The 140288-nt window shown below is 38.6% G+C and overlaps 1 protein-coding gene across 2 annotated transcripts; it reads right to left on the bottom strand.

Moving 5' to 3' along the window:
• Positions 1-19267: 19267 nt before the first annotated feature.
• BEGAIN (brain enriched guanylate kinase associated) lies at positions 19268-137018 on the bottom strand. Of its 2 annotated transcripts, XM_032188249.1 has the most exons (7): positions 136756-137018; positions 97005-97094; positions 80033-80194; positions 73933-73999; positions 27740-27847; positions 24252-24335; positions 19268-21024 (listed from the first exon to the last, which is right to left on the bottom strand). In XM_032188249.1, exons 1-7 carry the CDS (start codon positions 136767-136769, stop codon positions 19672-19674), a joined length of 1878 nt encoding a protein of 625 aa, XP_032044140.1. In that variant the 5' UTR covers positions 136770-137018; the 3' UTR covers positions 19268-19671. The 2 variants fall into 2 exon arrangements, with proteins under 2 accessions (XP_032044140.1, XP_032044142.1); XM_032188251.1 differs by lacking the exon at positions 97005-97094.
• Between the last annotated feature and the right edge of the window lie 3270 nt (positions 137019-140288).

Below are 140288 nucleotides of genomic sequence, written 5' to 3'. Positions count from 1 at the left end.
TATGTCCTGAGGCATGATTCTAGTGTCTGGCATATATCCTTCCTGAAATTATCTTGCAAGTATAATTTTAGACCATTTATAGGGGAAAAAAAAAAAAAAAAAAAAAAAAAAAAAAAAAAAAAAAGCTTAATTTTGATTAAAGGTAGTTGAGGAAAATAAAAGAAATTTGATACTGTATAATCTTAAAGAATATTAAAATTGGAATTGCATTTGTGTTAGATTTCCAAGATGGTTGGAGTTTTAATTACTTATGAGATCCAGCCAACAGTTTTATAATGCAATGAAATTATGTTCACAGCATTATCTTGTTAAAATCTCTTTCTAATATAAAACTGATTAAGACAAGAGACTGAAATTTAATCATTTGAAATATTTTAGCATAGTGGTGTCAATTAAGTTTTCATTATGATTCAAAGACAAATTCTTCCTTGTAATCTTATGTAATGAACTGTAATCAAAAAATATCCACATTGCTCCATCATTCTGCAATTACCAAATACTGTTTGGGCTGCAAACAAGGATCATTATGGTCAGATGAAGCTTTTAGAATGTAATGAATTGTTGGTTAATTAATTTTATTCATAAAATTGTAATCTAGAAATGTTTGAATCTTGCTTTAGGAGTAATTCTTCAAGCTTTATATAGAGCTTTCTAGGGCATTGTGTGTTAGAGCTAAGCTGGAGATCTTCACCATTTCGAAATGGTTAGGCTCTTTGCATAAACAAGCTGGGTTCATTTTAATCTATTTTGTACTGTATCAAAAAGTAATAATGCCATTCTCTACCACATTATTATTTGGTACTGAAGCGTTATTAATTTGGGGTGTCAGAGGATGCAAGCTATTCAACTGTGTCTTTATCTCAAAAACCTGCTAATTAGCAGACAGTTATTAGAATCATTGTGTTCACTCAGATGAAATACTGTTGGTGAGTCACTATATACCTCAACTATAGGCCTAATCACAAAAATAGGGTATGGCATTACAACAGGATGACTCTTTTTGTAAATTTTTATTCTTTCAGGAGAATTTTTAGCAATAAGACTATGGCAGAACAGAGCAAAATTAGAAGATCAAAAAATTGTGGGATCTCAAGTTTTCCACTATCCTAATATAAAGACTTGGACTGCATTCAACCAAAAATATTTGTTCTGCTTTTGCCTACTCTTAATTTTGAACAGTCCTTGCTCCTCCTAGACACTTCTTGCATCCTCACCATTTAATTTTCAGTTATTCTGTCTTCATTTCAGCACCTTATCTTAATTGAAATATACAACAGTCTATGCACTTACACTGTATTTGTCCTCTATTTGAGAAATCTCATTTTGCTGTGCTCTCGGACTTGTGGCTTTAAGGCTTTAATTCCAGCTCTCCTTAGAAAGGAAGCTAGAAATCTCAGGATACTGCACCTCTGTTCATACTTTTCTGTTTTCCAGCTTTAATGAGGTTTCCTACTTCTGGAGAGTCTCCCCTCTCTTATCCTCTCTTCTGTCTGCTTCTGCCTGCTTCTCTTTCTGCCTTTGATTACAGATTACTTTGATTTACTGTCTTGGAGATTCCCTCTGTTACAGCTGCACCTACAAGGTGTACCCACTTAGTTTGTCAGGAGTGCACTTTTTGGAAAAAGAAAGCAAACAACATCTCCCAGTTGTTGCCACTTACAATGCTTTGGCTCACAGAACACACAAACTGCACTTTTGAATGAAACTGAGATGATCTCCAAAAGCATGTTTAACATCTCACAGCTGCTGGAATGAGACTAGAGATGGTCCAAAGTACTTTTGTGCCCCCGTGCCCCTAAATGCATGTAGTTAATATGCGGTGTTTTCAGAAGTAAATGAAGCAAGCTTACTCCTGTAGGGTCATAGTGCTTGCTAATGTAAATAACCAGCAGTTTGAAAGTTTTTGGAACAAAAAGCAGCCACATTTTTAGAAGCATTTGTTGTCCAGTGGTAATAAAACTTTACAGTAAAGCCAGCTGACCACGTCCTAAACCTGATGGATTCTGCTGCAAGTGCGAATGGCTGAGTTAGGGCAGAGCACTCTAGTCCATAACAGGAATGATGGGTCCATAGATGGGTATATCTCTCCCTTTGCTGGCTTTATATAGAGGTTTAAAGGAATTAGGCTCATTCACCTCCCTTTGCCAGTCCCGTGGATATCATTCTGCATAGGCTTATTTAGAAGCCTGTCTAAGAATACCTACATACTCTGTAGAAATGATAAAGTTTCATCCAAATGTAATCCAGGCTACATTTTCCCATTTTTGTATAAGTGCCTATTAAAATCAATCTAAATATTCTCACAGGAGCTCTTTGGAGCAGGTTGAAATTCACTGAGGTTGAAAATGCCTGAAGTGACAGTCCAGACAACTTGAGGTCAGATCCATTTGTCTCCAGTTTTCATCAGGCAGGGCCACAAAACTCAGGTAATGATTCTACTTCTGAGTAAGATTTATACCAGCTAGCTGTTGGAAGTGTGTCCTTAGAAGAGCAATTTGTGTAACTTCTACCTGAGCATACTGTCCCTGGTACAGACCTGGTTACCTTGAGAGATCAATTTTCTTGCATTCAGGTTGCTACTACTCTTTTACAAACAAGCAGTGAAGAATTGCCTCACAATATCAGTTGGATTTATCTTCACCTGTGAACTGTTATTTTTCATGTTTTGCTGTATAACTACCTCCTTTGTTACTTTCCTATTGCGTGGTACAAGTAAATTGCAGAGTCCTTCTACCTCAAAGTACATAAGGAATGATGTAAGGTGAATATTCACTAAAGAATTTCATATCTCATAAAACAAATGAGTTATTTTGATTCTTTCCCTTTCCTTGTTTTGTTTATCTTTCTTGTTCCCAAAGAGAATTTCTTATAAGTAAAGATAAAAGATGTGGCAGCCCCATTTAGTCTGGATAGTTAATTTGCAAATCTTTGCTATTTATTTTAATACATGCAATTACTTGAAAGGCAATAACAATCTCAAATTGTGTACTGCTTTGAGCACAGAAAATGAAGGTGCTCTTATGCAATTAATATGAAGCATGTGGTCTGTGAATTTCAGATATGATGGACTAATTTTTTTTTCTTGTTACAGCCTCAAGCAGATAATATTTTGACCAGGTATCTGGGCAAAAACTGTTCAGTGAAATCTTAAACATATCCCATACCCCAAAACTCATAACTCATCCACAGATCGATCATTCTTTTCCTTCCTTCCTTCCTTCCTTCCTTCCTTCCTTCCTTCCTTCCTTCCTTCCTTCCTTCCTTCCTTCCTTCCTTCCTTCCTTCCTTCCTTCCAACATGTTTTTAATTCTCTGATATAACAAGGTTTTATGAGAGATTTTAAAATTCTTTTCCTACAAGACTGTAATGCCAGTAAGGGAAAAAGACACAGGGTTCCTTCTGCAAGTATGTGCAAGGAAGGGACATTTCTGCTTGGATCGCTGGTACTAATCTCAAGCTCTGTTCATTTTTTTTTTCCTGCTTTTTAATGCCTTAAGAACTAAGTGGCTCTTAGTAAGCAGTCAGGTGAATCACATCCTAACGTAAAAAGATATGAGTCATTGCATATCCTCCGTAGGACGCATAGTATGCACAGATCTGAAAATATACAGAAATTCCTTTTTTTTTTTTTTTTTTTTTTTTTTTTTTTTTATCTGATGCCCTTTGTATATCACATATTATAAAACAAAGATTAATACCAAACCCTTAAATCCTACAGTCTGACTCAATTCTGCAATGCTTTAAATAGTGCTTAAATAGAGCATGTGCTTGGCTTTCTTCAGAGGTGCACACCTACAGCGGGAGGAATGGGTGACGGCACACAGTAAGGAGCACAGCCTGTGGCAGCTTTGTAGAGTATTAGGAGATTAGAGGGAAAAGGAAGAATGTTCTTGGAGGATGAGTAGTAGTGTCAAGTGAAAGGTAGCATAAGACAAGATACGAGAAAGAGAAGATTAGAGCAGAGCAGAATGGATGGTAACTCATCCCAGAACATGAGGAGATGTGAAGAGCTTAATGCTATTTGCAGCTGGATATGCAGCACAGCTGTGACAGAGACCAGCCCATGAAAGTGAAGACAAATATGAGATGTGAATACATCAAGCTGGGAGGCCTGGGAAGACATTTAGATTTCATAGGTTGTGTCTGCTAGGGAAGGACCCGTTGTGTCCTTCACCAGGAGGGTGGCTGTTGAGGAAGCTTGAGCAGGCTGTGGTTGCGCAAGTTGAAGTCCATGAAGTCCATGCTGGGCAAGTGAACACCATGAATTAGGAGCTACTTGACCTTGGCCTCTCTATATTTCCATTCTTGACAAGGTCTCAAGCTGCTACAAATAGGGATAACTCTGTGGTCCTTTTAAGATCTTGCTGCATTCATGCTGTGAGTTTGCTAGAGCTGTGGAGCTGCAGCAGCCTGGTGACAGCCTCTGTCTAATTAATCTGCCTCTGAGCTGGTGTTGCTGCTCAGGCCCCAGTGCTTCAATAACCAGAATGGAGGGTTTTTCTTCAGCCCATACTGCACCTATCTGCAAAACACAATGTAAGTTTGCCATAAGTTTGGGGCTGTGCTTGAAGGACAGCCCTGCAGCTGCTTAGTTTCAATTAGTAAACTCTGTCTGTGCTATCACAGCCTGGTCTTGGCTGCTTTAACGTTAAGTGAATTGCTGAACTCACCTCAGGAGCTGTGTACTGCCTTGGGTAATTGGAGTTTTGAGAGCTTTATGGGGAAGGCAGCAGAGGCAAGCATTGCATCATTAAAGTAAAGACAATGCTTTTGGGATTCAAACTTCTGATATAATTTACATTAGAACCTCTGGTCTGTACTTCAGAAACTCAATTTTTAATAATCTTTTTATTAATGACATATATAATATTTTCCTTGTTTATTGAACATGCCAACCAAACTGCCACATTAATTATGCACCTTTAGGGATTTTTGCTGTTTGGTTTCTGAATGCACTTCAGAGAGAGGGAGGTTCAGAACTGAAAAGGTCTGACAAGGTCTCTCGGAGGGAATCAGCACTTTCTCCTCTTACTTTTACAATTGCTTATGCTAAGATGAATGTTCTCTTTGGTTCAAATGAATTAAATGCCACTAGAATAACTGCAGATGTGTTCTTTTTTACAAAGTTAAAATGTGGCACAATGTAATTCTTGGTTTAAATTTTGACCAATTCTTTAGCATTAGTACAAAATTCTTGTCTTCAAATTGAGATGAGCTCATGCAAATACTCAACGTGCAAAGTGGCTTTCTGAATGGTATTTCACCTAATGAAAAATCTTGCTTTCTTGTTCTAGTATGAGTGTCTGGTGGATTTGGGCCTAAGCACTGGAGAGAGAGACAAAATAAAGGTATAAGTAGTGGGTAGCACTGAGGTGACTTCCTTTTCTCTACCCTTCCCTTTTCAGTATACTCTAAAGAATGCTGAAGCGTTCCCTCAAGGAATATAGTCCTAAAATCCCCAGGATGCTGACCTTTGCAATATGTTTTAACATGCTTTTTACCTAGGTGTCTGTCAAGGGAGACCTTTGAATGAAATTGTATGCTTCACAATCTGCACCAAAATCTTACAACAGCAACTTTAATAGGTTTACAGTTGTGCTTGATCTCAGAGGCATTTTCCAACCTAACAGATTCTACAGTTCTATGACTTTGTTCAAGTTAGGGGGCTTTTCTCAACATAGTTCTTCACCAAATTCCTCTAACTTAATAAATTCCCATTAGTTTTTCATTAGTTTTTACTGAACCCGGGACCTTCATTGAAGGTGGCAACTGTGTGAAACAATACAAGAGTTTTTTAACAGAATGTGTCAGAGAAGAATTTTGGCAGTAATTTGAGTAAATTTTGGTGAAAATATCAATGGACTCTTCAAATATTTTCTAGAGGGCTGTTATTTTTCTTCATATCATAAGGGCTTATCATTTGCTCCTGAAATTAATAACTCTGTTTTTATTTTTAGCATTCATAATTAGACATTAATTTGCTCTCTGAATGCTTACGTTTCAAATTCTGCAATCATTCCCTTTTGAGTAAGTACTACTCTAAATCTCTCCGAGAAAAATTCATGACGATTAAGTATATTTGAAGTGTTACTACATTATCTGGGCAATTTATTTTTATGTTCACGCAGAGCACAGTCCAATCTACGCTGAAGTCAGTCAGTCTGTCAGTCAGAGATGACTCAAGAGGAATTCCAATAAAGGCTTCCACACAACGTCATTGTGCAGGTCTAACCATTACAAACTCCTACACAGCTCTTTTTGCTTTTAAATATATCTTTTGCCATATATCTCAATATCTGAAGGATTGTTTTAAATTGCTCTGTTTTGCTGATTTTTTCCTCTGTCTGCTTTTAATATTTCTCTGCTAGTCTTTAATGGCTACTCAGAAAAAGAATGTTTGAATGTCTTATTTTTGAATGTCAGACGACTCTCAGGCATCAGTTTCATCTGGCCTCTAGAGAACATGCTAAACATGGTGGCAGTGGCTGTGTCTAGGAAGCTATTAAGTATGTATCAACACAAAAGTGGCATCGTTAATCTTTCCGTTTTGAATGTCATTTTTCATCAGCTAAATAATACAATGATTTGTCAAAAAGGCAAACATGAAGCAAATTATTTTCTGCTCATCCAGGTGTGGTGCCTGGTTTTCCAGAAACTAGTTTTCAGAATGGCCTTTCATTCAGGCAGCAATTTATAAACATCTAGTGTTATGACATGTGCAACCAGTGAGATGATAAAGCTTGTTTCTCTTTAATATCTTTTTGACCTTATGAAGCATGTAGGACATTCATGGTAGCCTGAACTTCTGTTTTCTTCTTGTAACACACTGTAAAGGTAAAAAGTTTACGTTTTATATATTACACTGGTCATAGAACAGAGGAGGTTCTGAAGTCATGCTTGCAGAGGACTACTTCCCAGGAGGAGACATCAGGGTGAGAAGTGCATAATGTATTTGTGACTTTTGTCTGATTTTCTAAGAGAGCTCCAACTGTGGGATTTCATGTCATGTCCCTTGATCTTGAAGGATGCGTGTTAAAGTGGCATTTTCTCAAGAGCAGACCCAGCTCTATCTGAGCAAAGCATTGGGTCAGGAAGAGACAGGTCTTGCGTGGCTCCTTGCCATCTGCAGAGCCGTGCAAAGGGAAGGGGGAATTAGGGAAAGTGGGAAGATGCAGTTGCAATGATTTATGCTCCAGAAAGGCTGATGCCTTTGGGTGTTGAGCATTTACTTGCATCCTTATGCAGGTGAGGCACCCCTGTGATTGCCACAGGGGAGATAACCTCCACAGGTCTGGTGGAAGATATCCATAATGAAAAGCCTCTCCTGCTGTATATGTGTAGGAGTTCTCAGTCTACTCTGGAAATTGCTCCTACAGGGTTTTCGAGGATGTGGTAGTGGATCATTTCAAAGGGTGTGCAAAACCCCATACTAAACATTTGGCACATGTTCACATGTTCACGTGCAATTGCAGTGATAAGTCTTGGTGTCACTGGCAATCCCCACTGGCAATATAGTCTGCAGGGTCCCAAAGTGTATGCACATGTATTTACTTACAGCACCTCTACCTGAGAGGTTGATCTTTAGCCCCTCTAAGCCTGTAACAAAACTGTCCTTTTGCAGAAGTGCTGGGGAACAGAAGAAACATAGTATTTGAGGAAGGAAAGCAAACTGCTATGTACTTTTGTATTTCGGTAATATTTTTAGGATGAGTTTTGAATGCTTTAGTGGAAAAAACAAAAAGAACTAACAAGTTGTCTTGCACCTTTATTACGAAGAGGAGAATAATCTGTAGATCCCAAGCTCCAGGAAGCCAAACACATCAAATTTCTGTCTGACATTGTGAAGTGTTTGCTCTGGGCTGCACAAGAACCACTCTGTAATGGGCAACTGTCACAGGTAAGTCATCTGCAAGGAGAATGGTTCAGGAGAACGAGTTCCTCATCTTTCAAGGAATTATGCTGTTTAACTGCAACATTTGTTCCTTGCTGTAAAGGTATGGCACAGTTTTGCTTACTGATTATATTCTATCTTTAAATTAGGCTTTTATTTGTGTGCTAGGGGCCTGTTGTGCATTTAATGTCTCTTTTGTGTCTGGGGTTGTAAATGTATATCTAGCTTTTACAATACAGATTTGTTTCTCGGGTTTCAGATTAAAGGCTCTTGCTATGTGGCTGAAAGTCATCTGAATTATTAATAGAAAGTTTTTAAGGTAAGAAAATTGTCATAATTTCATTATTAGGTATAATTCATGTAAGTTAGCAAGCATTATGGTAGAAAATATCTTCTTCTTAATCAGGGTGTGTATATACATGCAAGGATAAATGAGTAGCCCAGCAAAAATCTCTGCTATTTTTCTGGGCAAACAATATAATACAGCAGTCAAATGGAAATTCATTTGTTAAATAAAATTCAGAGCATGTTGCTGTAGCTACTGGGGGCCTATGCTGACAAGGATCAAGATGGGTAGTTTATCTGCAGTTTGTATTCTAATTTGTCTAAATTCCCAAATAATTCTAATGTGATTCAGATGTGTAAGGCAATTAAATGTGATGTTCCACAGCCAGATAGCACACTCTGTGCATCATCAGTATGTTTAAAATGAGTCCTAAATTCTGTATAAGATGTGGTGTGTGGGATGTCCCTAGAATGGCTAGAGGCATGAATTGAATGTGCTGTAAATAAACTATGGCATGAAAACTTTCACTAGTGCCAAGAGAGGAGAGAAAATGCTGACGAAAGTTGAAATTATAACATTTGAATGCAGTGGGTAACTTCTGCTTGAAATACATAGCGCTGGAGTAGAGAAAAATTGATTAATTCAGCCAGCACAAGACAGAAAGAGAGAAGCATGATTTTGACACTACCATTAATTAGGAAAATTTTTGAGAGGGAAATCAAGTTATGCTATGTTTTCACATCTGTGTTTCCAAGGAGCTACTGCCTTTGTGTCCTCTCTGCAGATGTGGGTCTGCAACACAAAGAGACACAACAATTTTCATGGGGTTGCCCTGTGAGACTGTGGGAAAATTTAGAACTGAATAATTCTATTAATTCACAGCTGATCATCTCTCCTCATTTCCAGTCTCTATTGCTTGGCTAACAGGCAGCAGGATCAGCATGATAATGGTAAATGTAATGGTAGCCTAGATCCTGAGGATCTGGGAGGTCCAAATATTTGGCTGCTGTTTTCTCCCTTGTTCTCTGGATGTGTCTCATTTTGTTGTGTTGTTTGTCACTATGCAGTCCAAGGCTAGGATTACATGTATACCCCAAGATATCAAATGTAAGCATGCCTTTTTTTCTCTTTTGTTCCTGTGATTTCTTTTAACTTATTTTTTTTTAAACTTTTTTTTTTCTTCAGTGAGTTTGTTGTTGTTGTTGTTGTTGTTCATTGTTTATAGCTGTGCGGTTCCTTGCACTGTGCATGTCACAAATGTCAAAACCTACCCAGACTGCCTATATTACCTTTATACCTGATGCAAAGGGCAAATGTTGCTGTGTGGACTACAACTAATGCTGCAGTATCTGTATAGCAATTGAGAGACTAAAAGGAATTATCCTAGATTTGTACAGGTGTAAATGCGATTGAAATGTGACTGCCACCAGCCTCTGAAAGAGCCACTGGGAAAGAGGCTTTGCTTGTTGTCATCTGCCAGTGGTACTACTGTCATGTAAATAAACTATGGCATCTTTAAGACTTGGGCTTATATAAACTTTATTAAGTTTATTTATATTGTAATAAACAAGCTTAATAAACTAGGGCTCCTTCAAGACTCTTGCATCCTAGCCACCTGCTGGAGACAGGGAGTGTATGTAGTGTGCTTTGCAATAAATGGGGTGTCTCTGGAAAGTCTCTCAGATGATGGATGCTTCCTTCTTGCCTTGTTTATTAACATAATAAACATGTCCAATGAACTATCTGCACAGCTCTGCCTCTTTGTAGCCTTTATTTTATTTTATTTTTTTTGAAAAGCTATTTCTTGTAGTGGGAAGCAGTATTCACTCAGCAGAATAATATTCAAAAGGTTCAAAGCAATCCATAAATATTGATGTTTAGCTAGTTTGGATGGCACTAATGGAAGAAGGGGCAGGTGAGTCAAGGTAGTTTGTGAAAATGTCTTTTTTTTTTAATAGATCTCTTGTATGGGTTGATAAATAGTTTTGGCTTACAAGCAAGTACATATAAATTGAGGACTTAAGAAATGTGATACATGCAATGTCAGTGCCTGTAGAAATATGAGGTGGAACCCAGTAATTTCTGAATACTGTATGCTGTTTGCTTCACTAGAGTAATGTCTCAGTGTAAGAGGGCTTTGTAAGGAGAAAGAACTCGGAAGAGAGAGGGACGGCTAGCAGTCATGGACTTTCTGCAGACCCTGGAGAGGTGTCAAAAGGTAGTGCCAGGTCCCCTGGCTCTAAGAGCTCTGGCCAAAGTCTGCCGTATTTATTCTCAATCTCAGAGAAATAGAGGAAACTGATTGAACTTTGTCCAATACATGAAGTATGCATGTGTCTGTGGTAAGGTACCATAGCCCAGGGACTGGCCTATGAACAGGACATTTCAGATTTCACATTCTAAGTGATAAAAAGTAAAGGGTAAGAAAACATTATATTTGGTAAAGGTAGGCAGGTAATGCAATATGCATGGTCTATGCAATTACAATCAAGAGACTATCATGTCAAGTACTGTATAATCAAGTGGTAAGAGACAATCCGTCATTCATAACCATACATTATACAAATATAGAAAAATTATCCTAACTTTTCTTAGAAATAAAGCACAAATGTTGGACAATAACTTTTTGGCAGGGACTGGGATTTGTGTGTGTATTTTCATGAATTGCAAGTTAGGTTGTTCGAGTGGGAGCAATACTTTCTCTCTGAACAAAACAGAAATTTAAAACTCAAAACAGAATTGGCTTAGAAGTAAGAGACAAGTGGAGTTATGAGGATCTCAAGCAAGAAATCAAGTTTAATTGGTGCCGTCTGGAGTGCCAAAAAGTGCATTTCATCTTCATCATCAATAAGGCATGAAAGAAAAGTAAAAGACAGTCTAAATCTATTTTAAATAGAGTACTCGTTCACGTTCTTTTCAAAGTCTGACTTCAGTGGATTTGTTGTGTTTCCACACCTTGGCTTCCTGGGCTCTGAGGTCTCAGTAATGAGCTGTTTACCAACACCTGTTTCAATTAGATAATTTGTCTCATGGTTCTTCTGATTTAGTCTCTGGATTGTTTTTCTGCAATGACACAAGTCAGGTCATTGTAAGCAGGACTAACAGTTCTAGCTCCATATCACTGTAACTTGCACCACACAATCTTTGTCTTAGAGAGAGAAAAAAAAAGTCAAAATGAGAATGAAAGAAAATAGTCTGTGTTTTCCCTGGGATTTTTTCCTAATATACTCTGAAGATCATGGGAACGCATTAAGTGTTGTGAGAGGAACGTCTTACTGCATTTTCATTGTGCTGACACATCAAGCTTTCTTGTCTTGCCTCTGTTCCCTTATCTGTCATGCACCTCAATAGGGAAACTCAAGGTGGTCCAAAACCATGAATTCTCACCTCAGTTACATATTTGTCTGGACAGCTCAGTTGTGTATGATCTATGAGCAAAATAAGAAAAAAAATGTGTTTTATTGTGCATGAATACTAACATCTTAGAATTGATTTGGCATTTTAATTGTTTTGATGTACAGATTAATATTTGCAGTTTCCTTCCAGTTTCAGGTCTAGTCTTCCTCACCTGTGGGCTTTGAAAGCACAGGTGAGTGGGCATAAATCAGAAACTATGATTTAGTTCTTGTGCTAAGACTGAGTTTGAGAAATCAAGCTTTCATTCTTCATTTCCCAATGTATAACATAAACAGTAGAAATTAGGCCAAGATTAAAATCAAATTAAACTGAAATAGTTACATCCTGAGAATCTTGCTGGGATTAGCCATCTCATCCTTCTTCAAGGCTTTGGGGATAAGAGCATTTCCCTAAACTGTGGAACAAAAAGAATGAGGTGTTGAAGGTCGACTGAAGTAAATTGTCAAATTATAGTAAAGTGAATTGTAAACTCTGAATTTATCTCCCTGACAGAAATAATCCCACTAGAGTCAGTGCTCATTTCTCAGTTAGAAGTGCTGCTGCTGCTGTCCACATCTCACCAGGCTAGTGTCACAGTAAGGTCCCCCCAGTAAGAGGTCGCATGCTGTCTCTTTATTCAGTACAAGGCTTCCTCCTCATACCATGCTGTACAACTGGTGTCCAGACTAAGAGGTTTTCTACTGTAGGAATGAAGGTAAGTGAGGGCTTGACTGGGAGCCCAATGAAATTCATAACCCATACGTATTGAAAATACTTTTTATTCCTCCTAATCTGTTTCAATGTGTCACATGTGAAGAACTGGACTGGGAAACAATGCTGACTGCCACTGATATTACAAATGCAATTAATCTGGGTCTTCACTTCTTCTAAATCACAGAGCTGTCATTGCTCAGCTTGGTATATTAAACATTGCTGTGGCTCATGTGTGAACTCTGATTCAGAAATTATGATGAAAAAATCTAGATGGGTGGATAAATTTAAATATGAATTCATTAGAGCTGACTTCAAAAATAAGAATTTGTCTGAAGAATCACAGAGTATTAATGTATGTATATATCTGTGCTGAGCATGCTGCTGAGAAGGTATTTAACTCCCATTGAGGATCTTTTTCAGTGATTGCATCTTGTATCAGTTACAGTTTTGGCCCTTGCAGACATTTCCTACTCTGGGATGCAATAATTTTCTGCAGGGATAATCTCTCCTCTTGGATGCTGGAGGGACCTTGTCACTTCCCACAGCTACAGGACATGAGTCCACAGGCAGCCCTGAGAAGCTCTCATCTGGCAGAAAGCAGAGTGCATTTCTCTGCAGCATGGGTGCTGCAGAAGCCTGCAGGACCCCAGCTCAGGGTGCTCTAAATAGCTTTCCATATCCTGGAAGGAGTTTATCATGGTACAAAGCTGGGCTCTTTACAGTGGTGCCTTAAGCACCAAACTGGTGTCCAAACAGATATTGTGGGGTAAAAGGCTGTCCAGAGAAAACTGAGGGCTGGTCACCGTCTGAGCCTACTGCCCACTTCTCTTGCAGATTGTCACTTTATTCTGGGATCTCACTTGATCTCTGACCTGTATGGCTAGCTGAAATTTAACTCAATCTTTTCAAGGCTTTAGGGTCCCAGTGTTAGATGGCAGTAAAGGTGACATTAGGATCCCATTTCCCTTGTGATTTCTAGGAAGGGTGGAATTCTTATCTGTTCTTTTGTGCTAATCAGGAATTTGTAGTAGTTGGCTTTGTGTGTATTTGGGGATACTTTATAGGAGAAGTTGCTGTAAAAGTAGGAGTTTATAAAAAAAAAATCTTTATAAATTTGTAGGCATTTTAAAACCTAAATTGAAGTACTGTTTGTTAAAATTACTTTACTATGGGGAAATGTCATTTTAACTATTATGGAACAAGTTAAATCTCAAAATGAGTGTGTTTCCCATTCTGTAATTTGTCATTAAAATGATTAGTAGCTATTCATTGGAGACAACATATATACACTCAGCTACCATTGTAAAGGATTATGGTATATGGCTCATATTAGGGAAATTCTCATGGCACATAGAAGGTCTACAGATAATGGTATATCCTCTCCAATAACATAATATAGAACATTTTTTTCATCAGAGAACTTAAGTACACAATCAAATAATCCTGAGGTTAAGTTTGTCCACACACATTTATTAATTCATTTAGAAAGCACATCTAGAGGAATTAGGATAGACTGAGAAGTGATAAATATGGCTTTGTAAGGTAGGCAGCCCTGGGATCTGATCTGAGGGTTATAAAAGATCCTACAATGAAAGTGGAGAAGAATTGTGATACAAGCTTTCTTAAGAGGGAGAAGAAAAAAAAAAAAGACATTTTTCTGCAGAGAGAAAACATTAAATGAGCAAGTGAGAAGGGCAAGACTGAACTTCACTGGACGTGCATCCATGGCACAAGCAGCAGAGACCTTTATTGCATGAGAATTCAAGTTATTCTGTTTAGCTTCAGCTGAACAAAAACACACAGTGACTAAGAACAGCTTTGCTAATACAGTGACAGGAAAATACAAAGGAAAGCTTTGAGAGAAGTAGAGGGGAGCTAGAATGAGTGATTATTAAGAGGCTATTAAGAATGACTGAATTGCTAAAGCTGTTTTATAACAATGAGGTTTTTAAAGAAGACATAGAGGAATGATTAGGAAAACAATGAATATCTTCTGATAATGTTGATGTAACACCATGCAGACAGGAATATATCAAGATTTAATGAATGCAGATCAACCTGTCTGGCTCATGGTCACCATTACACTGAGGACTGTTATACCCCGGGCACTTTTGAAACTTAGTCCTTTCCTAAAAAGTTATGTAGATCTTTAAAGCTGGAAATTAAACTGCAATATGGGAATAGCAGGCTAAGAAAACTTGTTACTAAGGAGCCTCAGGTCTGTTGACTCCAGGAGGGACAATGGAGTCTGATAAACCTACAAGTGAAGCTGTAAAACTTGAGGACATAGGAATTGAAACCAGCGTTGCTCACCAGTGATGGAAGGAGGAGAATACAAATCAACTCCACAGTGGTTGAGTCCACCATGATTAAACTGAAAGCTTTTTGAGAACATCCATCGTGCTACTATATAAATGCTGAAGAAACCACACCAGATACAACAGTGAAGTACATGAAAAATCCTTGCCTTTCAAATGCACTGATTTCCAGGAGACAAGTTCCCACTCCAGAAACATGGCCAGGAGAAGCATTTCATAAGAAAGTCCAAAGTCTTTAAATTAGTACATTAAAATTAAACAAAGGGAAATTAATCTAAGTAGCTGTCTAATCATGCTCTGTGATAGATTTTGGAGTGGAAATGCTTTTTAATTAAAAGTGCTGGAAGGAGAAAGAATTAACTTGATAAATTTTCTAGTTTGGGAGCAGAAGTTAGAAACTGTTGAATTGAAAACTACCTAGTTTGGGGTTTGCATGACTTAAACTTAAAAATTTCAGCTATTCGTAGAGTTCTAAAAAGTTCGAAAGGAAGTGATATGTGTTATTCAAATTTATTGAGACTTTGATTTTTTAAGCTCTAATTTGTGAGAAAAATATTTTCATATCTTAAAAATGTATTTGCTCTTCATGATATCATAATACTTCTGCAACATTTTTCCTAGTGAATTGCATGCTATTTCCTAGGTATCTTTTTGTATTCTTGTCTGTTTTGATATGCGATTTGGTATGCCTCACTCTGATCTTTCAGCCTCTGTTGTTTTTCTGTGATCAATGTTCTGTGTCATGTACACTTTGGTTTCACTTTTCATTCATTAATATGACATTTCTTATCTTCTGCTTCACTGCACTGTTGAGAACTTGTCACATATTTTCTTCACCCTTTCTGTTCTTACTCTTGGCAAATGAAATAGTTGATCAAAGCAAAAATCCCATTTTAGCTACCTACAAACCCTGCATACGGAATTCAACTACTTTGGTCATCACTTGGAAAAGTGAGGTTTTGTGGCAACATAAAGACACCTTGGCAGTTTTATAATGTTTGAGAGGAAGTCAGGCTTTTATGTCCTTGGGAAGAACAAGGCAAGTTCTCAGACACTGGAATTGGGTCTGAGGCACTTGTCTTTGACTGAAGGTCTCTTGTTCTGTATTTCTGAAGTCACCTGTCATTAAGTGAATGTCACTTGCCATTAAGTGAACTTGTCATTAAGTGAACATCACTTAACACTCTCCGTTAAGTGAAAGTGAAAAAGTGAAGTTCATAAAACCACACCTGCTTGAATGAAAAATGGAAGTAAAATGTTCTGAGAACAATGGTTTAGATGTTGCTCTCCATTGTAAATGTCCTGCAGAAGGTAAGTGCTCTGAGAAACACTGTGGCAGTCAGCTCCATCTCACTTGGACCAAAGAAAATCTTCTCCTTCTGAACAAGATGTTGATTTGCTCTCCCACCCTCTACTTTTTTTAACCAAGCTTAGTCTCCTGAAACTTCAGTGACTGTTAAAAGCATACTTAGACCAAATTCTTTTTCTGGTGATACAAGAACCCTCCTAAAACCACAAGGAACCATGGTGAGTGGAGAACTTTGTCTGGGGAGTCCAAGAAAATTCAGTAGCTCTTTTTAGGTACCTCAAGGGAGGCTGTAGCGAGGTGGGGGTTGGCCTGTTCTCCCACGTGCCTGGTGACAGGACAAGGGGGAATGGGCTTAAGTTGAGCCAGGGGAGTTTTAGGTTAGATGTTAGGAAGAACTTCTTCACTGAAAGGGTTGTGAGGCACTGGAACAGGCTGCCCAGGGAAGTGGTGGAGTCACCATCCCTGGAAGTCTTCAAAAGACGTTTAGATGTAGAGCTTAGGGATATGGTTTAGTGGAGGGCTGTTAGCGTTAGGTTGGAGGTTGGACTCGATGACCTTGAGGTCTCTTCCAACTTAGAAAATTCTGTGATTCTGTGATTCTGTAAAATATCTCCAACTATATATTCCTGAAATCAAAGTCATAACAGGATTATTGGATGACCTTCTCTCAGTGTGAAAACTTAAGGTAAGCAAAAAAATAAAACACTACCACAAAGAAAATTGAAATCAACTGTGAAGACACCTTTCTAGCCTTAAACCTCAGGTCTCTGTGGTAGTCTGAAGAAATCAAAACAATGCATGAAAAAAAGGGGGAAAATCTCTTTTATAATATTTTAAAATTTCTTGTACAGAAAAGAAAAGAAAACAAATCTTGGTTAAGCCAGCAAACCTGAGAAAAAATGTGTAATTTATTATATTTTCTTAAGTTCATAGAAAATACGCTAACTTACTGACAGTTTTTGTGATTAAAGAGATTTGTTTAAAAAAATCAATACATTAAAGTTGAATAACTTTTCTAGATAATTTGATCAATTCAGTTGAAATTCTTTGCAGGGTTACATACTGTTCTGTAATGAAATTCAATACAGAAAAATGTTAAAGGGTTATAGGCTATTTTACAAAAAAGACCAGTACTAATTGGCTGAAAAGTCAGGTTTCAATCTCCATACTAGTGCACAAAAACTGAGAGTCAAGTGAAGCATAGAAGCAGACTTTGAAACTTCAGCAGAAGGAAAGAACATAATACAACAAGATATCAAATAATCAGATCTATAATAGCTAAAAAACTTAATTTTGTATAATTGCCAAAATAGCAGTTTTGTGTCAAATAGTGAATGATATCATAATAGGATTGCTCTGATACTGTGTTCTAGTTCATAAATATCAGGATTTATTGTTCCGTAGTGTACATGTATATATTTTAAGGTGATACAAAACTTAATTTTTCACCTTTTGCATACAAATCTTTGTGTTCATTGACAAAAGAAGTGAGTATCTTGTTGTAGACTGCCTACATCTTATGTGCCCGAATAAGTCAACAGTACTTTTTTTTTTTTTTTTTTTTTTTTTTTTTTATTTTTCCTTGTCTGTTTTCTCTCAGTGAGGAAGGAGGAGATAAGGAGGAGATAGCAGATTTTCTGGATCTCCAAGTCTGTTTAGTGCAGGTCAGATTCTGCCATAGAACCAGTTTGCCTTTGGGAACTTTTTTTTTTTTTTTCTAGTGGACTTGGTGGAATTGTTTGTGACACAGCCTCCCACTAGCTGAACGTGTGGGAGCATAAAAGCACAAGGTGCGTAATAGTTTTTGTACTGAAGGCTCACTTTAGCCTTCTGTTGTGGCTTACCTGTGTGATATTATTAGCTACCATTGTTCTCCTGAGTGCTAGTACAGCTCTCTGAGGAACTGTAGGGATGTAATGCCAGATCTTCAAAACAGCACAGCAAGTACTTGCATGCATTAATAATCGTCAAATTTTTATATTATCCAAAAAGAATGTGAAGAACAGTATGAAAAGCAGTGGGAATTATTGATGCCAAATGCATTGAATGTGTGGCTTCACAATTTAAGATACTTATGTGGGAAGTAAGCAGTTCTATAGTCCCGGTTCACATTAACTTGCCAAGTGAAAATTTTCAGACATTTGATAGAAAATACATATTTTTTGAATATATAATGAATGATAGGTCATTATTTTAGCTTTATAGGAACTATTTTAGATTTCCACAGTAGTCTCACTGATTTACTACCACATATTGCACTAAGGAAGGTCTTTCCCTTTCAAGTATAGAATAAGTGTTCAATGAACATCAGTTAAAAGAATGATTTAGTATTTACTGCTGTATTCTGCCTGTTAACAAGAAGCAATACTCAAGCCAGGAAGAAAATCCACAGGATTTTCCCTTCTCTCTGTTTTTCTTCTCTTTTGCTCTCTCCCTTCTGCTCCTGTCCAAGTTGTAGACTTCGGATGGAATGACGAGAAACAGAAAACACTTGGAGGAGGAAGTGCAAAAGCTACAGGTTAAACTAAACGAAATGCAAAAACTACAGGTTAAACTATGGCTTCTCAGTTTCAACGGTGAAACTGCCATAGGCTACAGAAGACCAGCTTTTCCTTATATCTTAGAAAAATGCCTGTGAAATACGTATGCGAAAGTACAATTTTGGAAGACCCATAAAGACCTGAAGGGTTGTGTCAAGTACATGTGTAATAGAGGAAGATCTTATGTCACAAGATCTCAAGTTACTTTTCAGTGTGCAGAGCCTTTCCTAGTGAATTTAAGGTTGTTGATTAATGGTTTATTTCCTTGCTTTCCTTTCACAGGCTGATGAGAAGCAGTCCTTCCACTCCCTGAGGCCATAGGCTGAGAACTGCTGCTCCGTGGTTTATATAGACTCCTTTGGAAAGCAATCTAAAACAGGAGCTTTACTCAATAACTCTTGCTGCACTGATACTACCCAGAGCAATCCCATATTCTATTGTCCAAAGCATGTTTTAATGAAGGAAAAAAAAAAACACAAAATATCTCCACTGGTGTCTTTTATTAAGTAATGCAAAATACAGTATTAATTATGACACTGCATGCATTTTAGACAATATAAATGCAAGCCTACAGAAAATGTGACAAAGAAACCCTCAATTACTTTTGAGGTAGTATACAAGGAAAAATAGGAAAGCAGAAACACAGTGGATTAAAAGAACAAAATATTGGTATCACTTTGTGCATACATTAGTCACTCATAAATACATTTGTATGAAATAACTTAAGATACAATTCCATTCTTTTTAAAAAATATACTTCTTCAAATTCACCATTCTTGTTAGTTTTGTTTTCATATGAGATTTTATGGTATTTTATCAGGTGGATTTATTTTTTTTTGTCACTGCCGTCATGATTGTACCCTTTTCCTCCAAGAGTTTAGGCACAGATGGCCTCATGCACAAAAATAAATAAGAAACCTGCTTGAAGGGAAAAGAATCCTGTTCAAATAGCTTAGGATAGTATAATAAATACCATTTTGTTTATAAAAATATTTCAGGTTTATAAAAGAGGGGAGGGGATGATCTCCCATGTGGAAAGGATGTTAAGTGAAAAGTGCTGTATAACATTTTTGGAGAGATTTTGTTTTAAACATATAGTACCATTATGAATATATATTTTATAATAATCCTGTTTCTGAGAACCTTATGTTCACTAGAAGTATCAAATGCTGTTTGCTTCCTTTTGTGTGTTGTCTTATTGCAGTTATGGAAGATGCCTAGTTCAGAAGGGTTCCATATAGTTGTGCTTTTGTAAGGCTGTCCTTCCGACTCAAGCCAGTACTTCCAGTCCGTTGAAACTGCTGCTGTTTGCTGTGAATACCCGAATGGCTTCCTTGCTCCATGGAAGACTGGTGGATTTCTGAGGCCTCCATCGAACTCTGATTGAGGGATTCTGCCGAGCTGTTGGGGCTCACGTCCACGTATTCTCTTTTCAACACTGGGCTATTTTCAATGTTTTTGCTACTGCATAACTGGACGGTGATCCTTTCATTTTTTTGGTCTCTTGATTCTTTTGTTTTGTAAGTGGGCAACTTGTCCTGCTTACAGCTAGTGCTGATGTCAATGTTCAGGCCACTGTCTGTTCTCAGGAAGCAAGAATCCACAAGTCTGCTTTGGCAGATATCATCTCCCTCTGAGCAGCTATCTGCTTTGTAGCTGGCATAGATGGGGCTTGCTCGACTGTCTCCCTTTTTAATTGGGCTGCTGTAGTACTGCTCTGAAAAACTGCAGGGCGATAGCCTGTCAGTGTTCCTGTAAGAGTATGCACCAATGTCCTCCACGCTCAATTGCCTCCATCGCCCAGGCAAGTCTTCTTCTGAAAGGTGGGTGCTCATTTTCTGATTCGCTAAAGCCTGCTGTGGTGTCATGGCTGAGAAATGAAAGGGTTCGTTTGCATAAGGAGGCAGAGTCCTAGTGAAAGTGGGCGAGTTCTCATTGTCATCAGCAAGCTCCATGTGCTGCGCAGGTTTGGACTTGGCAAACCTTGGGCTTCCCTGATGCTCGTAACCTGCAGGTGACTTTCTTTCAAAGAGTTCGTCGCGGTTGCTCATGTAGATCGCTTGCTGAGAGGCTGTCATTGTGTTGGCTTGGGCGTTCTCCTTCTCCTCAGATGTGACACTGAAGCTGGAATAAGAGCTGGAGGTCGGCAAAGAGGTAATATACTCTGGGAAGGCTTCGTGAGAGAAGCTGGAATGGAAACCATCTTCTTCGACAGTACTGTCCGTGGAGTTTTGGGACCGCAGGAACCCCACATCTTTCACTTGCGTGTCCACACTCTGCCTCCTCTCCCTCCTCCTCTCCTCAGGGCAGTAAAGGGCAGTGTCACTGCAGTAGATGTCTGACTTGTACTGGGGCCTTTGCCCAAGTTTTCCAGCAGAGTCCTGAAATTCCCTTGTAGAGGGGCTTGACAAGTGTGAAGACAAGCTGTTTGGGTCTGGTTTTTCCAGTACTTTGGCAATGACGCAAGTGGGTATGGTGTCCGCGTAAGATGTGTGGCACAAGGGGACAGAAAGGCTGCACCCATGTTTTTCCAGATGGATGCTGACTCTTTCCTGAAAGTCAGATGGCAACTGCAATACAAAGAGATGGGAGAGGGAGGGGATAGGAGAAAAAGGTGCATATCAGTTCTGGTGTCTGCTTGGGCTTATGCAACACTGATAGAGGAGTGCAGTTTATGACATTACATAGCTCACCATATATGGCTCTTTGACTAATGTGATGGCCACAATCTCTGTGCATTTCTGAAAACAAATGTAATCAAATTAATTTTATTTATTTACTTAACATTTGGAAGTCTTCATTTGCTTCCTTTCATGGAAAACACTGAAACTGAAAGGATTGCTTCCTAATTAATTCAAGTTGGATAGAAATGAACTAAGGAATGTGGTAAACAATGACCTTCAGAAGGCAGGTGGGGAATTATAGCCTACAGCAACACTTTCCAGACTGCATGTGTATGATTTGAAGTTGGTGTGTGGAGTTCTCTGCTGGGGTGAGGAAAGAAGAGGAAGAGGTCAGATATATTCTGTTCTTTTGCCTTTCTTTGAGCTTCTCTTGCATCCAGCCCAGAGCCAAATTATCTCCTGCCCTTCACTGCTGTGTTTTATAAATGATGTTATTTGAAGAGGCAGGATAGTTGGTTTCACTGACACTTACAACAGTAGTACTGGTTGCTGTGAGAGGAGTGTTTCTGTGCTGGGAGGAAGCAAATGAAACCAGGTACCTTACCCCAGAACTTGGACCCTGCTTATCAGGTTGAGCATCCTTATCAGCCTCTCAACATACCCTCCTCTTCCAGCAGCTGCAAACTTTTCTAGTTTCTTACTGCACCAACAGAAACAAGAGCTAAAACCCAAAGATGCATTTTGATTCCTGTGGTGGACCACTCAAAATTAACCCATAAATCTATTATGCATCAAAAATCATATAGTTTCTGGGGAAAGATGGGATTGGCTCTGTGGGCAGTGATTCCACCTGCCATCCTCTCATGTGCACCAGAAGAGATTGAAAGACTGCATTCTGTGGTGCAGCTCAAAAGCCCAGTAGGTAAATCTTACATAGGTATAACTAAGCATGATACTAACCGTATTTTTTCTGCTTTGCTTATTTCAAGTATTTACTGATGATCCTGTAGGAATACAAGTGACTGCTGCATGAGATCTCTCCCTCGGTATTTCTTGCTGGAAATCAAGGAACTCATGTTTGGGCTAAGTTTGTAACTGGATTTGTGACTTTGTGACAAGGTTAGCTCCCTTGATATCCATGTTTTGTGCCACTTAAGAATATAGCCCCTGAATTCTTGGCTGCACTGTACTAGGTTCTATTATTATTATTATTAACGAGAAATCAAGTTGCTCTTTACCAAATAGATAGTGGTTACTCTTCTATCCCCAATTACCACACTCCCATATTAACTTTATTTCTCTAGAAGAGACAACCCTTTGAATATTGAGGCGGTCCCCCCTCAGCCTTTCTCTTTAGGCAAGAAGAACTCAAAGTGTCTATTGTCTCTAATGATCTAATATTATATAGAGTGTGAAGTCTCTCTTTTAGCTTAACTGGGAAGACATTAAAGTTGGTTTAATCCCCAAAATTCAGTGTATTCAGTATGGCATGCTGTTAAATGGCACTCTTGTTAGTCTGGAGTAGGATGAGAGCTTTTTCAACCAATAGAATTTCTATGTTATTTTAGAATAACCATTACGTTGATAATTATCTCATATATCTTCCACTGGAAATAAAGAGTATGATATTGCCAATCTGCTAGCAGACAGCAATATTAGTCAGAGTAAGTACGGATGGAACAAAGATTGAATAAATGGTTTGTAAAATAGGGCTGCTGTAAATTGCCATAAAAGTGACAAAATGAAATACGGTTCATTTAATATGAAATTGTTGTATGGGTCAACTATCATTTAGTATCCTGTAACATCACTCTTTGGTCCATTTTGTATACATTTTTTAGATTATGAAATGCATTAAGAAAAAGTTTTTTTGTTTTGTGATTATACTGGAAACTGAAATTACTAAAATGAGATTGCTATCACATTACTATGTTTTACTGTAGTTTGGTTTCTGGATAATATACAATACTTCAACAGGCAATAATTGTGCTTGTAAGGAATTTAGTGACTGTGACAATGCATTCACACTTGTTACATTAATAAAAACTTGGAGTTAGGAGTGAAGTCTTCCCATTTATCTAAGTGTATTACAGTCTGTGAAATTATGGGAGGTCCCATTTGTGATGGTTTTCTGCAGGTGAACAACTAAGTAACTTTAAGGTCCTAATTCTTACTAATAGGCAGGGTCCTTTTGGTATGAATAATGTGATGATGACTCCTGGATATGAGTTGCTAAGGAAAGTCAGTTACTAGGAAAAAATAACAGGATGATGGTTAATCTGGAAGTTTTATCTCAGTTCCAGGAAATCATTGCCCATTTGATTGAAGAGTATTGATCTATCTTTGTCAGTTTTGTTTAGTGCTCTTAGCTTAGAGGTGGTTTATATATTTCACATGCAATTTTGACATAATTCTGTCACAGAATCTCACAAGAGAGGCCATTTGGAGGGACAGTAACCTGATAGAACTGATAAAAGGAAAGCTTTTCTTTGCAACCTTCAACAAGTAAATATACATGAGGAAGGAGCTGTTGATTTGAGTAGGGTCCTACTTCACTAAAGACAGCCTTGTTCATGGAGATAACATTTTCTTCCCTTTAAGGAGTTTGTTTCTCATGCCTAGCTTCCTTGGAAGTGAAGATTATTAATTAAAGCTTACACCTTGGAAATCAATCATCCAGTGCTCTGGTTGCTTTACAAAAAGATATTTGTTCTGTCAGTCTATTTTAAAATTCAGGTTTATAAATTAGCTGGACTGGAAAATAGCTTCAGGAGTAAAGCTGGTTATATCAGAATCTCTGATGCCTACAGGTTGTAATTTCCCCCTTCTCCCTCTCCTCCCCAACACCAACATTTTGCAGTCCAGAGTTCTCACCACTTTGGTTTTAATAAAACCTTTACATTTCAACATGGTCAGCAGAGACCCCATTCTATTGTACAGCAGAGCTGTGGGAAAAAAGAGTACCATGAAGTTACATTACCAGCTGTGATTTGGTCAGCACCCTCCCCTGCTACACAGAATAGCAGCACCCTTCCACTTGCTTGAAGAATGAAAAAAAAAAAATCAAAACCTTAAGGGCAAAAACATTCTGGAATTGATACATGTAAAATAACTTATTTTCTATAAAACATTTATTTATCTATTTAAATATTCATCAGGTTTAGTCACATTACCTCAGAAAGTTTATGTGCCCTGTCATAATTCTTGCTGCACTGGAGCAATTGAGCAGCTAAATTGCAGTCCTTCCTATACAGCTCCTAAAAAAAAATAAAGAAAAAGAAAAGGACTGTTTTAGAATTTGACGGGGAACTTGGAAGCATACTTTAACTTTTAAAATCATTAAGATTCTGTGTTTCTTGTGTGGTGCAGAGGAGTTTGTCCCTTTGCTTTGTGAGGGTTTATAAAATTACCAGAAATTTAAAACTGTAGCTATAGAACAGTAATCTGCATTTCAAAAGATGCATACTTACCATTAGGAACTTGACTATACTGTTAACATGCATGGAGCTATGAAGGCTAAAATAAGCATGATATTTTAAGCAAAAAGGAAAATTTAAGAATTGTCAAATTTTACTGAGTGTTATCGAGATCAGCACTGAGATAGTACTTTATAAAATGATGAAAAAATCTTATGAGACTGTGGGAGAAATTCACTGTAGAAATATAAATTGTATATATTTTAAATGTCCTTTGTCCTATAAAATTTTCTTGCTGGTTCTTGGCTCCTTTCTTGTCTTCCAGAATGTAAATTCTGGAGACAAATACATTAAATCTCTCTGCAAACATTTGATGCTAAAGAACAGCATATTTTCCTTGGGTAAGAAACTATCATGAGAATTTTACAAAGGGAAAAAGAGAATTTAGCAGGCCATTTAAACTATTTTTGTATTGAATGGGTCTCACAGCCTATCTAATGTGAAGATGCAGTACAAGGATTTGCCCTTAACTCATTTTTCACCTTAATTTAATTGAATATACATGACTGTTACTGTGTCCTTCAACCAGTTTCTGGAGGTAAGTTATATGTTGCTTCTGATCAAGGTGCCATTAAAAATTAAAATTAAGTTGGCTTTACAAGTTGACTTTATAGGTGGGAATAGTTGAGACAGACAAAGCATAAATGACAGTGGATGCTAAGCCATATTAACCTGTAAAAATTAGAAAATATTTATAAGAAAAAAGTGTTAAATATGGATTTTTTTTTTTTTTTTTCTGGTGCTAATATTATTTCATCGCATGTGCATTTTTGCTGTTTTACTTGTTCCTTTATGGATACATTTTCTTTGAAAAGGGCAGGCAGAAACTCTCTCTGTTTAGAAATATAATTTTAAATGTATTCTGCAATAACAGGCTCAACAAGATGTTCCTGGGAGTCTGTGAGGCATGTGGGTAAATGTATTTTTCTCATGAACATTAGTTTATTTATGTCTTCATATTCAAGGACCCTTAGAAACTTTTTCCATGTGTGTGTATCTGTCTGTGTGAACATTAAACATGCTACTTTCTGCTTTAAATGTACTGGGGAGATAGATTTCACTTATGTAGGTTTAAATTTTACGTTAGAAGACATTATCTTTATTCCTTAAAATAGATGCAGTAAGAATCCAGGAATTCAACTTAGAAGCAAAATCTGTTGCACATGCATGTGATTCTGACACATTACATGCACATTAAATGCATAATACATTGCTGTAGAATGAATAGCATAGACACGTACCCCAGGTCCCTTATGGGACACAAAAATTAAATCACTCCAAAATCCAATCTTTTCTTTAAAAGCTTTCAGGCTCTGTTTCTGTGAAGTGGTTGTCATGGAGAATACAAAAAGCATTTCTGGCACTTTATTTTTAGCTACTTTAAAAATTACTACCAAAAAAATTACATGTGATTGGGATGTGCCACATGTACATTGTTCTCAACATGTTAGGGCACACTGTGTGGCTGGACAGACTTTGTGTCTTAAATATTTACCTGGATGGTAACTAGTCACATCTGTGGCAAGAAAAAGAATAATCAGATCCTAAGCCCAAAGTGTTTTCCATTCTCTAAAATATAGTTTTGCATCAAAAGCATCATTTTATATGTTCACCAATGGAACAGGGGGAAATAAAGTTGGAGGAAGAAATACTGGCAGGATAAAAACATGTTTTCCCCAGGTGGGAATCTTCAGTTTAACATCCTCTCTTATTAGACATAGTATTATTTGATTGTTTCATAGTTCTTTATTTTAAAATTTGGAATTTATCCTTTACTTTTATTAGTGACACCACATAACGAAGGGCAGAATTTTGTCTGTGAATTGACATCAATTGTGAAGCAATAATACTTGTATTTGAGGCTTCTGTACTGTAGTGTAATATTCAGCATGGTTCACAATAATTCTGATGTCTTGGAAGAGAGTACTCTATTCCAGGTCAGTCTAATCTGCCTTTAAAAAGCTATCAATATTGAAAAAAATTATTCAGATGTGGGCTCAAACCTGACTTCATGAAGTAGATATAACGCATGAATTCTTATTATAAAAGCTTTACCATTTCTTTCACTTCCATTTTAAATATGAAATAACTCTACTGATTTCAGATGACATTAATCTGGATTTATAGGTGTGCTTCTAAAACTTGAAATTAGCCCATTGAGTTTACCAAGTTCATTTAGTTACAGATAGTGGAATTATGAAGTATCTATTGTTTCAACAGTTTCTGTAGAGATCAAAGATCATACTGTGGACTCTGTTTGCATTAGAAAATGGTTAATCACATAGGCACAATTCACATCAACAGACATGTTAATTGCATCAGACCTGTTAATTGCATGACCCCTGCTTTGATTTCGTGTGAAATATGGGAAGATGGCAATGTGTTAAAGAGTAAGCATTAACAGAAACACATCTTCTGTAGGTGATTTTTTTTACTAAGTGTCTAAGGAATGGCACAACAACTAAATGTCTGCAACTTTCCTTTCTTTGCTATCTATATTAGATTTGTCCCTGGAAAGATTTCATGAGCTCGGTTGCCAGTTGCAGACCGCATGTTCCAGCACCGTTTAATGAGATGCAGGGTGACAATCACAAAATATATACCCTGTTTCATTTCACAGAGATAGGTAAAGTGTTAAATGTGAACCATAGCTGGGGAAAACCTGTCTCCCTCTGTGATAATCTGAGTGACCAGGTTTGGTCAATCTTATTCACTACTAGCAGAGCTCTCTCATGCTGGGCAACACATGTCAGTGAGCAAATACTGAAAGATTAGAGGAACTGTGGGAAATGTCAGGTTCTACATCATGCCTAAAAGCCTTATGATGAATCCTCACTTGAGACATGTTCATGCCATACCTTGGAGCATGCACTTCTACTTGTCTGCTGTACTAGACCACTGGCAAATTCATTGTGGAAATATTTCCATTTCTTAGAATATATTTTTAATCAGGTTTTGGTTAGGCATAAGGAAAAAAAGTATCAATGAAAAGATTCACTCTAGCCCCTTAACTTTAGAAGAGTCAAAATTACAAAATGATGAGAACATCAAGCATGAACTTTAACTGTAGGTAATGTTACATTTAATGTAAACAATAAGAAATTATTCTATAATTACATAGGAAGTGCATTGCCTAATTTACTTCTGAGTATAACCTCAAGATGTCTCCATAATTAAATACTTACATTGTCTTCTGACAACTTATCTATTGTCACCTTGGCCTCTATTAAGTGATTATTGAGTGCAATTATTTCATGGCTCAAAGCCCGTTTTTCCTCTTCGTAATGTTGACCCTATGAAGAAAATGGAGTAGTCAGTATTTTTTCTGTCAGAATATTTCAGTAAAATGCCCAAAGCGTGATGTCATTCTCAAACCTAGGGAAAAGCACAACAGATCAATATCTTTTTATTTGTGTATTTATTTGCTATTTTCTCTCAGCAGATAAGGTGATGTGCTTTGAAAACATGGAGGTCAAATTAGACTCACACTAGGTACTTTCACAACAGGCTCTAGCTAGCCTGTGAAAAAGGATTCGGTTCAGCTTCAGCTGTTCCTTGTTTGATGCAAGCCAGAGTTTCTAACCTAGAAGTGACTTGTGCTGCTCTTGGCTTTTTCCACAAGAATGTTTCAGTTATGCCATTAGCTCCCATTCTCATTGGGATGGAAGAACAATGTTTAAAAAAGAAAGTGGCTGTGCCTGAGCCAATTTCTTTTTAGCTGTTGACTGTTCTGGCTGCTTTAAAAGTCCTGAATGTGGTTGTTCATTTCTCAAGATGAATGTTTGCCTGACTGCGGGGTTAGCACAGGCACTAGCAGAATGTGACCCACTGCGGGATTATATGAAAATAATCTGATTCGAGCTTCTTTCTGCCCACCAATTTAATCTTGTTACCATAAAGATGTAACTCTTCATTATAAATGCAAAGAATTCAGCAGGAAAAGTAAAGTGCCACTGTCCCTTCCCCCTTGTGTCCCAGTTTCATATTGCATTGTTTGTTGCACCACCTCATATAAAAAAAAAAAAAAAAAGTAATGATCGTTTATAACCCTGCCTCTAGCTTCACATTACCAAAAAAAAAGAATGGTGGGTTCTATGTGTATCTCAGATCAAGGTACTTTCCCTGTGCTCTGTGCTGTATGAGACCATGATAAAAAGGAGGCTTGCCAATTATCTGGAATGATATTTTAGAAAGCAGCTTCTCAATAACAGAAAGTAGGGTAAACTTCAATGTTCAAAGTTTTTCGTGAAACTACTCCAGTGACAAATTCACAATCTCACTTTCCATTCTAAAATTGTTAGAGTAATTTGTGAAGGATTTTCTCCATCAGGCTGATCATGTTAGGTACTGAAATTTCCCAAATGCCATATTGCCGGGGTCACACAAAAATCTTCCATCAACATATGCTCGGCATTGTCAGCTAATTGACAGCCATGGGAGCATTGTGTCTTGAAGTCTGAACGAATATCAAGGTTAATTATCCAGCTGCAAAGCACCAGACTATATTATATAAAAAAGGGTGATTAAATTGGAAGTGGCAACTCATCCTAAATCACTGTTTAAAGAAAAACACTTTCTAAAATGGTCTAAGAGAACCCATATCTTGCTTTAAACAGTGCAAATATGACTGGGGGGGTCACTGGCCTAGACTGTTTTAATATCAGCTTTTATAGGGACTGGTTGCTCCCCGCTGTTACAAGCTTGGAGCCTGGTGTAGGCTCAAACCTCTCCTGTTTTCTTCCCCTTTGATCAGTTTCCCAGTGCTCTTGCTGGCTGCCCGGGGATTCTGTCATGGAAAGCCAAAGTGTAGCTTGGAGAGCCTGCAGGAGCAGCAACCTCACTGGTTTGAACAAGACGCATGATCTTAGGGGCTATGTTTTTTAATTAGGCAGATCGACATGGTTTTATATGAGGCCCTTAACTCTCATTGATTTTAATGGGAACTAAACAGCTAGGCACTTGGTAAACCTCCTGGACATCTGTGCACCTCTAGAAATCTGTCTCCTTTGAGAGCGTGACTGAAGATTACATTTTCAAAGGTATTTAGCTGCGTAATGAGGTAGACAAGTGCTATATTGGCATCTCCAACTACCTAAATACCTGGGGAAAATGTATCCCCTCAGTTTTCTAAATTGTTTCATGCTTTTGAAGGATCCAGGTCCCCTGAGTACAGACTTAATCTTCCATATAACTTTGTATTGAAGATTTTATCAATCCTTGCATGACAAGTTGTCGTCAATGCCAGGGCAGCTGATTTGTAGGACCCCTTTTTGCTCTAAGTCTGATTTCAATGCGTGTTGCTCTTGCCTAACCAAATTGAACTTGGCTTAATATATTTTGCAGTTCAGGCAAGATTGTCCAATCTAGGATTTATAGGCTTCAGCACAGACAGGAACTCATAAAAAGGCAACAGATTTGGGCTTTGGAAACAGTATTTTCCATTGCATTAAGTAATGCTGAATTGACTGAATTATGGTTTCCTTTTATTCTAGTTACTGAAGCTTTTGGGCTGACATTTTCCAGACTTTGTATCTGACCAAGCAAGACTTAAAAATATATTTTGGATTTGTTGAACTGTAGAATTCATCTCAGTCCAAATTTATATTACATAGGCCAGGAGCTAGACACCAAAGTTACAGCCATCTCATTCATGCTGTGGAGGATTGGGAATGAGAAAGAAAGGCTAGTCTCAAGCTTTCTTCACCAGTTTCTGTTAGCATCTTTCTCTTAAAATCAGTGTTGTTGACATGAGCAAGGAGCAGTTTGCCCCACTGTGGCAAAACGAGGTGGACAGCACCCTGAAAGGCTTTTCTGTATTGACCACATATTCTGTGTCCCCATTTTTGAAAGTTCAGGGCTTCAGCCAGATATGACTGTGGTGCAGTTTTGGCAACAACAGAGCAGAGGCTTAACTCTGAGACCAGCTTGAGGAAAACAGTGCAGCTGGAAGATGTGGCATGGTAGTGCTGGATAACTGCATTAAAAGGATTGCTGGGTACTGGCAAGTGCAACTTTGAGCTCTCCAGTTGCAGTCGGGTGATCATTTTTCCAGCAGTGAGTATAAATGACGGAGTGGGCTGGAAGGAGGAGAGCCATCATAATATCCATGCCACGATTACAAGTTACAAATAGAGATGCTTATTTTATTTATAGCCACCTTCTGCAGACCCCTCTGTGCCTGGCATCTCCTAGATGCTTTCTTCTCCTGCTCATCCACAGTGCTGGTGGCCTCTCCTCTCTCTCCTTTTGGCAGAGCTTTCTGTTCTGCAGGTGCTAAAAACCTACCTCCTAAAACTCAGTAACAGATCAAGTTAATGGGGTTATTGATATGCCAACAGCTTGCAGCTGGGCTGAGGGCTCCTGAAGCTTGATCCAAAATGCTGTGCATCTTTGTTCAGGAATTTTTGTTGAGTCAGCTCAATGTGTCTTGCCCTGGCCTCCTCCCCTGGCGCAGAGCCAACCTAAAAGAGTACAGTGCATGGTGTCTGACTAATTTGCCAGAACTGCAATCATGTGCCCATGTCTGAGTCAGACCAAATTAGTACTGCTGGATGACTCCAGAGGTGCACAGTGCTGATATTAATGTTGGGTGATGCTCATGGTCATTGCTCCTAGCCCAAATTTAGCATGGGCCTCACTGCCTCCTACTCAGATCCCTGCTGATGAAGGAATTGGGTACCTACTCTTTCCAAGGGGATCTGGAACCTTCTCTATCTATTAATATTTGTCTATGACAATTGCAATATCTCTCATATCTTCACAGATCCACAAAAATGTAAGGTGTGACTTTCAAAGCTCCCTGGTATTGTATGGTCCCTGTGCCTGTTATTATGAGTGGGGTAAAAAGAGTTTTGATAGGCTGATATAGCATGAAATACTTAACAGATAAGAGCATTTTGGTATGTGACAAAATCTGGATGAAAAGATCTGCTCAAAGCTTTTCTTATGTATTAGGGCATCAACGAAGATGCCTACTCTAGTCCTACAGCACAGACGGATAAAATGTAATAAAGTTGGTTGTCTCTCTGGTAATGTTTTACTTTCCCTTCAGTGCTTTCCTGTGTTCCAGCAGCTGGAGGGTGTCCTACTGTAAAGTGGTGTCAGCTTCCTGGTCAGGGCTAGGCTGCGTACTTTGCTGTCCTGCGGGAGCTGTGAGATGTGTACAGACCTTTAGAAATCAGTCTCAGTTTTGCAAATGAGCAGTGCTGCTCTGTGGAAATGTCAGCCTTCTCAAACATGGCAAAGTAAATCTGTTCTTGATGTTCCTGTAAGAAACATTTCAACGGATAGCATTTCAATGCTGTCATGAGAATAACGTCATGGTAGCAATAACCATCAGGACAGACCAGCATCATTCCTTTGGAAATGCCTCTTAATAAATGACACCTGAATGACAGAAAGAAAGAGGGAGAGAGACTTGATCTGTTACAAATACCACCACCAAAGTGGCACTGTTATCCCATCCCGAGTGCCTGGACAGAGGTTTACCCCAATACAGGCAGAACCTTGTTCTCTCTCTCTCTCTCTTTCCTTTTTTTTTTTTTTTTTTTTTTTTTTTTTTTTTTTTTTTTTTTTCCCTCTTTTCTTCATTGCTGTGATTTTCCAGGAGAAAGGCAGCACTTGCGCAGGAGAAATTCCCCACCCTCAATGCTGTTATTTCACTGTTTTTCTCAGAGAGCTCCAGTTGCGATCTTTTCACTATAAATATTAATAGGTGCTGTAAGGTATCTGCTAAGCAGCTACAATGTATTTCCTGTTATTCTGTTGATCTTAGTTGGTGGACAAGTGTTTTGGGGATGTATTTTCAAAACAAGGTCTATATATTTTATGGCCATATTTTATATTCCGTTTGAAATCATCCCATGAAGAACAAAACAGAGAAGTTGAGAAGCGGAGACACAAACTGGTAGGAGTGGCTGACACTCCAGAGGGTTGTGCTACCATCCAGTGAGACCTGGATGGGATGAAGAAATGAACTGTAACCACATGAAGTCCAACCAGGGGAAGTGCAAAGTCCTGCACCAGGGCAGGAACAAGGCCAGGTAACCATGCTGGGGGCCACCCAGCTGGAAGGCAGCTCTGCAGAAAATAATTCAGGAGTCCTGCTGGGTACCAAGATGAACATGATTCAGTAACGTGTCCTTGCCACAAAAAAAGACTAACATTATCCTGGGTTGTGAGCTGTTCAAGAGGGGTGATCCTTCCCCTCTGCTCAGCACTGGTGAGGCCACAGCTGGAGTACTGTGTCTAGTTCTGATCACCACCAGTACAAGAAAGATGTGAAGCTACCAGAAGGAGTCCAGCAAAGGGCCACAAAAAAATGATTAAGGACCTGAAGCATCTCTCCTATGAGAAAAAGCTGAGAGAGCTGTGACTGCTCAGCCTAGATGTGAGAAGTCTTGGGGGGAATTTGTCTATGTGTATGAAGGGACCCAGGCTCATTTCAGTGACAGAACAAGAGGCAATGGGCACAAACTGAAACATGAGAGATACCTTCTGAAGATTGGGAAGCTCTTCTGTACTCTGCAGGTGACGGAGTACTGACACAGGTTGCCCAGAGAGGTTGTGCAGTCTCCTTCCTTGGAGATCTCCAAAAGCCACCTGGACGTGGTCCTGGGCAGCCTGCTCTGGGTGGCCCTGTTTGAGCAGGGGCTGGACCAAGTGGCCTCCAGAGGTCCCTGCCAACCTCAACCACTTTGTGATTTTGGTAAGCAATTATGGCTACCACACCTCACATGACTGCTGTGATAACCACCATAGAGCATTTGTGGTTGTTATAGTACTTGGTATTTTAATATCCTATTAAAAGCAAATACTGACATCTGCCATAGAAGAAAATGCTTCTGTTGTAATGCAGAGGAGATTTAATATATAATTAATACATCCTTAGGTCCTAATAAAATAGTGAATAAGTATGTATTGAATATAATACAAAGTCACTTTCTCTCTGCTATTCCGTCAAGACTTCAAAGAGACCTCAGGTTAGACTTGGTGCATGTGAATGCATGTCTGTCAGTAGAGCAGCATCTAATTATTATTAATAATTACGCTAATAACAAGGGATGAAAGTGTGATAGCTATCAGAAAGAAAGGGCACCTAGATGCTCAGTACATTCTCAGTGATTGTTCAATGACAGTATCTCAATGATGAGTGAGGATGAATTTACTTTATAGCATCTGTCAGTGTACCTCTTATATCATAGTGAGTTATAAAAGCAGCCATCCCTTGGACAACTGGAGGCTGGGAGAGTACACAGTAGTCTCTCCCACCAGGTGTGGAAACTTTTCACTGTTGCAGAAGATAATAGTGTAGCTTAGTTAAAGCTCATATGAACTCTTCTTTCCATCCAGGTGTGTCACAGTTCCTTCTGAGCAAGGCACAGTTTGAAATAGTGTTTGAACCAAGGGACCTCTTAGCTTGCTGGCAGTCTTAAATAGAAACCAGGGTGGTGGAGGGATGACTAGTCCAGGGGCATATCTGACAAAGTAAACAAAACAAGCATGAGAAAATTGTGGTGGAAATAAAACCTTTTTTTTTTTTTTTTTTTTTTTTTTCTTCTTTTTCTGTTATAACTCCTTAAGTTAGCAGCTGTTCTATATGCAATGCTTCCCCATAGACCATATGCATGACATATGTTTTTTCAATTGGCTCATAAAAAAGCAAAATATGGTTTAGATTTGCAGATATGACTGGATATTCTCTGCAGCAATTCATAATATTAAGCATTACTGCATGTTAGTTTCTGCTCTGCAGATCCTGTTATGACAGATTACATGTTTGTGTACGTGCATGTTTATTGATGGTTTGGAGCTACATGAGTTTGTGTGTGAGTTCAGAGCCCAGCTATAGATATCCCCTACTCACATGCACTTACACCTAGGGGCAGAAACTGTAATGAAAACTGTGAGCTGACAAGATGAGAACAAGAAAAAAGAACAGTAAAACAGTTTTCAAAATGATCAAATTGTGCCAGCTGAAGCCAGTTCATGACTTGAACCTCGGGGTGTAAGTATTTTGATACTGACCATTGCTTGCTAACACCATTCAATGTCTCTTGCATTTTTTTAACTACTTTGCATAATAATCTTATTTTGGTTTAATGGCAAAATAAGTATATAAAGGAGCTATTTTCTTACAGACTTACTGAATCCATGAGTCTGTTTAAGAATGTGCATGTTTATGAGCAACTAGAGAAAAAGAGCCAAATGTTTTGCTAATTTATTAGGTAATTCTTTGTCGAGTTACAAACAAAACTGCAGGAATGTGTAGGGTCTTATGCAGAGTTGGTGGCAGCACCCTGAGTGTGTTTCAGGATGTGCCACTGCTTCATCTTTGCTTCCCACTGAAATAATCCCCAGAACACTCATCCTTGTCTCAACACCTCTTCATAATGCTAATAAAGCCTGGCTTTCAGGAAAGCTGTTACAGTATGGTAAGGAGTAATGACTAATTCATTATATTTATTCTATGGTATGTTAGATATTTATTGAAAGTGATTTTCTGTTTCAAAGCACAGGCAAGGCTGCATTCTTCAGAGACAAATTTATGACATTAAGGGTTTTAAAATTCTCACTTTCCTGGGAAGGACAGAAAAAATACATTGTTGATGTATCTCTTGCCTGAGGCCTTACCTGTTGCAAAAATGCATGTCATGTTGGAGTTCTTCCACTCAGAGAAGATAGTGGCAAGAGCATTCCAGCATGACAGGCCCTTCTTATGACGAACACATAAGAAAAGGGAAACGACAGCTTAAGTTGGCTCAGAAAGGGTCTAGATTGTATGCTGCTGCCATAGCTTAGGTTATTTTGATTTTGTAATTTTATGTAGGAGATAATCAACATAATTAAAAAGGATTATATAATCATAGTGAAATGAAAGGGAATGGAAGATTCAGCTGAGCTACTGGTAAGGAACAAAACAATTTGCAAAGAGAAAAAGAATTGGTATGTGAATGGGTAGAAAAGGATAAGTACCATAACTTCAGATCACACCAGGTAGGCTCACCAGGCTTGGAGCCTGAAGCTGTCACTCTAATGACTGTTTAGTGCTCAAAGTTTCTAGCCACACAGGTTCATCTGTGGAAATGGAGAAATTACTGGAGACAGGATATTGCTTAGACTCTACTTAAATGGACTGGGAAGAGAAAGATGTGTTAATGTCTCTGAGTAAAAAGTAAAATGGCCCGGGAAAGAAAATGTGGAATTCTGGAATTTGGAATCTTATATTTATTCATATTATTTGCAGATAATTTTAATATGTAAATACATTCTAATTGGAGTTAACTACCTAAGCAAGGGCAATTTCCCAACCTAGCAACAAAACTAAGACTAGACTATTTACAGTACTTTGCTCTTTAATACTTTGTTCTGCTCTAGGAATTTTTAAATTTACATTTCCTGCCACCTTTTGACATCTTTTCTTAATAATTAGGTAGGTAAAATAAAAATGAATGTAATTGCTGTCTTAAAATAACTGTTTAGCTAAATGCTCTCTCTTGGGAGTTAACATAATTCCCTCTCAGAAAAGCTTGCTCTGACTGATCACACTCCTGTGGCAAGGCTGAATAGGCTCTGTAGGTTTATACTTGAGCTCGAGTGCTCAAATCTGTTCTTGTAGTGCAGATCCAGAATTGCATCCAAGTCCTGCTCTGTGGTGCCTGGCCAGCTCAGGGCCAGCTGCAACAGCCTGCTTGCAGGCTGCCCTGCTCTCCCTGCAGTGCTTGCATGAGAGGGAATCATGGTAATCAGTGTAGTGGTCTTATTGCTGTTATTTCTATCATTTAGGTTTCTGTCTCTTGAATACCCCAGTTCATGTTTAGGGCTGTCCCTTTTGTTGAAATGGATCCTTATAAACATGTCAACATACAATATGTATATGTCCTATATAAACTTCTTTTTTAATCTTTTAAAATTATTTAACCTACATTGAAACATCAGCTGAGATATTGATTAGAAAGATTTGGTAAACTGGGTGAAAAATTGCAAATGCAGTACAGAGAATGGTCATAATGTACTTGAGTCTCTTCTGTGTGACTTAGCCTCTAATGTTTTATCAAAAAATATCTCTGCTATTTACTATGTAAAATCTCATGTTGGGTAAAGATACTTATTTCCCCCCTCCCTCCAATCAACCCCAGCTCCTTGATAACATTGTGAGGAAATCCCCATAATGTGTTTTCAAGTCAAAGGAGGGGAAGTTTATTAAAGTAAAATGCTTTGTTCAAATATCCAACACAGACCTTGCTAAAGAGGTCTTTTTGGCAGCATTCCAATTTGAACTGCCATAACCAAGTATAGTTATACTGGGCAGGGATTCTTTATCCGGGAGTGCAGTGGTAGGACAAGTAGTAATGACTTTAAATTAAAGAGGGTAGACTTAGATTAGATATAAGGAAGAAACTCTTTACTAAGAGGGTGGTGAGGCACTGGGACAGGTTGCACAGAGAAGTTCTGCCTGCCCCATCCCTGGAAGTGTTTAAGGCCAGGCTGGATGGGGCTTTGGGCAACCAGGACTGGTGGGAGGTGTCCCTGCCCATGGCAGGGGGGTTGGAACTGGATGGTCTTTAAGGTCCCTTGCAACCCAAATCATTCTGTGATTCTATTAAATAAATAATGTGAAAAACAGTCTAAAAGATAAAAGAGTCATAGTATAATTTGCCTGAGCAAAAAAAGAGACTTTTTCTTCCAGTCCATCTAATATGTTACTCAAATCTCCTCTGCCTCCTAACAAAGCTTTCTGCACAAACCATCACATTCTGCAAAACCACCACTGTTTTGGTGGTGGTTGATGTAGTGCTTTCTGACATGGTTTTAGCTGCAGAATTGCTGAGAATCCGTGGCTGGAGTGACAGGCAGGCGCGTGCAAGAGCACATGACAGAAGTTTGCTGCTTGATGTGATGACATGAGGCTTTGCTAGCTATAGTCACATCTGATCCTTGTAGTGGGGCCACTGTTTTTGCTGCCTTGTGTTTCAGGAATAAACTCTATTTGTATAAGGAAAGACTGCAGAATGGGTCACTCAGAGTACTTATAAAGGTTTACTATAAAGGAAGTGCAACATTTCCTTTCCATCTGACTGCTGGAACAAAATCCAAGAAAAATTAAATAAGAATACATCTTTATGAAAGGATCTGCTCCTCCAAGCAGACAGGAAACCCACTGCTGTATGCTCTTTACATTGCTGTTCAGGGTGGTCACTTGAACTGTTGTCTCCAGAGTTTGTATAGATACGAGAGACTCTACTTTTTGGTCAAAAGAGATGTCACACCATTTTTCCATGTCGTAACTGGATTGCCACATGGATCGCCTATCTTACTTGAGTTGACTATGCTGTCCTCTGCTATTTCAGAGCTATGCAGTGCCCCATCCAACTGTGCTGGCACAACTTTGTTGCCATACTACAAGCAAGAGTGGTGAAAAATTACCACTTAAAATGGAATACAAACCAAAAAATCCCCACTTTGTTTCAGAGGGAGGTCTTTTAAGCTGTCTTTGCCACCAAGGAATGAGTACATGGAGTCAATATATTTGGTACTTCTTGTGGCATTCAGAAATCTGGCCCACTGTCTGAATATTTTCCTTAGTCTCTCAAGATTAAATTTTCTTTTTACCCTAGAGCTTTGCAAAAATTTAAACACTGTGATTTTTTGATGTCATTTATCATAGCTATTCATATAGCTCCTAATAATATTGTCTCTAAGGTATTATTTTCACAGCAGCTTATAAATATTAATATTCTCTTCAGGAAGGCTAAGGCAGGCCTTCCCTTATTTATAAGTCTAGAATGCTATTGTCCAAGTACAAGCCAGTCAGCTGCCTGCCTTCCTTTAATCAGCTCAGAGATTTTTTCAAAGCATGATTTCTTCATTGTGTAGTGATTGTTTTGAGAATTGTCAGAGAACAGCTCTCCAACCGTACCTGTTTCTCTCCTCTGGCTGTTGGAATTGCTAAGGGTGAAAATGGTTCAGACATGTACATGCTAAATAGACATCTAGCTTTTAGATACATAAAACTAGGTAAAATGAAGCTTTATTAGCTAGGTGCCATATGAATCCTATTTGATAGGGGTGAGAGCTTATCTCCCAAGATAGAGGAGAGAGTCCTTATCTCCCAAGAGGTAACTCCTTTAGCTCATGGCAGGACCACTTCTCTGGGTCTGTAACTGCCCTTGGGGGGCAGTGTGAGGGTAACATGCACCTCACGTGAATTTAGATGAGACAGGTTTACAGTAAGTTGATTTGAAATTACTTTATGCCATATTGGTTTTGGTGAGAAAACCTCAAGAAATGGAGCATGTGCTAGTTCCCTGGAAAACAGCAGCTCTGTGCCTCTGCATTTGCAAACACATTGCTCTTCCCCAATTGAATCAGTCAAATCAGCTGAAATCAGTGTAGTCATCCTTCTTGTTTAGTCTGATTAAAAGCTATCTGATATTTGGTATTGCCTTCATGTGAAGACATTTATACAAGTCAGTCTCTTCTTGCCACACTAGTGAGCTTTTTTTAGTCTGTTGCTGAACCAGCTTCTTTACTTCTCAATCTTACTTTTCAGTTGTCAGTCAGTTTGAGTGATTTTCAACACCCTTTTAATAAATTAAATAGCTGAACTTCATCCGCTGTCTTCAATCACTTCAATCACTTTTTTCATGGTTGTACAAATACTATGTTTTGTTTTTTTTTTTTTTTTTTTTTTTTTTTTTTTTTTTTTTTCTCTGTTACGGGAAACTGCTGGGAGCTCATGTTCAATTGTTCAATCAGTCTGACTTTCAGAGTTACTGACCTTTCCTGTCATTGCTTTCCAGAATACAGTGCCCTCCTTTTGACTCCCCTTCCCTGTTTTTTGGATATGGCCTGCAGAGACATTTCATAGATTTTGTACTTCTGATTGTCCATGGAAAACACATTTTGACTGAATGGGCACAGCAAATGAAAGGTACAGGTCATTCTGCATGATTTACTTATCACTATTTAACAATGTGCTTAATCCTTATCTCACTTTATCAGCTATTATTACATTTTTACTTTTAGGATACAGTTGAAAAACATTGATTAATGCTGAGAATTCTTAAAAGACTTTATCATAATGGAAATACACCAGTGCTTCCTATTTTTTGAGGTGACTTTTAAAAATTTCGCAGCCCATCTACTGAAGGCTTTTGCTGTTGCATGATGTAGTTTTTAGTGAGAATCCTCTAAGTGGTACTTGTCATGTCTTACCCAAGTTCAAATATATCTACTTGATTGACTTTGCTAAAAAGAGTGTGATTTATTTAACAATTTTTCATATAAAACATCTGGGCTTCCATTATTTATACCCTCGTGATTTAATTTTCCAGTAGCTGAACCTCATATAAAATCACTTTATGTTTTGTTTAACCTCTATTTACCTTGTTCTGTATTTGACCTCTTAGATATTGGTACAGACAAACATTTTTTTTTCAACTACTATCCCAACATTCAAGACTCAATGAAAATAAACATCAGCTGAAGACATTAATATGTATTTTTAATTCAGTTTGGAATAAAAAGCTGATAATCTGCTCAGCTAGTTGTTTTAGTGGAAGCTTGTGTAGGCTGCTATTTTTAAAAAATATATACTTTTGTGAGCATTCCCTAAGATGTATTGCTTGACATTGTCCGTAGTTTCCATTGAACTTGGAAGTTGGATTGCAATCAGCTTAAAACAAAGAATGACACAAGAGTTCTGCCTCCTGCTGAGAGCAGCTGAGCGAAGAGGGGAAGATGCTTAGACACTCTTTGGCCCGTGTCGCAAGGCAAGGACTTGAAGTGGCGTGAAATGCCCCACTATGTCATGAGACATCTTCTGGCACAGGCAGCAAAAGCCCCAGGGAACCTGTGACAGTGGCCTTGCAAGGCTGCTGTAAGAAGCACCTGACAGTGATTGTGTAGTCAGCAGGGAGCTGAGTCATATTTGGACACCACAGGGCCACTGAGACAAAATGATGTGGGGAGGGATGGAATGGACTCTGCTCAGGATTGTTGTCCCTGGGCTTCCAATTACCCTAAGGATTTAGTACATCTCTGAGCAGTATACACAGTGATTTTGAAAAATTCTTTTTCATCACTGACAGAAACTTTGTAATGAGCATTCGGTCTCACCTTAACATACAAGATCCCTTTTTTCTACTGTGCTGTTTGTTTGACATCTCTCTGAAAGTTAATTAGTGCTTATAACTGATTAATGTACTTTCAGAGACATTTCTCTAGGAAAAAAAAAAAAAAAAAAGGACACCCCATCCCCCTCAATAAAAAAACAGACACCACCACCAAAGAAACCACATTAAAACAAATTGTTTTCAATGTGTTCATTTGGTGATTTGTTCTCTTCTCTAAGGGATTGTCCTTCAGTCATGGATGCTGAAATCATTGGACAGCAATGTTCTTTCTGCCAAGGGAGTATGAAAAGCCCTCAGAGCCTGGTATGTAAACTGTCCTCTGACACTTAGAAAATGAGATTTAGATGCCTTAACCAAATCCTCTCTCACCATGAAGAATAAGATCTTATTGGCTTATGTGAAAGGTAGAAACTGGGCAGGCTGTTAGTCCCCTGAACCAGTCAGAAAAAGAAGAAAAATGAAAAGACTTGTGCTTAGGATCAGTGCTGCTTGATCTTAGAAAAGAACTTTAGGGGGACTCTTTTTTTTTTTTTTTTTTTTTTTTTTTTTTTTTAAATCCATAAAGTTTGGGAAAGGAGAATTCCCATACAAATTTGAAGGCTGGAGGCAAGACCCCAAAAGCACTACTCCAGACAACTCCCTATTCTCCTCCAGTCTCTATCCTGCTCTTTCCTGCTTTCATTCCCATTCCTTTCACCTTCCACCTCACGTGTTGAACAAAAGTATTTCTATGGGAATAATTTTAAAGACTTTTTTCATCTAATTAGTCTGACTTCATCTTAAAGTCTTGGTTTGTGACTATTGGCTTTTGTTTTCCTTGCATTTTCACATTGTTCTACTTAAAGGATGGATATATCATCTACATGACCTGGTACATTGCATGTACTACTTGTCTTCAAAATTGACATCTAATTTACTTGTCCTTTTCAAAGACTTCCTGTTTTATTTTATTTGTTTTACTTTACTTTACGAATAGAGGTATAATTTGGCTTTCAGCTACCAAATTCTGTTTACTGAGAGAAATAGTGCTAATGTGGAAGGACATTGAAGAGCTGTGTTGACTCTCATTAGTGATAATAAATTTGTGTCAAGTCGCTAGACAAAATTTCTGATTGTCAAAAGGGCTCTTTTATCTTAAAAATTTTAGCTGTAGCTTTTAATCTTAACAAATACCCTGTTCTGCTCTGTCACTCCAGAAAAATAATACTGTCCCCATGCGTGAATATATTTGAGGCAAATAAGAGGCCAAACGCCAGGTAGCCTGACAGATAGACAACAATGTTGGATGTCTCTGCTCTAGTCCCAGAAGTCATAGGAGTCATTCTTAAAATTGAGGAGGTCAAGTTCTGGATCAAAGCTTATTTATTTCCTCTTCTCTAACCTTCTATGATAAGGAAAACTCTTGACATGCTCCAGAATCTAGCTTCAGTAAATGGCTTAAAGCGATCAGCAGAAGTACAGCACGGTTCCCTCTCGATTTACCTGCTATAGCTGTAGGAAAAAAAAATACCTTAATACAGGCATTTTGAAATATGTTAAAGTATAATTTAGTACAGGTAAGTAGGAAATAATGAACTCTTATTCTTGGCAGTGGAAGTCCTATCTAAACTTCCTAACAGCCTGTGCTCCTTGTGGTGATAAAACTAGGCACTCTTGGGAGGTAGGTACAGAAACATTTCCTACTGCTTTGGCATGATTTCAAAGTCCATATTTTTCTAGCAGATTAAACATGGGAGGTTGATTCTAAGCAATGTCTTAATTGCCATTTGATAGCTAGGAAAAATGCAACTTAAGAGCTGGCATGAGGTGTCACATCAGATTTTAGGTCCTCTAGATCTGTCTTGTGTGAAAAGAGCTAGGCATTCATGAATAATGTGGCCAACCCAGTCAAAGCAACATGTTTTTTTTATAGGTTTTCCATGCCAGCAAAAAGACCAATGTGGTTCACTCATCTGATCCATCTAGCTCATGCTGTAAACATTTCAATTAGCAATTTCCATGTTTGAAGAATCATTATTATTTTTATTGGTAACTGTCTGAATATCCTTCAGAAAGCTGGCTAACCTTTCATGGGATGCTTGTTGGCTAGCTGAAGAAGGCTGAGTCTGTGCTTGCCCCCTGTGTGCCCTGGAGCAGAACGAACCATGCCAGAGGTGTCTCATTGCTCCACATAGCTGAAGGTCACTAACAGAGCAGCCTGTCTGCTCCTTGGTTTTGGCATTTTGTGCAAGCTTTTAACTGTGGTGGGCTGCTCTGAATGGCTACAGGAGTCTGTCTGGTCTTCCTTGGGAAAGCCTTGACAGCAGTCAGCTCTCTTCAGCCTCAGTGAGAAGCCCGGAGTCAGGGAATTGACATGAGAAGTGTGAGGAATGCGGAAGAAAGAGAAAAATGGAAGTCAAATGGTGAGATGTTTAAACTGTACAACATGTTAATTGTCACTATTTATCACTGTCAAGTGACCATAGACCTGTTAGAAGTTTAGAATTGAAAGCCTTAATGTATTCTTTATAGGAACAAAAGCTCCTGAATTATGCAACAACTTAAAATGTTCCTACCACAGGTGACTCAGCTTCTCTATGCATTATTTAAAGCGTCGTATGATATCAGTCTGCTGCTATGTAGCTGCAATTTATACTGCACTTTTTCACTGGATTTTTTTTTTTTTTTACAAATCCCTACTTCTAACTGCAATCATGGAAAACAGTCCTACTAATGGACTTCTGCAGTGTGCATTCATTTTCATTTAAGTTTGTGGCGGTCTCCAGCAGTATTTTAAATATATAAGAGAACTGATTGTGACTTTTCTAATTCTGGAGAATGAAAACAGGAATCTTATTTGCATTTCTAATCTGAGAAAAGACATTTCAAGAGCATCTAATCTCTGTGCTAGGAGATTGTCTGGAAGATGTGAAGCAGCATCAGAACAGGAGGTTAAGACATTCAAGTGTTCTGTGAGCAGGAAGGAGGAGGTGGAAGCAGCTCATTGCAAGTATTTAAACTAACTGTCAAGATAGAGACCTACACCCTGACCCAGGTTGGGGGTTTAATTTTAATATGATGCAGACGAATAAAAAAGTTTGAGTTATGAATTCTCTTCAGGCTTCAATCAGAAAACCACTGAACAGAAACCACACATCTTATATCACTTCAACATCTTCTCCACCTCTGAAAGATGCATATTACTTTGGTTGCTATTTTTGTAGTGTTACTTAAATATAGTGTCCGGAATATTAAATAATATGAAGGGATTCCATCTCAGGTGATTTTCCATTATTCATGTGTTACTAAAAGACTTTCCTCAAATTATTACTATAAAAACTCAATTCTGTATTTCAAAATACAGTGGACAAAACTGAGTTTTCAAATAGAATTGGATTTCCAGGTTTAAATCTGAAAAGCATTACTCATGCTCATGACATGAATGAGATGCACAACATTTCTTTTAAAAGAGGATTTTAATCCAATAATCTCCTTGGGAAATATTATAGTTGCAAATCAGAGATGATGAGAGAACCATTTTATGATCATACTTATTGTGTGAGGATAAACAGGAATTTCCAAAATGAAGAGCCAAGTGGTGGTGGTAGAAGGAGGGATGGGGGGAGGAAGAGATGGAGGTGGCAGTAAAATCTCTCCAGCCTGAAACATTTTGTAATACTGACGTTAATTTCCCTTCTCTCCCAAATCTCATTTTTAAAGTGACTTTTCAATTCTCTTGATAATGGGGAAGAAAAAATTATGGTTATTTCTATAGTGATTGAAAAGTCTGCCACCTCCTGACTACTGGGAAAAACTGATCTTAGGAGTCAGAACAGAAAATTTGTTAATTTTTCATCTGCTTAACTACATGCAGCAGTACTTAATGATATTTACTATCAGGACCAATTCTTAAAATTACTCTAAGTTACTCTGTAAGTTAACTCTGTGCAGGACTCTGAATGCCACTCTGTTTAGGCATTCCTAAATCTGAAAAACAAGGCTTAACAAGTACTAAATATGCTCCTGCTCCCTCAGGTTGAACGCAACCTATCAATTTTAGTAATAAAATCTGGAAAATGAATGGCCTTAGAGTGCTGGGAAGCTAGTTAATGCTCCTACCTTCTCAAATGCTTGCTGAGATCAGGAAAAGTAAAATGCATTTTGCCTTTTATGACAAATTAAAAATAACATCAATTATAACAGTAAAACTGGAAGAAAAAATGCAGGTGCATGTGCTGTTAGGCATATAAAAGCACTGCAAGGATGATTGCTCACCGAAATGAATACAAATATACCACAAGATGTTACTGCATTCCCCAATGTTGAAGCAGTGCCTGGAAGCCTCATTCATGGAACAAGAGCCTATACCAAAAAAAAGAGGAGAAATGAAGAGATCCCAACATCAGAGGGATAACTGTAGGCCTCAAGGCCTGAGACATACTTGAGCTAAATTGTATGTTCTTGTATAAAGTTGCCTGGTTTTGTTAGAGAGCATGTTAGGACTCATGTTGTTACATTTTCATCATCCCTTTGGATTCATTCTTAAAAGATGACTGTTGCCAAAGACACAAATCTCAGTCTCTTCAGCTGGTGGAAAACTTGGCATGTTTCTCATACTTGCCAGACGTGAACGGGGAATTGCACACAGCTGATACAAACAGATTCAGGAGACTCCTAAAACATCTTGATGATAACTTCTTACTACAGGTACTAAAGTAAGGGAGCCAGCTAGGAAAGTGCCCTCCTATATCTGTTGCTTGTGATCATAGAGGGTCTCATGGGTGAAGTGGAGATTAGTGGCCATCTTGGCCATAGTAACCATGAAGTAGTTGAGTTTAAAATCGTTGGTGATAGGAGGAAAACTGCCACCAAAACTTCAACCATGGATTTGGGAAGAGCAGATTTCAGGCTGCTCAGGTAACTAGTTAGTAAGGTCCCCTGGGAAACTTCTTTTAAATACATCAGGGTCTGTCAGTACTGCTGTTTCTAAGTACAACCTCTTAAGAACATAGGAACAGGCAATTCCAAAGTGTTTGAAGTCAAGCAGATGGGGGCAGAAGGTCAGCTTGGCTAAGCAGGGATCTTCTTTTAGAGCTTAGGTGGAAAAAAAAGTGTATGGCCACTGGAAGCAAGGTTGGGCAAGATAGGAGGACTACAGAGATGCTGTTCACCATCGCAGAGAGAAAATTTGTATGTCCAAAGCTCAATTAGAATTGAGGCTGGCCAGTACTGTGGGGGACAATAATTTTTTTTTTTTTTTTTTTTTTTTTTTTCTTTCAAATATGCTAACAGCAAAAGAAGGGCCAGAGAAAACTTGATGAGGATAGTCACCTCAGAAAGAGGGACACAGACAAAGCAGAGATGTTTAATACCTTCTTCACCACTGTCTTCAGTACCAGCTCTGGAACCTCAGGTGCCCTGAGTTGGAGGACTGTGACTGCTGTAATGATATACTCCCAGCCAACCCTGAACTTTTGTAGGATTTGCTGCTCCAGCTGGATGCATATAAGTCTGTGGGGCCCAGTGGAATTCCTCCCAGGGTACACAGAGAGCTGGCTGATGTCACTGTGAAACCTCTCTCAATCATTTTTTGGAGGTCTTGGGAATCTTGACAGGTCCCAGTTGACTGGAAGCTGGCAACAATATCACCAACAATATGAAGTTAAGTAAGAGCAAGTTCCAAATTCTGCACCTGGGAAGAGGCAACCCTGGATACATGTACAGACTGGAGGATGAGAAGCTGGAAAGCAGCCCTGCAGAAGGTGATCTGGGGGTTTTGATGTATTGAGTTTATATGGCAAGGTTTTGGTAGGGGCAGCTGCAGGGGTGGCCTCTGTGAGAAAAACTCAGAAACTGTCCCATGGTAGATAAAGGCAAGTTTCAGCAGGCTCCAAAGGGACTTGCTGCTGGCCAGAGCCAAGCCAATAAGTGATGTTTTTTGTGCCTCTGCCTCTATGACAGCAGATTTAAGAAAAAGAAAAACCTGCTGCACAACAGCAGCTGGGAGAGTGAGGAGTGAGAACTAGCCCTGCAGACCCCGAGGTCAGTGCAGCAGGAGGGCAGGAGGTGCTTCAGGCATGCAGCAGCAGTTCCCCTGCAGCCTGTGGAGAGGCGCCTGGTGGAGCAGGCTGTCCCCCTGCAGCCCATGGGTCCCACACGGAGCAGATCTCCATGCTGCAGCCCGTGAAGGAGCCCCTGGTGGAGCAGGTGGATGTGGCCTGGAGGAGGCTGCGGCCCACGGAGAGCCCCCGCAGGAGCAGGCCCTGGGCTGGAGCTGCAGCCCGTGGAGAGGAGCCCATGCAGGGGGTCTGGGGGGAGCTGCCACCCATGGGGGATCTGTGCTGGAGCAGTTTGCTTCTGGGGGATGGACCCCATGGTACGGAGCAATGTGGGAGCAGTTCTGGAAGAGCTGCTGCCAGTGGGCAGTCCCTGCAGGCTCAGTTTGGGAAGGACAGCATCCCGTGGGAGGGACCCCGCGCAGAGCAGGGGCAGAGAGTGACTGTGAAGGAGTGGTGGAGACAGTGTTAGGGACTGACTGCAGTCCCCATTCCCTGTTCCCCTGCATCACTTTGGAGGGAGGACACAGAACAGGAGGGATGGCGGGAAGGTGCTTTTAGTTTGTTTTGAGTTTCTCATAGCCTTAGCTTGTTAGTAATAGGCAATAAATTACATTAATCTGACTATGCTGAGTCTGTTTTGCCTGTGATGATAATTGTTGAGTGATCTTCCTGTCCTTATCTCAACCCTTGACCCATTTTCATCATGTTTTCTCCCCCTTTCCCTTTAAGAGGGGAGAGTGAGAGAGCAGTTGTGGTGGAGCTCAGCTGCCTAGCTGAGTAAAACCACCACATTTTGTCAACAGCAAGTTGAGCATGAGCCAGCAGTGTGCCCTGGCAGCCAAAAAGGCCAATCGTACTTTGGGGAGCATTAGGCACAGCAGTGCTAGCTGGTTGAGGGAAGACATTTTCCTGCTCTACTCTGTGCTGGTGTGGCCTCACCTTGAGTAGTCTTGGGCACCACAAAATATATATTAAAAAAAAGACATAAATCTATTAGAGAGTGTCCAAAGGAGGTCTATGGAGATAGTGAAGGGTCTGGAGGGGAGGATGTACGAGGAGTGGCTGAGGTCCCTGGGTTTGTTCAGCCCCGAGCAGAGCAGGCTGAGGGGAGGCCTCATGGTGGCCTGCAGCTCCCTCACAGGGAGTGGAGGGGCAGGCACTGAGCTCTGCTCTCTGGGGACAGCGACAGGACCCAAGGGAACGGCGTGGAGCTGGGACAGGGGAGGGTCAGGCTGGGGGTTAGGGACAAGTTCAGCACCCAGAGGGTGGTTGGGCACTGAGACAGGCTCCCCAGGGCAGTGGTCACGGCACTGAGCCTGACAGAGTTCAAGAAGCATTTGGACAACACTCTCAGACACAGTGGCTGATTTTTGGGTGCTTCTGTGTGGATCCAGGAGCTGCACTCTGATCTTTGTGGGTCCCTTCCAACTGAGGATATTCTGTGATTCTATGTGTTCGCATATATGTGTGTACATGGTATGAACAGTGCTGAAAGTAAAGGAAAAAAGCAGAGGTACAGTTTGAATTTTACTGATGGGTGTCAGCTGCCGCCTTGAACAGCTTTCATGGAGATGCTGATGCTTACCTAAAAGTATGGTTATATGGGTTGTATGGTGGTATTCAGACGAAGAGAAATTACTGCTAATGCTCTATTTTAGACACTGATTTTTTGTCTTTATCTGGATATGATTCTGTATCAAAACTGAGTTTGTTGGTAACTCACAATATATCCTCTTAGCTTTTGCCATTGCTTTGCTTTCTGTCCCCTGCCTTCCTCCTTTTTTTTTAAGCAACCAGCCCATGTTGCTTCTACATTAGCCAAACTGAGCCTGTTTTTCTTGTCATATGATAAGAAAGAAATGAAAATGTCACCATCTGCTGAAGAGTCAGCGCACTCAGCTAGGTGTATCCAAGGACAACAGCCCTGTGGCTGTGGACCATTTCTGAAAATTTGACTTTTGTCTCTGTGAGGCATGAAGGGCTTTGAAAACCTGGCATGACACATAAACACATTGAATACGGGGCAATGCTGATAAAATGCTCAGTTCACAAAGAGAAATGCTTGAGGCCAAAGGTGCATTGGATTAGAAAGGACCCTGTGAGTTAATGAGTCCCACTCCTTGCTATCGCAGGCAGCAGTACTGGAAATCCTAATCATCAACTGATCATAGTCCAGCATAAATATAACTGAGTGGCAGAGTTGGCTCTAATAAAAGTTGTTCTAGTCCTCTGGAGGTTTGTAACCTTTGTCTAATATTCAGGCTAAATTTCTTAATGGCTTGTGTCTAGCCATTTGTTATTGTAGCAGCTCTGTCTTTTAGTTTAAAAAGCTCTTAGCCTTTGGTGTGTACATCATGATGAGTTTTTAGAAAGCAGTCAGAATCTCAACAACCTTTATTCTCTTAGGCTAAACAAACCAGCATCTTTTAATCTGATTTTGGAAGATAAATTCTTCATTTCCTTGATTATTGTAGTACTGTTACAGACTGAATTAATCTTCCCTGCATCTGGGTGCCCAGAGCTGCACATTGTGTTCCAGATGGCCTCATCATGGCCTTGCTCTTTAAAAATGCCTTGTGAGGGACATCTCAAACCAAATGACTTCAAGCAATGACTGACTAATCAACCCAGAATTTTCTCCCTTTCTGCCACTTCCAGTGGGCAATCACTAATTTATAACAGATTTTTGTCATTAGTCTGAGGGCATAGGTTTGTGCTGCCCATGGGTGGGTACATATCTGAGCAAACTGTTGAAGCACAGGGCCCTTGCTGCTTATTCAGTTGGAGTAATGCAGTTATCTGCTTCAGAGACTGCCTCATGTTCTAACTGATGTTGGAAGTGCCCACCTTTCCTGTTGGCTACAGAAGGGATGTAGAGTTTTACGTTCCTAAATTGAGTTACTTGGTTCAGTGGCCTTCATCTGGTCAAAGAGCCTCACCTTGTAGTGCATGCTGCAAAATTTCATCTTGTTTCTATGACTTGGGAGCATCCATTGTCTTGTATGCTTCCTGTTTTTGCATCACGGCTGCATGATGGCTAGAACTGATGTAGGACAACTGATCACTGAACATAGGAAGAATGTATATTGTTTTTTTTTGTGTCCATAAAGCTGCATTTTTGGATTGAAATTGCAAGGTGTATAGCAGAACTTAGAAAATGTAGGGATTCACTTACTAGGTTTACAGTGCTATACTCAGCATGTGACTATTCCAGGCCTATTTTTTCTTACCATTTCTTATCCAGTTAAGCAGTTTCCTCGGGCATACATGTCTGTTCTAATACACCAGGGATTAAACAAAGTGTCTTTAAAACTCAAGACTGAGCTAAAAATCCTCCTGTGTAGGTAAGGTCTGGAGCAGACTTACATGTCCTGCTGACATACAGCACATGCTGGCCACTGGGTTTCAAGTAGTCATTTAACATAAATCATGGGTTACAGACAGTTGACAGCTCATTTGTCTGGAGGTTTAATTGCTCTGATGTGCTTACTTGAATTCTCTCTGTGTCTCTTTCTCTCTCTTTCCAGTGACATTAAAACTAGCACCTCGGAGATCCGTATTTGATAACCCACCCAAACATCAGTGAGAAGTGTTTGATTTCTTTCACAGTTTATGTCTTGGGATGTTTAGTTGAAGGTAATTTTAGCTGCTTGAACCATATTAAAGGAGGGCTGGGATTTCAACTATCCTTGTAGGAACTAATTAATAGGTCATAAACATGTCACTGGAAGCAAATGTTTACCCTTAGTTTTGAAAAGAAGGTAAATTAGGAGATTTTTTTACATCCTCAAAGGAGGAAAACAATCTGCTGCAACACCAGTTCCATGTACCTCTTAATTAGGTTATTTAATCAGGATGCTTTTGATCTGAACATTATTGTTCTGTATTGCAGTCCAGAGGGACTGATCAGTCTGAGATTCAACTTCCCATAGATAACCAGCAGCACTTGGCTGCAAAGCAGGTTGATCTCTTAAACTACCTGGAAAATTCTCTTAAGAGCTGCCTCAGAACATGGGGATTAATCTCGACCGTGTATTTCATCTCCATTTCAATTATTTAACTGTTTGCTCACTGGAAAAGAAAATAATAAAACTTTATGGCCATTCTGAAGGGCTTTTAGTTCCTTTTTAGATGTCTGTGCATTTCAAGCACATAGGAACTTATGAAGAATACAAGCTGGTGATTTAAATAGGGTTGTGGGAATAGCGCTGGGAAAGGCTGAACAAATAAAATGGAACTAGTGCATTCATCATTTTAATGGCATTTAGCTTGCCTCATAAAGAAAGTGGCAGCTTTTATTGCTCATACAAGAACTTATGCCACTATTAAAGAACGATGCTTCAGCTTCTTCTGTTCTGAATTGTGGAGTGTGACAAACCCCAGTGGGCTCAATTCCATTTACTACTTAGTACCTAAATACTAGCTAATAAAGCAAAGTGGAATGGCAGTTTGGAAATAACAATTACAATATTTAAAATTTGATGGCAGGGAGAAGAGTAATACCTTAAGTAAAAATGTTTTGCTTGGCATGTTGAGCTCTTAGATGTTTCCAGATTCAAATCTGTTGACTTTATGACTTCATGTTGTGTTAAAACACAAAGGTGTGATAGGGTTAAAGCTTCATCAAAACTTAACTCCTGCTCTAAAAAGCTTAGGTGCTGGGACTCAGTCACTATGGAAAAGTCTTGCTGGATACACTTCTAACTCATTGCCACTGATTATCAACCCATCTCTAAAAACTAAGCTTTTATACTAAAGTGGCAAAGCATTTAGGCTTCCCCAGATTCAGGACTTATGCTACAAGAATTAAAGATGAGAGAGAGGTAAAATCCCTGTTTGTGCCCCAAAATGTCATTTCAGAAATGTTTCCAGAAAACATCAGGCCAGATAGCTCCTGCATGCGGCTACTTTATGAAATGAGATCTCTGGGTTTTTGATGTATTCTGTAGTCTATTTTTGTTCCAAATCACTGCTATACCTCATGGGATCTGTTGTTCATTCAGGGCAGATGGTGTAGAGAAGTCAGAGAGACAAGGACCCAAATGACAAATCCCTGAGATGCTTTGATGCCACTTCTGACACAGAATTCAGCTGAGTTTGTGGTTACAAAACAAGCATCTTTCCATTCTTTTCTAAATGAAAAGATGAGGTTTGCCCTTAAAAATCTGCCACTGAGGAAAAATAATCCAACTTCATTATTTTGGTGATCAAACATCAGGTTGGATAATTTTTCACTGAGAAAGAGTTAAAGCAAAACCTTCTACCAGACTTATAGAAGGCCTTACAGGCTTCTCTTCTACCTTTCTACTAAGCTATTGTTATCCATTCCTGCAGAGAGTATTGTTAGTGACTTTCTTAAATTGTACTCAAACTCTGATCAGTCTTCACTAATACCTTTACTCTTGTGTTTCCTCCTGCAAATGGTCAAGGATAGCTACTAACTGACTACTGAGTCTCTGTGGGTATAATTTGGCATGAAAATTTGCTAATGGGTTAGGTAGAAAAGGATAAAGCAGGAAAAGCTGTGAGAGGTGGATATAAAAATATCCTGGTAAGGATAACCATGAAGGAATGAAATAAAAGCTGTTCCTATGAAATGAGAGCTGCTACTCTTTCAGATTTATTTTGTTTTCATGGTTTACTCCTCTGACTTATAGGTAGCATCAGCTTACACTTTCCAAGCTAAATATTTTACTGAGACCAATAAAAGGTCTAAACAACACAAAAATTGTGCTAGTCAGGCCAGAGGTGCATCTAACCTACAACTTGTTTGAGAGCAGAGGTGCCCAGAGAAGTATATAAGAACAGAGCAAGCACAGTCGTACTTTCCCAGAATATCCACCCAGCCTCTGGCAATTCACAATTTAAGCACTTCCTCACTTATAGGTGATACTATTTCAAAGGAGATTTTCTTGTATGGACTTGCCTTATCGCTTTCTTAATCCAGGTGTGATTTTAGCATCCACCCTCTGGCAGGGAGACGTACAGTTTAACTAGATGCTGTGTGAGCAAGTGCTTTTCTTTTTTTTTTTTTTTTGGTTTGAATCTGTCACTTGCTCCAGCCATTTGATGCCCTTCAGTTCTTTTATTATCTGGGGTAAGAAATAATTTGTGTTTTCTTTACCTTGATGCCCATGGCTTTTGAGATGGCTTTCCTGGGATTCTACTCTCTGCCATTTACTCCACACATTGAAGAGTGCTGTCTGTGTGTTTGCACTTTTTACATGGAATGTGCTCAACATTTTTCTCCTCCTGTTGCCATTTGATGTATTATTTATTTATTTTTCTATTTCTCCTATATCTATTTTTAGGTGGACAAACCTAAACTGTATACAATAGTCAGCTTGTGCATTATTGGCTTGTACTATGGCATAAAGATGTTCCTATTTTGTTCTTTAATGCTTTATGAATACAGAATAGTTTTAAGCTGGTATTTTATTAGAAATATCTATTATGACTCAAAACCCTGTGTGGTAACAGCTAGTTTGAAATCTCCTGGGGCTCATGTGAGGTTAGAAATGGGTTTCTGGCATGCTGTCATTCACTCTGCTCTGAAATCCTTTGGTGGATTGTCACAATCTCCTCTTACGCCCACAGCCCTGAGTAGCTCACTGCCACCAGTGAATCCTCTCCTTGCACCAGCGCTCTGCCTTTTATAGGTCTTCTCTAAACATTCACAGGCCAGAGATCAGATCTGCCTCTCACTTTTCTTCATTCACAAAATGGACTATTTATACTAACATTTCATTTCACACCTTTTAGTATCTCTTAGCAATAGTCAAATATTAATTTGTAACCAGAATTGTCTGTTATACAGTAATCTAAATTTAACCCCTCATCTCTTCTGTACCTCTTCTATGTAGAAATTATGTTTATGGTACAGCAGGTTTATAACAGTAACAAATTCAATGTCATTATTCTGGTTGCCAGTGAGCACTAGCAGGGACCTATCTTGACTTCCACATCATGTATTTTTGGTGCAGGCAATTAGAAATGATGAGTATAAAGATATGAATCTAGAGTTAGCTGGTTTGTTTAGACATGCAGTTCAATCCCACCTATCCCCCAAACTGTTTTGTTTGTTTGTTTGTTTGTTTGTTTGTTTGTTTGTTTTTTGAAGAAGTCCTTAGCTGTCAGAGACCACTTGACCACTTGGAAAGCTAAGGTTATGACATTGATCCTGGATCCACCACTGTTATCTGTATGGTATCCTGTTCTGATTAAGGATGTGCACTGCCAACTCAAAGGCTTTAATTTTCATGTTTTGCTTAGTGTTTGGTTAGAGAAGAAGTAGGAATAATTGTCTGTAATAATGGACTGTTCATGCCTGCGAAGTAAAATGAACACATTTATGGGCTCACTTCCTTCTGCTGTTGGTGCAGACGGCTTTATTCAAACTGATTTGCAGGGGAAGCTTATCTCTAGGTTCTGGCTGTGAGAGGAAAAGTAAATAAGCCTAAGCAATTAGAGTAATGTTCATGCAGGTGCAAAGAGCCTGCACAAAGCTCTATTTACTCTTGCCTTCAAGCCCCTTTAATCATCATTGCAGAGCTTAAGCTATACATGAGGCTTTTGTGTGGTGCATTTCCCACATAGAATATTGAGTGGTTCGATTTCACTATAGAAATCCTCAGTCCTAAGGACATATCTGGTACCAAAATAGCTTTGAGCATCTTCTCAGTCCTTGATGGAATGAGGCACTTAAGCAATGAGTGGACAAGCTGTAGAGTCACCAAGGTTATTCAAAGGTTTATAGTACTGCTTAGTAGCACTGTAAAAAATAAGTTCTGATCTATGCAATTCTACAAACAGATAAAGGCAGTAACTATAAAATGCTGGGAAACAAAGACCCCTGAAACACATCAGCAGTAACCTGGTAATTATCTGCTCATCTAATGAAGTGTAAACCCCCATGGAAATCAATATACTACTGGCATTGTCTTTTCTGTAATTTAATATTTTTTATAATTCTATTTTCTTTGATAATGGAGTCTCCTTCCTTTTGCTTACCCTACTGCCACTTTAAAATTGAGCAGTTAAAACTGTGTTGCAAGGATTCCCCAAAAAAGCTTTATTTATGTTGGTGAAATTCACAATAACCGCTTATTTCTTTCTCTCGCGGTGCATCCTAAAATACCAAAGCAAGAAGTGAGTGATTTATCTGTTTAGGTTCACATTAGAGATGGCCTGAGGGGATAATTTCAGGCAGAAATTCTATAATATTTTCTACAGCAAAGCTCTTGCTTTAAGGGCAGAAAAATCACAAGGCTGTTGAACTGATGCTTCTGTTCTCTGGTAGTCTACAACAAAAGAGCAATTTCAGCCCATTTAATAAATGCTTCAAGTATAAATATTTGAGCAATGTGTATTTTATTTTTGGATGAAGGATTTGTAAAATTAACTGAGTCATAGATTTTAGGGTTTAGAGATAATGATAAATCTGCTAATATAATCATATAATCTCATTTATAAATCAGTTCACTGAATTCATCTCGCACTAAGACCAATAATATGTTTTGACTAAGGAACATCTATAAAGTATACAAATTTACTTGTATGTCCTATCAGAATAACACTTTTTTTTTTTTTTTTTTTTTTTTTTTTCCCTCAAAGCATGAATGATCTCCGATACTGGGCTTATAGATAGCTGAAAATTTGGATCATTTATTAATCACAACCTTGGTCAGTTTTCATACTTTGCCCCCATCTGCTACCACATCTCTTATCAGTTTTATTGTCTTTTGCATATTCTCTCTGCACATCTGTTTTTCTCTTGGTGTCTTTTCCACCCAGGCTGAGAGGATAACATTTTTAAATTTTATTTTATTTTTCTCCCAGCCAAGATATTACAGGATGAAGAGAGGAGAATGCTATTAAAAGCTGGAGCTGGAGAAATAAGAGAGAATAGCCACCATAAAAATCAGGCTTTTTATTCACCTCTTCCCTCTGGGAATTGGAGGTCAGTCTCATGTTTGGGTGACAACATTTGTCCAAGCATTATGGTAGGCCAAATTAATTTTTACAGTAGCAGTAAATTCCTGGCAAAAGGAAGTGCTGGGGAAGCAAACCGAGAGGAATTATTTGCATTTTGAAGCTGACAGAGTGAAGGACGAGATCTCTGTGAATCAGCAATGGGGCCTAGGGTGTCTCTGGATGAAGGAAGATGTAGCAAAGAGCATTGGGATTTTCAAAGAACTAGAAACAGTCAAGAAGTTTTTCAGAGGAACTCCACACAGGAGTCTCAGGCTCTCATTCCCTTTCCTTCACAATGGGATCCAGGCATATTCAAAATACAGAACATTAGTAAGGGCAGCTCACTGATAGCTGGTTCTACTTCAGGCCATAACTAATAACCAAATCCTTCAATACCTGCTTGAAGAGGTAGAGAAGGCATCTGCTACAGAGGAATGAAAGATGGCAGCTGCTGGCCTAAGTCATGGACCTTTTTGGTAGAGGATTATTTGCTCTATACTTTAAGAATTTGTGTATTTTTCCATTTATGTGTTCATGTTATCCTGACAATTGAATTTAAAATACTTTTATTATTATATTTAGTTTTGTTTATTTTGTATTATTTTATTCTGGCTTTTGGACAAATGTTTTAATATCATATCATCTCTGTTTTTATAGTGCAAATTTAAAGTGTTTCTCAGTTATAATGAAAATATTCATCTTGTAGATGTCTAGGTACTTACTCTTTCCAATTATTTGACTTCTGCATCTGTTTTTAAGAAAACCAAGAAATAAGTATTAGATCCATCAGCTAACTCTGGAGGGAAGATTGCATTTGAGTAACAAATTTGAGGGTTTCAGGGTTGAAAAATGCAAAGAACTGCCCTTTTCCATCTTGGAGACCTATCATTCTTCACTGTGTGAAAGCAGATGTCTGCCTGACCTTCAGGCCTAAAACTAGATGATTGCTGCCAGACACCTATGAGTAACTGCTATTATGCTTGAGAAAAGGATGAAGGGCTTGTATTTATATAACTGAAGTTTAAGTTCAGCACTCTCTGTACTGAATGCCGTGCTCTGAAAAGTATGGAGTAAATGGTAATGTTTTCTTTGTAAGCATAGAGCTGAAGTGATTTCCAACTGGAAAGGTCTGCTCTGGGAAAGAAATGTGATGGACACTGGGAAGCTGTAAGATATTTAGGAAAAATGAGCCTGGAGTCCATGAAGGCAATAGGAGAGCCATTCATGGGAACTGGTGAGTGAGGCTGTGATTCTTCAGACCCAGTTAGGCACTTTGCCATTCAATACCCACACTTTGAAATATCAAGAAGTGCTTTGAAAACTAGCATCTTCTTAAGACATATTCCATCTCTGGAATGAATTCTGTAGCCTCTATTTATAGGGAAAGTGCTGCGGAAGTCATATACACTGAACTTTCGGAGTAGATTTAAGTGAAGTAATGTTAAAACCCCCATGAAGTGCAAATTAATTGGAAAGAGCCTAATTGGAATCACCAGTTTATTGGGATATTTCCCAGGAAACTGATTTAGTCTAATGAGAATGGATGGCAGTATTTGCTGATTAACTGGAAGAGTGTTAGCATATGTTGAGCTTAATGGGGAGGGCTCCACCAAGTTTCAAAGTGTGTTCAAGGTTTTTCCTAACTCAGAAGGATGAAGTCTACTTTTTTGTTTCTATAGGGGAGATTTTATTTGGGAATGAATCTCATCCAGACTGTTTTGTATACCAACTCTTCCTTCCACCAGCAGATCCTCCAACTGTGATGTAATAAGGGAAATGTGTATTTCTGAAAAGTCAGACCATCTGTCTTCCTACAATAAATACAGTTAGAAATAGCTAAAAGGTAACTTAGCAGAGAGAAAAAAGGCAGTTCTGCTGTCAACGGACAGAGCAGACAAGACAGGATTGATAGATGCTTGTGATATTTTAACAGATATGTTCCTAGACTGTAAACTGCCTCATTTGGGTTCTAAAAATGATTCCCAGTCTTATCTTCAGGGATTTATTATTATCTTCAGCTAATATGCTTAGCTTTACTGAATTGCTGAAACCCCAGCTGGATCATGTATGAAAGTTTGCCTTCAAATTTCTTTCAAGTGCCATATCTAAGACACATTTCCAGTTCTTGTTTTTACTGTCTTTTCAGATACTTTTCCTGCTAAACAATCTTTCTTCCTCTAAAATTCTTGGCACACAATTTAATACTATTTAAAATTTCTTATGCAGTGTGTGCTCTAATAACCTATGCCTTAATATCTAATAATGTTGGCCTTTGGTTATCCTTAATTGCTTATATAAAGTCACTTAGGTTAAGAGCTTTTACTTTGAGTTCAAAAACTCCTTCTGTACAATAATGTCCTGCTGAAAAGGTTCTGATTTAAGACCTTTCTCTGTTTAACTTGGTTCATACTTAAATATTTGTACTGCTGAATTTTAATGCTCTGTACTTCACCCAGGGATTCAGGGCAGAAAATTTGGAGTGCAACAGCAATACAAATGATTAATGCAGATTGTATCAAAGTTGCCAAACTTGCTAATCTGTATATTTTCAACGTTAATGTTTTCTATAAAATTGTCAATTAACTTGTCTGTTATGGTATTAAATAATTCTGGCTGCCACAGCCAAGCTGTGCAGAAGTCAACTACACAGTTATTAAACACATTAAAGTAGAAGATAGCAAGAAAGTGCATTTTCCATTCCCCCAGCACCCTTTATTTGGTGCAGGTGCTTGACTGTATTTCAGGAGTTGTAGCAGAAAATCCATGAAAACAGCTTATTCTCCAGGGTTCCATTTCACTATAAAGATAACAGTTTATAATACCATTCTGCTCTTTCTTCATTTCTACTGTTGATTTCTGTTACTTCCTTTTACTTCCTAATCTATCGCACCCCTCCCATGTGAGACTAGACCTCCAACTGACAAACTGTGTTTATGGAAAAAACATTTCTCTTTTCTTTCTAGCTATCATCTTCCAACCGCTATCTCCCATTAAAGCTCCCATAAGGGCTTAGTTGGATGGCTTCCATTAAGGCTGTCAATCACCTGAAGACTTCTTGGGCTCAGTCCCCCTCTCTGGACTCAAGACTTTTCCCTGACTGTGATATCCTCCTCTCTCCCCTGCCCCCAGTAAGCAGAATTTCTTTGCTTTTGTACCCACGCCATACTCGCTAGGACAAAAGCCAGTCCTGTTCTTTAATTGCCCACGTATTGAGGCCATTTTTCTTGTGCACCTCATGCTGTAACATCAGGTTTCTTCTACACAGGTGACACTTACTTATGCATTACCAGGACAAACATACAGCATACATTTCTGAACTAGGGGGAATGTGAAAATACAATTGTTAGTCCATAGGAAGTGGTGTAAGTTTATAAGAGATTGTGGATTTTTTGAGTTACTAAAAGCAAATTGTGTTGTCAAAACAAAACAAACATCCACTAAGAGCCCTCTGACCTTCTATTTCCTATAGCAGCTATGTGCCAATAGAAGCATTTCATATTCTCTGAGGAGAGGTGTGGAGCTTTGGGTTTTTAATAGAAGATCATGGATTTCATCAAAGGGAAGTATTCATCTGATTACTAATTTATTTTCAACAAGAACAAGTTGCAGCTAAGAGCTGACTTTGGTGCCTACGTCTGTCTCAGAGAGTTTTGCAATTGAATTCTATGGATATGAAGTTATGCTTAAAAATATTTATTTCATTTATACTAGGAAGAATACATTAACACTATTAAACCTGAACTTATCACTCTTTCTCTTCAGGTGACTAATTGCTTTATTCTCACTTGATGATGTAATGACAGAAGTAGAACACTTAAGAAAGTCAGTCATTTAGAAGACAGGGTCAGGAATCTTGGTCTCTCCTAATTGTGTTAGCAAATTTTGACTTCATGAGCAAGAACATCCCATCCTGCAGCATTGAAAATCTCTGCAGAAATATTTTAGCATCTGTTATTGATATAGAAGGAGGGGATAGAGGCTGAGTAGGATGTGAAAAGATGTGTGGACACACTACGACCACATCACACAGCATAGGGCTCCAGCAATTCTCTTCAAACCCCAATGTGCCTCAACAAAGTTGAGCGGGCATTAGTGTATTTGGTGGAAGGAGGATGGCAAGTAAAGACGAGAGTAGGTAGAGAGGCTTAGAAAATCTGTAAAAGAAGCTTTGTAGAGATGACCTTCCTCTGAGACTTCCTCCAGCAGCTGAGACCTTAGGCGAGACTGAAATAAGCCCTTAGAGCTCATCAGATATTTCTTTATAAACCCACAGTTACAGGGACACCCTTCAGGTTGTGCAAAGGCTTTGTTCACTTCAAGTTAAACCTGATCTCCCCTTTATAATAAATCAAAGCTTTTATAACCCTCAAGTCTTGGTAAAGGAACTGTTTTGTTTTAAAAAGCACTGTTGGAATGAAAGGAACAGGAAAGCTAGAAAAGAGTAAAATATGAGATTTTGTGCCCTGCTAAACATAGAGTGATACTTATGGATGCTACTCACACAGTCAGCTATTCAGGACCATATCCTCTTGGCCTAACATACTGTCAAAATATTATCATTACTGACATTGGCTCTGCATGCTTAAGTAATTAATCTTGACTTGTTTTTAATAGTTGTTCTGATATTTTTCCCAGTTTAATACATTGTTTTCAAGAAAATCAATTTTCATGGCACAACTTTTTAACACATCGGACTGTGGATTGGATTTATCTGCTGTACTTAAATCTTCAAAGTCTTCAGTCTCTGTTCTTCTTAAGAATGGATCAGCTTAAGTGTATTACTCCTCTAGAGCACAAAAGAAGCAACACAGATATCCAGGGTGAACAGGAAGGGATTCATAGGTTTGAATGATAGAGTATTATCACAGACACAGGAAGGCAGCATTCATCTCACATAACTTGACCTCATCTCACCATCTAGGAATAAGGCACTGGATAAAGCTACTTTTCTAGTCCCCAGTCAGTGGAAAAGATGTGTCCAAAGAGCATTTATGCTCAGGTGCTTAGAAACCTGTTTTAAGATGACACTGTAGAGATGTTTCTTTCTTTTATTTGACTAGAGGAACCTAAGGACTAGCTGAGCTCTTATACTTAATTTTAGAAAGGTAGGTGACACGAAGCACACCTTTTGTCTCACGGTCATGCTCGTATTAACTTCGTTGAAAATCTAGTAAGCGACTGAGAGTAAGGGGAAAAAAAATCTAGTATGCGGCTCTTGGGAAAAAAAAATAAATCTGAAGACCTCTAGTTGACTGCTCGTTCCATTTCATTTCTTTTATATAGTGGCATATTAGTTTTCTTCCAGTCTTCTGGCAATTCTCCATGGTTCTTAGATTTGTTAGTTATACATTTTAAACCTCAAATGCTTGTTTGATATGGCAGTTTCAAACCTGATACTGCATTTGTAAAATGTTGTTGATTTAAAACCATCCATTTTCAGTATCTGTGTTTAATATTGTCCTTGGTTACTGAAAAAATACAAAATATTTTGTCATCTCATGATGGAAAAACATCTTAACCTGAATACAAAAAAGATCATAGACTTCTCCTTCAATAGAGTACTATAGTCAATGCACACTCTGCCATGCTTAGTAGATAAAATAACAGAATCATTCTTTAAATTTCTTCAAGTTATATGAACTTCAGATGCATTATTATATTATATTAGAATAACTAATAAATAATAACTTATAAATATTACATTATAACTTATATTGTGGTTTTTAACCACAACTTTCTTTTATTTTATTCCTAACCATGAGATCTGTTTTTAGCAAAACAATGTGAATGGTTACTGGTAAATATTTAAAATCTTTTCTCCCAGATGGTTTGGCTCAAAATAATTATCAATTTTGTAAGATTCACTTTTTTTTTTTTTTTTTTTTTTTTTTTTTGCATTGAATACATACATCATTGGATTGTATTTTATTCTGTGTACAAATATCAAATTTAATACATTCATGATCTCTTACCCTTAAGCTAAAATTCATTTCAATTCAAAGATCATTCTTTGTATTTATCATAATAAAGGTAAAGAGAGAATCTCTTTAGTGCAGCATTTTCATAATTAGGAAATTTTCATTATAAATTTTTGTAACCAGTTCTAAAGAGCTCTGTACTGGCTGTAAAGTATCATCAGCATAAATTGTTAAAGCTAACGATGACAGCATTCTTTTTCTTGCTACAAATAGCAATGTATAGAGATGCTGTTCACCTCCTTCTCTGTTGCAGTGTGGTGGTCTGTAGCTGCACAGACCAGCATGTGATCTGCCTCTGCCTTCTATTAATAATTCAAAAATATTCAAGACTACCTATTTAGAGTTGCTAGGCACAATACATAGTGCCATTCCCAAGTTCTGCAATCCACTTGATCTATCCTAAACAAGCTGATTTAAATATTTTAGTCACAAAAGTCTTTTCTGTGAACTTCAGTCAGACTGTCTGACAACAATACACACATATTACATGAAAACTTCCAATTCTTCTAGGCTATCACTATATTGCTAGCACTGATGTATGAGCAGCTAGAGAGTCTCTTTTCATACCCCTTGGTGACTTGATTAGTTTTATCTTTGACACCTTGATTTTTTAAAATTTATTTTTATGTTTTATTTAGGTTGATGCCTGGCTGGTATAATTGGCCACTTCCACATATGGTACTTTCCTAATAGCAGAGGATGGCTAAACCAGACAGCTTCTCTTCCTCATAGTAAATGGATCAGCACTCCTCAGAGTCCAAATCTCTTTGGACTCTCTAGCAACTCTTCTTCTCTTTTCTTAGCAACTCTCTTCCTGGGCATCCTGCTTTTTATTCTGTTCTACTTATAGGAGAGGAAGTGGTCTCTGACCAGGAATGACATGGATGGCTCCTGTCTTTCAGCAGTCACTGGGAACTCTTCTGTTGATGAAAATGAAGCTAGTTAGGCATTAGCCCCTTTTGAGGAAACTGCCAGTAAACTTTTTCATTCGGATCTCTGGGCCTCTATAATTATGTTAAATTAGCTTAAAGAAGAATATATATAGATCAAATGTTTGAAGAATCAGGCAGATCCATGCTCCTTCAGCACTCTCTTCCAAAAGTGCTTCTGGCTATAATTCCCCTTCCTCATGGAATATGTTGTCACTCTTTATTCTTCAGCTCTGGCTGTTTACCCAGAAGACAAATTCCTGGAAGTTGAGCAATGGAAAGCTGGGCAAGACTATGTAGTGAGGGTCTATCAAAATCTCATTGCAGCAGATAAAGCCAATTATGTGAGTCACCATGGAGGAAGATGAGTCTTGTTCAAATGAATTTTCTTCCCTTGATGTTATATTTACTGAGCTTATGCATCACTTTAACTGGGAACCCTGAGATGTAGATAGATTAATATAAGAGTATGATAATTCACAGAGGAGCAGAGCAGCTGCTGGGGAGGTGTCTAACAAGGAGATAATTCTGTAGTTGTCCTGGAAAAGGAAGAAGAGACAGCCACTGTCCTTGGTGAGAGTATATGGCAGGGCTGCTAGCATCTCTCCTATTTTCTTCCCCAGTGCATGTCTTCTAAGAAGAAATATGTAGCTGGAAAACAAAACAAAACAGGAGTGTACTGGGATCTGTTCTGCTGTCTAGCAAAAATGCCACTCATGGGGTGAGCTCCTCCTGACTCCAGCCAGGGGCAGAGGCAATGCCACTTTTGGGGTGACTCCAGGGAATGGTTTTGCTCCCTCAGCTTAATACTCAAGTCAGCCCCATGAAGACAGGTGACTTGAGCTTTACAGATGGGAAACCTCAGTGCAGCAGGTTGACATGGCCATATTTTGCACTCTCTCTGTTTCCTCATTAGACTGTTTTAGGAGACCTGACAAAACCATATTCCTCATTTAGACACATCTCATTAGTATCTTGATTTCGGTATTGAACGGGTGATCCCTATTAGAAGGAATTTAATCTATCTTTGCTTGATAACTTAGATATCTCTGATGGCCTTTAATTTGCTTTCCTGGCATCTTCTATAAAAACTGAAATTTTATTTTATTTGAAATCCTTTGTCTATGCATGCGCTATATTTTTGATATCTCTCCTTATCCTTACAGGAAATTTGAGAGAAAAAATCCTAAAATGTTTAAGCAGGAAAGTACAGAAGTCTTGAAAAAAACCTTTAAGTATAAGGTAATTATAACACACACACACAAAAAAAAACCTCAATGTCTGTGCTCCCTTCAGTTAGACCTGAAACACAGAAGACCGCATATTGTGACAAAACAGAATCAGTTACTATCCTGACATAACCCAACATTGGAAACATCACCCAATGCTGGAACAAACTTCATTGATCTTACTGCAGCTGGTGTACAAAATCCATTCAGTAAATTATACTTTAAACCCTGCGTTGAGAGACTCGGGCACATTTTATTAGAGGTTTTAATTCTGATTCTCTGTCTAGTAGTTAGGTAACTGTAAAAGAACTATTTATTAATTTAAAGCTCATACAGCTGATTGATGCATGCTAATGCATTTTGAATTTAATAATCACATCTTCCTAATTGAATTGTATTTGCTCAGACAGAGCATATAATTAAATCAAGTCTTTTCTAATCCTTCTCATGCCAGATTATACTATGGAGCATTGGGGAAGAATAGTCAAAAGTACGAATTTAGTTAATTTAAGCCCACTGAAAAAATACATAGTCACATTGTGAATGTTTTTGATATTCCTGACTTCCAAAAATAAAGGGATGTATTTTTCCATACGAATCTTTTGCTATAATTAATAAGTGTATAGCGGCAACAAGGCTGAAAAATACGGTTAAGAAAGAAACAGGTTTAAGAAAATCCGTCAGATTTATACAGCAGATAGTGAAATTTGCATACCACATGACTAGAAAACTCTTTCAGACAAACATCTCAAACTCCTTTATGGAGAAAGGAGAGGGTCCCATTGCTTAGGAATATTAACTTGCTTTTATCTGTTCCTTACTGTTTTATTTGATGATGCAGAATTGAACAATGTTATCTGAGAGAAGGCACACAGAAAAAGCCAAGATATAGTTATGAGTTCACAGAAGAGAAGAATGAGGAGATACTTTACTGGGACACTCTGTGTATAGAGTATATACTCTCTGTGTATACTGGGACACCCAGTATACACCTGCTTGTGTATACATTGTCATGTGTTTCCAGGATGCAAGTTCAGGATCAAGGGGATTCCAAGACACAAACCTGGCTTGAATGAGGGGGATTTAATTTTTTTTTTTTTAAGTTGGAGATATCTTTCAGGAAGACATACCAAGGGAAAGACACAGCAAGAAAGGAATTTGTCAAGAAAGATTGTCAGATGAAATTGTTGTGATCCACTTTGCTCCTGTACTAAAAAGTTGCAGGAGTAGGAGGGTAGTTTTTAGGCATACAGATGTTCACTTTTCTAACACTTTTTTTTTTTTTTTTTTTTTTTTTTGCCTGATTGCTTTGGACCTTTCGATAGAATAAAAATAGTGGAATGAAATTCATAGCGGGATGTTCAAGTTTGACATTTATTTTATGATAGAGAAGAGGAACTGGATATGTGTTGCCAGTGTATCTCCTGTGTCCTTAACACTTTAAAATATTTATTCTGTGAAACAGAGCTATGGAATAAAGCAGCATCTTTTTCTCTGATAAACGATGTAATGCCTTGAGCTTAAATTACTGGCCTGATCTAATTTGTCCGGCAGAGTTAAATTATAGAATTTATCTTTTTTTAATAAACATCACTGGCTGCTGATTAAAAAATGACCTGTGGCAGAGTCTGATTTCTCTTCCTGATTTCCAAACAGAATAATATTATTAAAGATAACACTGTGGGGCTATAGTGATTTGCTTGAGGATTTTGATCTCATGCTCTATGACATTTCACTGGAAGAATGATTTGCTCTTAATATTATATTCAACCTTGTACTTGGAGAGGTCTTATAAAGATTTGTTTCCTTGACTACCCCATGTCACAGTCTTGAAATGTAATTCTGTAGCAGTACAAGAAAAAAAAAAAAAAAGGAATCCGGCACTAGTGTATAATTAATAAAGTATCACAGAAAGAAATGTGGTTAGAAAACTGCTGTCAAGGTGCTGTTTCTGAAGAAAAGCCACGCTTTTAATTGCAAATGATTTGTCCAATATATGCAGGATGATTATTTACCTTCCCACTACAAAAAGTATTAGTGTTAGTCTGTAAAGTTTCTTATTGTGGGCAAGCATGCATTGACTGAGGTCAATAGGAATATAGCCATTCTGAGCAGGGTATGCCAGTTTATACTACTTATCACTGACAGCTGAATCGATTTGCTCCTTCTTTGAAATAAGACCAAGCTACACCATGTAAAAAGAACTGCTTATATCTGCTCCTCCTGGTAGAGCTGACAATGCCATCTGGAAATATATCCGAGACTTTCAGTTCAGTGAATGCCCCATGTCCTACATGAGCTCACGGTAAAGGCACCTCTCACCTCTTATCCAGCTCATTTGGAATGAATATCTGAACAGAAAAATCATAAACAGCAACACTTGGTTTATCTAAATTAAATGAATGTAGACAAGCCTGGCCCTATCCTGGGGAAGCGTCCTATCATTCTTGGCCTGGGTTTTGCCTATATATGCACTTTAATATAAAATATGGATGAACAGGGTGTCACTGTACTTTCTGATTACTCCCATAAGCAGGAATTAGCTGTCTGCTCAGTAAGAGTTGCTTTGTAGTTACTGCATAAGACAAGTCTCTGCACAAGTGGTTGCACAGATGAAGTTAAGAGCAGCACATCTGTACCTTGTAACCCTGACTTCCCACTGTATTTCTTTCATTTGGTCAGGATTTTACTCCAGGCACTAGATATCATCTGTGGCTAAAAGTTTGTTTTCTGTTTATCTGTTTGATCTTGACGACTTAGGATCAGTTCTCTAGGGAATCAGCTGTGCTCACGGTCAGCTGTTTATAATTGAACACAATCAGCTCACTGTCTAACCTCACTGATAACGTGGCCTACTTGTTGGAAGCCAGAGGTGTGTTTTTAATTCCCACCACCCTCCCCAGTATTGCAATTATGCCTGAAAAAAATATACCTATCAGCTTATCAAGAGCCTTTCTAAGCTGCATAGTTAGCTTCCCACTCTGTGCTCTTTCTGCTAGTAATTCAGCTAAAGCTGACAAAATATGCTTATAGTCTGTCTGTGTGTCTCCTACAGTTCACATCAGTGGCATGTCCTGCCAGAATAGCCCTACTAGAAAACAAAATGCTAAATACTGTTTGGAGGGATAAGAGATGGTGTTGATTGTTTGCATTTTTTTTTTTTTTGCAAAAAGTAGATGTAATAGTACCATCTGATGCTGTATTAGTGGCAGTAGATTGAAAGAAGTGATGTGTTGTTTCTGAAGGAAAAAAAGTTTACATCTATTTTGGGCAGAGGACTCTGCTAGAGGTACAGGCCATGTGTGGTAAAAGTGATACAAGATCTTATGCAGCTGATGATCCCATATCCTCAAAGTACAGTTCAGTGACCATGAGGGATCCAAATAGAACAAGAGAGTACACAAATCAGTCTTCCTCTCTCCTCCCTCTTTTCATTTTCTTTCCCCAAAAGCATTACCTTATCTGAATTAATTCTGCATTCCCTCCTGTACATTATAAATGACATGGTCTTAAGTTCTGTATCTGCTCTACTATTTCATAAAAGTACTTTTCTTTATTTTCAAATAAAATAGATTATAGAAACAGATGACAGAAACTTTCTAGGTGGAGCTGGTCTAGATGGGCCAACACTCTGCTTCTCTCTCTCTCTCTCTCTCTCTCTCCTGATGAACTCTGTCTCTGCTATTTTCTATTTATATTGTAAACAGGATATAAGTAGCTGGCATCAGAAATTAGGTTGAAGAGAACCTAAGATGTGCTTTGATCCTTTTTGGAGACACTGGAATTGGGTAGAGAAGACTTGGGAGTTATTTGGAAATTTGCTCCTTGATGAACAGTTTTCCTTGCTGATGACCTTGGCCAAGACCCTTCACTCTCCTGCACTTTGCCTTCCACATTCATAGATGCTTTCAGGAAAGACTTTGAGGTGTGGGGTGCCTGCTACACAATACCTTTTCAGCCTTACTCTTGTTCACTTTCCCTTTCCCAGTGGTGAACTGACAGATAATCACAAGGGCTAAGTACTTATAAGAAAGGCACAGGTCAAAGATACCAAGTCCCAGAGTTTTTCAATTTTAATTTTAATTTTTTATTATTTTCACTTACTTTGAAAACAACAGCCTTTTCTATTCTTGGCCTGGATTCTTGGATTATTCTATCTGGCCAAGATAGTAGCTCTGGGGATGTCCTGACAGGCAAAGACCAAACTATGGAGATTGGGATGAAGAAAAATACTATTTTTCAGATATTTTTCAGTTCAGATATCAGAAATGCATATAGGGGGCCAAGAGGTAAGACATGTGGAGAAGTAAAGAGCTATGGAGCTCTGTCATCATTCATCAAGGAAGATATTGGAGGTGAGGTGTGTCCTTTGTCACTTTACAGCTCCCCTAGGTTGCCAGTGCTTGTGGAAGACATCCTACTATGAAGGAAAGACATAGCAGAATAACTCTATGGTTTTAGAAAAAGGAAAGAGTTTCCAGAACAGTCTTTCATGATACTGTGCTTATTATCTACATTAACCAAGAAGAAGCCAGTTCTCCTCACAGGAAGTGAATCTCCATTCAGACAGAGTTGGAGAAAGGATGGAGGATGCCTGAAAGCTTGTGTGCATGATTGTGCTTGTGTGAGGCACAGCTGTTCCTCCAATTTATACAAGGCTGAAAAACTTACAGATCTGCTTACTTTGAGTCTGTGTAGTTGCTATAGTTGCTGTGGTTGTTAACGTGTGGGGGTTTAAAAGGCTGGTCTAATAGCCTATCTGGCTTTTTTTTTTTTTTTTTTAAACCTGGAAAGTTAATGTGAGAGATGGAGAAGATATTTAACACAAAATGCCTGTAAGCTTAAAAAGATGAAAACTAAAGACCTCCTAGAAATGCAGTTTTTCAACCACTATTTTTATAAATGACAAGTTTCTGCAGCATATATGGTCACTTCCTTCCTTAGAAATGTTGTTTTGCAGTTGTTTTAGTCCACAAAGCACAGACCTTCTCTGGATTTTGCCTCAGCTAACTAACCAGTATAAATTTCTCTTGAAATTCACAGCTGTCTTTACTGAATGTGAGTAAATGAGCCTGTCAGGTTGAGCTGACTCTAAAGTTTTCTTGTCTTTGGGATGCAAATCCTTTTAAGTATATTTAGGCCATCTCTGCTTCTTTTTCATGGGACATATTGGGGGAGTGGGGGTTGGGGAGGGAGATCCACAAGTTATTTTTCATAAAGAAACTAAACCAAAAAAGATGTACTTTAAACCACTGTGTTCAAAGTCATTGTCAAAGTTGTCATCCCCTTGCAGGAACCAAATGTGCCGGGCTTTTGCTTTTCTTAGGTTTGCACAGAAATAGGCAGACTTTTTTTCCATAGTTATCATCATTCAGCTATGGTTTAAACTATTTTAGGTAGTCACTGATAGCTGTCATGAGAAACTCAGACACAGTCTAGTGAAAGGTTTAAATTCCAAGCCAAGGCACTGGGCTTACCCTGGTAGCCAGGTGGTTTTAATGCCTGACTGGAATTGTTCATCAAATTCCTCCCCATTTCATATTCCCTGCCTTCCTGGCCTGGACATCCAGGACTTTGCTTCCTTTAAAATGACAATTCCCTGACACAAAACTTCAGAGCATGGCTAAAAATTACTCAGCTCATATTTAATTCATCTTTGAATTTCCTTAGCTGGAGATGCTTGGGTACATATGGCCAGCAGAGTGGAAAGCCCTAGATATTCAAGAGCTGGATAAATAACTCTTAATAACATAAAGTATTTGCTGTACCTTTTAGTCCTCCTCTAACTCAATGGCAGAGGAAGAAACAGGATAGAAATCAGCACAGTGCTCAGATATTGTAGCATTTCAGACCTGATAGTCCTTAATGCAAATCCCTCTTTACTGCTAGTTTATACAATAAATTTTTCCAACTTACACCCCCCAGCCTGCCTCAACATGAATGAAAAATCAGGCATTGATGTGGTGTAACAGTTTTAATTTTGACAGATGGTAACATATAGTATGCATGGTGTGCAGAAGGATGATGCTGGTTTTGCACAGAGGGAACTGAAGCCCTGCTGGCTGGGACTGGTGGGGCTGGTGCCCAACAACTCCTGTGCTGCTGAGGATAGGAGTCCAGTCATGACCCTGGTGTCAGCACTCACTATTGTGTACAGTGTCAAGAGATCCTGAACTGGTGCTGAGAGAGAATATATATATATATATTTCCTTAAAAACAGCAACCAAACCCAATTGACCTGGCGATGACACTTCAAAGAACATGAGGTTCTTTGAACCAACACATCAAGGTGTTGGTTTGGTGGCAGGCTTCCTGGAGATGGGTTGGCAGACCAAGAAGTAATGGGAGTAAGGGTTTACAAAGTGTGTGTTTTGACTTATCAGCTAGTTCCCAGATCATCAGAGGGCACAGTTTCTTCCTCCTGTTCCCCTTCCCTGTCCATCTCCAGTGCTGTCTGTACAGATAACATGACTTTTAGACAATACAGAGGTTTAAGTTTTGCCTTCTTGAAGGACTTGGCACAAGAAGTAATCTTATACAGTGTAGAAGTCTGCCAAACTTCCTAGTTACAGGAGAGGTATTTTAAGGTCTTTCTGGGGAATAAGGTCTCATGAGCAATTTGCAGCTGGATTTCTGGAATCAGATTTTCAAGAACATTCAAAATGCAAACGGGGGAGGAGAAATGGGTGCGATTTTCATTATCATTTATATTTATAAAGCAGCTATTATTAGGTATCTATTAGTTCTTCCCAAATGTAAACACCATTAAAATGTGGTTTATAGCTTTACAGGTAAAACACAGATCTAGCTACAACAGAAAGCCTTAAAAATTCAGAATATTTTTAAAATAAGTGAGGATCATGTGCAGAATACAGTTTAATCGAGAGTATATAAAAGATTTCTTAATGTGTCTTTGGGAGGGCTTGTATAATCTACTTGTAAGTGCTGACTATGGCAGAACATCTGCAGGAAACTCAGACCAGCATCAGGGAAAGTAAAGAATACTGGTAACAACTGCAATTAGATAAGAAAAAAAAAAGTTCTTTAATTCAATAGTCCTGTGATAGAATCACAGTACAAAATTTAAGGACTCTGCTTAGTCTGTTACCACAACATAAAAGAAAAAAAAAAAAAGGAATTACAAAGCTTAATTATTTAAGAAGACAGTTCACATATTCCCCAGCTTCACCAGTGCTTACAGGACCAAACAAATCTTCTCCACTTAAAGACTGTGCCTGTGTTAGCAACAGAAGTTTATATGAGTAGTGACAGCAGAGTCTTATTTTTTTTGCCTCTATGGTGTCATCTATTTAGTCTTGTCCAATTTAACACAGCAAACTCTCCACTGATTTCAAGGTTGCATTTTTCCGTCCTTAGCCAACACAGACACTCAGGTTTATATTTTTATTTAGAGTCCTGATGTGACAGAGGTTTCAACTGGTTACCATTTGCTGTGATCAGAAGTGTGCTTTCAAATATTTTTAAATATTTTATAGGTTAGCACTCAAAAGGAAGCAGAGCCTAGAAGAAAAATAACTGCTACTTCAGCTTCTTTTCTGTGACTGCTGATGAATTAATGATTATTTTTTACACCCCTTATCCCAATAACAGGCAAAAAAAAAAAAAAAAAAAAAAGCTTTAACATTCAGGGTATCCAAAAATCATTAGAAGAAGGAGGCCAGGGTGGAGTCCCAGATTAGTTATGATGAGCTGGGGCCAGTCTCTGGGAAAGGGGAATTATGGATTAATTGTAAATTAAAATTTATAAATTTATAAATTGTAAATTAAATGTAAATTAAATTAAAAATTATGTAAAGGCAGGGAGAAAAGGTTCTCCTGGGAACATCCCAGGTCACCCTCAGGCAGGGAGAGCCAAGGGGGACATCTTCTTTTCCCTATTTGTTACTTGTGACACATTAAATGATCAAAACTTGTTTAAGAATCTGAGTGTATACGTGTGCCTATATACACACATACATATACACAGAGAGATGGGGAAGGGGAGATGGGGAGAAAATAAATATGTGGTTTAGGTATTAGGATTTGCATAAAGGTAGAGAAATCAAAGACTTGATTTTAGAATGTCATACTGAATAAATTAGACCAAAAAAAAAAATAAATAAATAAACACAGCTGCTCCTTTTAAATAGGAAAGGGAGAGAAAGGTATCCAAGAGCACAGTCCACCATAAGCTGTTGACTAGCCAGACCAGCTGTTATTTAGTCCAACTTGCTATGAAGTATTGACAGTTTTTGAAATAACCTGAAGATCAAACGATTTTTTTTCCCTTTTTTTTTTTTTTTTTTTTTTTTTTTTTTTTTCCAATATGGTACTATTTCTTGCTTTTTTGTTGTTGTTGTTTTGTTTTGTTTTAAGAAGAATTTCCATCTGATTTTTTGCTTGGTTTTATTTTGTGTCTTCAGTTTCAGTATTTCAGAAGGCAAAGCAGTCTGAATTTAAGTGGTATACAGAGCCGGGTTGATCTTCTTCAAGGCTCTGAAGCTGCCTTCAATGATTGTCATACTAATGGGATAAGGAAAGGTACAGTGCTCTGTGGAAGCAGCCTTGCTTCTTTCAGAAATCTTTGCTCTGGGTTTAAAGTGGATGCTGAAACAGCAGTTTAAAAATTCTTTGCTTTGATCTGAAATGCCTGTTAAAAAAGCATGGATTTCCTGGAGTCCTTTCGCTCTCTCTATATATTTTTTAATTTGTTATTTATTTTACCAGTCAGAATGCTGTTACTTTATTTCTCTTTTCTAGCATATATGTAATAAATATTAGGCCAAAGAAGGAGATAAATTCCTGAAGTGATTTGGATAAAAGGAAAAGGAATGTAACAAAGGAAAAGTGGAGAAAAACAAAACAAAACAAAACAAAACACACAACATAAGATCAAATGTTTTTTATGCTTGTACATAAAAAAAAAATCAGCTCTAACCCAGCTGAAACTTTGCCCTGTTGTTAGCCAGCTACAAAAGCATCAGTACTTCATTCATTGCCAGCTATTTAAACACCCTTGAGATAAGAATAATGACATTTTCAAAAATTTCTTTCCACTTTCTTTGTAAAGGGTGATGTCTCTCGAGTATGTTGCCAAGGTCCCTATTTATTTTCAAAGCACAATAATCTGTTGCCCTCACTTCAAGCAGCCCACCCATGCAAATGTTACATATGTGACCTATGTAAAGTGTAGGCTTAACATAGCATCTTTAGAGCAGTATGTCAGGACTCTGCCTGGGCATATATCCTGTAAGTTCATGACTGTACACTGTTCTGGCTTGGGACATGCCAGTTTTGGGGCTAGGCAGCAAGAAGAGCAGGAATGACAGATTGTACTGACCTAGGAGAGGAAGCTTCTCAGGCTGTGTGCATGACCTGAACATTTTCAGATCAAAATAGTTGTTGTTTTACTCTTTAAACATTACTCTTACATTTCTAACTTTTCTCCTAACAGTGATGCCCCAGCAGCATTAGTAATGAGCCACAGCATTAAAGACATTGACATTTCTTTTTAACATCTTCAAACCATTTTGAACAAGTGTCTTGTAATATTTTCCCTAAATGTGGAGACAATAAATGGTGCACTGATTTCCTTGCTTGGTTACTAATTGGCTTGTGACAGTGACATTGACATTGTAGTTGCAGATACATGCAGATTGGAAATTAATATGCTGAGATTGATAGTTATGACAGCATATAAAAGTCAGGCTATCCAAGCTATATTAAATCACTTAATAAAATCCGAATGAAGGTATCTAAGAAGCATGAGAAAACGTTGAATTACCTTATTTAAATTTGTTACTTAATGAAAACATAAATATTTAAAACCCACAAAGTTATTAACTAAATTAATGAGAATTATTTTAAAGCTACAATTTACTCAGCCAGATCATCAGCAAATGCAATCTCCATTTAAATTAATGGAGACATACCATCTTACACAGTTTGGGTTCTGGAACATGATATTGATAAAACCATATATCATTTTTTTAAGCATAATGCATTTGGAGTTTGTTCTAGGATTCAAAAACCATAAAAACACATTTGATATTAAAAAATAATAAAAAAAAGAAGAGTTCACTTATGATAACTTACCATTCTGTAAAGTTTATCTTCCAGATCCTGATTAATTCTTTGTAAGGCTAGGTAATTGTTTTGTATCCTAAAACAAAAATGATATCATGTAATTTCATGTATTGTTCTTTGTGTTGTTTTTTCACCTGTAATTTTCACATCAGTACAAAACCTTGGCTTTACACTACTTGAAATCTATTTTCTTATCACTCCTGTTGCCAGTCAGTGGTTGCCTTTGAAAGATAATTACCACTTACTTCCTAAGCAAACTTTGTCATTTTTGCTTACTAGACTTAGTGGCAAGTTCCATCAAGCAGTGAAAATGTGTTTGCTGTTCTGCACTTGTGTGCAGACATGCATCACAGCTTCATAACTTGAACAAAGGCATTATAGCTTTTCATTAGGCTCAGGAATAACATGTCAGGCAGGAGACATGAACTTTCTACTTAGACACTAAGGAAAGAAAATTACCAGGCTCTCTTAATATGGAGAATTGCAGCAGAAACCTAATGACTGCAGTAAAAGCAACATGGAGGCAATTCCACATGACTTAGAAGAGAATACTCTTTTGACAAAAGTTCAAGGAATTGCACCTCCTTGAACCTCAGCAACACATCTTATTTTCATCCAGCAAATAAATTTAGATAGCGTGGCCTGGAAAAGGTGTGTATTTATTTTTATCAGCACTGAAGGATTGAAAGGACTCACAAAATGAAGCTTCCTGGCTTATTCCAGAGCAATACACCAAAGAAAAGTTTCAGTCTGTACATCGTTAGGTTCCTTGGATTGTAACCTCACTACTGTTGTGAGCAAGCTGCATAGTCTATGGGAAACACATTCCTATTTCAGTAGTAGCTGTGCCTTTCTGTCCACAGAAGATAAAGAGGGTAGCTCCTTGTTTTTGTTGGTACATACCACTTCAGCAGGGTGTATAACAAATGTAAAGTCTATGTTAGAAGTTCAGCTGTAAAAAGTTTGTCTGAATGCATCTAAATGTTTGCACTGAGAATGTTAGGTCAATAGGTCAAGGTATTTTAAGGGGTAAGTTGATTTTAGGCAATGTGTTAGAGAATTGTATAAGCGAACTCGGATGTAATACACATTCATTCAGCACAAAGCCACTTTGTGTGAGAAGCCTGAACCTGGATTTAGTTTCCACAATGACCAGCAAGGAATTGGGATTAAAGAATTAACTTTGATTTATCGTGTGGATAGGAGTGGCTGCTGAAATCAGAACTGAGATGTGCAATCAGCCCATGCCATGGTTACGAACGGAGGGGTCCATCCCACCCCTTCCTTGCAGTGACAGTTCAGGTCTCTCCCTCCTTCTGTTGCCATGGAGATTTTCTTTCCAGTTGCATAAACCAAATCCTCCATTCAGGGGCAGGCCAGGGGCTGGCAGTGCCTCTTGTAAGGCTCACAGTTATACCGTAACATCTGCCACACAGCTCTGAGCAGAAAGTTCTGTGCTGAGGACAGATGCTTTGTGGGCAAGGTAAGGACATACCCACAGATGAAGCTCCCAGGGGCACAGAGAGTCAAGCCAGGCTCAGGGTGGCAATTTCAAATATATATTGTTAGTCTTGGGAAAAATTTGGTGTACTGCATATTTTACAGAGCTGCTGCACAGAGATTTCCACCCCGTGAGGAGGATGGATGGTAAATGGTGTTTGCAAAGGTGGTGACCTCAATGGGCTGGAAATTTGTGAGACTTTTACTAACCTATGGCTCAGTCATTACTCACCTGTTCTCACAATGCTATTGTGTAAATGTCCAGGTGACTTAAAGGATTGAATGAAGTTCATGGATCTCTGCATTCTCCGTGTTCCTGTTAGATGCGGCATTTGCTACTAAGCCTCTATACAGACATTTATTTGTGCAGCTGCAGGTATACTTGGCATTTATTGGTATTTAGCTAAAGTCAACACAACAGAGAGAAATCTCAGGATACCCTATACCCATCATGGCAAAGGAGAATGCAGAGATGATTTTGATAAGTTAGTAGAAGTGAGGAGGCTTAAAGTGGCTTTGTCTGCAGAGAGCTATTCAGCACTAGTTCTTACGTCATGTTGGTAGGGCTGCATGCCGTGGTGTGGGGAACAAGGATTTATAAAAATAAGATAGAGCCTGCTGGCTGAGACCAGAGGTGCCCTAGTATCTCGTCAGTCATGGTCTGCAGCCTTTCCTCAAGAAAATCAAAATAGAACAGATTAAATATATTTTGTAGCAATCCTCTAGCATTTCGTGGCTCAGCTAGAGACGGTGTAAAACTGATGTCAAATTTAGCATCTGCAACTTCGTGAAAGTTTGCATGGGTTCAAAAGTATCTGCAAAAATTAATGAAAGAAAAGTGGAAAGAATATTGGTTCAGGGCTTTTCTAGCTCAAGCCTCTCTGTACCCCAGTCTGTGCAGTATGGATCCACATGGAGAGCTCAAGGGAGATATTGAAGGTTGACATATTGAATTGTTCACTTTACGTGTCTTGAACTGAACCAGCAGTGATTACTACCTGGATATATGGCTTATTACAGTGGCAATGCATCAACGGTTCTGCAGAGACCATTTTTCTCCTGGTGTGAATGACTGGAAGATCAGTTACCATTAAATAATCATTCTTGGCTGGCAATGCTTCTTTTTTCTTTTTTATTTTTTTTTCTACAAAAAATTGCCTACTAGGCAAATCAAACCCAAACAGTAAATTGAAACCAAAAATCCACAGTATATAGAAAGCTGAGCTTCAAAAATTGTTTCTATCAAGAACAGTATGCAAAGGTAGTCAAAATAAGCACAAATGCTTACATATACCCAAACACATAGACATGCACATACACATATAAAATCTAAATTGGAAATCCACTCTGCCAAAAGAAGTGTCAGCAAATGTGGGTGGCAAGGGGAGAAATGGACCCATAAATATATGGAAGAAAGTGTTAAAGGAATAAAAGAACCCAGTAATCAAATCTATCTTTGGGCAACAGTGTGAAATAGAAGTGGAGTAGGGAAAATAATTCCAATTTGAAATGATCAGATGAGGAAATGATAAGAGAATTTTTCCTGTTTACAGGAAAAAACAACAACAACAAAAAAAAAAAACAAAACCTAGATAACAAAAACCTTGTGAAGTATAAAACATTCTGATGTTGTAAATTTGTCTTCTTTGCGAATAAAGCAAAGAATAGGTCAGCTTCACTAACCCATGAAAATGCACTAAGAATAAACTCCTTTTATGTGAATTGATAACTTATATTTTTATGACTTTTTTTGTATTGTTAAATTCATATATTTAGATGATACCCATGTGCCTCCACAAGTACATGTGTATCATAATAATGTGCATGCATTAAATGCATGTTTAGATTCTCAGTTAAATTAGAGTTTACTGAGAAGTACATGTATTTAGACCACATTTAATATTATGTATCAGCGCTCTAACACAGCAAACACCACATTTCTCTCTAAGACTACAGATCATCACTGAAGAGAAAGCCTGCACAAGTCTGTTTCCACTCTATTTCAAGCCCCCTTAAAGCCATGAGATATATCTGAAGTAAAACAGGTTTGTGCTGACCTGCAAAGAAGGGAATTTCAACCAGAGTACAGTTTAGCTTTGAAGAGTGACTGTTAAAATAACTTCTTGTTCAAAAGCCCTCTTCCTTATCTGTTATCAGAAGTAACATGGTCTTTCTTATGAAAACAAGAGTTTTCCCCCTATTTATTTGAAAGCTAATGCAGCCATAGGATTTCTGTTCAGATAGCCCTTTCAATCTATGATATGTCTTGCTTTTGGTGAAATAATTACGCATGTGGGCTAATATTTGCACTAAAAATATATTCGTACAGGTTTACTCCTTGTGTCTTAAAATAACTGTACTCCCTGGTAAAAGCTAGGAAGGGAGACCTTGCACAGCTGGCACCCAGGGGGTGGTCTCGAGCAGGAAACCCTGCATGACCTTTGGAGAAAGGTTTTGGTTCCAAGATTGGTATTTGAGTATAATTAAAAAATTGACTTGAAAAAGCCATGCTGGTCATGTCAGATAGGGAGATCACTGTGAGGCATATGAACCCCCCAATGTATTTTCAGTCAGTTTTCAGAGCCAAAGCTATGCTTTACAGTTAATATTTAACCCACTCAGCTCTGCCTTGCTCCGTCTCCCACTGGGACAAAAAAGAAAAAGAGAGGTCAAAAAGCTTGACCATGGAGCCACATAAATGTCCTCCCTGTGAGGGTTAGAGAGAGGAGGCCTAGTAGTAATGTTGTTCATTCTGTATGAGTTAAGAGGGTAAAGGCTTTCAGAAAGGAGTAGAAAAGGATGGCTATTCAGCCTCTCGGAAAAATTCTGCACTCCTTGATAATGGAAGTTTAATAACAGAAATGTTCTCTAGTATGCAACTGGGATCATGTTACACAGGGTTTATTTATTAGTAGGGGCTGAATTTATCTCCCTGTGCAGTGAATAAAGCAAGAAACATGTTATTGAAACTAATTCTGGTTCCTTGTTTTTCTCACACTGTTTTTCCTCTGTGACATGTTGCTGACACGCTTTTGGATGGCAGTTTTGTTTCTGACATTATTCTTTTCCAGGTTAGGAAACCTAGTCATTCAACTTGTTGTATGCCTTGCTGTTCTCAGTAGAAACATTGTTAAAGCTCACCTCATAAAATATTTTGGGCTTCCATTATAATATATTTTCAGGGGAGTAATCACCCCCCTGAAACATAATTTTTAATATAAGTTTTCTTCATAATACTGTACAATGTTCAATTAGACTACTGGAAAGCGAGTTCTACTAATCTGATGTTTAAGTACAATTGCTAGACTTTGCCATAAGCAAAACCAAGACTGTCTGACATGACTTTTGCAGGGTACTTAAATCATCAGTGCCCAGTGAAGTTGATATGATGCTTCTTACTGTCTTTTAAGAGACTGTATTTTGCCCCTTTGTTTTAACGAAAGTGGGATGCTCTGATAAGCATGATGTAGGAATTATGATGACTGTGCTCGAAATAATGTTTCAAGAGAAAAGACTATTAGCATTCCCTGTCCTTATAGCTGTAATGGGACAAAAATACATCAAGAGCAAAGTTACTTTCAGTAGGTCTACTCTAAGTGAAATGATACGGAAAATATGTATTGTTGGCAAGAAAATGTTATGGAAAGCCTTCACAATGGTCATGGTGGATATGTGTAGATTTCAAAATCATCATCCAACCTGCTCATTTTGGCCTTGTTTTAGGAAGCCTCCCAGTTTGAGAAACATGTAAGGTATGAGTCCAATAGGATGTTTCCTAGTTTGAGATCTTGTAGCCTTAAAATTATTTAATTATTTTTAAATTTTTCATAGAGTTGTTTGGGTTGTTTGGTTGGCTCTCTCTCTTTTTTTTTTTTTTTTTTTTTTTTTTTTTTTCAAAGAGTGAAGATAAGTTCTTTGGGTATAGCCCTGGAATGATAATTTTGTTTTGACTCATCCAGTGAATTAGATTAAATGGTTCAATTATCCACATAAGCTTAGGAAAGGTCTCACAAGAAATGTAAATGCATTTCTGCACAAATGGATAATTGTAGGTTCAGAAGTTTTACAAACAAATGAGAAAATGGATATTAAGAATCACTGATAAATTTAAACGTTGTCTAAGCTTTGAGTGAAGAAGGACCAAATTCTCTTTTCTTCTATCAGTGCAATGGAGACTAACAACTGAAAATATGCAGCCAAATTCATTAAAATATTTTCTGTATATATACATATATACAGTATAACTATATATATGTAAGTGTATATGTAGTGTGTTTATAGCCTTTGTGTAATGCAGCATAGTACTACCCTGCATGTATGATGTTCACATATAAACAATATGATAGATATATCTGCCTATATATTTCTATTTTCATGTTTACTCTCAATACAAAGATATATTATATATCATATGTACATAATTTATGTGGCATGTAATATATGTTCAGATATGTGATATACATATATTTAGTATGAAAATACAATGTGTAGTCATTAAAAAATAATTTATGTTTGAGAATATATGTTTATATTTTTACTTACATATGCCTTTAACATAGCTGTTTGTAAATTCCTCAAAACTGTTTATTTCAAAAAGTTAGTTACTAACCTTCTCAGTTTTTCAGTTACTTTTTCAAGTTCCTCCTGAGCACGTCTCAATTCTATTTCAAGATACTGACGTGTAGAATCAAATTCCGTTTCAAGCATTTCCAGCTTATGGGTAGTGTACGATAGACGCTTTCGTAATTCCCCCTTCTGTTCTTGCAAAGTACTAGAAAAACAAAGACCACAGCTGTAGAATTTAGCTGCTCCTGAAAAGCTTTTCATGATCTACTCTTTGACCAATTCCCTACAGTCTAAGTTGGCATTGAGCCAGAGAATTGTGCTTAATAATTTGTTTACTGCACTTTGAAAATCTTCTGATTTAGACAGTTGACTATCTTCCCATCTGTCCTTTCTAGTGCATTTGTTGCTAATATCTCATTAGCCATAATGGAACACTTTGTGGAAGAACCCTCATTAAAAACAAAATACAGTCTAGAGTTTGGTTTCACACAGGAACTTTCATTTAGGGTTACCCAAAAATATGACTGAAGTAGCAGATATTTATAGAGCAGTGACCAAATAAAGTGTGCAAAACTATTATTTGCCAATAGTCCAGGTTATAATATATGTTGTAGAGAAAGAAGATTTTGTTTCATTTGGATTGATCAGCACCTTACTTCCTACCTGTAGGGCTGCTAATGATGTTACTATTTAGGTTTTCATCTGGAGAATTGTAATTCTAATAATCAATTATTATTATGTATCCTTCCCCATTTTCCTGCTTATTTGGGAGCAAAGACTTTCTAGACACTGATGTAACCCTCTAATTTTTCACAGTACTTTCATCAAGAAAGAATTTATGCCCTCCTTGTAATCCAGCATCTGTTACAATCCTTCAGAAAGCAAAGCAGTAAGCAGAGAATTTGAAGAGGGAGGAATTTTTTCACTTTATTGTTTTCTCTATATTTCAGAGAAGATATAAAATAGCCTAAAATCAGGAGATGCAAACAAAATGTTTATTGTTATGGTCAAAATGCCATCTGCCCCAAACTGTCCACCTGGATTTGCAGTGATGGTGATACTTTCCCTGACTATGCTACTTCAAGTGAGACAGTCTCCTCTTGCCTCAATTCTTATTTGCATGATGGAAATCTTTCCTCCTAGCCTATTTAGTTTGTAAGCTCCTCAATATTCTAATTCATTTTCCAAGTGAACAGCAAAGTGGGAGTAATGTTACTGTAACTTGGTTCAGATACTGCTTCCTCTGTTAGTATTGAGATGACCTCTTGGCCTCAGGCAGGATCTCTGAGGCACCACAGAAATGCAGCCTGCAGTCACCTAGAGGGTGCAAAGAGGGCTACTACATGATGTGCTGTGTATTGCCTTACTTCTTTTTCTAAACATAAGATAATAATCATTCTTCATAAAAGAATGGCAAATCTTGATTCCCTTTGATGTCAAGTCAGTACTGCCATCAGCTTCAGCAGACTAATATTCTGGGTCTTTAATTAGACAATAGAGGTGGAAACAACATGCCATTCATCAAGAAACACACATCTGAACTCACTTTAGTGGGACTGCCTTCTCCTTTACCAGCTGCTGTAGGAGCTTCAGTAAGTTAATACAAAAGCTTTACAATTGCTGCTTACTTGATCCATGCAGCCTAGATCTAGGAAACAGTCTAATGTTTTGCCAACACTGCTCTATTTCAATTACAGATATTGCGTGGTTACAGTTATACTTAGATTACCACTTGTAGTTATATTCTCTTAAAATAATATATTCTAATTCAGACATTTAATGCAACTCCAGTTAATGTAATCATTTAGTTTTTATATTTCACTCAGTGAATAAAACTGCCAAATTATCTAGGAAATAAGAATCTGAAGCCACGTTGCTCATTTCTACACATCTTTATTCACGAGGTTGTCACATCATTCCACCTTTCACTTGCTCTGCTTCTGACATTGTTCTTGTTATTTATCTGCTCAGTTTAGGAAAGAAGAATGGTCAGTTTTCCTTCCTTTAACCTGGAATCTTGGATTTTCTATGAAGTGTGGGTTACAGAGTCATAACATTACAGTGAGGTTTCACTCATTAGAGATATTCAAAAGCTGTCTGGATGTGGTCCTGGGCAACCTGATCTGGGTGTCCCTGCTTGAGCAGGAGCTGGACCAGATGACCTCCAGAGGTCATCTGGTCCTTCCAACATCACTCATTCTGTGATTCTGTGAAAACTGTGAAAAGAGTGAAAAGAGATTTCATCTCTAGTCTTCTGCTGTTCTAAAAATCTGTCCACTAGGATTTGTATAAAAAGTGAACAGTAGCTCCTTGAGCTGTGGTTTTGGATAAAAATGTCCAGGCTGCTGCTCTGTGCTGGATAAATGCAGTTAATACTAGTTAAGCTAGATCAGGGGCAGTTACAACATCCTAGGGAGTTTTGTTCAAGAGAAGAGTTTGACCTCAGGGGACTGGGAGGCTGTAGGGGTACAAACGAAATGGGAATGTGAGGAATGTTTAAGTCAGTAACAGCTGGCAGTGACTGTATAAAACAACCAAGCATATTCTAATAAGGCAAGGAAACAGTCTATATAGATGCACTCTTTCACATAATGCTTTGGGTATCAAAGCATAGCTGTAACTTTGTAGACAAAAAAAAAAAAAAAAGGAAAAATAGTTAAAGTATAAGTTAGGCAACTTCAAAGTTAGTCTCATAATTCTTTTCTACTTGCTATATTACCCAAGCTGGAAAGATGGCATCCTGAAATGTATATTTTTAGAAAATGATATAAACCACAGAATCACAGAATCACAGAATTTTCTAGGTTGGAAGAGACCTCAAGGTCATCGAGTCCAACCTCCAACCTAACGCTAACAGCCCTCCACTAAACCATTTCCCTAAGCTCTACATCTAAACGTCTTTTGAAGACTTCCAGGGATGGTGACTCCACCACTTCCCTGGGCAGCCTGTTCCAGTGCCTCACAACCCTTTCAGTGAAGAAGTTCTTCCTAACATCTAACCTAAAACTCCCCTGGCTCAACTTAAACCCATTCCCCCTCGTCCTGTCACCAGGCACGGGGGAGAACAGGCCAACCCCCACCTCGCTACAGCCTCCCTTGAGGTACCTAAAAAGAGCGATAAGGTCACCCCTGAGCCTCCTCTTCTCCAGGCTGAACAAGCCCAGCTCCCTCAGCCACTCCTCGTAGGACTTGTTCTCCAGGCCCCTCACCAGCTTCGTCGCCCTTCTCTGCACCCGCTCAAGCACCTCGATGTCCTTCTTGTAGCGAGGGGCCCAAAACTGAACACAGTACTCGAGGTGCGGCCTCACCAGAGCTGAGTACAGGGGGACGATCACCTCCCTAGCCCTGCTGGTCACGCTGTTCCTAATACAAGCCAGGATGCCGTTGGCCTTCTTGGCCACCTGAGCACACTGCTGGCTCATATTCAGCCGACTATCCACCATCACTCCCAGGTCCTTCTCTGCCTGGCAGCTTTCCAACCATTCCTCTCCCAGCCTGTAGCTCTGCTTGGGGTTATTGCGCCCCAGGTGCAGGACCCGGCACTTGGCCTTGTTAAACTTCATGCAGTTGACCTCAGCCCATCGGTGCAGCCTATCCAGATCCTCCTGCAGAGCTTTCCTACCCTCAAGCAGATCGACACACGCACCTAACTTGGTGTCATCTGCGAACTTACTGAGGGTGCACTCAATGCCCTCGTCCAGATCATCGATGAAGATATTAAAGAGGACCGACCCCAGCACCGAGCCCTGGGGGACGCCACTAGTGACTGGCCTCCAACTGGACTTGGCTCCATTCACCACGACTCTTTGGGCCCAGCTATCCAGCCAGTTTCTAACCCAACGAAGCGTGCGCCAGTCCAAGCCAAGAGCAGCCAGTTTCTTGAGGAGAATGCTGTGGGAAACAGTGTCAAAAGCCTTGCTGAAGGCAAGGTAGACCACATCCACAGCCTTTCCCTCATCCACCCAGCGCGTCACTCTGTCATAGAAGGAGATCAGGTTCGTCAGGCATGACCTGCCTTTCATAAAGCCATGCTGACTGGGCCTGATCGCCTGCTTCCCCTTCAAGTGCTGCATGATGACTCTCAGGAGGATCTGCTCCATGAGCTTTCCTGGCACTGAGGTCAAACTGACAGGCCTGTAGTTTCCCGGGTCTGCCCTCCGGCCCTTCTTGTAGATGGGCGTCACGTTTGCTAGCCGCCAGTCGATTGGGACCTCCCCCGATAGCCAGGACTGTTGATAAATGATGGACAGTGGCTTGGCCAGCTCCTCTGCCAGTTCCCTCAGTACCCTTGGGTGGATCCCATCCGGCCCCATCGACTTGTGCACATCTAAGTGCCGTAGCAGGTCACCAACCAGTTCTTCATGGTTGGTATAAACCACAAAACCTAATGGAACATGTACTTTGATTCATCTGATACATGAAAAAATATCTGGCCGTTTTTAAGTAGAATTAATTTTTAGACAGGAACAGTAACATCTAGTATATAATGGGATTATTTAAGATGAGTTAGTAGATACACAACAGTGAATCATTATTAAAATATAAGTTGTTAGACAGAAAACTAAGAATTTTAGAAAGAAATCATGGTCTGACAAAACTATGCTGAATAGCCTGAAACTTATAGCCACTTTTATGGGAGAAAGAGAGAGAGAGAGAGAGAAGGAAAGAAAGAGAAGGAAGGAAGGAAGGAAGGAAGGAAGGAAGGAAGGAAGGAAGGAAGGAAGGAAGGAAGGAAGGAAGGAAGGAAGGAAGGAAGGAAGGAAGGAAGGAAGGAAGGAAGGAAGGAAGGAAGGAAGTGGGAAAAGAAAGAGAGAAAAGAAAGAGAAAAGAAAAGAAAAATAGAAAAGAAAGAAGGAAAAGGACCCCAATTGAGAAAGTACTGGGAATGTATTTAAACAGTTGATTCAATATCCTTCTTGAACCAAGCAAGTTCTGAAGTGACTTAGTGAAACTAATACTTATGGTAGTCTATCTATTGGCACAAATACAGGTTTTCCTGAATCTCAGACTGAAACCCTTGAATGGGTGTTAATAGCTATAGCACTAGTAGAAGATTTTTCAGGATTCCCAGGATGGTTTAGATTTATGGATGAATTGACCCTTATATATTACTGTTTTAAGGTAAAGCCTGTTGTTTTCTCTTGCTTCCAGTAATATATGAAAAAACACCTACGAAACAAAGGCAAGGAAAGTGGAGAAAAAGTAGAAAGATGAAAAATCTTTCTATATACAAATCTTTCTAGATACAAAGTCCCTAATTTAGTATTTATAATAGCAGAATCAGAAGCTCAGTTTTTGTTTTATACAAATAAATAAAACAAAATAAATTTGTTTTTGTTTTTTGTTTTATTTTTGTTTTTTTGTTTGTCTAAGGTATTTCATGAGCTTCTTCATTTGTTAAGAAACAGACATTCTTTCTCTGAATGCCTTCTCCTCCCCCTCATTGTTATCTTCCAGTGTTATCACAGAATGAAATGCCTGAATCCTCTTTCCTGGTGCTGTTGTGTACTTTCTTGTTTTAGAAGGTCTTTTTATAAAGAATACTTCATTTTGTCATGTGCCACTATAAATTTGGCAGTGGTAATTTAGACAGGGATGAAAAAAGAGAAAAGATAAAAAGTCAAAAGTATGGAGTCATGAGCATTTTCCTGTTTCTCCAAGGTGACAAACTCCACACACTAGCTGCATTTTGATTCTGCTTGTCACATACAAGTTAATTAGAAAAGTTCACTGCACAATTTTTTTAATGCTGGTAAATCAATATATTTTAATTAGTTTTTTTTTAATCATCAATATAATAAAGAATGCATATATTCAGCAAACATTTATATGCATATAATTTAATTAAATATATTTTAATATATATTTGCATATATATTTATTAGTTAAAAAGTAAGAAAGTAATTTAATTGGAGAAATGCTGCAAGGAGAAAGGAGAGGATTTATTTGCAAATAGTAGTCTGTGGTAATCTGATAGTGCTATGGTTTAGGAAACACCGATCCTATATACCACGGACTTCCTGAATCTCAGGCAGCTGGGGGGGACGAAGGAATTACAGGACAGGTTTCAAAATCCTGTATAGTAGGTCCTTTTGCATGAGTGGCTCTCTGTTTCTTCTACTGTTCTCTAAAGCTCTGCTGCTGTGACAACCAGTGGTGTGCAAGTCTTTGCCCATTTTGCTTCATTAAAATATTTCTTTAGAAGAAAAAGACAGTAAGTACAATATTAAATATTTAAACTGGTGAAAGAAAACCTCTCAAGGGAGACCACTTTAAAGGTTATTAAAAATGGGTCTTCAGACTTTCCAAAGCACTATTTTCACCAATTAGCTCTGTTCATACACATAAAAATATGAAATATATGTTGGCACATAAATTCGTGTCCATGAACATTGTAAACAGCCCGTAATTGCCAGGTTTGAATTCTGGAATTGCTGTCAGCCAAGGCCTTTGAAGCCTTGTCCCCTTGGGCAGTGATAGAGAGAGACACCAGTCCACACTGTTGAATGCTGTTGATGGAGTTGTCCTCTGCAACTATTCAGAGGCAGTTAAGAGGAAATCTTACCAGGTGGGAGGTTGCACTATTCAGGCTCTACATTTAGTGAAAATTGGTCTATTTTATGTGAGAAAGTTGAGAATATTTACAGGCAAGTTCAATTACCATCAAAGTATCTGGTACTTTCTTGGTGTTAAGAATTTGCCATCCCAGTTTGCACTAGATTGGAAGAAAACAGATTTTGTATCCCTGGTATCACCTCTCCCTTTCCAATAAACCTCTGTCCACAAAAGGCAACGAGTGGACAAACTATATATATATATATATACATATATATATATATATATATATACTTTTTTTTTTTCCTAGAAGTTCTTGCCAATCCTCTACTTCAAGCTGAACATTGGAACATTGGGGTCACTCTGCACAGCCCCAAGGAAGGGTTAGCAGGTTGGTGAGCACCATGGTAATGGAGAGCTCATGCCCATCTCAGCCTGCAGTTGGTCAGGATTCATCTGTAGCGCTGGCTGGAGAAGCTCCAGGTGAATATATTTCATTGGAGCATTTCAGTGAAAGCCATGTGGTGACAGTTCTATTTTGAGGAAGGTGTGCTGGAAAACAAGCAGGCTTTCATTGTACCTGTCTGATCTCCTGCCAGCTCATCTGCCCAGCAGATGGCCTGATAACAGAGGAATGCTGACGTGCAAAGTCAGGGCTGATCAGCTGCCTGGAGGCCAGAGGATTTCTTGAGCACATTACCCTCAGACAGACCACAAAGACTGTTTCTCCTTGAGAGTTGACATCTGTGGGGCTGCCCCATCGTTGGAGTGTCCTGGAAACCCCAGGTCTCCACCTGCAAATGAATGTGCTTTGGTGGCACTTTCATGTTTTCTGCCACCTCGAGGCTTTGCCTTGCAGATGGTTCTGCAATGTTGTTTCAACGTGGAGCAAAAACATTTCTGAAGTGCTGAAATTCTCCCTGAATGAACTGATTACATTCCTTTACATAGATCTAGGAGTAATCAAAACAAAAATTGGTTAACAGTGTTTAGATGGAAATAAGCAGTGAGAATGCAAAATGAGTTCCAGGTAGAGGTCCATGTCAAACATACTGAAAAAACAAGTTGAAGGTTTTCATTTCTGGGTAGTGAACAGAAATTGTAATGCAACTGTGAAATCCTAAGTCAGAGTCATTGTATTTTGTGGGTAAATATCCTGCCTTGGAAGAAGGAACATTTAAGTAGGAGCTGACCTGAACTGTGTTTTGGGGCTTTGAGTCTTGTACCTGGCTTTGCCACACATGGCTGGTATTACACTGGACAAGTGAATTAACTCAAGACTGGCCTGACCAGAAGTAACATGAAAAAAAACCATGAAAGTGCTATTGGTCAGCTGTGGCTCCTGCTTTCAGTCTGTAGTAATGAACAGACACTATCAGGATGAGATTAATCTGACCTATTTCAGAAGCCTACTTTTAGATGAGGTGACGCGAATCTGGAAATACCCATTTCTTTCAATTAATTACAAAGTAACTCTAGTCAAGGAGCTCAGACATAGATAACCACATCTTGTCATATAACTCCCCCTCTTCCTGACTCAGTACTCTGTGTAGGAGATGAGGTAATAGTATTTCCTTTCTTGTCTGCTCAGATTGTGTGGAGGCCCACAAAAGAGAGCCACTAAATGTTTCAAAAGTGTTTATCACATCTGTTTCATGTCTGTGATGTGTCACATTCTAAAAAAGGGCTTCATAGGATCAGGAATTTGGGAGCACTGACGGAAATTTTAAAAATATATTCTGGAAAAGAATTTCAAAAAGCATCTTTTTTTCTTTTTTTTTTTTTTTTTCCTTTTCTTTTTTTTTTTTTTCTATCTAAGGAACATCAAAGTTGGTCAGCTCTGCTAAGGATATTGTTGTGAAAGGGTCTGTAGAACAGGATAGAAGGCAGCAGGATGGGGAAGTGACTGCCTATGAGCCCAGACAGGGTCAGGTTTGTGCACTCACTTCTGTGGAAACACTCCCCAACAGCATAAGGCTTCTGTGGACCTTTGTGAAGGGATGGCCTGTTTGGATCAAGGAGAAAAAGCAGCCACATCCCTGTTTTCATTTCTGATCTTTGAATGGAGCATGTCAGTACAGAGATGAGGGCAGCTAGCTGGGCAGGAGGTGAAGCTCTGGGGACACCTCTTCCCAACAGATGGCTCACACCCAGGCAGCAGCAATCTGGGGACACAGAGCTCTGGGTTAGTTAGCAGAGCTAACTTTAAATAAAATCAAATTTGCAATTAAATTGGCATAGATGCCAATGGGTCCTCTACCACTGCTTTCCTACTGAGTGGAGTTGGGCTGGGTAGGCAACTTGATCTTAGAGTTACTAGGCTTTGGAAGCCCCTGTTGATTCACGGCTGGTGGCTCTGCTGCTGGTAATGGATCGTGTTAGATCTGCATGCTGTCCAGGTTGGACGTGCTGCAAGAGAGGCACTGAAAGCTTGGCCTAGGAGCTCTGAGATGACTGTTGTGTCATTAAATCTGTCCCCAGATTTATTTATTTTTTACATTTGTAGTTGTTGGGAAATGAAGTCCAAGCATTTAACAAGTGTTTTCTAGATTAATGAATGATAGTTAATGAAGCAATAATTGGATTTCTATGTTAATCAAGTTTTGATTATGTGTTACATGCTCAGGGTCACATTTTCAAAAGATTAATGCCAAAACTATCTTCCTTGTCTGCATTTTTTGTTTTTGTTTTGTGGCTAACCTGACATTTGCTTCCTTGATTAGAGGGATCAAATCAGATTAGAAATTCTACATCCGGATATGTTATGATGAGAACCAAACTATGGACTTGAAATTCATTTTTATCTGGGAAACAGATTATATTGCTACTGCTCAGAGCTAGAGCTCAGTCCACAAATTCCAAATCTTTTGTGCTGTTTATTCAGCAGCTTCATTTGGACTGTAGTTAATATCTCAGCAAATTTTTATCCAGGTTATACAACAGGCATTTTCCTATAAATTCAGGTGTATACATACTTTGTTTAGCTCACCTATTTTTTTTGCAGATTTTCACTGAGGTCTGTCAGGCAGTTTTTTCACTAAAGAAAACCCACCAAATTTTTTTTATTACTTCCACCGTAGTTTGTTAAATACTTGAAACTTCAGAGTATGAACAGTTTACATGTCAGATTGCATGCAGATCTTTCCTTCATATGTATATAGATATACATATATATAGATAGATGTCTCTTGGAATTTTTTTTGCAAGTATTAAACCATTTGAATTTTCCTTCCAGTACTCATTTTCAAAATAAATAATCTGAAGCTGGGTTTGGATTGTGAGACGGAAGGCCTGCACATATGTTTCAGAAAAAAATGTGTGGGTGATCCAAATCTGGAGCTCAGATACTTTCCACATGACTGATGGACACATAAAACAAGTATCAGAGTCCTTTTCTGAGGTTCCAGCCAGAATTTAAACCAGAGAAAAGGGATGGTTTATCAGAAACTTAAAAGAGAATACTTTCAAGGAGGTGGGGAAGCAGTTGAAGTCCTAAGTGCTGTGGGACAGATCCTTAACATGAGAGTTCACTTACAGTACCCGGGGAGCTGATAAAGGTACCTAAAAACAGAAGAATTGCTGGGTTTTGGAAGGTAATCTTTCTTATGATGTGAGAACATGCCTGTTGCATAATTCACACAACTAAAAATTCAGACCTGGCAAGCGATATTATATGGTAAATGTGTCTAAACTATGCTGGGCTTTCTAGTAAGAGGCAGAAAAGAGGAATCTTTCTTAAAAATAAAACTGAATTACATTTTGGTTATATTGACCTAACAGTCTCACTGCAGAACGGATGGCTTCTATATCAATTTTATGAAGCCCACAGACACATCTATCCAAGAGCATTCAATATTAACTGTAATATGAAATGATTAAGGTATGAAAATTCAGTTACATGTTGACATGCAAAAAACCCTTGGAGGGCCAGCTGTCAGCACTGAGTGGTCTTAAGTGAATGCCATTATTGTCAGTGGAACGTGGTAAGATTTTTGATATGTGCTCATAATAAAGACATACAAATAGTCTTTTATTTAAAGGTACTATCCATAACCTAAGGCTGTGAATGGGTTGAACAGAAAAACCATGAATAAAATTACAGCTTTCAGAAATAGACACGAAAGGTGTTCTGATTATTTTAAATGAAGTTTCTTCAACAAGCAATTGTGATTCCCCCAGTGTGATGAAAACTCTAAAGGGCAAAAGAAAATGAATGGTGAGAACCCAGACATGCATCCAGGGAGCAGGCTGTTGTGAAGAGCACTGAGAAATTTAGGTTTCATCCCAGCTCATGGCAGGGAAAGAACTTGAACTCACAGATCAGGACAGGGACCATCCAACACGTGCAGCTGTGCTGGCTAGCCCAGCATTGTGCTTCACTGCACGGAGACTGAGGAGCTGAGCCAGCTCTAGGAGGACTGATTTAATTCTTCTGTTAATTTGATTTGGACCTGGAGTTTAAAAACACATTTCCATTTCCTATTAACAAGATGACCACTTTGATTGTGAGACACTTGCGAGGGTAAATACCTGTGTGTAGTCTGGCTGGCTGAATGTGAAAAATGAATGCAGTGCACAGTGGAAGGTGGGAGTCTTTTGCCCAAATTCAAAGGTGACTGCAGTGGATGACAGAGTGCCACAGTGGATGTAACAGAAATGGTTACAATCTCTGCCTTTTTGCAGGCTGCCTCCTAGTGCCTCTCTTAGGCTCTTCTGGAAACTTGTGAGGACTGATTTCAGCTCAGTCAGGTGTACTCAGAGTCAGTGGCTTTTACATGCAAACTGTTATGTTTGGTAAGTGATCCTACTGGAGTCTGAATAAAGCCTGTCCCCGTTCATTTTGTTTCTCCATTGCTAGAAAATGAAAAGATGAACAGGTGTGAAAAATAAACGGTTGCAAGAGACAAAAAATCCAGTGCAATTCGAGGAGGAATACATGTTTTCTGACTCATTCTCTGTTCACTCAGTATTATACACATTGTCCACATGTTGTCTCATGCTCTTGACTACCTCTGAAATGAGGTCAGCTAGTGAAGCTGGGAGTGAAGGGAGTTACATTCTGGCATGGCAAAGTTCAGCTAGCATTTATCCAAGAGAGAAGAGACATTGCCTCTCTGACCATTTTCAAGGATGAAGGGATCTTCATACTGCTTGCTGCCCAGATGCTGCTCTTGACATGACTATGGAAGAATATTCATCTCGGTAAGTGCTGTTACTTTCTTCTTTCTTTCTTTCTTTCTTTGCAGAGGCCAAAATGTTCGTATAAAATGTTTCACTAGAAAAATGGTGAGTTATCATGTGGATTGGCAAGATATGAAAGAATAAGAAAGTCAGGAGAAAGGGAATGACTTCAACAAATACTTCTTGCTGTAACAAAGGCTGGGGGTGGGGAAGGACTACCTCTCAAGGAAAGTGATTTGAAGCTGTTGAACAGCTGCTGTCTGCTTTTTAATGTTTGGCAGAGTCCTAGCAGTCTGTATGGCATCTCACTAGGGAATCCAAACTACTAAGCAGCGATGAGAAAGGAGAGAGAGAAGAAAAAATAAAGAGTAAGGTATTGAGAAATGGAAGTAACAAAATTAGAGGTAGACTTCAATTTATGATTTGGAAGCCAATGAGAGCTCTCCAGGTGCCTGAGCAAGCTGCCTTCAGTTGCAGTATCTCTCTTTATGGCTTCGAGTGGTCAGCTTCTAGATTGCTTTGGTTTGTAGTCATGGATATGCACTCCCTCTGGAAATTACTGAAAGCAGCATGCCACATCAGCTCACAAGCTTATAAAGTTATATTTTAGTTGTATTGTTAAACCTTTCTCATTTTTGCTTTTGTCTGTTCACCTTCCTAATTCATCTGGATCTAACTGTGCTGGAGCAGGACTGTGGGTCCTCCTGGATTGTAGTGTTTGTTTGTAATAGGACATGTAATGAGAACAGGTAAGACCCATTGCCCGGAAGCAAGCAGAACTTTATATTATTCTTTCTGCTAAAGGACTGAGATTGGAATGTGAGCAGGGGAGTAATATAGAAATGTGCTTTAGTAGTAGGTAAAGAAAGTCAACCAGTCTCATTTTGCATTAAGCATCCAGACGTAAGTCTGAGCAGAGGTTATCACCTCTTTTCTGACCTTGTCTCTTTCCTTCCATTCACAATATCTTTCCACTGGCTTGAAATTCATCTATGTCTGCCTCAAGGGACTCATTTTGGTGGGTTGGCTTAGCACTTCCCATAAGAAAGATTATGCTAAGTAACTCAAAAAATTAAATATACTCTTTTGACTCCAGAACCAGTCAGACAAAACTACTACTTGGACAGGGGGAGAAGAAACTGCAGGTACCACTGACTTTTTCCTTTATAAGCACTGTATATTACCTGATCTGAGTAAATTACAGAATTATCATTTTAATTATATCTAGTCACAGTTGTGTTCTGAGCCTGTTTTGTGATAGGATTCACATGAATAACTCATGTTGTATCTCTAAATTTAATCCATAGGTTCTTGTCTTTAAAAAGATGCAGATGTTTGCCAGATATTTTTAATAAAGAATATAGTAGATAACACTTCTAGTGCTCAGGGTGAGAGATAGTAGTGACCTCTCAGACACTTTCAGTAGTTGTCAGTGCAGTTCTGCTGCAGTCTCTGTTCCATATCATTCAAGTGCTGGGTCCTGCACTTGTGGCACAACAATCCCAAGCAATACTACTAGGGAGATGAGTGGTTAGAAAGCTGCCTGGCAAAGAAGAACCTCACAGTATTGGTTGATAGTTGGCTGAATATGAGCCAGCAGTGTGCACAGGTGGCCAAGAAGGCCAACGGCATCCTGGCTGGTATAAGAAGCAGTGTGGCCAGCAGGGCTAGGGAAGTGATTGTCCCCCTTTACTCGGCTCTGGTGAGGCCGCACCTCGAGTACTGTGTTCAGTTTTGGGCCCCACACTACAAGAAGGACATCAAGGTGCTCGAGCAAGTCCAGAGAAGGGCAATGAAGCTGGTGAGGGGTCTGGAGAACAAGACTTATGAAGAGCGGCTGAGGGAGCTGTGATTGTGCAGCCTGGAGAAGAGGAGGCTCAGGAGCAACCTTATTGCACTCTATAAGTACCTTAAAGGAGGCCGATAGCGAGGTGGGGGTTGGTCTATTCTTCCACATGCCTGGTGATAGGATGAGGGGGAATGGGCCAAAGTTGTGCCAGGGTTGGATATTAGGAAGAATTTCTTTACTGAAGGGGTTGTTAGGCGTTGGAATGGGCTGCCCAGGGAAGTGGTGGAGTCGCCATCCCTGGAGGTCTTTAAAAGATGTTTAGACGTAGAGCTTAGTGATATGGTTTTGTGGAGGACATGTTAGTGTTTGGTCAGAGTTTGGACTAGGTGATCTTGGAGGTCTCTTCCAACCTAGATTATTCTGTGATTCTGTGATTTGGTCCCACCATCACACATGGCTGTCTGACAATACTACAGTGCCATGCCACAGAGGAGAGCTCTAGTGAGTTTTGGAAGACTTTTCTGGCAGTAGAATAGATAATTGGTTTGCTAATACAAACAAAAAACAGATCTGATTAAACAATACACCTTAACCTGGACAGACCCATATTCTCGGCAGTGTACATGTAATTCATATTCTGAAGGCTATTCAGAAACTATTATTATACACAGAGTCATATATAAAGTGCTGAAAAGTAACAAGGAGAACTACTGGGTGTTATCTGAATGCACTTATTTTGCTTGAGTGCTTCAACATATTTTTAGTTTTTCGCACAGTAATAAATGTTCATCAGCACTTTGATCAACTTGATATTACAGAATAAAAAAGAGAAAGAGAAAGGAATTACCATCTGTCATCTTTGGCTGATTATTTTGAGCCCTACCTTGTTTTATACAGTGTTTTATACTATTTCAGGAATTGTTAACTGAGGAGTCTTCTACTCTGCAAGAGTATAAACAAGTTCACCTCTAGCAAGTTCAACAGTGCTCAGGATGTTGTGCTGTCATTTCACACAACCTTCCTCCCAGCTACTAATAATATCATGACTTATTAGTTCAGCTGAGTCTATTTTGTCCTGGCTTTTCAGTGTAAGACTTTTTGTTTTGTTTTGTTTTGATGGATGTTTGGCAAAAGAAAGAGAATAAACAGAACTTAATTCCTCTGAACAGTCCAGCACTTTAGCATGGGCTATCCTGTGGTTTCTGGAGTGAGACAGCAAAAGAAGGAGCTCTTTGCAAGTAAGGGACCAAATGAAACAGAAAGCAGCTGTCTGAAGAGATGCTTGCACTATTCACATGAAAAGCAGTATTCTTCTTCAGAGGAGACCCAGGAACTTCCACTTATCCTGCAGATGTAGCACCCCAAATAACCATGCAGACTGACAAAGCAGATCTATCTTCTACAGGCTTTCCCAAAAGAGATGCTATAAATTCTTTCTGTACCCAGAGATGTCAATTACCTAAGCACAGCCCGCAGGTTTTTGCCTTATACCTGAATTACTTAAACATTCCATTTCAAAATTTTGTTGTTTTCTAATTACTTTTTTTTTTTTTTTTTTTTTTTTTTTTTTTAAGGTTAAGGTGCAGCAGGTTGGATAAAATATATTATCTATCCTCAGTTTGGAAGTGCAAACTGTAGCCATACTCAATACCTTTCATTTTCACAAACAAATGTTTTTTGTTGTTCTTGTTCCTCCAGCAAGCTGACATTTTCAATACAGTTGGAAAGCAAGTTACCAGATAAATTTTTAAAGTCTAGATATGTTGAAAAAATGTGATTAAGATATGGGTAAATAAACATAAAAGAAGCAAGCAAGGATCCAAGAAATTACTAAAATCTCTCCAGTAAAATTTAGATCATTTTGAGCTTTATAAAAAGAAGGGGAATAAATGAAAAATATCTTTCAGCATCTATCTATTCTATGAAATGTTTAGATAGCTTGGGATAAAATCTTGGATTTGTGCACTTCAGGTTTTGAAATGCTTGGAGAAAAAGTTTCATATTGTCCTCCAGAAAAGCAAGCTTATTTTCATTCAAGAATAAGAACTACATGTGGACAGCAGTGGTAGGAAAAGGTACTTTTCTCCAGAGAGCCTTTCAGGAAGGCTAATAAATGGCATCCCAAATCACTGAACTTTGTCATAGGCATACATTAAAAAATATCACATAAGGATCAAAATCATCAGTTACACCATGGCTGCATGAATCTGTTCTGATTTTAAATTACTTCAAAATATTCAATCAAATTTAAATCAGGGTCAAACATTTTGAAAAAACAGTTTCATGTCCTGATTATATTTTGCTTCACTGGTCATCTCCTGGTTTTAAAAAGGACAAGCAGTAGAACAAAGCTATTTTTTATATCTTTTTTTTTTTTTTTTTATAAGCAAACTTATATACACCCATCTAAAGGTAAGAATAGAGCACATGTGCAGAGCCCCAGGGGACCGCTAAACTGGAATTCAAGTAACTTTTCCAGGATTTTTATTTTATTTTATTTTATTTTATTTTATTTTATTTTATTTTATTTTATTTTATATTTTATTTTATTTTATTTTATTTTATTTTATTTTATTTTATTTTATTTTATTTTATTTTATATTTTATTTTATTTTATTTTATTATTATTTATTATTTTTTACTCCACAAAGTGTGTATTGTGCCAAAAAATACTGAAAGAATCTTACTTATCTTACCTACACTAACAGCACTCTTAAACTTAAAATTTGTGAGTTATTCAAAGAAAATCAACATAATGTGAAAGGACAGTCTGAAGCTCAGCCTGTCTTTACTTTTTTTTTTTTTTTTTTTTTTTTTAATCTAATTAATTTATTACTTCAAAATATATTCAGTATTTCATATTTCATTGAAAACTATAGGATTAGTGAAGGACATTTCTTCTACATACCTGCCACTTGTAATAATGTCAAGCAACAAAGAACAAAGAGTAAATTCAGGAGAAAAGTAGAAGAAAATCTAAGCAAAATATGTAAAAATGAGTCATTATTTAAACTTACACTACATGCTGCATAGGGATGTAAACTAGAATCAGTTATAACTCCTCCATCTTTTCACCATCTCTATATCTATAACATTGAAAAAAAACTTATTTCAGGAAACCAAATACTAATGTAAACCTAACAAAGGAGAGATAATATATAAGTACTGTCAATTAAGAAAGGTGAGTAAACTGCCCGCATAACTGTGGTATCACTAGTGGAATTCAATGCATGCCATCAGAAAGAAAAAAAAAAAAAGATGTTAAAACTTCAATTTTTATACACGCTAATAATAATTATTACAGGCTTGGCTGAGGCAAGCATCTAGAGTACTATAATAAACAGATCTGCTGTCATTCTCCTAGTTTAGAAAATGTAGGACAACTGAACGATGAAAGACTGTAGACTGACATGTAGAAATGAAACATTTTTACGGACATCAGAAAGTTAGAAAGAAAGCATAACTTCACAAAACATCACTTATTCATTACCTGTCCCAGAGAGTAGGTGAAGATTTTGCGAGCCTGCCCTGGAGAATTCTAGGTTGCCATAGGCAGGTTGGCACCCAGGAATTTCGTACCCTGCAGCATGAATAGAGGATAAACCATGGCTAGGTATGGCTCATAAGACATACGAGTGATAACCTAGCTAGATTTGCTGCATATCAATAGGCTATGGCATAATTTGGTACTAATTATTATTCAGAAGATCTTACTTTACAGCAGTATTAATTCTACAAAATAAGGTTTCAGCACACATCTTTAGTGATTTTCTTGTACAGTGTCTGTTGTATGTCAGAATAGGCATTTAAGATTGACTATATCATGGCTGTAAATAGGTGCTACTCCATCTACTTTACTGGAGAAGCACTTGTTCTTAAGATTTGTGAATCGAGCCCTTGTGTTTTTTCATTGTTAAAACATCAGATTAAGCAAATTTATGCTTCATCAAAAGAGGGTCACCAAAATTCCTTCTGAGCACCACAGTGAGAACATGTTTAATAGTTTTAATTAAATCTGGGCTGAGGTTCAAGTTCCACATACCAGGTTCCATGCACATCTACTAGTTGTAGAACAATAGCTGCAAAATATTTGCTGGAAATGAAAAGCACAAAAGGAAGCAATCTGAACAAGCAATATAAGCCATGAATAACACAAAGCAAAAGCAGATCCGGAGCCCAAGAAAAGGCCAACAAGGCAGGCAAATTAGCAATGAGAACTGTTACCCAACATTAACATCAAGCAGTGCTGGTAAGATTCAAAACATTTTGTTCAGTCCTCAGTCAAGCAATTTTCTCTCAAGTCAAAGGTGGTTTTTCCTGAGTAAAATCTGAGGAAGAACTACAGTACTGCGCCACACAGAATACCCCATAAAGTATTACTGTAGTCCTTTGTAATATCAAAAATGCATATAAAATGCCTTGAAGGATAAACAAAATAAAAGATCATGTTTTCCTCACTCAAGCACATTCATATTTATGAACCAGATTTTTTGCATGAGTTTTTCCTGTGGTCAGTGGTCATTGTGCATGCAGAAAATCCTACCTTCCAATATTCACCACAATTACCAGTGGGTACTGCAAAGTAGTGACCTTCTATATGTTCCTTAAAATACATCTTTACATACAGGGACATGTTTCAGAAGCAATGGCTGTGCTACAGAAAAGCAGCATAGAATCTCAATATTTATGATAATGGAGAACTCTGATGAGTCTCTTGCCACTTCTCTAAGTCCACCTGGGAACAGCTTCACATCAAAAACTATTGGCATCAAGATGATGCTCTGTAGGGTACTCAGATGAAAAACAATATATGAATTCTAGTATATCGCTTTAGTTTTGTGACTGAGTTCATTGAAAAATGAAGGAGCATTTTGAGTATTTTTTAATTTCTTTCACACCAGACTTGGACTAGGTATGTGAAGACACATAGAGGAGATAGAAAAATAATAGATGGCCTGAGGTGTATGTGTTGTCATTACATGAATTTACAGCAATATTAACTTGAAATTCAAAGTGGAGGTGAGGAAATCTCTAATATCTCAGTATTGTCGATTCTTCAGTGAGCAGTCAGTATTACTTTGGATTATGTACGTTTCACAGCTTTCCTGACATTCTCAGGCAAGCTGTAAATCTCACAATCAATACGTGTATATTTATTTAATACATATCAGTCCTGTACTTCACTGTATGTTTATAGTCTCAACTCTGGATGACAGGAAAACTGTCCACTGTAAGAACGTAGATTTGAAAGTGGTCTCTATCTGTCATTCCATTTTGTATCTACATATTTTTAACTACAGAATTGTAAACTGCTCCTAAAAATCTGATCCTTGTTATCTTAATTTCAAACCAAATCAGACAATGCAGCCACAGTTTTTTTTTCCAGAATTAATGGAGCTTTTTCAAGCCACTGATTTTTGTGTATTTCTCCCCACTTCAGTGAGTAATCCTCAGTGTTATTTTTCTAATGAAGTAACAAAACTCGCAAATTTTGAAATGGGTGAAATTAAAACATTGCCTGGCTTTTCAAGCCCACAAAATTAATTAAAGTGATGATTTTGGAGCTAAGATATTATCTTAGCAGGGACTGTTATATATTGTTAGACTGTTAATATCTCAGTATTAGACTGTTAATATCTCTGTTCAAATCCGTTGCCAGCTCTCTTCTGTGTAGTGTCAAGCTAACCTATCCCATACCTTTTACTGATACATAGCAAATAGCTTTGGTATATAGGTAATCCTGACAAAACATTTTAAGACTATGAGGTTGTGAGATGTTTTGATAGAGAGAAGAGTGGTGTAAATTCCACTTAGCTGTTTGTTCACTGTTTTTCCTGACATTTTGCAGTAGTAAATACTGTGTAATCGCTACATAAATGAACTAATGCACATAAAAGCTCTGCTCAAAATGTGGTGGGTCTTACAAAGATCCCCAAAGGGATTTAATAACATCCTGTCTCAGATAGTCAGTGTCAGATGCATTCATTCTAATCACATTGTCATGTGCAAGGTTTAAAAATAATTAGTATTATTTGTCAGATATACAAATGCAAAAGTTGATTTGTCAGCTTTTGTACTTACATGGGTTCTATCACTGGCAAATCAGAAATCAACAAAACATATATATATATGTTTTATGTTTTATATGTGTTTAGACAAATATATATATATATATTTGTCTAAACAAACTCTGAATTTTAAAAGAATAAAAATGTTCCCGGTTCTGTCATTGTATTGTTTCCTTACTCAAAGAACAGTTGTAAGAAATTTGTAACTACTGAAAAATAATTTTAAAAGCCTATTTGAAACTGTTTTTAATAGTATCTATATACAAACAGCAGTTTACTATAGGAAAAATATCCATCTCAACAAACTGATGCTAAAGTATTTCAGATTACCAAATTTTAAAACAACTTTTTATTGTACTGTAGCATGATAAAATAACTAATTTTCCTTTTCTTTCTGCAGAGCTTCCCTTATCCCTCACTGAAGTGATTGAGACAGACTCCTGTGTCAAGTGAGGTTCAAACTTGAGCATACTGTTGTAACAGCCTTTGTTTCCTTGTCTTGTCCTAGAACATGCAGTACGTTACTTCAGATATTGTTTGTGGCTCATCTGACAATAATCACAGATGATACTCACAGACCTATAACAATTTTTATTTTTTTCTTAAAGTGGATTTCTCAGTGAGACATGATCAACACTTTATTTCACCACCCAGACAGGAACAACTAGAAATTTATCAGTTTTGGTGGCAGAAGTTGATTGATCCACTGTGCCTATAGTAAACTCATAGAGACTGCTTTTTCTATTTAGAAAATAATGTTATGACAAAAACAAAAACAATGAACCTTATGCTTCCACCTTCATATTTCACAGGTGAGTAAACTCTGTAGCTTGTGAAATTATGAAGATCCTATTTTCACATGCTGCTCTTCAAAAATACTTTTCATGCATGGATATACATGATTCATTTTCAAATGCCAAGGAAAATCTGAATGATTTTTTAAAAATTCTGCATTTTTCAGAAGCTTGAGAATTTCAAGGTTACTCCACTTGTACACGGAGAACTTACTGAATAGATTTTAATAGTCTCTAAGCAAAAGCCACCTCAAACTTTGCCCCCTTAAAAGGGAGAAGGATTTCTGCAGAACAGGAAAGAACATGTCCTGGTCTGGTTTTAGCTTTTAGCAGTGTTCTTTAAGACATGAAAGAGATTTTAAAGTCACTTAAACTGGGTTGTTCTAATATAATTTCTGGACTTACCCAATTTAGCCCCAGTACAAAGAAGCTAAGCATAAAAACTGCTATTTTTGCTTCTATTAACACCATGCAGTTATTTTAAGGCCGTGCTTTTCTAAACACTAGTAAGCCCAGATGAAACATTGACAGAGCAAGCTGGAAGAACCACAGGGACACCTTGGAACATACTGTCATGACTCTACCTCCACATCCCGTCCTCATTGCAGAAGCACGTGGCGGTGGTGCTGATTTAGCATCACAGACTTGTGAGATGCTGTCAGCTGTGCTCGCTACCTACTTTTCTACCAGTCATGCCAAAGTAGGTATCTGGCTGTCATCTCCATGGAACAAAGGCTGGAGCTGATAAAAATGTCAAACAATCAATTTTCTGTGAGGGGGCGGCAGTTCTATTCCTGGACTTACCCAGAACTATCTATGACCACTGCATTAAATAATGTAAAGCTGCTGTAAGAACTGTAACAATATATTTTCATGAATATTTTAAATATAATTCTCTAATTGAAAAAGAGGATCCTACAGAATCATGAACTCCCCTAGTTGGGGTGATAACCTGGCACAAAAATTACCTTTTTTCTCATGCTCCTACTTGTCTTTTTTTTGCCCCACTCTTCTAACAAGCTGTTGCCATGACTTCTCTTCATCTCCAGCTTTGCCCACCTGTGCCTCCCCCTCTGCCCAGTTACTACAATCCCCGTTTAATGCATTTCTGGTATGATCACTGGCTTCTCTTGGTGCCTCAGCATCAGCTGCTGCAATGCTGCAGGTGAAAGCCCAACTCCATGTCCATTCTTGGGAAGCCAGACATTACATCAAGCTTCAACTGCCAGCAAGAGTCAGGGAGAAAATCTTGCTCAGTCTTGGAAACTCTTGGCCTGAGCACACTTAGCTGAGATTGACCTATATGAAATTTAGTTGCCAAACTCATATGTCTCTGTTAACATTTTTTTTTCCCCAGATACTTTTAAAATATGCAATTCTGAATAAAAAACATTATACCACAAATTCAAGGCACCTTGCAAGACTCTACTGGCGTATTTTGGGTCTTTACTACAAACCAGGAAGATATGAGGACTTTTTAATGAGGAAAATAATAGGTTATTTTTTGCTATAAGTAAAACATTTTTTTTTTTTCAATTGTTATATTTTTGGAAATGTCTAAACCATTTTAACATAAAAAAATATTGCATGTAACATTTCAATTAATACATTTCAATTTTGCAAAGTGTTAAGCCATCTGTCAATGGAAAATTTTGGGTGACCTTGGCTATCAGTTCTGCTACCAGACTTTTAATTTCTGTCCTACTTAGCTATTTATCTATGTATATTTACCAAATCATGTGAGCATCCTTCTATGGATGCATAAGTATGTATTTAAATCTACAATTTTTAGAAAATATGTATGGTAAATAGTAAAAACCTTTAGAGTTAAATGTTTGTGCTCAGACTATAAATACCTGAATGAATCACTGTATTAGGCATGTTGACAGAACAGTTGTAGGTTTGGAGCTACCTGTAATGTTTGATTTTGTTTGTTGATATCTTCAAATACATGTGTAGCCAAAACACAAATTATGTTCCATTCAAACACAAGGCAATTGGTTCAATACAGGTGTACCAAAAAAAATGTAATGATTTATGACTAAATGAATTAATAAGCTTTGTGTTCTTAAAATGTGAACATGTCATAGCCTATGTGAGTAATGCCATAGGAGAAGACATAAGCTAACCTGTTTTATATAAATTTCTAGTAAATATAAACTGGTTTAAGCTCTCAAAAGAAACCCCGGAAAGAGTCCACGTATTTCCAAACTTTTGATAAAGTTACTATGTTAACTGGTACACTAGTTTGCATATAAGTATCCACCATTGTCTTCAATACAGTCAGGCATTACAACAAAATCCAAGAATGTGTAAAGTTTTGCAAAGTTGGTGATAACTTCTCTTGGTACCAATCTAACATTTTATTGTGGTTATATGACTTCATATTTTGTCAGTCTTTAAATGCATGAAATATACAAACAGAACTGAAATTTAACAGCTGGCTGAGTACAATTTTACTGATGATTAGATTTGGGGGAAGAGAAACAGGTGCAGAAACACTTCTTCCTGCAACTACAGAAAAATATGATAGGAATTAGTCATTCAGTATCTGCATGGAAATAATCATAAATTGTTAATAATATTTCATTTCGAGTATCCTACTTGGGAAGCTGATAATCTGCATACTGTGAAAAGCATTAGCTAGCCTGACTGTCTTACATCTCATAAACTATTGGTGTAGAATAAAACCAGTCATACTTTCAAGGTTATAGATTGTTTTTGCAATGTATTCAATGACAGTTGGTAGTTTCTACACTGTTTAAATGCATTCTTTTATTTCCTATGTGAAGCATTAAGCATAAATATATAGCACAGGTGCCAAACTACACCCATTGTCTGTAGGTATGTCCCATCAAAACTATACATGCTTACATGTTTTATATGTTTCATGAGTTTTAGTTTTTGCAATGGTTTTCCAATGCTGTCAGTGATAACAGCCAACAGTCTCATTGAGGCATTTATCTTGAGGATGAGTTTTTGTGTGATGGGAGAATCCAGTGTTCATGAAGGATGTTTTTCTATGTGTAGGGAAACAAGTATCAGGCTGACCTAGGGGCTGTCCTTTCTTACATTTCCTTTGTATTCTTTTCTTCAACTATCTGAATAAGTGTTTCTAACTAGGCCATAATGGATCATTTTCCTCTATTTTCTTCCTATTTTAATTGTTTTGCTCCAGCATCCCAACAGCAGTTCCACTTCTCACCCTTTTTATAGTTTGACTTCAGACAAGATTTATATTACACCAGTTGCCCTCTCTGAGGGCATTTAAGAAAACTCTGTTTCAAGATGGAAAATACTTTAGGGTAGCTGATAGTAAGTATCTGGATAAGATGACTTCTGTCTCTAGTAGTGAATTTTTATGAGTCTGAATGAGAAACATTTGGAGAAGATGTTCTGGATTCCTAATATGTAAGTATATAGATGCTCAGAATATCAGCTGCATAAATTGGTAATACATTTAAAGCTAACTTGTAAGTCCTTTATTACCAGTGTAATTCTCCCCCTTTCCTGTTTTTCCACAGTCTTGCTTGTATCCTTTAAGCTTGGGAATTTTGGATAATCACTGACTCATTTTGTGCTCCAGAAATGGACTACAGAAGAGGACTTTTCTAAATATATGAAAGTATTTATTGCATACATAAGCTGTGCTTGTACTTATATTTCGTACCTTTCCAAAATCCAGTATGATTTTTTTTTAAGTAGGCATGTGAATGCCTGAATAAAATCATACTGAATAAGGATTAGGCTAAATTTTACTGAGAATAGCAGCTCTTCTGTGTGAAGTTTTCGTCTGCACTTGCACAGATGCAGCAGTCCATGACTGGTGCCTCCAGATATACTGAAAGAACTAATAATTACAAGACATCTTTTTTAAATGGCATGTTTGACTTGGTAAGTAGAATAAGCTAACATTTAAGACCAAAATATTATAAACATTTTACTTCAGATACCCTAAATTATATCTCATCGATCAATAACTTTTATTTGCCCAAGGAGTACACAGAATAAAGATAGGTTTTCTAAGCAAACTATTGGGTGAGGTGTTTCAGCAAGAGAGGGAAGTGCTGACATGCTGGGAAGAGGGCAGGGATGTCTCTCTGGGAATGCTATCACAGTCACCTGTCCTTAAGACAGGGATTCAGTCTGGAAGAAATGGAGGGGAAAAGCTTATTCTGAGATTTAAAGGCATCTTAGAAACAAACTCAAAAACAAAGCTGGTCTAGATCAGTCCAAGAAAAGCAAGTCTGAGCGAGGATGCGGCTGCCCTTTTAAGATAACAGGGAAGGGAAATAATTAATTCCTCTAAAGAAAAGTGTTGGCTTAAGAACAAGTAAACAGAACTGGCTATGCTTATATTTTCTTCTGGAAATTATAAAACTTCTAATGATGGAACAACACAATTCTGGAACAGCCTTTCAGTAGGAATAGCAGACAAAAACACTTAGAAGACGGAGTATGCATTTGCCTGTAACTGCAGATAACTGCTCAAAAATGTCCATGTTCCTGCATATCTTCTTTTTTCTTTTTCCTTCTCTCCCTCTTTTTTTTTTTTTTTTTTTTTTTTTTTTCCTTCCTAAATTGCTTTTTCACAAAATGACTCTTGTCAACAGATATATTCTATTAGCAGGTCTCAGTCCTTCTGGATCTTACTCCTGGTACTTGTGGGAGACCAGAACCAAGCACCAACTAGGTACTGACAATGGCAGGACTCAGAAATGGAAGAAATCTCATTGAGAAGGCCAGTGTCAAGCATCCTACCTTTCAGAACTTGATGCAGCTAATGAATTTGTCATTTGATCTCTACTGAAAATACATTTATCAGTCCAACAATTTTACTTGTACACAATACAAATGCACTGCAGCAGAACATTTGTATTTTGAACTGAGAATACTACGATTATGTAGATAATATCTAGAGAAACATTCCCAGAAGATGCTCCCAGGCAGCTTAAAATCAATAGAAATGATGAATATTCCACATTTCTTCAGATTTTGTTTCTGATTTGTCTATATAACCCTTATCTTTTACCCCTGAAGAGAATGGGTGCTTTCACTATGGATAAATTTCTATGTCCCTTTTGCTGAGAAAATTAAGTACCGAATGATCTACTTCAGATATCTGCTCACTGGAGAGTTGGTAAATATGCATGTAAACAACTGCCCTAGAGTACTGTCTGAGCTATTTTTGTGTTATGGTTTGGTAGGTTAGATGAAAGAATTAATTAAAAAGAGAGAGAGAGAAAGAGACTAGATTTCATTTCAGAAATTGTTTTTCTTTATTCTGACTGCTCAGAAACTCAGCAAAGTCCTCTTCTCTCATCTGCCACCATAGATTTAGAACCTTTTTGCTAAACTCTGCTCTTAGTAAAGATGTTATTCATCACTGACTGTACCTCTGATGAAATAATTCATTGGAATTGCCTGGGCTGGTTGGCATGGAGTTTATCCCTTGTATATCCATAAAGGTTATCCCAGTCCATTTTACACTCTCTGGGACTATTTGCAATTGATTCTTTCTAGTTTTATGTGTCTTACGTTATAAAGGACAGATTTGCTGTTGTCTTAGGGTATACTACATTCATTTTAAAGACACTTATATATGCCAGGCACTGTTACATTGGACTCTCGGGTATGTCAAATAAACAATATGGCTCCTGATGTAGAGGAAATCAATTCTCTTCTTTCACTTGACTTCCTCTCCTACCCTTTGCCTTTCTTATCTATTTAAAGATAGAGAATATGGGAGTCTCTTAGAATATTGGGGGGGGGGGGGGGATGGGATGGGAGTAGCATACAGTATAATGAATCCTTACCTCAGAATGGGATTTCAAGTAGTACAGTGAAAATCATAGAATCATAGAATCATAGAATATCCTGAGTTGGAAGGGACCCTTAAGGATCATCAAGTCCAACTCTTGACACTGCACAGGTCTACCCAAAAGTTCAGACCATGTGACTAAGTGCACAGTCCAATCTCTTCTTAAACTCAGCCAGGCTTGGTGCAGTGACCACTTCCCTGGGAAGCCTGTTCCAGCGTGCAACCACCCTCTCTGTGAAGAACCCCCTCAAAGAAAATGAGAGGAATATTCTGGGAAGGTCTTTTGAGAAACCAAGGAAAAGGCAAGAAAGGACAATATCTGAAGGATGTCAGTCATAGAGATGTATTGAAAACAATCCAATACTCTTGGATTTGACTGGGTTGAAATTTCAGATTAATGGCAAGACTTGAAAAATATTTCATTATCGTGAATACTACTTGAAACCACAAAAATGTTGATTAAAAGGTTGAATCTGAAATACCCAGAAGCCAGACCAGGCTTAGAAACAAAAGCTATGCAGAATTTCACCTCCCCACAGATGAGAGCTGACAGGGAAAGGGGCAGTGTTGGCTTGAAGAATCAGGCACGGTACTTGTGCCAGGGCAAGGGGCCACAACTGCTGTTTCTGCAGGTAGGCTGAATAATAGTTTTCAGCCTCCTCACAGCAGCCTTTCCCTTGCCAGTAGCAGTGGCAGATCTCTGGGAGAGGCAAAACAGGCAGCTGCCCCATCAACTGCATACTTTGTCTATGTCTGGAGCTGGCTCTGCAAATCCCATTCTGTTTATTTCAGGGCTTGAATCATATACTATACCTGGCTCAAGGCCCATTCTATGCTTTGAAAATGCTTTTGGGAAAAAAAAAAAAAGGTGCTGCAAAACAAAATTGCCAGGTGTGAGCAATCAGAGCAGAATTATATCTATTATGAATGCACTGAATTATCTCCTTAAAAAAATATTAACTGTTGTGGAACATGTCTCATTTAGCAATTAAAAAATGTATATGTTCAGGTGATTCTTATTACTGCTTGGCTAACTCCTGTCATGCTTTTTCATACATCCTTTTGAATGCCAGAACTGACTCTGTTGCAGAAAACAGTCTCAGTCTTTATCCAGCTGTACATCAGTGAGTCACGAGCACAAGACTGTTTTATTCAGTATAGACAATGTCTAACTATGATAACAGCGAACTAATGTATACATTTAAAACTACCGAGTTATAAAAGCAGAATGGTAAGGATTCATTGATATGGAAAAGACCTCTCAAACAGAGAGCATCAAGGATTACACGTGATACAACTCTGAAGTAGTACTTGGCTGAAGTGCAGGTGCCCGCCTTCTAGACAGGGATGAATACAGAAGGATTTCTCTCTAAAATCAGTCTCCCAGACACTGACAGTCAGGACTCTGAAGATCCCTGGGAGGCTGGACGGACCCAGAGCCAATTGGGGCTGGGCAGCTGGGCTCCCCAGCACTGCTGGGATTCACAGAATCACAGAATTTTCTAGGTTGGAAGAGACCTCAAGGTCATTGAGTCCAACCTCCAACCTAACACTAACAGCCCTCCACTAAACCATATCCCTAAGCTCTACATCTAAGCGTCTTTTGAAGACTTCCAGGGATGGTGACTCCACCACTTCCCTGGGCAGCCTGTTCCAGTGCCATTCCTCTGCAAGGCAAGAGGTACAAGTCCCTGGAGGAGCTTGGCTCATTCAAATGGGTTTGCAAATCCACCTAACCTAGAAGGCTGGGCAATACTGAGTTAGTAGAGAACCCAGCAGCTGTGACCACTTCTTTTTAAGGACCTAGTGATGATAGTATATGCCACACCCTTTTGGTGATCTGAGCAGGGAGCAGAACTTAATTCCCATTTTGTCATTTCTATTTTTTCTCAGTGTATAACCTTGCTAGGTAGCTATTAATATGAACTTCCAGGCCATCCACTGAAACCTGGTGCTGGACAACTAGAAATACAGTCACAAAGATATTAAGAAAACAAAAAAGAAAAAGAGAAGTTTGCTTCTGTAGCTCTTGCTGTCTTGACTATATGGTATTCCTGTCTTCAGCTGCTTACAGAATCAGGGCTCCTTATTCAGGTGGTCTGAAGGTCCCTTCTGGACCCAGGGACTTCTTGAGGCGATGTAGTGCCTGTATGCTGTGCCCAGAATATGATTTGGATCAGACATCAGAAGAGCAAGTATATGTGACTTTAGGTGTAGTAAGCTAATGCTAACTGCCCTGTGCAAATAACTTTTTTTTTTTTTTTTTTTTAAAATATATATATATATATATATAGGATTTGGCTGCCAAGTGCAACTGATGGCTAATTAGACTTGAGGTTTGTAACACTGTTGACTTGTTACAGTACAAACCTGGAAACCAGGAAGTCTGACCTGGTAGCTGATCCCCTTGAATGAAACAAAAAACGTTTACAGGAAACTAGGAAGGCAGAGATTGCAGTAAGATTGTGGGGCCAGGACACCTGGAAATCTGGTTCCTACATTTGCAAGCTTTTTCATGACCATAACTGATTAGAATCAAATTCCCATCTCAGCCAAGAGATAGCATTGTAATATTCCTTACTGTATACTGAGGCTCTGTGCCAGTCCTGAAGGAGTTGGAAGAGCATCATGTGGCCCATATAATCAAACCTTCTAGGCATGCAGCAGTCAAGTGATGGGGCGGACTGTTAAAATGTGAACCTGTTAATATGAGACTGTACTCCCTTATTTCTCATGTAATTATGGATGCTTTAACTTTCCCACAAGCCCTGCTTAAAAGTATCTCCTTTGCCAGAAATATGCTACTGTTTAGTAGCTGAGTAATGTTTTTTGTCTCTTTGTAAGCTTCAGACTCCGGCCAGTTCCAGACCAAAGCTGCAGCCTTTTGGCTTCCACAAGCACAACATGTATTGGTTTAAACCAGGGTAGATCAAAGACTTGTCTCTAGGTAAAGGAACTACCTTGCTTGGCTTTGGGGCTGGTGAAAGCATCATACCTGATAAACCAACGCCACAGATCAGCTAATGAAACTGACAGGGAAAGGGTAGCACTTGGTTAGCAGGTAAGCATTCCTTCTGAGCAGCTGGCAGTGCCCTAAGTGGTATTTGCAGAAGCTGGCGACTACTTAATAATGTTATAGTCTGCAAAGTACCCCAGGGAATGTGAGATGAGAGAGGGGGTGTTTGTGAGAGAAAGAAGCACTAAGTTGAATGACACTATCTACGTGTTTAAGGTAGCTCATTTGTGAAAGTAGTAAGTCCTTAATTATCAGATAGTTAATTCAGAAGAGCTTAAGTTTTCTTTTTGTTGTGGTACGTTTTCTTTGCTTTATACAAAGAGAGTTTCTGGAGCCGAAGGACTACCTCTCCCCTGCTTCATTAGTGCTGTTTGTACATTTCTCATTCCTGTGATCTCCTCTGCATAATTAGAACTGAGAGTAGAAAATTAAGAAAGGTTTAACTTTCCCATGCCTTTGTATTGCTTCAGTAGGGCCCAAGATCACAGAAAGGATTGAAATTTCTGTTCTGCCCATGCAATAGCTCTTCTGAAGGAAGGGTGACAACCTTGAATATCACTGGAGACAGCTCTGACTCACTGCTAATACTGTTGCAACTGGTAAACTTCTTAGCTCTTGGTATTAGAATTCAGATTTATTTTACAACACATTTCTCGATTTCTCTGCCTCTGAGCATAGCTACACAGCACATCTTGTTGCTTATTTCATCAGCAACTAGTCACTTTCTCTCAGTCTATCAGTCTTTGGGGAAGAAACCACACTCTTCCCTTGCTACTGGAAGGCTGATGCTTGATCCTGGCAGCTGTTTTACACCTTTAGACAAGCAATCTTCTTGACTGCTCATAGAAATATCCAGTTAAGGTCTTCATAGCTTTTTCCAGGAGAGATTTTTCTTCCTGACTCTCTTCCTCCTTTGCAAAGTGTATTTTAGCATCATTCTCAAACTTTGTACTGGCAACTATCTCCTTGCTGAGAAGTGACATCCTTTCACGGTCTAACGCCCAGTGTCTTGTTCCTGTCTTGTTTTCACGTAATCTATGTTTAACAGCTCCAGACATCTTGGCAGGAGGGCCAGAACATACTCGCTCTCTGTATTTCTTGGCCTCCTGATACGACAGAGTTCCTCTGCTCCCTATGGACCTTTGAAAGAACAAAGTGGAAGGGGAATGCAAAATCCTGTTCTCTTTCTCCCTTGCTGTGATCAAGTGCAATAGGATTGGCAGTTCCTGTACTCCCAGGAAAAGACATACTAAACTCTTTGGATAGCAAGAAGAACATCCTTTGCTGGCAACACTGGCCAACATCTGGGGAAGCTCCACAAGCAGTCTTTTGATGAACTTCCACAATTTATTTTCAATAGGGTGTATCTTAAAGGCACATTTTAACATTTTAGGATAAACTCCTGCCCTAGTGAAATTAACATTGAAGACCCAGTGGGAATTTAGGTATTTGTTTCTTGTCTGATTTATTGTGAATTCTTTGAACTATGGGCCAATCCTTTAGACAAACTTAACACTTTACAATCCTATCTTATGGTATGACAAGAGCTTTATGCTGTTAGGTAGATTGTCTACTTATAGGTTATGTGTTTATGTCCTGGCAGAGTCATGAACTTTCTGACTCCTAAAGACTAACTCAGGTGGTAGATGATGACACCTATTGTCTCACATTAAGCAGACCTGAGTTAACAAACAAACAAACCAAACAAACAAAACAATCAATCAAACAACAACCAAAAACAAACAAAAAAATCAACATAAAAACTGTTGGAGAGCTCTGATATTTGATACCTTTTCATAGCTCTTCTCTTTCAACATAACTTGGAAACTTTTCAGCCAAACTGTTTTTTTTGGAGAATATGACTGAGCTATAGAAAAGGGAAACAGAGAGAAAAAGGAAAACTTTTAAAATAACTAGTGACGTTCAGTTAGCTGTGCATGTTTCTGGTTTATAGCATGAGTTACAAAGAATTAATACATTGAATGTCAGTAGTAAGCATGGGAATAGCTCATTAAAAAAAATGTGGATTTTATACTCCTTTTAGAAACTCATGTGACCAATTCAACATATGCTAAATACTTCATTAAAGGTTAGAAAGGTTGAATGATGGCAGTACAAGTGGGAAAAAGGATTTTAAACAAGCTGAGGTCTCTCCAGATTTCTATAAATACAAGGTTTCTGTAATGGTAGGCAACATTTTTTTATTTTATAATATATACATTTTTAAATTTATTGTATGTATCCCAAAACTTTTCTGTTCATTTAGACCTGACAAAGTAAATGAATAATAAAATTTGAACAGGAAAGATAGATACAAATAAAACAGAATTGTCTGGATTTATTGAGCCCACTTGATGGTGTTGAAATTATTATTATTATTATTGCCCTTCAAGCTATAGTATAGTCCTTATAGTATATGTTAAGCACCACATAAGAGAGCAAAGAAACGAATTCTGCTTACCCACTAGTGATGATGTTGTACTCTAAAATTAGTGTCTCTACTGTGGTGTAGAACTACTTATATTGAACAACTCTTTCTCTTATCAGTAAATTAAATTTAAATGCATACGCAATGTGACAGCACTTAGTTAAAATGGACAGTCCCACTGATCTGGAAGGTAGAAACACATGAGGATCCTTACTAAAGGCAAACAAGGAGCAGGAAGGTGAATCACCACAAGTGCTGGGGAGGTAGCATATGTGCCAAGCGTGTTGGGGTATGCCCCCACAGCACCTGAGCCATGCGCCTATCTGACTGGTGGCAGCACAGTGTTTTGCTGGGAGGCTTTGACTTGCAGGTTAACCAGCATAGGTAGCTGTGGGGACTGAGCTTGCTCCCAGAGCTGGCTCACTCCAGGGTTTGCTGAGTGAGGACTGTCTGAATCACACTTCAGAGATACCACTGGCACTGGAAGGGCAGAGAGAGAGGTGCCTGCTGTATAGCTCCTGAGAACGTTATTGGCAGCTTACAGCATGCACTTTTCCAGGTGAACTGCAATGGGGAAAGTTCTAAGGAATCTCCATTTAGAGAGAAATAGAAAGGTTAAAGGGTAGTTGACACAATATGGAGACAGAAGGAGAGTATATCTACCCCTTTCTTCAACAATTTTCTAGGCACTTGTTCCTTCCTCACACGCCACAGCGGAGGTGTTTGTTGCCTGGGGCAGCTACAGCCTCCAGCAGAAGCTCCTCTGTCCTCTGCACCATGGAAAATGAGCAGCTGAGTGAGCTCTATTAGTCACTCCATCCCTCCTTAAGACTTATTTCCTCATGGAACCTGGCAGAACCAGCAAAATCTGAAACCAAAGTTTTCTACAGACAAAGCTCCGGCTGACCCCTCAACTCATGAGACTGACTTTTTTGAACCTACAGCAACTTGTACCAGGTAAGCTTTTGGCTAATGATATTTCACGCTGCCTTAAAAATAAAGATTATGTTATGGCCTGAGGTTTTGTTCCTCATCCCATTTGTTTAGTGTGACTGTGAGTACTTGGAAAAATATGAGGAAGAAATATTTTAAGTATCTGCAGTCTTGGAAGAACAGAGTGAGGTATCATTTGCGTGAAATACTCTAATATGTTAATTTAAAAGAAAAGTTGTATTTAGATTTGGGTGCTTAAGGTTAGGGCTATGTACAGAACCTTTGGAAAATATGCGTTGATGTCAGATCAGAAAAGTACTTTTCTTCTGGTAAATGACAGACATTAAGATTTTAGTCAAGTAATGCACTTTGGACCATTATTTTTCAATTGGTGTGCTTTTTTTCTACCCTTTATCAGAAGTACTCGTGTCACAGGGCAAGGAAACCTCTCTATTTAAGAAGAGAGGTGGGGTAGTGGTGTTTCTTTGTTGTGTCCCTGGAGCATTTTTGGTGTTTGCAAATGCTAAATAAGAGAAGCTGGAACACTTTTTCAGATATGAGTTGTAGTGAGTAGTCTGCAAACAGTCTTTGGGCCAAAGCACCACTTGTGCTTTGGCCAGTGGACAAGTACATTGCTGCTAATAAAATGTATACTGCATGTTGTGTTTTCTTATTTTTTCAAACAAAGGAATAGTTCATAATCACTAAGCAGCAAATTAGGGGTGTTTTTGCATAACAGTACAGAAGAATGTGCTTCATTCTTATAGTTCAGTAGCCAGATATAATATCACAGGCAATATTTGTAAAATACAAGAGAGGAACTTCATTTTTTCTAATCTTCAGCATCTTGGTGAACACAATGCTTTGAAACACAGCCTTTCAGAACTAATGCAAAGAAGGCAAATTTTAGGTTGCTAAATTATGAGCGTCTTCTGACCCATTGTTTTGCATGGATGAGGCACAGCAATAAAAGTACAAAAGATATTCAGTAGTTAATTACATGGGTTCTGCTGCCAGTCATAAAGGTAAACAGCTTATTGCCCTAATTTCCTTCCTTCCTACCACTCAGTGGTAAAGAAAGATCATGCTTGAAGGGCTATGAGATCTGCTTTTTAATGTGTAATGTGAATAGAATGTGAACTATACAGTTTATCTTCCTCTATGCTGGATTCTCTGCCCTCCAGTGGTGTTTGGCCACTGCATCTTACATAGACTTTTTTCTCTTCCTTCAGCTTCTGACCTAGCCTTAAAATATAAACAGATGAAATCTCAACAGAAACCTAGCCTTAAAATATAAACAGATGAAATCTCAACAGAAAACAAAGAAAAAAAGCACAGAGAAACAGTACCCGAGGTTTCACAAATTTTATGGTAATACATGACTGAAATAAATACTCTGGGCCACAAGGATGCATTCCCTGCTATCATGTACGTAATCCATCAACTGATCATGATTTTTCTTAAAATGAATTTAGCTTTGGTCTTTAATCCCACTTCCATGGTTACAAATAATCTTTCAACTGCAAGACTAAATGTATGCCTGCTCACTTGTTTTTATGCCTGTGCTGCACGTTAGCTTAAAGCATTTATCTTCTCTGCTCCTCCATACTTTTTACCTACTTACAAATGACAAGATCAGTAAGGGAGAGAGAAGGCAGCCAGGAAAGGTACGTGGGAATAAAAGATTTAACAAGGAGTCTCTAGATAGTCTTTGGAGGATTTGGAGTTTGACTTTATCTTCTCCTTGGTTCTCCTACTAGTGTTGGTTTAAATCAGTTGTATCTACTGATTTGTGAGATTTGACTCAAGGAATTGCAGAAATCCAACTGAGGCAAATGGAAGAGCATCCTAACAGCTACTAGAGGCGAGGGTAGAGGTGACCAAGCATGTCAGGACATTTGTGGGGAAGGGGCTGACCAGGAGTTGATTGAGCAATGCGTTTGCTCTGTTACTATCTTGAAGACTGATCTCTTCTGTTTGAACTCTGGATGTTTGTTGTTTACACTAATGCAATTTCACAATTTCAATAAAAATGATATAGTTATTCTGGTAGTTTTTAATGAGGGCTTGCTGATTTCTTTTGCCAGCACACTGCTTCCAATGTTCTCCAAATGAAAGAATGTAATGCTTGTTTACTGCTCCCAACTTCATAGCCCCTTTATCACCACAGTAACAAAGCAATGAGGTTTTTAAATGCATCGTCTCTCCTGGTAAATATGAGAGAACTGAGCCAAAAGAAACCTAGGCTAGAAGATGAGCAGCAGTGCCAGGTGGGAAATGAAAGCTCCCTGCCTGTGGACCCTCATGTGCTGCTATGTGCCCCTTTCCACAGGTGGATCTGTGCTTTTGCCATGCTCTGCAGGCAGGCTAGGGGAGTTGGCAGTGAAATAAAGTCAGAAATTATTCCCCTTATATAGAAACACATTCCTGGCGTAACAAGGCTGCATGAGACCCCCCCTAAAGAGAAGAAAAAATCCCTTGGTTTAAGCTAAGGCACTTTCCAAGGAAGAAGTCTGCTCTACAGTAGAAACACATGTTGTAAAATCAAATCATCGGAAGCCTTGTGTTTTAATGTGTTTCATGTGTGGCACAGGACACAACTGTTTTTTTGTTCAAATAATACATTTCAGCTGAGGAAATGATAAAGGCTGTCTGTCTTTTTTTTTTTTTTTTTTTTTTTTTTTTTTTTCTTTTGTTTTCCTGCCTTGCAGGTACTTTCTGTGTGATTTAATCCCTTCCAGTCCTAAGGAAAGGCTTTGATCTCATGATGTATTCTCATGAGCTGCACAAAATAATGTCAAATAAATTTTTGGTGTCATGACCTTTGGTTTCACTGGTCAGATGAAGTCCTCCAGGGCAGGCTCAAAGTTCTGGCATTTGATGGCTCTGCTTGTTTGCTCTGAGTGGTCCTATTGACTACAGAACTCGGTGACACCAGTTTCCTTCCCATCAGTGCCAGTTATTTTCGGGCTGCTCTCTGAACTTCATCATGACTTGAACAGCATGCTTAGTACTCTGCCAGTTGTTTTTATGCTGCTACAGCCAAGTAACCTTTCCTCTTTTCAGATGAATCCAGTGTGGAGGTGTTCAGACTGAAAACTTTGTTTGACTTTGTACACTGGGGAAATAGTGTTTTGTTTTTCATCAGGTCAGAGTGAACAGGAATCTTCAGTAACAAAATTCAAACTAAAGACTTATTTCAGGCTGCACTGGAGGAGGTGTGCTGACTGGTATTATGAATACACTTGAGCAGGGATTTTTAAGATTTCCTCATAACACTAAATCAGTATATGTTACTGGAAGATCTTTTTAAGACAAGACTGAAGCCTCTGACTTTCCAAATAGGTGTTTATATAAGCAGAAACGCATTTGAAAAACTGAGTAAGAAGAGGGGAAGCAGACAGTGATGGAAATGATGCTTACGTGATACTGGAAGACCTACTGATTGGGCAGTGCATCCAGTTTGAAATGTTTAATTATTTTACATTTTGTGGAGGATGTTTTATAGCCCTGAGTTGGCATGGTTCTTTCTTGCAGATGTGGAAAATGGAATAAAAGCAAAGCACCCTGAGAGATTCTTGACTTCAAAGAAACATAGACACATCATGTATTATTAATAATAATCTGTTCTGGGTAGATACAACTTGTTCTCCTTTTTTTTTTTTTTTTTTTTTTTTTTTTAATACATATATATATCATTTTATTTTATTTTGCATCAGGTACTTAAAAACTATACCTGAAGCCATACTATTTGCATCACTGTTGTAAAACATGACTATCTTCTCTCCATTAGTAGTAATGGCAGTGCCTTAGCAGTGCTATCCAAGGTGACTGGCAAAGCTGTCTATAAGTATGAGGAATGCCACTGCTCAGTTCCAAGCAAAAAACAATTTTATACACCTGCCTGCCATGCCAGACCTCAATTAATTTTCTCCCTAGCTTTGAGCTGTAGTTAATGTAGGTGCTTGCAGCATACCTATTACTGCAACATTTAGACGTTTTCAAATTTGGTGCTTAGAAGTGTTTGATGTTTATTTAACTAATTGGAAAAAATAGACTATCCACTTTCATACATGAAAGAGCAAAAATTAATCTAAGAGTAACCACAATCTTAAATACTAGATCAACCAAGTTAAAATGGAGTTTCACACTAAGATTAATTATGCTCTCTGCTTCCTGTTGAGTAATTATGTTCAATAAAAATCATTCCGTACAATTCAGTACAAGCTGCCATTTCAGCGAGTATTTAATGGCATGTAATGCGCTGAGATGTACACCCTGATTTGTTTTACACAAGCAACTTCTACAAGTCTGTTCTGTTTAGTGAGTGAGAAGGGGCTTACATGTGTTCATGGTAAATGTGGGACCTGGCTTGCTTGGCTCTTTGGGAGCAGTGATAAAATGTGACCAGCAGCAGCACTTTTCTGACAGCTGGAAAAACACTTCCCCCTAGGCAGTGTCTCAAATTGATTTTCTTCCTCTCCTGTATAAGTACATCCTGAGGAAGTGTGTGCTTAAGGAATGGGGAGCTTGCTGAAAATGGGAGAGATGGCAGTGTCTGTGATGGGACAAGGAGATGCTGATGAGGCACAATGGTGTGCAGGAGTAAGGGGAACTTGTAACTTTCAGAAGACTCTTGGCCATTTCATTTGCTGTGACCACTTCCCATCATTGGTTGGCACAGAGGGACTGAGGTGGGGTGGTGCCCACAAACTGCAGGGCTGGAGCAGCCTTCTCTGTGAGGCTCCAAGCTTGTTCCTGTCCCAGACATCTTCTCTACTCTGTTCCTTGCTATTTTGCCTGAAGCCACTCATATTGAGTATCCAGATGGTAACTCCTGAGAAAGTAGCCCTTGGATTTGGTCAGACAACATACTCTGTTATCTTGGGCAAATGCTGACCCCATGATCACTTTCAATCACCTTCTTTCCCAGAAGTGCAGTTGTTGGGGTACTCTCTTGACAATTTTCCTCTAGGGACAGGTACAGTCAAGAAAAATTCATGAAGACTCTCTAAATATTTCTAAACATATCACCCTTTAGTTAGTATAAGACGGACTCTAAACAAGATAGTACAAGTTAATGTACATGCATTTCCCCCCTCCCCTTAGTTTCCTACAGTTCTGGAAATTTTCCTGAGACCCGTCAGCAAGAACCAAGTTTGCTTGGCTTTTTTGCTTTGCTGAGCCCTCCTGCTGTGCGAGGATGCTCCCCAAAATATTCACCAGACCTTCCTATTTCTTCTTGCTCTGAACAACAACTGAGGAGAGAGTGACCAAATGTGGTTTGACCTTCCCACAAATGTCTTCTATTGCATTCCTCACTCAATATCATGGTAACAGAAGTGCTTGGAGTCCTGCAAACATACGCCCAAACACACTGCATTCAATTGCGTATATAACTGCTATACTCTATATAATTGCTTTTGTTCAGCAATATGAATTCTGATGTCTTGAATGAAGAAAACTTTTCTGTAGGTGTTTAGATATTTACATACCAGGTTCATACTCTGGTTCTTCGCTATATTCTTGCACTGTATTGAAGTGCAAGTGTAGCTGCATTGCTAATGTCAGAGTTTTGTCTCTTCATCTTTATAATGGTTAGGTGAAACTTCATTAGATATGAAGGATACACAGAAATCTTATGTTGGTATGTGCAGGCATGTAATCAGTCACCTAACTGACCAAGCACAAATATTATATGTATATCTACATGTGAAAAGCATGTGCTTGCTATTGCCCACAACTTAACCTTTCTAAAGGGAAATAGAGAACTTGCCACAGTCATTTCTGAATAGAAGCACTTTGTCTTTTTTTTGGCAAACACTTTTCTTTAAATGAAATATAATTATGTGTTTTTGCAACTAACTGATTGAGATTGATGGCATCTTTCTGGGGAGTGTGTGGGGATGTGGGGTGGAGGGTGGGGAGAGAAGAAAGTAAATACTTATGTCCTGAAATGGAACCACTAAAAAAAAAAAAAAAAAAAAAAAAAAAAAAAAAAAACAAGGAAAAAAATCTACTGAAATTAGACACATCCACAGTTCATACGGATATTGCCCTTCAAAGTCTATTACTGCCAAAAGGAATACTGGTGTATAAAAGACCTGGACTGTGAGAATCACAGAACAAATTAGGCTGGAGGTCATGAAGGTCAACCTCTTACTCAATGCAGATTCAGTTAGATCAGGATGGTTAGGGCCTCATCAAGTCAAATTTTAAGTATCTTTGAGAATGGAGATTTCAAAACCTCTCTAAGCAGTCTACATCACCCTTCTTCTCCCCTGTGATCTAGTTTCAGACTGTTGGTAAAGGCAGCAGAAATAAACCTGACCAAAATACATAACAAGAAAAATATTCTGCTTGGGTGAAGAAATAAAAAAATAAAAGTAAAGAATAAACCAAAACCAGCAGTCCCACAAAGATTTCCAGTATCAATTTTCCCTACTGCTGTTCCTAACAGGTGAAGGGAGAAGAGGATGACAGCAAAGCAGAGATTGTGCTACAGAATGGCAGATTTTCAGGACTTTGCAGTGTACTGGGTCTGGCTGGAATGTTAACTTTCCCTGCAGCAGCCCATACAGTGCTGTGCTCTGCACTTGTAGCTGGAAGAGCAGTGTTATAACACCAGTGTTGTGTCTACTGCTGAACAGTGCTGGCACAGCATTGGGACTCTCTCTAACCCTCCTAGGGGGTGGGCAAAAAGTGAGAAGAGAAACATCACCAGGGCAGCTGACCTAAACCAACCAAAGGGATATTCCATACCATGTGATGTCACACTCAGCAATAAAAGGTGAAAACAGGAAGAAGAGGGGAGGGATGGGCTCTTGTTGTGAAAGTGTCGGTCCTCCTCCCGAACACTGGCTACGTGCGTTGAGGCCCTGCTTCAAGGACGTGGTCAATCATCGCTCATTTGTGGGAAGTAGAGAGTATTTTCTTTCCTCTGCACTTCCACATAGCCTTCATTTGTTTTATTTGTTTGTTTTCCTCCCTTTTTTCCTTTCCCCCTCCCTTTTCCCCTTTCCTTTTTTTTTTTTTTTCCCTTTAGTTAGATTGTTTAGTTCATAATAATCTTTCTTTATTATTATTATTATTATTATTATTATTAATTTCCCTTTAATTAAATTATCCTTATCTCAATCCATGAGTTGTTCTTTGCTTTACTTCTTCCCCTCCTCATCTAAGGAGGGGGAGTGAGAGAGCGGTTGTGGTGTTTAGCTGCCCAACATGGTAAAACCAACACATGCAGTTTTTAGAAGAAAGTTTTGTCTGACTCCAATTCTTGTTTACCCTTGAGAGTTAGGCATGCCCACCTTATGACTCATTGAGCAGACCGAGCCTTACAGAACAACTTATCTGGCCTTTAGCTTACTTCTTGCTTTCTTCTTTCACAGCCTGAACAGTTCTGCAAGGCTTGCAGTTTCTTTTGCCCACTGAGGGGAGGATGGCAGCTTTTCTACCACTGGATCTAGGGGACACAGTGCATGTGGTCCCATTGCGTGACAGAGGTACGGGTGCTTCAGTCTGGCAGTGCAAATTGATGGAAGCACCACTGGAAAGGACTGAAAATAATCCCTGTATGTTTGTCATTTCAGTGCCTTGAAGAGAGCTTTGTTGATGCATTGTGGAAGATTGACCATCCCTATTCTTTAGTAATTTGAAGAAATGTGAAATTTCTTTGCTGCACTCAAAATAAGTACTCTGGATAAGGAGAAAGCACATCCACACCGTGCAGTAAAAGGTTGTCTTGTTCTTATGCTTTTAGAGTATCAGCACTGGTATGGCTGCAGGAACAGCCAAGACAACAGTATTTCTCCCAGTTGTGTGCTTTTCAGCCAATTTCTCTCAGTCCAGCTGCAGCATATACTCATTCTCATTCCACTCTCCCCTCCTTTGATATCTTTTTAATTGGATGCACAGCACTATCTCTGCTCAAGCAAAATACCACAAGCAGACAAGGTGCTCACTTGTGAGGAAAAGCAGCCAGATCCACAAATTGCTTTCTTCAACCCCACATTTTTTGTAGTGTGGTATTTTCATTCTTTCTTACTTTTTTTTTTTTTTTTTTTTTTTTTTTTTTTTTTTTTTTGTGTGTGTGGAAAGATGAGGCTTACTTCTAGCACTGCAGACTATAAGCAGCTCTGGCTTGGCATTATTTTTAGGAAGAACTCTTAAAAGTACATTTTAGAAAGATGCCAGTGACAGTTCAAAATGTCTATGTGTATAAGCACATGCATGCATTTACAATGCGCTCAAGCCTGATGCTGAATAGGTGTAACACTGGGACAATTTTCCTCTCAGAATCCACAAGAAGCTAGGGGAGGTGAGTGAGGACTGTGAATATCTTAGAAAGATGAAACTGCAGAATGAGGACCTGGAGTGCAGGATTCCTATTGCTGAACCCCAGACCAGGTTATCTCACGGGTTGCCCAATGGCTGCAAGCTTGGAACTGTTACCTACAGGCTCTTAGATGCTGGGCTAGGGGAACTGCAGTTGCTGAGCTTATTCATGTAAGTGCTGAATGTTTTGTTTTAAATTACATGCTTAAAATGTCCATTTGTTCCCATTTGAATATACTCCATTCAAACTTGCCAAGATTTATGTTCTAAAATGGGAACTGATGTACCATTCTTTACAATCACTGTATTATCACTCAAATAGTCTTGCTACCCAGCTGGAGAGTCTTTTGAACAATTACAGCACCTAAATATGGGAGATCCATATCAAGAATGCAATATATAATGTAGAACTTAAAGTTCAACAATATTCCTGAAAATGGGGGCAAAAGATAGAGATTAAAAAAAAAAGTCGAAGTAAAATACGTGGTTTCTCTCTAAATCAGAGCAAATGTATAACTTTAAATTTGAAGATCTACCCAGGAAATACTGTAATACCATACTGATCTAATGAACACTGAAATAACCCACCAGCTTTTAGTGACATAGCATCAAATAGCAAATATTATGCAACGATTGCTCTGCACATTTGAGTCCTCATCTGTTATAGTACTGATCAGTAAACTCCCAGGTCCTTCCTGCACCTGCTCTATTTGAATTAGATAGCCACTATATGGAGGTGCCTCATAGCTTTTGGTATGTTTAATTCAAGGTGTCATTTAAGCTGGCAAAGTGATCCATCAATGATTTTCTTTTTTTTTTCTTTCAGATAGGGACTGAGACCTGAAGATGTTAAAGGTTAGGTCTATACAGTCATTCTGATCTTGAATCCCTTGTCTGCAGTATCTATTTGCATTTTGGTGGTTTTGATAGGTAAAGTCAATTTCTTAAACTTGCACATTTTCAAAGTTTTTCTTGTAAAGATGTTTCCAGGTTGTGTACAAAGATCCATTTTGCTAAACAGCCCTCCTGGTTTCTTTAACCTTTTCCTTTCTGATCAGAAAGGAGTCGGTATGTTGAATCCTATGGCAGCCAACACCTCCTGCCGCAATTTTGCTGCTGGTTCCTGGGCGTAGCATGCGTCATTGTCAAACACCAGGCAAGAAAAGAGCCCCAGGTTTTCCCTCATAGCAAGCTTCTTTTGCTTTGTTACACCCCTTTAAGTGTCTCCTCTAGTGGTTGGTACCAGAAGAAAAGGATCTGAAAGTCTTTGATTGATATCTCAATCTGTCTTTTGATTGCTTTGGCTGCCCATTTCACCTAGCTTCTGTCACTGATAATTTGCTTTTAAATGTAACGGATAAGCTTCTGAGCAATCCATCTCCTCCTTTAACCACAACTGCTTTCAGTGCATTAATGACTGAAAAGTTACATTTTCATTTAATGTGAATTTGCAAAGCTTTTAGATAATGGGTAGATCTAATATTCTGACATCCTTGAAGCTATTAGAAGAATAAATCAAAAGAAAATTCTCCTGCTTCTGCCTGCACAAAATGGGGAGAAGTTTAGGGTAAAGGCCCCAGTACAGTGATACTACAAAACAGCAATTACCATAAGCTGAAAAGGGCATAGAAATGGTACTTCTATAGTTGGGTTTCTCTCTCTGAAGCTGTAATAGATGTTAGAGAGAGGATGGGAGGGAAACATCAGTATCAAAAATGGAGTCGTGTTAATTGTTTTCACCTCACACTTTTGTATTCCTTGTTGGTTGACTTTTTTTTTTTTTTTTTTTTTTTTTTTTTTTTCACAGGAAAACATCCAAATAAAACAAATAAATTTATTTTATTCCTGTAGAAACTGCAGTAACTATTTTGATCTGAATGCAGTCGAGTCTGCTCACACTGCTGGTAGGTTTAGAATTAAAAGTACTACTGTTAGTTGTACTTTATTAGGAAGAACATAGGCAGTGATGCTTATCCAATATCCCAAAGTGAAATTAAGAGCCTATATCTGTGCAGTAAGTAGCACTGATTTTTGTGGGGATTTACTTATACTCAGGGACACATCAAGGACAAGTCTGCATATCAGGATCTTTCCTCATAATGGGTTTATGTTACCATGCTGCTGAGAGGAAGTAGTGATAGGGAGAAAAGACATGGTCACAAATAAGTTTTGCAATCCTTTGCCAGGCAGTGAAGAAGCAAGCAGTGCCATGAGAGTTTTGATTTGGCTGATGGATGCTCTGCTTTGGAACTTGGCCCCGCTTCTTGGCTGAATGCAACTACTCATTTCGGAAACAGCTACTTGGCTCCTGGGGGGAGCATTGTGTTCTCTGCCCTCTCTGTCTTAAGGTGCATAACTTGCATGCAGTCTCCTGGCTTTGACAGGAGCCCCTCAAAGATTTTGCAGAGGTCACTTAGCCATTCTCAGTCTTGTCTTTAAGAACGGAATAATGATTGCAGGAGCCACAGAGGGTTTCTAAGACCTAGTTGACATTGTGAAAGTGTTCCTCTGTTGGTCAAACACATACACATCGCAGGGCAGAAAATAATGTTTTTTTTTCTGCTATGATTCTATTCTTTATTCATTGAAGGGTGGAAGGGTGGGCAAGGAAGGCATGCTTAATATTTATTTGTTTAAAAGAACTCCAGTGCAATGTTGAACTTGTTGCCTTTAGTGTTCTTTTCCTCCATTTACATATTTAATGGTTTGCATTCTGATCCAGTTGGTTTGTTTGTGGCTTTTCTTTTTTTTTTTTGGGGGGGGGGAGTTGTTTTTGTTTGATTGGATATTAAAGTACTTTACTGATTACCTGCATCACTGATTATGCAGGTGAACCATATAGCCACCTATTCAGTGCAGATAACACTGTACAGCTGACGAGGCTCCAGAATCATTAGTAACTTGACCTTCCTGCCTGATTTGTACTTATGAATCTAATAATAAATAATCACGTGGAAAAGTCAATAGAGAAATAATGTAGCACACTTCTTTTAGTGCTCTAATTCAGCAGAATAAACCATGAGAAGCATTTCAGTAATTTACTATAGTAAGTGCTCTCAGCAGCTTCTGTGTTTCAGCTGTTTGGTGCTCCAGCATGAAGATAATTATCTTGGTAATTAGTTATATTGTTATTTAATAGTCCCCAGACAATATTCTATTTTTCGAAGGAACAGGCCTTTACTTCTATATCTCTGTCCCCCATTACAGAACATGTTTATCTAAGAATCTTTTCTCTTGCCATTTTTTTTTTTCCTTCTGTTTACTACTTCCTCTAGAAAGGTCCCAGTTACTGAAAGACAGTTTCTGTTTAGCAGCTGCACAGATGTAGCCACAGGAGACTCCCTTTTCTTGCATCTATCTCAGAAATCCTGAAATCTGAAATCCTGAATCCTGACCTGCTCCTGAAGAAACAGGGATGGGAACAGTGCAGGTGGGGGGCCAGCAGCACTACAGGCTGTAGCCTCACAACTGTTCTTTAGACCCTGGGTTTCACCTCATCGGCACTTCCAGGGAAACAGGCAAAGTGAGAAGATTGGTGAAACAGACTGGGACTGAGGAGAATAGTCTTTTAAGTCTGATGAAAATGAATCTTTGTTACAACTGCATGAATGTAGGCAGAATGTTTTCAACCATTCCTAGAGTAATAATGGTGAGAAACAACAGATCATGGGTAGAAATCAGCATGAGGAAGAATGAACTGTTTTCTGGGGGGGCTCACTATTAAAGTTGCTTAAATATGCAATTAGTCTCCTGAGAGTTGCTGGGGTGAGAAATGTGCATAGCTAGCAGTCTGCAGACCTAAGCCACCATCCGGGAAGGAGAAAGTGTGGAGGACCAGGAGAACCCCTGAAGAAGGTGGAGGGGTGGCAAATGCCCGATGGAACTGCTTAAGGCCAGGGAGAATTGTGTGTGTGGAGAAAGCTGGAAACTTTTGAACTTGTGTAGGTGGTTATGACCTCAATAAAAAGAAACTTCCTCCAGTGTCACCCTCACTCTCAAAGTGACTTTTAGTCCTATTTAAAGGGAACAGACTGTCATCTCTCTCTCTCTCTCTTTTTTTTTTTTTTTTTTTTTTTTTTTTGTTTCTCTCTCCCACCACCCCCTTTGTGATACTATTCCTCACAGTGTTACCAGGAAACAGCTTGTTCGCATATACCTCTTATAACAAAGAGTGTAGCTTCTAGTTCAATACCTCCAGATTTTGTGCTTTCTGGGTAGTGGCCTTGTTGCAGTTGTTCTTTCAAGCAGCTTCAGTTTTAGGAAGCCAAGATTTTCTCTGCAACTTTTTGACTGTACAAAAGATGGACTTTTTTCTCTAATTCACTTAGTGACTCAAACTCCACAAAGTACCATTCCTACTTCTCACCAGCTGGTGGTCCATATGCCACTGCATCTTAACTCTTGTAAATACTAGTTTGAAGTCATGCTCACAGATCAGACTTTTGGTGGTTAATATGGCAATATGTTAAAATGTCAAATGATGCAGAAAGAGTGAGTCAGGGGGGAAAGGAAAAAAAAGGCAGTAGTCTGCGAATTTATAAAACTTTCCTTCTAAGGGGCTCCCAGAGGTTTGCAGACATCAGAGGATTTCTGCAAGTCTGGGGTCAGCTGGCTGGGATTTGGGATCCACTGCATCTTGAAAGAAGCATCTGTGCAAGGCAGTGGCTCCCAGCTTCTCAGTGTTGTCTACGAACACGTTTAAGCTCTAAATTAGGATCAAAAAATACAGTCTGGCACATTGCCCATGAAAGATTGCCAGCTTCTAGCTGAAACTCTTCATTACTCTAGAAAGGGTGATAAGTGTTCCCCCAGGGAATTGAAAGTTTTATGACTTATGCAGTGCTCAAAAAAAAAAATAAAAAAAAAAAAAAAAAAAAATATATATATATATATATATATATATGTAAAATAAATAAATAAATTTCTTGGAACATTGACAGTATTCCAGAAAGACTCTTAATGGCCATGGCTGTTTCCTGTGTCCATAGAGCAAGAATGTCAGATCCCTCAATGCTTTAGACCTCACTTCATGTCTTCCAATCAGTAACGAGGGGGTCTCTACCACACAGATTTCAAGCAAATATACAATCTCTGGTCTGTTGTATTTCTTCTTTCCATTGCATAATTATCATTAATTTCAGCAAGCAGGGCATGAATCTGCAATCCAATGCCCTAATTTCAAATGCTGAAAAAATAGCTAGGGCAAGAACAGAAAATGCAACTAATAACTTTCAGTGAAAGAGCTTCCATTGGTAAAGGGATAAGACCTTTGTCGATTTTACTGGTTCTGCTTTTAATGTTTCCTGACATTGTGAAAGTAAGCTAGTCTTCAGTAAATTGGCTCATGGTAAAAAGGTAAAGAAACAAGCTCTAGATGGATTTAGAAAATATTAAATAGTTTAATGGCTCTGTGCCACGAATCCATGCTGCAGGTGTATGCCAGCAATAGTTCCAATTAATCAGACTTGTAGCAGGCAGAATTCTGGAAATGAATAACAGGATTATCATGTGAGTGCTTTGTTCTTCACGTGAATGTGAAAAATGTATAAATAACTCTGCCTTTTAGATGAAAGAATATGTTCCTTTCCCAAGTCTCTTTCATTAAGATCTCTGCAAAACTGTAGTTAGCTGTTTTCAGCTTCTGTGTGGTCTGTTCAAACCAATAACATAATGTAACTAATCTATGCATAATGAGGTAGATAACACTCAAAAAAGAGTTGTAGTTCTGGGAAAAATGGAGTCCTCCAAGGACGCGGTAATGGATTCATTCAATTGCTTAGAATTCAGCATCTATACCTATTTGTATCTTAAGACTCTTTCCCCATGTTTTGTCTACAGAGATGATGAATAAGGAGATGGGATGGTCTACAAATCCAGGCTGGCAATTTAATCAGAACTGTCTGCTCTGTGTGCAACGATAATTAGTAGTTCAGTGCTATAGGAACCTTAAGATGAAAATCCTGGTAAACGTTTTTACTGTGCAATTGAAATTGGAGAGCTCTTCAGGGTACAGAGATGAGAATGCAAAGCAACTGCAAAGTCACAGGACAGAAGCCCGGTCTGCACCTGTAAGGCATTTCTCAGAATTTTACTATCAAAACTATAGCTGAAACCTTCCACATTCCTTGAATCCAAGTAACATGCAGCCATTATTTGTTTGCTACATGTTCCTAGGTTGTAATAAAAGTTGTTTTTACACAGTGGACCATGGGAGGGTTTTCACTCAGTAAGAAAATGCTTTTAGACTACAATAAATGTTCTTCAAAGTATATCAAGCAAAAACAGATGGGTTAGCATTCTTTCTCTCAAATAGCTCCAAGTGTACCGTGTGCTGGAATTAATGGGACATTTCTCTGAGAGGATTTTACTTTTACATTTAGGTCCTGGTTTGTAAAGAAAAACATCCAGAAGCTCACAGCATGTGAAACCCATCAGTTCTAGTACTGAATCTACTGAGGCTTTGTCAAATTAGAAAGCATAACACAGCTAAAGGAAAGTAAGTTAAAGTCTACAGGTACTGTAAAAATCTGCATCAGCAGCTTTGTCAAGGTGGAAAAAAAGGTTCCTGTTGACAGAAGTTACCTGTTATCTGGAATTACTTGCATCGTTTGCAGTAGACAAGCCATGAAGCTTCAGGCTGGATATTAGGAAAAGACTTTTCACTGAGAGGGTGGTTGGGCACTGGAACAGGCTTCCCAAGGCAGTGGTCAAGTGGTCACAGCACCGAGCTTGCCAGAGTTCAAGAAGTGTTTGGACAATTCTTTCAGACACACAATCTGATTATTATTATTATTATTATTTAATTAATTAATTTATTTATTTTGAGTGGTGCTTTTGGGGCACAGGAGTTGTATTCAATGATCCTTGTGGGTCCCTTCCAGCTTGGATATTCTATGATTCTATGAAAACATCTTTGCTCCCCTAAAGTGATATCTGCTAGAATACCTGCTTAGTGCTATAATTTCATATACTTTTAATTTATTAGGAAAAAACAAACAAACAAAAAAACACAACTACAACAAAAAACACAACTTCTCAGTATTTTGGGTGATGATTTTCTCTTGTAAGTTGGGGGTGAGGGTGGGGGGAGGTGGGGGGAGAAGAGATTACTTTGTTACCACACCTAAATTTGGCCCAAAGAAACTCATGTCAGTCCTCTATCTATGACTCATGTTGTCTGTTTCTTGTCCATATGCTCTGTTGCCAGAGTTATACAAAGGGCTAATTAATTTACTGATGGAAAAGCTAAGACTCTTAACTTAGGCAGTTCCTTTAGATGGGTCTGGGGAGGACTGTGCATTTCCTAAAAGGGCTATATCTTTCCTGCTGTTGGTTTGCCCAACAGTGAAAGCTTAATAGCAAACAGTCGATATTAAGACAAGCTGCAAACTGGCTGTGTATTGTGAAGAAATAAAACAGGACCTGATTTTTTTTTTTCACTTGCTTGGGATGATCACATTTTCCTGTGTTGAGCCATAGTGAGAAGCTAATGCTCTCCAGGTAGCTTACTTACATATCATCGCTACTCTAGTTTTCTCCACTCTACTTCTATTGCTTTGGGCTAGTTTTCTGAGTTTCTCTTCTACAGTACAGAGTATTCAGCTTTTGGAGTATTTGACTCTCACTTGATTGTTCACTCTTTAATTGTTGGTCTCATACCAATTTGAATCAAAATGCAAATAAAAGCATTGTTGCTATTCACAAGCTGAAAGTCAAAACTAAGCATACAATTTATTTTGAAATTTAAATATAACTGTTCCAGTGCTACAGATTGTATGTATGCAGTCTAAAATCTGTGTTTCTCTACAGAAAACAGCACTTTCCCCATCACGAAGAATGTGCCTCTGTCCATGAATATATTTTATTACTAGTTTCCTGTTGAGTTGCTAAGAATAGTGGGCAGGGCTGCAAAACACTTATATTTCAACACTCATGGATCAGTATTAAATCTTGGAATGTATTTGGTACAGTCAGTCCGGACTGTTTCTGATTAACTCTGTGGTAATACTGCTTCCTTATTACAAGACAGAAATAGGATTCATACCAAGAGGAAATAATATCTCAAAGGACAGGTGACCCAGCAAATAAAAATTTAGTTAAAAATATGTGTATGTGCAAAGTCTTTTGTCATGGTTTTAGTGCTGCTTAAACGTCATATCAAGCACCTACATCTGTAGGACTTCCTGGTAGTTAAGACCAATTATAAAGATATATAGACAATTTCTTTTTCTATTTGTAGACTACTCCATACAGGTGGAGCATTGAAAACCATTTTAGTTTGTGCAGTAACTTAGTTAAACTGTAATCCTTTAGTTAAATGGCAGCTCAAAGATTTAGCACTTATTAAAGAAAAGTGCACAGAAAAGGGAAGGACTGATTGCTTATCTTTTCAAATTGCCTGTTGTAAGAATGAGCTCTTGGGGGATGGCTTAAGTTGCCATTCATTGCTGGAAATTCCAGTATAGCTCTTGGAAGGCCTTAAAATTAGAGCAACTCAAACTAATGCTCTTGTCTAAATGGCAGTTAAAGCTAACAGAAACATAAAATGAGCTCATCTGTTTGCCTTGATTTGTATGAAAATGTCAAAATTAAGACCTCTTGCCCTGACATAGATATGAAACTTGGTCTTGCCTAAGAGGGCAGAACTTTGGAGTTGTCAAGTCAGCATAGCAAGGGCTCCCCACAGAGCTCAGTGGCTTTCAGAAAAGAAGCTTGAAGCTCTTCTTTTCTTCTAAGACACCATCTTCCTTCTATGCCTCCTCCTTCTTTTAAAGGTAGGTGAAATCAAAATTATCTTGTTCAACTCCTGGAAGAGTTGAATAACAAGAGTTGTGCAATTCACACAAGTAGTAGGATGGTCACACACACGGGAGTAATCTCACAAGGACCTACAGGCATTCATAATCCCCCCTCCCTTACCTGGGAGCCCTGTAAATTATATAACCCTCTTATTCATGAATTCCTAAAAGTATGATTATTGCTCACTGACTATGGCCTATGTTTAAGCACATTGTACTTCATGCTAAGCTGACTCTAGGTCATCACTAAAATATTAAGACAATTCAGTCCCCTGGATTTTTTTTTTATTTTTTTTTTTTAATATGAAAAGCTGAATATTTTGATATACTTCAGATGCTTTTGGTTTTTAAAGAACATTGAATTAAGTATGGTGATAGAGTTTTTATTTGAATGCATTTTAAAGACACGTGTATAAATCAAGAACTGATTGGTAAATTAAATTGTCTAAGCCATGCCAGCAGCAGTAGAGCTGGCAATTGCAAAAGCCTGTAATAAAGTGTTGCAGACAGGTTATCTCCTTCTTTTCATCAGTCTGTGTACTGTAGCAGCAGCAGCAAGCATTCAAATTGTACTTGATTTCACCACAGAGCACACTCAAGTGTGGTTCACAAACTACGCTGCCCTTGAACCATCTGGGGTTTGCAGCTTGGAAGCTTTTATACTCTTCAGCTTGTAAGATTGTTTTGTTACTGCTGCAGTTGTTGTCTCTGTTAGCTTTGTAAGTCCCTGTTCTCACTGTTTAGCACACTTCCCTGATAGCTTTGGTCAGAGTGCTTACATAAACTGAAATCTAGTTGCTATTAGCAATATAGACGATATGGAGAACATCTAATTTTCCCACCTTTGATTTTCCTGACGATCAAGGATGCATCTTTGTAAAAATCTGTTTGATGCAAAAATTACATCTTTGAAAAAAATCTGTTCTAGAAGCTCTAATCCCTGTGTCACAAAGTTTTGAACTAATCACAAACACTAAAAGAAATAGGCTTCTTTCTGATAAATGTTGTGCAAAATGTCCCCCCCCCCCTTTTTTTTTTTCCATTTTTTTTCCCCCTCTTCTCCTGAGCAGCTCATAGTATTGCTCAGTGATGCACTTTGCCTTGCAAGAAAGGGGTAGGCTGAGCATTATTTGTAAGCCTGGTATCACCTAGGTCCAGCCTCTTCCCCGTGACTCACTGCAGCTCCCAGTTTGATGGCATGGCTCATCTCCTCCTACCTTCTTCCTCAGTCTCTTCAGATGTTTGCTCTGCTCCCACTTGTCCCTGCAGGCCACATTACACTGCCATACCAGGTTTCATTCAGCTTGAATCTGTTCTGCCCTCTGTTCCTGTCATGTTTCTTGTTTGTTGGACACCTTCACTCCACTCAATACTTATCTAGAGCTAAAAGATATTATAACGCAACACTTGTTACAGCACATGACTGGAGATGATTCCTTCCATACTGTTATCCCTGCCTTTTTGATCATTTTTCCAAGCAGCAGGTAGAGGTTTAGGGCACAGGACAAAGGACAAAGTCACAGCAACCCCATTGCCTCAGATGAAGTCATACTGGTTTGACTGACTAGCATAGATAATACCAGTAGTGGAAATTAAGTGGAATGGACATCAGTATAAGCTACACAAACATACTGTGCCCCCAATGGCATTAATAGAATTTCCAGAGCTACTGGCATAGGTAGATCAGCATGGCTCAACACCCCAAACGATCCCAGCTCCAGGTTTATAGTTCCCCTGGGGGCTATGAATATATATATTCTTGTGTGTCCATTGCTTCTACTGCTGTGGTTGTCAGCCACCAAACATAAAGCTCAGTGCAGTCTCTGGGGGAGAGAGATGTGTGGTTTAGCTGTGCTGCACTCACACCTTGGATGGCAGGGTGAACAAACCAGACATGCTGCAAACAGCACTGCAGGGCTGTCACTGCTGCTGGGACTGCCTGGGAGATATAAACTGGAAACATCTTGCAGAGCAGAGAAAAATGGAAACCATCTTTACCTGGAATATAAGTAGTCAGCTCTCTTTTTTTTTTTTTTTTTTTTTTTTCCCCTCTTTCAAAATGGACCCAAAATTGACCCTAGCTAGATGACTCTTCTACCATAACCTCTAATGACCACACATTCATGGCCCTTTCATGCCAGCATTTCCCTATGCTCTATTTCTTCTAAGCTTTCCCTGTGCCATCTCTTTGCCTGTATCCTCAGCTGGGTGTCAAGCTGAGGCATCAGCTGGAGCCTGCAGACACTGCTGAGCAGATGCTGGAGCTGCTGCTTGCACAGCCTTATTGTTGTCCTGTGGCATTGTGCCTTTGTGCATTCAGTGGCTCCCAGCACATCAGCTGTGGATGCAAAGGCAAGACCTTGTATAAAGTAAAGGGTGATTGTTGGGCAAGTTTCTGGAAAAAAAATCCTCTCCTTGTGTTCAAATAACTGTGGTAAAATTAGAGTAGATACAGGCTGAGAGAAGGAGGTACAAGGTGGGAATGGCAGGAATTTGCACTGTTTATCAGCATATGAAGAGTGTTATATTTATACCAAGTGCAAGGAAGGCAGCATGATCTAGTGGGCATTTAGGAAGGTATTCACATTTCCACTAAACTACTATATAAGCTTTTCACCAGGGCTGCACGTGCCTTTGATGTTCCTTGAAGAGTGATTTTCTTTCCTTACCACAGATGAACTCAAACGTGCTTGAGAGAAGTCCAAGATTGAAAATTCAAGAGACATAGATTGAACTGCTGATTTACTACCAGCTGTGTGTGCAAAACAAATCACTCTCATATGCTCTGTAACAAGGGCTATAATGAACTAAAGACGTTACCTCACAGGTCCCTTGTGAGGCTTGGATCACTTTGATCAGAGATCCATAGATGATGAGTGAAGTGCCACTAGTGGTAAAGTAATCCTTAGATGGGGAGTAACATGGATACACTGCAATCTAGGAAGAGGGGAGTCTCCTTGCAGGCATTAATTATGTGAGTCTGACAGTTCATGGTGGTGATGGTGTATCTCATTTGATGTACCTTTAGATATACAGTTCAGCATATTGTGGGTCTTGAAAGCTTAGACTTAAGAATATTGAGTTATAGAGTTTCTGATTTGTCACTTAAATTTTAGGAGCATCATTTTTTAGAGAAAGCAAAAGCTTATATTGAACAATATCTATTGCCTTAACTGGCATTTCCTGTGGAGTGAGATACTCTTCAGTGTAAGAAAGACTGTGAATCTGGTCAATATTTGTGTACGAAAATGTCTGGAACTCTCTTATGTTAAACTTCACAACCTTTCCCTTGAAATGTTAAATGTTATAACCTATATTTCAAGCAGGATTAAATGAAAGCAGTGAAAGAGATACTGTGTGAGTTTGTGCTGAAGTTGTGGTGGAACTGGCAGGTGTCTTCCTTTTGCGTGTCTGGCCATGCTATGGATTAAATCAGACTTGAAGGAGCAGTTTCCTGAGGATTTTCAATTTTATGTGCCAGCCACAACAGATCTGCAAGGCCCAAGACTTGGAAGGCATGTGCTCCTCTTGGAAATACACACCAAAGATAGTACAGGGCTAAGAGTCAAAATAAGATAGTATAGGTACATTTGAAATGTGCTTGAACTAAAATTCTTGGTCCTTGTTTACAGACATGATAAAGAACCAAATACATGAAACTGTATTTAAAAGGTTGCAGTCAGAAGTAATTAATGTTTAAAGTGACTGTATAACCATACACAGCCAACCTACATAAGTGCAGATCTCCAAGGGGTTTGTGATTAGTAGTTAGCCTTACTTCCTGCCTAATATATTGGTACCTTGAGATGTTATAAACACTATGTAGTGTTAAGAATTGTTCGGTGTGAAGACTTCATTGCAGCAACATATCCTTCTAGTCGAGGTTTCGGCACAAAATAGCCTGTTTCCACTTCTAGAGGAAGTCATCCCCATATCAGGCTAAACACTGATAACCTCCCACGTCTGCTTCCTACTTCTTCTTCCACCTGTACTGCTGTCACAGAAAGTCTCTGCTGAAAAGGACAGGATGAGACATCAGAGGTCACAGCAGCCCGTTGATCTGCAAGGGGAATTATTGCTGCATTATATGAGATGAATTGCATCTTTCCAACCAGGTTCTGAGTGAAGGAACATAATGCTGAGAGGTGTGTTTGTTCACTGCATTGTTGTGATGCCCTGGCTCAGTGAGTTCACTACTGATTAAAGTACGGGTGATCAGTGGATCAGTTTTGCAGGCTTCTGTGTCAGCTTCTCTGTCTCTCATGGGTCTGACCACCCCAGTCCTTGGGGGTGTACCAGATGCACTGGAGAAGGTGCTTGCTCCCCTGAAGTCTCTTAGAACTGCCTTTTAACATGTCTGGGCCTGAGGGCTCCCAAGGGATGCCACTGTGTAGCATCTATGAGAAGTGTGGTTCTCTGCACCTATTCTGCACATGTAAAAGGCTTCCTTATCTTGAAGTGCACTGTGGAATGCAAACCTGAATTTCTTTAACCCAGGGAGTTTTCACACTGGATGAGTAGGTGGTCTTGTGGGTATCCACCTTGCTTCTCCTATTTGTCCAACAAGGCTTTGATTTTTATTATGTTTTTTATTTTTTTGCTCATTCCAGACCCCTTCATCCTTCCTCCTTTGCAGGAGCCATGTGTACCCTCTGTGTACCCCAGCTTGTGCCCAGCTGCTGCAGGGTGATGCATCCTTAGCTGGCTGCAGGAGGAGTGAGGAAGAAGCTGGGCCTAGCACAACACCTTCAAGTATGATGTGGTAGTGGCTTTCCTGTGTGTTACACTGGTTTCTTCATCCTACTTCTTATAAAAAAACCACCTCTTTCCTCCTGTACTGTCCTCTTCCCTCATTTATTTATTTTTTTCTTCCCTGACTTCAGGTTCTCTCTCCTCATAGCCTCTCTGAAGCCACTGTGCATAAGAAATGAGGCAGTCTGTCTTAACCTGGGTGTCAAACTTGGATAGGTTTAGGAAAGATCTAATCTCTCAGGTCTGTAAGTTCAGCAGGCATTTAAAATAACAGCTCCAGATTTGATTTCAGTTTCTGTGTCAAACTTTGCATCCAAAACAATGACAGAAGCTCTGCAAAGCTCGGGATGGAGCAGCACAACTTCTGTGCTGGGCCCTGCTGGAGCTCCCACAGCCCAGCTCTCTGCTCCGCTCAGGCACCAGCTTGGGTGACGGGGACCAGCCTCCATCAGAAGCAATTTTTACACACATGAAGTGTAAGCAGAAAACTTCATTAACAAGCTGCTGACACAGCCTGACCCTTCTCTTGTCAGAGTTAATAGCTAAACTCCCACCTCCTCCAGTGGGGCAATATGAGATTTCCATCTTTACAAGTGCTCAGGAAGTACTGAGGTGCTGCTGCATGTCTGACAGCTGCAAAACTAGGGTGTTAGGAAGATGGAGCTTTATGATTATTTACTCTTGTCATAGAAAACTCTCCCTCTCTTTTTCTGTTTGTTCCTGAGTTTATTCTCCTGGGCTTTGCAGCATGTTATTGCAAATGTGGCAAGAGCCTGACTATTAAAAGCAGAGGCCAAAAGAATGCTCAGGAAGGTATAAGAAGTATTGTATCGTGTTTGTGCACACATGCTTATCAAGTGAACATGTAAATATGTATTTGCTTGCATCTGCTAACAGAGTAATTCATGGCATGAGTGTGCATACACCATAGGGGATCTTGCTTAGAATTTTTAGTAAACACAGGACCACATACTGAGGTGCTTTTTCAGTCCTTACTCAGGAAAAACTCACAGCTGTAATGTTATAGCACTTACATGCAAAACAATAATATATTGCATAAGGTTTTTCTTTCAGCTCATAAGTTTACTCTTTCAGTCACGTAAGAGAGTAAAAAAGATGTACAACTGAAGTACTTTGTAAATAAATGACATTAGAAACTTTCTGATGTGCATCTTCAAGTCCACTGTAAGAGACTTAACCTCCTTGTTCTCAAAAGAAAAACAGGATTTTGTTTCCAGCCCAGAATTCATTAAACATCTTTGCTCTTCCATAGTCACCAATTTCCCCCTGTTATTTACAGAATTCTAGCACTTTTATGCATTTCTGAAAACTCAGGATAGCCATTCAGAACTCAAGGCATTAAAAAGTTGTGCTTGGACAATAGTTGTCACTAACCAAACTGAATCACCAGGCTCAGGGAAGGAATTTGGGCTTGTCCAATAAAACCAAGTAAGAGCAGGGCTAGTGTTTTGGTTATCAAATAAAGTTCCATAAAATATTTAAAGGGTAATTAAAAGTTCAGCTTTTACTTATCTCTTCGATAATACCTGGGGATTTAATTAATAAACAAGATTTTATTTTTTAAATTATTTTTAAAGGGCTAGAATGCTTTTTTTTTTTTCTATTTTCTCTCTTTTTCTTTCTTAACAACATACACAGAAGCAATATCCCCCAAAGCAGACTTGCACTCGGACATGAGATGGAAAACTTGTGTTTATAAAAGCCATCTCCTTTTGCTTAAAGCAGTGAGATGTGCTGAGAAACTGGTACAGTATGACAACATTTTAAACACAGAGACAAGATTTATCTGGCTGGTATACAATATAAAACAAAAATTGAACACCAATGTTACAGCATTATACTGAAACAAACCACAGCAATTAGATGCTTTGAAGTCAAGCCTATATTTTCTTCAGCTTTTTTTTTTTTTCTTTTTTTTTTTTTTTCATGAATTATTGATCTACTTTCCTCATTAAATGGAATGGCTGGCTCTTGCAGTAAATGGACAAGTGACTACAACATTTATATAATCAAATATCCTCTGCATCTGGCAATAAAACATGTTAGTGTATAAAACGCCCCTTCTGAATTGACATGTCTGAAAAACAGATTTTATAGTATAACAACATTCCTTTTCTTTTGTCTCTAAAACACAGCTTCCCTTACATTGTCATGCAATCCCATATTTTACACTGATCATATTAAGCAAAATATTTTCAAAGAGCCTGTATTGCCCATTGTGCAGTACAACATTTCTTGTCTATAATGAGATGTAAATAAACTGTCTCACTTACCTTATTTTCTCCATCTCTGCCGCAGAGGCCTACAAGAAATCAAATAATAGGAGCAAGTGAATGAAAGAAAACATTCACTCTGCAGATTTATGCATAGTTAAGGTTTCCAAATGGTTTTCGACAAGTGTCTACAAAGCGACGGTAAGCAAACCCCACATCTGCATTAGCTGAAAATAACATTGAGAGATTAACTCAGGAATAATGCAGCACGCTGCAGGAGCACTGTATACCCACGAGCCATGGGCAACAGAATGACTCAGTTGTAGCGCTGAGGCAGAAAATGGGGAGAGAAAGGAAAAGAAAAAAAAAAAAAGCAGCAGCAAGTAACAGGTTACTGTGCCTCCTGGATTTCACAGGAAAAGTTGAAATGCTGTGCTACCCTCTGCGTGGTGGGCATGGCAGCAGTGCTCGGCTGGCAGGGAAATTAAAGTGACTTCATCACACATGAATTTTGAGCTCAGTTCATCGTGTTTCACAGAGCCTGACAGATGGAGTGGACACAGGCTTGCATCCTTCGTGGGAGTTTAAAATAATCAAATTACTTTCCTCAAGTAATATGCTATCTTGACAATCAGCATTTCAGTATGTGTAGGCTTTTCATTAACCCCTTCATTGCTACTCACCTGCAACTCCAGTAACTCCCCAGTTCTTTCTGCCTGCCGGGCAGCTGGATTTCCATTAACCCTTTGGCAGTTGCCCATCAATTCTGCAGCCTTAAATCTTTACATCCCAGTGGAGCAGAAGGTGGTAATTTTATTAACCTGACTTGTTTCTTTTTACCATATAGATGCTGTAAATTCCTACTTATCTATAGCACGGAGCATTAATCTGTCAGTATGTACATGAAAAGCAGACCCCTTGGTTAACCCCTTGGTTTCTTTTTCATCATTATCTAGTGCGGATCCTTAATAGCTGCTTCCATTTCATCTTATCACACCACTGGCACAGGATCTCAGTAGTCCTTCTGGCCCCGCTTTACTGTAACTAGGGAATGAACATTCAGAGCAATCCTGCGATCTCTAGAGCCAGATAAATCCCAGCATCTCAGAATCTCTTATTTATACTGAAGGCATTGCCCATTAATCATGGACACTTTCAACCTTATTGATTAATGACTAACAATCATATTTGAGTATGAAATAAATTAAAGATTAAAAATAGGGAAATATTAATCAGTTAACCAGCAGGAAATTTGTCAAACTGCCTAACAAAAGATCCCAAATGACAAATTGTTGGTTCCTCATTGTGTCACTCATTTTTCTCTTCTTATTTATTCTTGATTTGCCCATTTGATAAGTTGTCAGTCAGGCCAGTGTTTGTGCGATGATTTCTGCTGACAGACATTAAGACTCTTAGGCATTCACCAGAACTTGGTACGCAAGAAGCCAGCTGCAGGAAAACCCCTCCTCAGCTTCCCAGAAGTGGATGTGATACGCATTATGTGCTCCCTGCATGTCTTTTGGAAGCAGAGGGTAGCCCATGGTAAATCCCAGATGTTAAGATTAATGTCTAACTCAGGGACCTGTAATTGCTTTCTCTAATTTGTATCTATCCATTGAACCCATGCTTATTCTGTAGTGTGCAGGAAATAGTTTAAACATTACCGATTGGAAAACAAACCACGGGGGCATTTCCCTGTGCGTAGGAAGCTGCTGGCGGCCCCGTGGGCTTGCTACTTTGGTTTTCCTGAGATGTATTCTCAAAAAACTGTCCTAATCATCATGCTTCTGTCATTCTATGGAGAATTCATTTTTGCTGGAGCTACTCACTATGGCTTTACCTTGAACTGAGGGAGTCACCTGTGATGACTGAATACTTAAAGATCTGGTTTTAATGCTTCGACTTTGGCAGTATCTACAGATAGAAGGGGAAGTTGCCCAAGCTTTACTTTTGCCTAGTGCAAGAGTGAGGGTTCCATTTGATTACAGCACAGGATGGGGAAGAGGAGCTGTAGGTTGTTTTTTGGCTATATTCTATTGACCTCATCTGTGAAGCATTAGCTGCCAATCCCAACTGGAAATTGTTGGGGGAAAGAAAAGCACAGGAAAAGCCTGACACAAAAACAAAACAGAAAACTAAATCAAGCTACAATTACTTCTGTCAGATTTACTCTCTCTCTCTCTCTCTTTTTTTTCTCTTTATTTAATATGATTCTATTTATTTATCTATTTATTAATAAGAAGTCTCTTTTTTCCTTCCTCACAGTAAAGTTATTTATTTTTTTTCTTTTCTTTTCTTTTGTGTGTGTGTAACAGGGCCAATTTTCCTTTGGACCATTGGGGATGTTCTTCTCTGCTTTTCTCTGACAGCATGGTCAGTGAAGAGAATCTTGTCTCCTTGTCTGATGATGGGAGCAATGGCTTCAGATCAGCCCTCCTCAAACAGGATGCTCTGACCTGGGTCAAAACCTTTCTGGGCTGTGGCGCTACAATGTTCTGTCTTCTGATGGGGATCTACTTCCAGTAAATGAATAAAAGCAGATGAAAGGACTAGATTCCAGGTATGTTTCAGGGGAATGTCCTAGCCTGCATATTAGAGAGTCAAATGTGCATACAGGAATCTAGGTGAAAATAAAGATAAGAGCATCCATAGAAATACAGCTTTCATACCAAGCAGTTTACTTTCTCAGACAATTATTTTCCTTTGGAAGACCTTTTTTGACCTTTTTTTTTTTTTTTTTCTCCTTTTTTACTTCTTTTCCTTCTCTATTTTTTCCTTCTTTTATTCTTTCCTTCTCTCTTTTCCAGTTCTTGTCTTCTCTCCTCTCTTTTACAATTCTTATAATCCCTTCCTTAGAAATTCAAAATTATTTTAAAAGTCTGTGTTTCTGAAACAGCTCTGTTTTCACAAGATGGCATTTTTTACTGAGGCAAAATTGCTGTTTCCTAGCCAATTCCCTGCCACTGCTACAGCCTGTGGAAGCTTAGAGGCTACATCATCCTTAGACGGCTCTCTATGAAGGCTCCCATCTGAAACGTCCTACTGAATTGATTTTAAAATATATTCTAAACGGCTCTGAATTGGAAAATTTTAGGGTGTCTTGTGGGACCTATTTCAAGTAGAAAGACTGAAGTTAAGGTTGGTATAAGGGTATCCTTTATGATATGTCATTTAAGAGTTGCTGCTTGCTAGTGAGTTGATTTATTGTAAGTGCTTCTTGATGTTTGAACTGAGCAGTGTGATTAGAGCCATGTGTGAGTTTTTTAATAACATTTTTAATTAAAATCAGTAATTACCTTTAATTACAGAAGTATCAGATGTAATTTAAATACTTTTTTTTTTTTCTTAAAAAAAAAAAGCAAAACAATATCAAGGCAGTGTGAATAAAGAATTTTTAATCATACTAAAAATAACAATTTTTGCCATTATCAAATAGATTCGCCTTCGTAATTCAATGACTTCCATTTCTGTACACTGTCTCCTACATAAAATATGGAGATTGGATTGAAGATTTTCCTTTCCATGGAAGTCCTTGGTGTGCTAACTTTGCCTTCGAGCACTTTCAGGCAGTGTCTAAAAGTGTTGGTAGATAT

This window comes from Aythya fuligula, chromosome 5 (genome assembly GCF_009819795.1).
Source record: "Aythya fuligula isolate bAytFul2 chromosome 5, bAytFul2.pri, whole genome shotgun sequence".
NCBI classification, from domain to species: domain Eukaryota; kingdom Metazoa; phylum Chordata; class Aves; order Anseriformes; family Anatidae; genus Aythya; species Aythya fuligula.
Note: the sequence above shows the minus strand (reverse complement) of the source record. Positions and strands in the feature narration are given on the sequence as shown.

Excerpts from the sequence above, each read along its gene's own strand:
- BEGAIN (XM_032188249.1), bottom strand. Across the intron at positions 80,195-97,004 it reads TCACCTACTCTCTGGGACAG|TACTTTGCAAGAACAGAAGG; the intron begins GTAATGAATAAG and ends TTGTTTTTCTAG. Across the intron at positions 74,000-80,032 it reads GTAACTGAAAAACTGAGAAG|GATACAAAACAATTACCTAG; the intron begins GTTAGTAACTAA and ends TTTTTGTTTTAG.